We start from the raw sequence: 144,179 nt of genomic DNA, 5'->3' as shown, positions 1-144,179 counted from the left end.
TTCACTAGGGGTGGGCAAGAAGGTTAGGAGGTGGCTAAAGAAATTCTCTTATTTTCCAGCGACATCCAATCTTCCAAGAAGATAAGATTGCATGGTTAACATACTAAACTCTTGATTATATATTTATGGTTATGTGTATTTTTTGCGTTTAAGGTATTTAAACTTAGGAAATTAGTACATGATAATTATTATAATGTTGAGTTACAATTGTTATTATTAGTAATGAAATTAAAAAAAAAACTTTATTATTGTTATTATTAATAAAAAAAATGTGTGCATGAGCATTTTTCCGTAAAAGAAGCATATTATATCGCAAAATTAAAGTAACATCAATAATTAATTTGATGCATAGCATATATTCACGCCATGAATTCTTCACTCATTCATGAATTATGTGTTTTTGCACCTTGAGAAAATATAGATGGAAAATGAACATTATTCTTCTTCCACAATGGATATGCTACGTTCTGAGCCTATGCAACTTGCTCAATTGATCATTCCAATTGAATCAGCTCATCGAACCATCTCGTACCTTGGCGATCTTGGTCTTTTTCAATTCAAAGATGTATGATCTCGACTTCTACGATCATATTTTTCAATTATGTTGTGTTTTTCTCCATACGTATGTATTAATCTTATAGATAAATCTTGTTTAAATAATCGATTTCTTCAGCTTAATGAAGATAAAAGCCCATTCCAACGAACTTATGCTTCTCAGGTACCTTTTGTTGCATTTTATAGAATTGATTTTACTATATTAGATTGTAAAAAGCTAAACATTATAACCATTAGGTTAAAAGATGCGGAGAAATGACGCGTACAATGCGATTATTTAAGGAACAAATGACAAAGGCCGGTATATCTCCCTCAACTCTATCAACACCAGCTGATGCGGATCTAGAAAAATTAGAGGTTGTGAAGTGTTTTAAAATTGTTATTATTTTTTCTTAAGGTAATAAAAAAATTCTTTATCATGTGAAAAAACTTTTCTCCGTCTATATTGTTTATAGGTTAAACTGGCGGAACTTGAAGCCGATCTACTTGAGATTAATGCAAATAATGAAAAGTTGCAACATGCTTATAATGAGCTTATAGAGTATAAGCTTGTTCTAGAGAAGGTAACATTTTTAATGTTCACCATTGGGATCATATTTAAATTTGTAATGCTTTAATTGTTTTATCATTTCAGGTTGGAGAGTTTTTTCCTTCCGCGCAAAATGGCGCTGTAGTTCGCCAAAGAGAACTTGGAGTTCAACCAATTGTCGAAGGGACTATTGACAGTCCATTATTAATTGAACAAGTATAATATCTAAGTTTATAGTTTTCAGGATCATCTTTAAGGGTGTGCAACGAGTTAACGCACATGACACAAAATTTGTCATAGTCAAATCGTAAATATCATACACATGGCCTTCAAAAACTTAAGACGGTCTTGAAAGTTTATATTCACAAAGTTTTCTCCATGTTTCTTATTGACGAAGTTAAGATTTTTGTTTTGTTTTGTAGGAGACAACAACATATCTGGTAAATCAGATTAAACTCGGGTTTATATGTGGTCTTGTTAATAGGGAAAAATCGATTCCGTTTGAACGGATTTTATTTCGTGCTACAAGAGGAAATGTGTTTCTGAGACAAGCTATGGTTGAAGATTATATTGTGGATCCTTTGTCAGGAGAGAAGGTTACTTATTATAAACTCTAAAATTAAAATCTTAACTATTTTTATTCATTTTAACTTATCTTTTTATAGGTTCATAAAAATGTGTTTGTTATATTCTATTCTGGAGAGAGAATAAAAAGTAAAATTACCAAAATTTGTGATGCTTTTGGAGCAAATCGTTATCCTTTTTCGGATGATTTGGGTAAACAATTTCAAACGATGACAGAGGTAAACACAATAGATTGTTGCATCATGAAATTTTTTTCTAAATAATATTTACCTTAGATGAAAGAGTTTTCTAAATAATATTTTTTCTAAATTTAATAATTTTCCATTGTGAACTTAGGTGTCAGGAAAACTTGCAGAATTAAAGACAACTATAGATATGGGTTTACTTCATCGAAGCAATTTGTTGCAGACAGTTGGATATGAATTTGAGCAATGGAACCTTTTGGTATGTTTGATAATTTCAATTTCAATTAGTATTTTTTACTAGTTTAAGAAACGAATAGATGGAGATAGAGTATTTTTTCCTGTCTAATCTCCCCCACTCACTACAACCAGGAATAGTCTATACAATATATGTTTCTCTTTTTCAATTTTGCTTTCTTATGTGAAAAAATCATTTTAAAGCTAACATTTTCTTTCATAAAATTTCATCAATAGTTGAAGAAGGAAAAATCCATCTATCACATTCTAAATATGCTAAGCATTAATGTGACAAAGAAATGTCTCCTTGCAGAAGGATGGTGTCCTCTTTCTGCAACAAGTCAGGTTTGCTTTTAAACCTACAAGTTTAATATTTAATAAGATATTCATAAACCTATATGAATTGTAACTTGTCTTAGCTAACTTAGCCAACTGATTTAAATTCAACATGCAGATTCAGAAAGTATTGTTGCAGGCAACTACAGACTGTAGCTCTCAAGTTGGGGCAATATTTCAAGTTTTACAAACAAAGGAGTTACCTCCCACATATTTTTGCACAAATAAATTTACTGCTTCTTTTCAAGAAATTGTAGATGCATATGGGTAAGTTACACAACATTTAATTCGTTCATACATACTCCTATTTTATCTGGATAATTAAAATGACATAGTTGAGTTGAGTGTAAGATATTAGTTCATGATTCAATCCTGCCGGTAGTATTTATTTATATTTTAATGTAAACAAGTTGTTGATAATTGTTTGATAGAATTGCCAAATATCAAGAAGCAAATCCCGGTGTATACACGATCATTACATTTCCGTTCCTTTTTGCTGTAATGTTTGGCGATTGGGGTCATGGCATATGCTTACTACTAGCAACATTGTATTTCATAATAAATGAGAAAAAATTTTCTTCTCAGGTACTTCATTCAATCACTATGTTCTCTATTCACTCTAAACATTTCCTTGTTTGTTGTATCAACCTCAAATTTATTTGATATTGTTAATTTGTAGAAACTTGGAGACATATTAGAAATGGTTTTTGGTGGAAGATATATTATTTTGTTGATGTCTCTCTTCTCAATTTACACCGGATTTATATACAATGAGTTCTTCTCTATTCCTTTTGAACTATTCGGACCAACGGCCTATGGATGTCGCGATTCTTCATGCAGGTGGTTGTAACTAAATTTATTTGACATATCAATGTTCTCTTATAATGATTATAGTCATGTTTAATATTACTTTTTCAGGGATGCTACTACAATAGGTTTGATAAAAATGCGTGACACATATCCATTTGGTGTGGATCCTAAATGGCATGGCACTCGTAGCGAACTTCCATTTCTTAACTCTCTGAAAATGAAGATGTCAATTCTACTTGGAGTATCTCAGATGAATCTCGGAATCATATTGAGTTACTATAATGCAAAATATTTTGAAAACAATATAAACATATGGTAATTTAGTCTTGTTTAGCCCTTTTCGCTTCGATTCGTCTCTCAAATATAAATACGTCTTGTTTGGTTTGTCTTTGTTGCTTCAGGCACCAATTTGTTCCGCAGATGATATTCTTGAATAGCCTATTTGGATACCTTTCACTCCTCATAATTGTAAAATGGTGCACTGGATCACAGGCTGACCTCTATCATGTCATGATATACATGTTCCTAAGTCCAACAGATGATTTGGGTGAAAACCAACTCTTTACTGGCCAAAAGTTTCTTCAAGTAAGAAATTTCATATTTCATTTAGAAGTGGATACACAATTTTCTATAGTAAAAATATGTCACATATAAACTGTCTATTATTTAACTGTTGTTAGGTTATATTACTACTTTTGGCACTTGTTGCTGTACCATGGATGTTATTGCCAAAGCCTTTTCTCCTAAAGAAACAACATAGAGAAGTATATATATGCTATAACTATTGTTAATCTTTTTTTAGTTTTTATTGGTTGTTATTGAAACTAATTTGTAATTTTTATTATCATGCTTTTTCAGAGGCATAAAGGTCAATCTTACTCTTTGCTCTTTGCCGGGGATGATCCTCTTGAATCACAGTCAGATGGTGTTCATCGTGACAATGATGATTTTGATTTCAGTGAGATTTTTGTGCACCAACTTATACATACAATAGAATTTGTGCTTGGAGCTGTGTCCAATACTGCTTCATATCTTCGGTTATGGGCCCTCAGGTAAGTAGTTGAAAGTTTCTGATGCCACTATGTGAATACTTCATATCATAAGCCATCATTTTAACTTTCTTTTGGTTTTTGGTCTTGTTTAGTCTAGCTCATTCCGAGTTGTCAAGCGTTTTCTATGACAAAGTTTTACTTCTGGCTCTCGGGTAAGTGCTAGTAATCAGGACCGTCTCAAGTTTTTAGAAGCTCAGTGTAATTTATTTGATGTATTTGTGTGATTGATGCAGGTATAACAATACGATTGTGCTCATTGTTGGCATTATCGTTTTTATAAGTGCGACAGTTGGAGTCTTGTTGGTAATGGAAAGTTTAAGTGCTTTCTTGCATGCTTTAAGACTTCATTGGGTAGAGTTCCAGAACAAATTTTATGAAGGAGATGGTTACAAGTTCTTACCATTTGCATTTGCAACCCTTGGCGATGAGGATGGACTGTAGTTGCTAAATACTAGGTGATGTTTAAAGATGAAAATATCTCATTTACTTCAAGAACTTATATAGTGTATATAATGATAAGTGTTCCTACATGTCACCCCGTTGTAGCTATGTATAACATGTATATTTTGTACATCAACTTTCCATTCAAACAATAGCTCATAAATAACAATAGAGTATTGTATTTCATGTTTGTTGTCCATTAGTATAAGTTAGTTAGGGGAGAGAGAATTTAGAGTGAGAAATGGAATAAAAGGTTATCATTTCATGGTCTTCACATAACTAGTATGAAGAAATAGCATAAAGAGTTCTAAATTTTCTAATTTTTCAATTGTGTCTTTATTTTTACAGCAAACAACTTCATTAGATGATAGAAACAAAGGAATTACATCATTTCTGTTTAGCTTAATTGAGACATGCTCTAACCATGTTCTACAACCAATAATTTTGAAATGTCTTAACTAAATACAAAATTAATTCTACGATTAATAAATAAATTGCGAGTCTTCTATATTGGACATAAGTTTCTGACAATTTTAACTATTACTTTATCTATTTTTAGGATAGAATTTTAGGGAAAGCAACAAAATTTTAGGGAAAAGTTAAAACACACCGTTTTAGGATTTAGGGGAAGCAATACATTAAAAAAAAAAGGGAATCAAATAATAATATATATAAAATTAAAAGAAAAATAATAATCACATAAAGGAGGAAGAAATAAATAGAAGAAAATGAAATTTAGAGAAGTTACGTCTGAGAAATTTTATGTGAAGACACCTTAAAATGAAATGAAAATTTTTCATATAATAATATTTTTTTAAGACATTATAGTAAATTTATATAGTACAGGAATTTTCATAAAATTAAAATTACAGTTTAAATTTTGAAAAAATATCTAACTTAATTGACATCCTTTAAATTTAATTAATTTAGATTTTAAAATTTAATAAAATTAATTCTCGAGACGTATATAATTCCAAATAATAAACCACTCATTATTCAATTTTCAAAAAATATCATAAAACATACTTATTAGAGGGGTGTATTAAAATAACACTAATGCGGATAGCAATGAGTATTATTATTGGCCCAAGCCCAAAGCCCATTTTAGTTTCAACAAATCGAAGTCAAATAAAATTGACCAGAAGAAGAAGAAGCAAAGAAAACCGTGTGGGAGACAACAACCATCGATGAAGGAAGAGAAAGAGAGAATAAAGATGGAAGAAGAAAACGGTTACGCCGGAAGTAGCGGTTCAACTCTGGAGACTTCAAAGGCGGAGAGATCCGTGTGGTTGATGAAGTGTCCGGTGGCTGTTGCTAAGTCATGGCAGAATCATCCTCCTTCTCAACCGCTTTCTAAAGTCGTTTTCTCTATTGATCCGTTGCTTCCTGAAGACGATCCTGCTCATCTTCAGGTTCTTCTTTTTCATCGCTTTTTTCACTTCGTTATGACGATTTTAACCCTAACTATTTGGTTTGATTGTTGTGGATAATTTTCTCTTTACCTTTGTTGAAACCCTATGCAATTGTAATTTTGGATTAGTGTGCTTAGATTGGAACACCTAATTTTAGGAATTGAATTTTTAGGAATCGGAGTTTGATCTTAAAGGCTATTAAATACAGTGTGATTGCTTTTGATTTGAGTTGTGTGTTTTTGTTTAGTAGGTTACTTGAATTTGTTGTTCTTATCCATGTAATTCTATAATATTATTATGTAATATTAGTTTTTTTATTATTGTAATTTGTTACTGATCATTGGAGCCTTCGGTCACTAATTTGGATTACACTTTATGTCGTGGTGACTGCTATAGCAGCTTAAGTCACAGAAAATTACAGAGAAGTCGTGGCACCTAGATAATCGTGCATATCACAATCAATATGAATCATTGTAATTTGTACATGCATATCTATTTCTGTTAAGAACCGCAAAATAAATCTTCATTCTGATGAATAGCATGAATCGTAACTTCCCCCTGAGCTTTTGGGCATCCAGCCTCTTGTCCACTTCATATAGTTGGCAACTAATATGAATTATTTTGAAATTTGCTTATAATATATCAACCGATATTTTTTTTTTTTGCATATGTCACTTGTTTGTTTGAATCATCTTTTTAAAAGTAGTTTTCTGATTAATTGTTTGAATCTCGATATGATAGCCATGAACTTTTTTAAGCCCATGTAAAATCTCATGTTGCCCTTGATTCGAATGTTGACCATGCTTTACAATTTTGGGGTCAGTCACCGTCTGCCGTTATCCAGGATTGATTACTAGGTTCTAAATCCAATCATTTCCATATTTCAAGGATTACTTACTAGTTATTATAGATGTTACATACTATTATGACATTCATATTTATTAACTGCGCAAGAGGAACAAAGATTTAGTTTCTAGATTCATCACCTTTTGATTGGATATTTTTTGCTTGTGTTGCTTTGAGACAATCACTGATTTATAACTCTTCATTATCATGTCAGTTTACAATGGAGATGTCTGGCACTGATTCTGTGAATATGGCGAAAGCTTATTCTTTGAATATGTTTAAAGACTTCGTTCCTATGTGCATCTTCTCTGAGACAAGTGAAGGTGAGAAGTGCATTCTCTGCCCAATTTTTCAGTTGTCACTGTTGTAGTTCCTACTTATCAATTGCAATTTCAAAATTCGAGCAAGTTTATAGTGGACACACGTTAGATGTCTAGCATCATGTAGATGATATGATGTTTATTTTTTAATATTTGGTTTAACCATGGTGACATGTAAAATAAAACTTGTGACATTGCCGTCAGGATTATGGTTCAAATCATGGTTATCAAATCTAGATTCAAATCGTGAATCTAAAGACCTTTTTATTGATTCATGAATTGAATCTTGTGACAACTAAATTATAATATACACGCGTCTATCATATTGAACCTCAAAATAATTCAAGAAAGTCAACTTTTAAATAATTAAAGAAAAGTGGTTGGTTACACAAAGTAGTTGGGGTTCATTAGAGTGCATCAGGTTGGGTTTCTTCATAGTTAATTGCAATTCGTCATAAAGAATCTGAATTCAAAATCAGATTCATGTCCAAATAGATTCACAGGAGAGATTGGTATCGGTTGAATTCTATTAATTATCAAATCAAGATAAGACTCACATGTATCGTAAGTTATGATATATGTGAATCTTATTTCGATTTGTTACTTTTCGTAAGTTCCAAATAGCCATGGTTCAACTATTGTGTTATTGGTGATTATGCTGAGTCAGTGGTTATTAAACTAGTTGAATTTCAACCATTATTTCATGTTAGTAATCATAAGTGCCCAACCAATGATCTGTTATTTTTTTTCGGAGTTCCTGATACTGTGAGTAGTGGTTTATATTTTAAATTAAAACCTTATTTTTCTTTTTGTTGTCACAATAAAGTTTGGCTTCCTTGAGTTAGGTAACAGTTTTACCTTTATTTTAGGTGACAAGGTTTCAATGGAAGGGAAAGTAGAGCATAAGTTTGATATGAAACCACGCCATGAAAACATTGATGATTATGGAAAATTGTGCCGGGAGAGGACAAAGAAATCTATGATTAAAAATCGACAAGTACAGGTAGTATTTCATGTTTATCAATGAATTATCACTTAATTCTTATTTTTATATGTTTGATAAAATAATTGATTCTTTGGTTCCCTTGATTCAACTGCAAGGTTATTGAGGATATTCGTGGAGTCCACATGAGGCCAATGCCTGGAATGGTTGGCTTAGTTTCAACCAATTTTAAGGTACTTATTTTGCATATGGGTTGTAATGTTGAAAATTTGAAATTCATATCACAACTCTAAAACACTGAAACGCCGACGAAATTGATGCAAATCAGAAAAATAATTAATTGGAATTGCTCCTTCGAGAAGGTTTATTTCTGCAAATGTGTGCGTGCTAATTCTACGGAGCTTTTTCTTATTCTTATGAAACTCTTGTAGGATAAAAAGAGGACACAACCAGTCAAACAAACTGATACAAAGAGAACAAGAAGAGACCGGGGAGAGCTGGAGGATATTATGTTCAAACTATTTGAAAGACAGCCTAACTGGGCCTTGAAGCAACTTGTCCAAGAAACTGATCAACCCGCGGTATTTTTTTTTCTGCCCTTTTGTTTTAGTGCGGCATTGGTACCTGGCTGAATCTGATTTTGGTTTCTCATAGAGCTCTGGCATTTAAGGCTTAAGTTAGTAACCTGATGTTTCTGTTGCAGCAATTCTTGAAAGAGATCTTGAATGAGCTGTGTGTATACAACAAAAGAGGTGCCAACCAAGGAACTTACGAGCTGAAGCCTGAATACAAGAAATCGGTTGAAGAAACAAATGCTGAATAAGTGCTTTGTTCTTTACATTATAACTATCTAACTTTGCATATTTGATTTCCGGTGTGTTTGGTTGAATCATGATGAGCTAACATAATACTGCAAAAATTTGGGGTATAGTTTTTGTAAAATCAGGGTGCTGCCCACCATAATATCAAACATGCAATGAATATATGTCGGCTCCATAGAGCTTTTCAGATAATTTTGTGTAAAGTGTAGAGTAACTAGTGTACTGTCTTTGTTTTTGGAGGCTACTATTCTTTCTCTGGGTTACATTACAGCAAGTGTCTGTTCAAATTCATTTTCTTATTGTTTAGTCACATTAAGAAATATCTTCAACTGATGAACAAATGATCTTCGATTCATACAAGAGATTTGTAAGTCGGAATTTGTTAAGTACTGTGATGTTTGTTAAACGAATTGACCTTAGGTCATCAAGTAAATTTAGCTTTCCCCTCGAACTAATTAAAATAACCAAAATTTGTTAGGCGAAAATAAACTTATCTAAGTGAATCTATCCTATTCTACTTTTCAACTTTCATTTTAACTCACGGGTGCAGTTATCGTGCATAGATAAAAATCTATGCACCATACATAGATTATTATGGATCCTTGGATTATTGGATCAAATTCTAGACATCAATTGTTATTACTCAATACTCACCACTCAATACTGGATTAAAAACATGATCCAAAGGTTTATGTAGGCTGCATAAGTAAAATTCTTATGCATATTAGCCAAAGCCGCTCATAGGATAACCATGTGCAATCAGGATGTTTTATTGTTATTGTTTGTCTATTATGTTTGTATTGCAATTGAGTCAGACACAACAATAAATTTGCACTAGCACCTCTTTTAAAATTGCTATTGCATTGCATGCATAAAATATTCCTTTGACCTTCTATCAAAATAAAAATCCTTTGACCAAAGTCAATGTAAATGACTCAACTCAAGAAAATGTATGATCTGAATCAAGTATTTTTGTTCAGCATGATTAGAATCATAAAATGTTTTGAATCATGTGTTATGGGTACTTTTGTTGAGCACGATTCAAATCATGGCTTTTTTTTTTCCTTCCAAAAATTGAACTCGAGATATGTGATTTGATTTATGGTTCTATCTAAATAGAACTATGAGTAGATTTTTGTAAAATATTTTTATTCTGGTAATGTGATTTGATTCACAAAACTTCATACTTCGAATTAAATGAAAAATTTCAAATTTTATTTTATTTTAGATTTAGTGATTCAATTCACAACCACATAAATCGATACAAACAACACTTCTTCAAATTTTATTAAAGTTTGTGAAACGTAACTCAATTCATTGATTCGAATCACATCACCCGAGTCATGATTCGAATCATAATTTGAAATTTCAACCTTTTTTTTAACTACTTAATTCCATTTCCTTCATTAGTTAACTATAATCCAAATGTCATGTTTACACTCTTTATGTGTGGATCATCTAACACATTTAAAAACATTTTTTCTTCATTAGTTTCATAATAGATTAAAAATTAAAAGAGTCATTTTTTAAAACAAAATCATCTTCTTTCTCAGCTTTTTCAACAACAACCGATTTGAAATACATCTACTTAATATAAATCTAAGGTTGTCATACCAACCCTAGACACATGTCATACTATTAACTACTCTAACATCAACCCTATTTATAATCCTTTATCTTATGTATTATATAAAATTTATACGCTTCATGAATAATATAAAATTTTAATTAATAATATAATAGTATAAAACAATATTATTAACATGATTTTTGTTTTTCTATACTAAAATAATTTTTTTAAATTGATCAAATAATAATAATAATATAATATTTATATGTTTCATGAATAATATAAAATTCTAATTAATAATATAATAGTAGAAAAAATTATTATTAACAATATTATTATTTTTATATATCAAATAATTTTTTAAATTGATCAACTAAAAATAATAATAATAATACTTTCTTCAACTTTTCCTATTATATTATATTATATTTAAATTGAGATATTTCTTCAACTTTTTCTATTCCATAACTACTTCATCACCCACTAAAAACCTGTATCCTTAAATAAAATAAAATTTCACTATATTTTATTCTATTTCAATGAAATATTTATAAATATACAATTAAAATAATATAAAAATCAATATTAATAAATATACAATTAATATAAAAAATAAATATATTTTAGTTAAATTACAAACATTTTAAAAAACATCAATTTATATTAATAATAATCATTATTTTCTAACCTTTAAATATTTTTCTTTTCATATTCCATAACTCTCCATAATACTAATTAATGACAAATTTTAATTATTAAAATTGTATGTTACAATTTTTAATAAGATTTATTCTGCTTTTAATAATCATTGTTGTTGTGTATATAAATACATAATTTGTAGATAAGTTTTATATATAATCCTTTTCATCATTCATTTTTTGATTTTGTATTGATACTTTCATTTCTTTTCTTATTCTATGATCTAACTATTATTTATTTATATGATATGTAACTCAACTTCTATTATATTAATTATTGTCTATATTTCAACTACACTTTTAAATTTTATGTGGTAGATCTTTGTTTTTCTACCCAAACAATGCAAATAAGTAATCTATTTTTTTATTTATTTTGTATTGATATTTTTATTTTATTTTCTAATTTTTGACATATATTTTAAATATTTTTTTTAATTTATGTTGCAGGTTTATGGCTTTACTTACTATATTATATCCATTACCTACATATTGTAGCTATATTTTTTGTAATAATTTTCTTATATTATTTTGTTATCTATTTTCATAGATTTCTCTTCTATATATTGGTTAATTTGAATATAACTATTTTTATACGAGTGTGAAGAAGAAGGCGGATTCACATTGTTACAATAATTATAAATAATTGTATTATAATAATATATATATATATATATATATATATATATATATATATATATATATATATATATATATATATATATATATATTGTTGTAATTGTATTATAAATAATTATAACAATAATATATTATGATGAGTTTTTCTTTGTGAGTTTCAATTTTATTAATTTGAAGAAGAATCAAGTTATTTTTATGAGTTTGTAAATTTTAAATGATTTAATTTAAAAAATTCATCTTAATTGAAAATAAAATTTTTTCTAGATAAGAGAGAATCTAGTCAATAAAGATGATTACATTTAAATATAGATATTATTATTAAACAAATTAAAGAATTTAAATTTTAAAGTGATAAAATAAAATAAAAAGTTAAAAAGGTAGATTTTGATCTAATAATTAATTAATTTCTTATTATAAATTTTAATTTTATTTACATTGTTATTATATTATTTTATTCTTAAAATTTACAAATAATATTCTTTTTGGTTACTATCAATAAAGTTTTTAATAAGCGTTTTACAAATATTTTTGAAAAATGAAGTAATTTTAAATTTATATATTTTAACATATAATTTTATTCTCACTCAATGTAGTTTTTTGAAAAATGTGTTTCAATAACAATTAATAATTTATTTACATAAATTTTTATTATTAGTTTTTAATGTTATCATCGTTATATTGTATTTTAATTACAATTTATTTTTAGAACAAAAATCGTTTACAAATTTTTAATTATATTATTTATAATTATTGCAAAAATTAATGTTTACAAAATTAAGAGTTTTATGAAACGGTCTATTATAATATCATTTTATTATTCTGAAATTGATAAATCTGTCCCCATTTCTTCCTTAAATAGTTAAACTCCTCTCACTTTCTTTCTCACACATATATTTTAGAATTTGAAGAGTAACCTCACAAAGCATGGACAAAAAAACAAAAAATATTACGTATTCAAGGTCTCAGTTTTTCAATTATTGATTAATTTATTTTATAAACTAAAGTATTAGAATGACAAATGATCCTTACATTATATACATTAATATAAAACGGTAGAATTGACCCCTCATTACTTTAAAATTTTTAATAATAAAAAAATATCTTTATAAAATATTTTATAGTAATAATAATGAAATGAATATCAATAAATAAAATTAACGAATAATCTAAAATTTATGAAAATATAAAAAAAATTAATAGCCAGGAGGAAGATAATGAAAGGTTGCAAAATTAGAGTAAATACAATACAATATCAAAAGTTAATAATTTAGAAATTTCATTGATTAAGTAAATATATAAATATAACTGTTAAATTTTTCAACTGTTTTTTTTTTCTATTTTATAACTCCTATCATTTTTGATAAAAAAAAACTCCTATCATTTATTTTTATTTATTCAGTCAATTATTATCTTAATACAAATTTTAAATAACAATTAAATCAATTAATTATTTATTTATATTATTATAATTATAATTAATGGTATATAAATGTGTGACATTGATTTATGATTTTTTATAGATTTTATAGTCATAATAATAAATATAATAATAATATTTTAAATTTTAAAATATTATATACAAAAACAATAACATATTATAGACAAACCGCGCATCGCGCGGGTTATATACTAGTTTTTTTAAATATAGCGTTTCAAATTTTTTTCAAAATTATTTGGCTGACTGACTTTCTCTTGAAAATAAATATTTAACTATCGCTCACAACATTTAGACACAAGAATACAAGAGAAAATAAAAAAGTCAAAAACAAATTTAATTTAAAAAAAAAACATTTTGTAACGAAGAACTAGAATCTATTAAATAATTTTAGACAAACTTCTTTCTTTACAAAACTAAAAAATATTCTTTACAAAACTATATTAAATTATTTTAACAAATATATTTTCAATCAACACCAAAAAACTATAATGAAGATAGTCTTTATCTTAAAGTTTGATCTTAGGAGAGTTAAATTAGATCCAATTTAAACTTTAAAATGATATAGATAAGAGCTTCTGTAAAACTGATATATGTCAATGTCTTGAGCGTGCAAGGCGTTAGAGTGTATCGCATTGTATGAAATATGATTGATATCTAATTATTCAATACTTGACAATATCATATCAGTATTAAAAACTAGAGGCTAATTAATTAGTAAGTAAACTTGCATGAGGTTTTGCCTTATGTGGAATGCATATATAACTAAATCAAGAGTACATCAAGTGGAGTTTTGAATGAGAACACTTGGAAGAATAAAGAGATGGCGATAGCCATTGAGGTCACACCACACCATACGTCTTCTATCGTGATGTTCAACTAGGAATCTTCTTTGTCTTCTTTTTAGAAGATTTTTAGGCATCCTTTTCACCCTCAAATTAAGATTCCCCATTACCATCTTCTCAATAATGTAAAGAAAAAAAATATATCAACTTCAACTTCAAATAGACTTTGCATTGTATAGTGGGTGTTGGGGGGTTGGATGTCCCATATTGGGACCCTTCTACCACCATCAGAGACATTTTAAGGAAAATGAAAAATTTATTAGGACTTTGTCGCTCCCATGAACATGGATTTCAAAGGAAGCATGCTTGATAATCCAAGAGAGGGACACATATAAGAAAACAACAGTTTTGGTTGTGCTTATACAACATTAGGAACCTAATTGAATTTTAAAAATTGACAAATGATCTCTTGTTCTATTAGATAATTAGATAATATCTAATTCACCTTTGTTAGGAACCAAAACACGTATGTGAAAGTATAAGGAAATTGACAGGGATAATTTTTTTTATGTATTGAAATAAATAATTTGGCTCATATATAGCCTTACATAGATGAGAAATTGAAATAAAAACTAGTCATGTTTTCACCCCACTACCAGCACTTTCTAATAATATGCTAGACTAATTTAAAAGAAATAAATACTCTTAAAAGACATAGAAATCTTAAAACTGACTAATAAATCATCCTTTAAACTGAATGCTATATGCAATCAGTTTATATCACTCTTTGAACAAACTCTTAGAGATCATCCTAGCTTTAGGAAAACATTCATCTTGGCTTTAGGAAAACATTCATCTTGAGTGATTTTGTCATGATATTTGTCAATTGTTCTTGTGTGCTACAGTGTATCAGCTCAACAGTTTCAGCCTTTGTCAGATTCCAAAGGAAATGAAAAATGAACATCAATATGCTTACAACAACCATTCATTATTGGATTCTTCGAAAGCTTAATAGCATAACTAATATCACCATGAATCATAATGGCTTTGCTCTGATTTTTACACTTTTTTCACCCATATGACTTGACATGCACATGAAATTGCACCTATAAACTTTGCTTTTGTGTATGATAGACTCGCCATTGGTTGTTTTCTCGATGGCCAAGAAACAACACATGAACTCAACAAGAAAATATAACCCGAAGTACTTTTCTTATCATCCAAGTCCTCTACATAATCGTTGTCAATGTAAGTCACAAGCTCATTGTTTCCTTCCTTAATGTAAAAGATTCCAAACTCAACTGTTCCTCTTAAATATCTTAACACCCTTTTGGCCATTTGTAAATGTAGTTCAGTAGGATTCTCCATATACCTACTAATTAGATTCACCACAAACATCATATCGGGTCGAGTAAATGTTAGATACATAAGGTTTCCTATAATTTTTCTATAGTATGTCTTGTCAACCTTTACACTAGACTCATATTTTGTGAGTTTAACACCAGGAACAATTAGATTGTACATTGAGTTATTTCTATCCAGTCCAAACTATTTCAACATCTCTAATGCATACTTCTTCTGACATAAGAAAATTCCATCTGATCGTGGCATCACTTCAAGACTAAGAAAGCATCTATTTTACCAAAAGCTGCCATGTCAAATTCACGCTTCATAGAGCTTTTAAATTTTAGTAACTTTAGCTCGTCATTTCCGGTAAAAATGAGATCATCAACATACAAACAATTAATACTATACCTTTTTTTTTGTCTTCAAAACAAGGTATGTTCGCAGTCACACTTCTCAAAACTTTCCTTTAGAAAATATGATTTTACACGATTGTACTAAGCACATGGTGCTTGCTTAAGCCCATAAAGAATATTTTTAATTTTATAGACTTTATGCTCATTACCTTTTTGTACATAACCACAAGGACGGTCCACATACATTGTTTCATTCAACTCTCCATGCAAAATTTCCGACTTTACATGCAGTTGATAGATTGTCCATCCTTTTCGAGCTGCGAATGCTACCACCAAACGAATTGTCTCCATGTAAGCCACCGATTCAAATACTTCTATATAGTCTACCCCATACTCTTGGGCATACCCCTTCATTACTAGCCTTGCTTTGTACTTGTTCACTTCTCCGTTCTCTTTAAATTTTGTCTTGTAAACCCATTTCACTCCAACTTTCTTTGCTTCTTTAGGTAATTCCATCAATTCCCATGTGCCATTTCTTTTTATTGTCTTCATCTCCACATCCATGGATTTCCTCTATTCTTCAATTTTAACAACACCATCAAAGTGAGCAGGATCACCATCACCAATTGCAAACATAGCAAAATTAACATAACATTTCCTTTTGAAATTCCTTTTCCACTTTCATAGTCTTCCATCCAAAGTGGTGGTCTTCTACACCTTCATTCCTTAGAATTAGAAGTGTTATTATCTTTTTCTATAGAATTAGAGGAGACATTTTCCTCTTCTTCTATATCAGAAATATGATCAGATTCATGCCTAACTTCATTTTCTTCTTCGATATTAACTTCCACATCCTTATCATCCCAATTTAAGTCACAAGAGATGGCTTCTTCACACTTCTTATCCCAATATCATCCCTGGTCTTCTTCAAAAACAACAACCGTAGTTGTTATGATCTTTTGTGAAATTGAATCATAAAGCTTACATGCTTTTGATACTTCACTGACCCCTAACAAAACACAACACAAACTTTTATCATCCATCTTAGATCTTTTAGCATCAGGTACATGAACATGAGAAATACATCCAAAAACTCTAAAAATACTTAACTGAAGGCTTGATCCTGCTCTAAGCTTCTTCTGGTGTCTTATTCCTTACTACTAACGTCGGGCTCCAATTCAGGACATGCACAGACCAATTTACATCTTCAGGCCAGAAGATTTTGGGAATTATCTTCTATGAGAGCATGCTCTGAAACCATGTTTATAATGGTTCTATTGTTTGTTCTACAATCCCATTATGTTGCAAGGTATATGCAACAGTTAATTGCTTTCTTATACCATTTTCACAACAAAAATTGGTGAATTGGCGTGATGTAAACTCTCCCCCGCGGTAAATGTGCAAGCCTCAGATAAATGAATTTGCTTCCTTTTTAACATAAATCTTAAAAAGTTTGAAAGCATAAAATGCTTTTGATTCTTCTGTTAAGAAGATCCACGTTTTTCTACTGAAATCATCAAAAAAAGTGATCAGATACCTCTTCTTGCTATTTGAGATAGGTTTGATTGGTCTAGAAAATATCAACATCTTGCTCCTATCACACAACTCCGGTTAAAACCTTCGAAAAGAACATACTCAATCATTGAACGATCAACATCAAATGAAGGATCCTCTTGTTCAAAGAACGACAGAGAATATGAAGAAGTTTCTTCAACATTAGAACAAATAAGAGGAAAAGAGACATCAATCTTAGGGAGAACATTGAAAGAATCATCTTGAAACAAAGAAGATATAATATGCTCAAAAAGCACCCAATAAGGAAGATGCAATCTTGAGACTAGAAAATGAAGATCTCAGAAAAGAGAAGTATCCAGTATATAAATGCACCCAATATATGAAAACTGGACACTTGAAATATTTTTTCTTTAAATGGAAAAGATCTAAAGGTAATGCCTTAGATCTTTTGTGACTAATGCACACGAGCCCAAGAAGATATTTTGGGCACCAAAGGTGAAATCATAATTGTTTTGCAGGAATGCTTTGTAGCTTGAAGTTTAAATGATTATTTAAAAGAAGCTGTATAAAGTATCACTATACTCTAGAAGTATACAGAGTTTGAAGTCTTTGATCCGGAGGATGAACAATGATGACGAATGTCAACCGTTGTGATCAAAACAATGTATTTTTGAGAGTAACCTCAAATTAATGATATGAAAATATCAGTTAAATGAATACGTATGTAATGGGCTAATCCATTTTATTATTTTACCAATTCTCACTTCCAATGATGTTTAGAGAAGGATACATCGTATGATGTTCCCTCATGGGAAAAATATTTATCAAGAAATTTCTTGATAAATAGAGGTAAAATTATGTTAAGGTTGAAATGATCAGGAAAATGTGATTAACCCCTTAATATAATTATTTTATTGTAATTATTTTTTCTCAGTTGAATAAAATTCTTCCTAACCCATAAAATGAGAATTTGTGTTATTCCATAGCTAAAGGTGCCAACAAAGACAAATGGGGGTACATAAAATCCAGTAAAAGGCCCAATAAGCACCTAAAAATATGAAAGACGATGTCTTAATCGATTAACACATTTTGCTAATCGACTAAGAAATTCTGGAAAATACATTTTCAAATCAATTCCGTGCACATCTTACGCGCCAAGACAATCAAATCCCATCAGTTATGGAAATCTTGTCAAAAATAGAAAGATCGACAAATCTAACTGATTCGAAGAAGAATCTAATCGATTAGGAAACTCAAATAAGGAAACTTTGGATCTGATTTTTAGACAACCGAATTTGCCCATCAAAATCTCTAATTCCACACGCTAAAATGCTTCAGAAGGTCACACTATAAATAGGTACCAATCATAACTCTTCTTGCATCTCATTCTCACTCTTTCACACTATTTTCTTTATGTGAGATATCTTTTCTATTTTGCCATAAAATTCACCATGGCATCCTCAAATGAACAACCCAAGGAAAATCTAAAACATCCCCGCCTCCTTAGCCTAGTCAATCCAAAAGAAAAGGAAAAGATGACATTACTAAATAAAAAGGTTAATCGACCGTGGTTCTTAGAAGTAAGTATGTTAACAAGTCACAAACCTTATCGTCAAATTGTTGAACCTTGCTTTGCAAGTAATAGATTTTTGTTTTGACGATAACAACTGCGAAGATCTGAAAAAGGTCAGAAAAGAAAGATAACATAAACATGATGACAATTGTGAAGAACATAACAAATATTTAACATGACTAAGATGAAACATGATAACAACTATAAAAGATCAGAAAATATGATATTCAACATGATAAAGATGCAACAATCAAGAAAGTCAACCAATGCACTTAAGCGGTTAAAGATGCAAGCCATGTGTTTGATAAAGGATTGACAAAATTTCAGATAAAGCTTCAGACATCAACAGAGTTTTAGACATGGCAAACAAGCATATTACATCAAAAGGCTTAAAATAAATCTCAAAGCCAGTGTCAATACAAAAGAATCTATCATACAAGGCTTAGTGGAGTTAATCTCCCAATTTAGTAAGTGAGTGAAACTTTTGTAAATGCAAAATTCTTTCTTTGTATGAGTATATGGCTATAAGCACACACTCTCTCTCTCTCTCTCTCTCTCTCTCTCTCTCTCACACACACACACACACACATAAAACATTTTTATAAAATGTTTTGAAAAGAACAAAACTTGAGAAGTATATATAGAAGTTGCATAGAAAGTGATGGGAGCATTCAAAATGCATGAAAATATTTTTTAAATTAATCAAATCAATTATACAATTCGATTAGATTGGCACACTTTTGAGGAAAAAGGAAATTTGAATGCACTCAATTGATTAACAACATCTATATATCACTTCTTACCTATTTTAGAACTCATAGTTGTTATATTTAAATGATCTAATCGACTGGCTTAATTGATTAATAACTATTATTTTTTTAATTTAATGTCGTTTTCTCTTTTGGAGGATTTCAAGCCTATAAATAGAGGTTTCATTTCATCCAAAAATCAAATTTGTATTAAACCCCCCTCTTTCTCTCTCTAAGTTTTAATTTTCACTTTCTCTCACGAGTTCTTATAGCCAAATGCTTTTGTGAGGAAAGATCTTTTGTGAGTGAGGTGTCTTTGTAATTCTAGATGGGTAGCTTTGTATAAGTTTCCCAAGAATGTTGTTTATGCATCTTGGATGAACACAATCCATTTAGGGATTAAAAATATATGGTTGGAAGCTAAACTTGTTAAAAACTTTGGTTGTGGATTGTGTGATCAGTTTCAGATATTTATTTAGGTTGAAGGTCGTTAATATTGATGAACTTCCCTTAAGGCTATTGGAAAGCCTTGTTAATTTGAAGGATGAAGTTTCTCAATATTGATGAACTTACCAGTAGGTTCATGGTTGGGACGTTTAAAAGCATAGGTTAGAAGATCAACTTGTTAAAATCTCAAGAGATTATTGATTATCCTGTTAAACCAAATTGAGCTATGATATTTTGTAGAGAGAAGACTTACTGCTTCAATCTACCGTTGGGAAGGAAGCTTGGCCACATCAGTATCACCGTTTTAATAGAGAAGACGCAAACGATCATATCTTCCGTCTTATATTATCATGGTTGTAGGACAACTACCATTTCCTTTATAAGGGAGTTCGTGAGCTTCACCTACTAAAAGCTCTCAAGTATTTAATAGAAACTCTCAAGATCAATTCTTTGGGAGAGGAGTAAGTCTTTTATTTTTGACCAAACCTCTATAACTCTTGGTGTTTTTCTTCTTCCCTTGACTCTTTTACTTTCAACACTTTATTTTTACATTCCGCTGCTTAGATATAGAAAAATATTTTCAAACTCTAATTTTAATCTCGAAAAGTTTTTAAAACCATGTTTTTCCAAACCACACAATTCACCCCTTCTTGTGTGTGAATTCTCAAGTCCAACATTAATCTACCAAGTCTCACTCAAGGAACTTTTCACTCAAACTCCAGAAAAAATATTTCTAAACTTGGTAAGAGAAATCTATTTTAACCTGAAATTCATAGGAACCTCCCTAGAAACTTCTGTCAAAGGAGTAGAGATTGCCATTCACAAGAACCACGCCAGAAGTATCTTTGAACTACCCGTTGGAGGATTGAATTACACTCTAGATAAACCTTAGACTTCAAAAATTTCAAACACTCTATTGCCATTAATTCCCTTGTCATCAACCAAATAGAAAAGATGAAAGTTTATTTCAGGACCACTCATCTAAAACCAAAAATTAGAATCCTTCATTATCTCATCACTAGGATCCTATTCCCAAGAACCATGAAACATTTCTACGTGATTAGAGAGGAAATAGTACCACTGTGGCTCTTAACCCAAAAAATCTAAACCAATTAGATAAAAGGAATGTCCAAACATATGATCAGATGCAGGGATATTCCATCAGCTGGACTACCATACGAACACTTAATTTCAAAACTTCTTGCTTCCTTCAACATAAACACCTTAGGAGAATCAGAAGACTCAACAAACCACATTATCTCATACTCTGCCCTGAAAGCAATGAGAATCCGTATCAAGTGTGGAGTACTAGCAGAATACTCATCAATCAAGGAAGAAGAAAAAGAAGAATAGGAACCACTAGAAAATGAGAACACCAACACATGCAAAATTCTTAATCTTTGCCAAACCAGAACTAGAGATATAAATAAACTCATAGAAAAAACGGTAAAAAATATGGCATAGAATAGGCCTACTTATGTGATTTCTATTTCCGCTTTTTTCCTTTCATGTACTTGTTAAATTTTCGGCAATACACCAAACACACTAAGAGTTGTCACCCACTCATCATAACCTTTCGCATGACCTTGTAATTTTTTCTTTCTTCTTACATATTGCTAACTTGTTCACGAATACACATTTTATTAAATATTTTGAAAATGTTAGATAATATATTAAATTAAACTTGTTAAAATCTTAGTCACCTTCTCTTTCTCATTTTTCTTTTTACTAAGATCTACACCAACGATTGCTCTGTCTAAATTCATACTAAGGTCTTGCAGCAGCTTGTACTCCTCTTGGAGTAGTATTATGTCAACCATTCCTTTGGTAAAATAGTGTTTTCATTCAATCATTTTGACCTACTATTGATGACTACTCAAATTTTATAGTAAGAGATAGCAGGTCATTCTAAGATTGATGACTCATGTATTATAAAGGCATACCTAGCTATATGCTATTGCTAGTGAGGGGTACCATTCAAGACTAGTCCAAGAGGCTGCTTAACTTTACATGCAGTGGTCCAAAAGCTGTTCTTACAACTTTTTTACTACATGCACATAAATGCATAATATAATGTTAAGAGAGAATAATCCCAATCAGAAGTACTAAAAATCCCCATACTGAAAATGACTAAACATGAAAAACCAATATGAAAACCCAAAAACCATAAGTGCACATGCTAAAATCAAAGTGGGAACTATAATCAATGCAACCATGAAAATGACATAATTAGTTTCTCGAATCATTTCATCTTGGTATTGATTTTTTTCTATCTCTTATTCATTCTTTTTCAACATTTTAATCATAGCTTCTTATTAGCAATACTGTTTGACATGCAATCTTTTCAAACAAACCAACATATATTCGTGAAGTTTACTGTTTTTGGATATATTTGTTTGGTTAAACATTATTATTACATGATAATAATGTAAATTAGTTATTGACTGCATGCTTTATCACTTTCTATTATTAAGTTCCATTTGAAAAATATTAAGCCACGCCTAATCAAGTTGAAGTGACGTTTTACTAGTAGTTAATGAAGGTATAAGAGTGTAATTAAGTTATTGTTTCTTTAGAAGAAGAAAACATAGGGGCCCTTAATTAAGACATTACAAACGGAAAAGGAAATGGGATTAGGTGATGATGGAACTGTTTGGTAAAGTAAAATTATAATTATTAAAAAGTTTACTAGTGTTTGGGTTAATTTGAGTGGCTTGTATGTAACTTTCAAAATTGGTCTAAACTCTAAAGTGGACTTAATTAGATTTTTAAGTAAAAATAAATTTTATCATAATGAAATATATAATATTTGAATCAATTTAATTTGGACTTTTGAAAAAAAGGTTTGCAGTGAATCTTTATTATTTTTAATATAAAAAAATGAATTTTATAAAAATAAAATATATAAAGTAAATGTAATATTTATTAAAGTGGTACTTGTAAAAAAAATATAATTACAGACTGTGTGTTATTCCTATGTTGGTAGGGATGATTAGATGTCATAGTATTAATATGGTGGTTAAAGGTTTGTCTATGGCGACGAGAGACTCTGTTTGATGGTGTTTCTGGCTAGGAAGGGAGCAAGTTCACGTTGTAACACCCAAAGTCAACGAGGGCGGAGAGTGGTTGTCGGTGCACGAGGCATGACAATGAGACACTCGCGAGGCCGAAGAGGACGAAGAATGGTTGTCGAAATCACATCAGAATGAGAGGGATCCTGAGACTGTGCAGGTAAGAGACTGCATGGTTGAAGAAAGACTTATAAGGATTAATTGATACTACCTATACCAACAAGATGCATCTTCTTTTCGGTAGCGCGTTCCACAAATAACTCCACAGTTTCCCGAAAATTGTGTGAGTGAGGACAAATCATGGTGAAAAGACTAGTGTCAGTTTGTAGGGTCAGTCGGTAATCCTGAAAGCAGTATGAGGCGTTACACACGTGAGGTGAGAAATATTGTTTTTATATGATATTCCGAGTATGTTGTGATCTATTCTCTAACCTAATAGAGATGAGTTAGGGTTTCCTTGGGAATGATAACCACCTACTCCGTCAGGGGTGGACTGTTGAATCCCTATTTTCAAGAGAGACATGGATTAGCCTGTTGACCCAGACTCCTTTCTGATTGAGGAATGTCTTTTCTCACGTTTATTTGTATTATAAGAAAAAAGATATTAAGAGAAAAGTTTATTCCTAAATAATTCAAAGACATTATCCTTATGAGCTATAATTCGTTTTTTTTTTCATGTTTTTTTTGCAAGAAAGTTTATCACATTATAAAGATATCTCTCACAAAAACTTAATTTTTTTGACTTGAGATGAACTAAATATGAATTATTTTACAAGTCAATTTTATATAAAACGGAAATAAGGAAAACGTTGTCATATGATTGATTTTTAAGCTAATGTTTCGCAGGGAGTTATATCAAAACATATATAAAATATCTGCAATTTTTCATTGCATTTTGAATAAGTCTTGATTTATTTTGATTTTTTGATCAAAACACATATATGTGTTTTGATCGGAAAATCAAAATAAATCGAGACTTATTCTAAATGCCATGAGACTTTGCAGATAATTTTTATGTGTTATCATCTAATTCCTTGCTAAATATTAGCTTAAAAATCAATCAAATGCTAACGTTTTTCTTGTTTCCGTTTTAAAGAAAATCGACTCGTAAAAAAATTCATATTTAATTCATCTCAAGTCAAAAAAATTAAATTTTTGTGAGAGATACCCTTATAATGTGATAATCTTTCTTGCAAAAAATCATGAAAAGAAAACGAATGCTAGGTCATAAGAATGATGTCTTTGATTTAGCTAGGAATTAGATATGGATTAGCTACAAATTAGCTACGGATTTGCTACAAATTCTGAGTTTTTATATGATGTTCATGTTAGCGTCAAATTTTGTGACGAAATATCTGTCGCTATAAATAAAATTTATATAAAAAATATAAATGAGGACAAAATGCCATGTGGCATCCACGTCAGCATCTTTGTCATGCCGACATTGCCACATGGCAGTGCCACGTCAGCTCTATTAACGAACGTTAGAAGGAGGAATCAAAAGTGTGGATGAAAATTTTTAGAGAGATCATTCTTTGAAGGAAATATTTAGAGGGACTAAAAACAAAATCTGAAATATTTAGAGCACTAAAAAATTCATTAACCCTTATATCTTTTAATATAATAAATTTATTTTTACTTAAAAATCTTAAAGATTCATTTAGAGTTTAGACTAATTTTAAAAGTCACTTAAATTAATGGAAAACATTAATAAACTTTTTAATATTAATTTTAAAGATTAGATATACACTGTCAGTACATTGTCACATCCAATTAAAATAAGTCATTTCATAATATCTTAAATGATGATCCTTAAATATATTCGTTTATAATATAAATCTATAATATATATCTGAAGTAAGTAGCAATTATTAGAAAAATAAATAACAAAAGACACAAGGAGTGCCCAAAAGCTCAACAATAAGAGAAAGAAATGCAAGAGTAAAAAAACTCCAAAAATTAACAATGGTTATCTTATGCTAGATCTTACTAATGAAAACCACCATCAAAATAAAAACAACTTTAAAAAACCTCATAAAAAGATCAGAACCTCGAGAAATTGGGTCAAAAACTCTCGAATTACTATTGACTAAAAAAAGGATTCCCGAACCAGATAGAAAAAATACATGAGTACATCAACGATCTACTGAAATATCATTTCTAAGAAAGCGAAATGATTTTATCTTTCATATCCTCTTCATTTATTGGTGTATTTGAAAATTGGAGTTATATCGAGATTTCCAAATTGTCTACACTGCCAAATACCTAATCATAATAGCATATAACTCCACCAAACTCCGTAAGGAAGTAAAAGACTCAAAGAGAAAGAAAATATTTTTCGGCAACACATTTGCTCTCTCAAATAATAGAAAAAGCTTATACAAATTTTTTTCCACCACATCACATGTAACAAAGAAAGGAGAAACAAACTGTATAGGCTTATACCACAACCATAGGAAACATCATCTTGGTCAAGAATGATTTGACGCCTAAACAAACTTTCTCTCGTTACGATCTTCTCTTGAAGGAGTTCTTAGGAGAAAACCACAACTTTAGAGGAAGCACATATGCACCAAATAAAAGGTTCCTAAGTGACCTCTAATCAGAAGTCTGCCCCCACCGACATACCAATGTATCTATAATATAAGAAAATTAATGGCTATGGAAAAGTAAAAAATACCCTTATTTGATTTTTTGCCACCACATTAAAATTGTGGTTATTTGGTCTTTGTACTATAAAGTTTTTAATTTTATTATTAAAATAATACAACCCTCATATTTTATCAAACTTATCAAATCTCTCTACATTCTCTATTTTTTTTCTCTTTCGTCATTTTCTCACTTCTTTCTTTCACAAAAAAAAAATAATATTGATCTAAAATGGTATTTATGATCGAAATATTTTTTAGTCAAAAATGGTATACGGGAAAAATTTATTCAAAAAATCTATTATTGATCTAAATATTTTTATATACGAAAATTTAATGTTGATCCAAATATTTTTGTAAATGATACCTAAATAAAAATAATATTTGGATACGGAAAAAGTCTATTATTTACAAAAAAATGGTATTTATGATCCAAATATTTTTATTCAAAAATGGTATATGAGAAAAAAACTACTATTGATCTAAATATTTTTATATACAAAATTTACTATTGATCCAAATATTTTTGTAAATGATACCTAAACAAAAATGAAGTCTGTATACGGAGAAAAAAAATCTAATATTGATCTAAATATTTTTATTTACGATAAATGATATTTATGATCAAATATTTTTGATCCATAAATTGTATACGGGAAAAATCTATTTTTGATCTAAATATTTTTATATACAAAAATTTAATATTGATTTAAATATTTTTGTAAATGATACCTAAATAAAAATAATATTTATATAAGGAAAAAAATCTATTATTTACGAAAAATGTTATTTATGATCCAAATATTTTGTATTCAAAAATTGTATACGGGAAAAAACCTACTATTGATCTAAATATTTTTGTAAATGATACCTATACAAAAATGAAATCTGTATACGAAAAAAAAACTATTATTGATCTAAATAATTTTATATACGAAAAATGTTATTTATGATCCAAATATTTTTTATTCAAAAATGACATAGGCCAAAAAATCTATTATTGATCTAAATATTTTTATATACGAAAATTTTATATTGATCCAAATATTTTTGTAAATGATACCTAAACAAAAATAATATTTATATATGGAAAAAATCTATTATTTACGAAAAATGGTATTTATGATCCAAATATTTTTATTCAAAAATTGTATACAGGAAATAATCTACTATTGATCTAAATATCTTTATATACGAAATTTACTATTGATCCAAATATTTTTGTAAATGATACCTAAACAAAAATGAAGTATGTATATGAGAAAATATCTATTATTGATATAAACGTCTACCTCGTCTACCTCGTTCGACCGCTGCAGAAGAGAGGAACTTCCTCCTCCTCGTTTCTCTGTTCTCGTTCCTCTTTCTCGTTTCAGAAAAGTGATTTTTAGAAAAGTGATTTTGTTTTTTAACCTAACATTACTTTTTCAATATATTATATTGTTTTTAATTAGAGTTAAGGGTTTTTATTTAATTTTAATTTGTTTTAAGTTATTTTCTATGACATGGAAACTATTTTAATGCCACGTAATAAAAAAAATGTACAACTCAGCGCTTTTTGGTTGACAAATGGGCACGGGGGACTAAAACTGTTAAAAAAAAACAGGGGGCCTGATATCGTGAGTTGGGCAAAATAGGGGGACCAAAAGTGTAATTTAGCCAATAATTTTATATACGATAAATGATATTTATTATCAAATATTTTTGATAAAAAAATGGTATACGGGAAAAAAAATCTATTATTGATCTAAATATTTTTATATACGAAAATTTAATATTTATCTAAATATTTTTATAAATGATACCTAAACAAAAGTAATATTTATATACGGAAAAAATCTATTATTTACAAAAAATTGTATTTATGACCCAAATATTTTTTATTCAAAAATAGCATACGGGAAAAAAATATATTATTAATCTAAAATATTTCAAATTGAAGAAATTATTCTCCTAAATTAGAAAAGATCACGATATATAGCAAATCTCTCAATTCATTCAAATAAAAATATGAAGTATTATAGTTAGAGACACATCTTCATCTTTGACTGAAAAATAAAAAGTGAAATACGGTAAACGTTTCAAATGTTAAAGAATGAAAATAGAAAAAAAAATGTTATTCGTTATACAGTATATAGTTATATTCATGAGTAGTGGTTTGTCTAATCATGTGATTTATTTGTCATGGAATGTGTGTAATGAAAAATTCAATAGAAGTTAGTGGTTGCCATTTTGCTTTTGTATCGGGCAGGATATATGTAGTTGGTTCATAATTAGTAGGTTTTGTTTATTGGCTTTTTATCTAGTTTTTTGTTTGAATGTTACATAGTTTTTGTGATTAGTTCTGTTTCGGGTTATATGTTGCACTCAATCCAAGTAATCAGTCTAGCTCAAACTTTATAGAGCGTCTCTGTTATTTACTCAATTGTTTGCATTATGGCACTCAGCACATATATTTAGAAGAAGGCAAATGCGAACGAACCGTGGCAAGCATTAATTGGCCTACCAAACCAAACATGTAGAATTGGATTGCACAAATATGGAGCACGATCGAGCGTTAGTGTTGTGATATTTGTCAAATGCACTACAATGCACATGTAGTGTTGCCGCCTCTCTGTACAAATTAAGAGATGTATAAAAGGTCAATCATCTCTTTGATTTGTGTGAGTTAGTTTCAACTATTTGGTAGAGTTTTTACTTGAGGGGGCTTCAGTAACTTTACTGTTGTGAGAATTGGATCGAATTCTAGTGTGTCGAAGGGTAGTTTCTGGTTCAACAGAGATTGTGTCGAAGACCTACATAGTTGTAGTCGAAGTATGTTATAGTATGTGGATGTTGAAATGTTAGGGTTGTTAGTATTTTGAATTGAGCCTATTTATTATGTCCAATTGTTTATGTTAACTTGTACTCTAAGTTGGCTTGTAATGAGTATTTGTGAAAAAAGCCCATTAGTTTAGTATGTTAGATTTTATTATAAATAACATACTAGTCTCTCATTATTGTATACTGTAAATCCTAATTTAGGGTGATAGGGTTATTTGTTATTCTTGTAACTTGTAATCTTGTTTTAAAGAAAAAGTAAAGAATAACATTTATAACCAAATATCGTGTTTTTCTTATTTTACCATCTTTTCTAACCTTTGTGAGTTTCTTGCCGTCAAGAAGAAACTGTTTATACTTTGTTTACGGTATCGTTTTTTCACAACAATTGTGAGTGACTTTCATAACCATTATCTAATTTCTTTTTCAAATATTAGAATAATATGCATTAATTATTTATTGGTTCTAAAAAGTGAATAAAGTCACCAAAGTTAAGGTTCTGTAAAGTTACTGAAACCATACCCGTTTTTAAGTGGGTGAGGCGGCCTAAATTTTTGCTTAAATTGATTTTAGAGATGTTCGAATAGTTGCAGGGTCTAAGTTATGGAAAATAGACGTCTTTAGGCTTAGTCTTAATATGATATTATGTGGTTTGAATAATTTGGAAAATGCATAGTAAAATATATTTTTTACGGAGAAAGCTTGACGCTTAATCATGGAATAACAAGGATTATTAGCTTGACATCGAAATGAGTTCATGTTCATACTTTAGATTTTTCATTTCTTTGGTTGATTGGGAGCGGGTCTGCTCATGTGGCTAGGTAGGGTGCGTTGGATGGTCAACTGCCTTACTTTTCTTTTGTGCAAGTAATCGTCTCTACCTTCCTCCAACTCGCTCTTTCAAGAGATATGCGGCATCATGTTTACTGTAAAATTTGGTAAACAACCGCTAGTCACTTTTAAAAAAGATTACTTGCATGATCGACTAGTGAGTCCTAGGACATAGAGCATAAGTTCTTCTACGTTTGTACAAGTTTGCATTAAAAGGTAAAGGACTTCAACAAAAGTGAAATCTTGAAACTAAAGTAAGATAAGTAAAGAGTAAAGGTGCTGGAAACTGTTGAATGCAGTATAGGGCAAGCAACAAAAAAGATTTGGAAATATTGATCCGGGAATTATCGTCCTCAGAGATGGAGAGATGCCATTCAAAAGTTTCTACGATTTCGAGCTTGGGTTTGAATGAGCAAAAAGTAAACAAAGATATAGACAAGAAAAGAATAAACACATTCTTAGAAGAGAAATAACTTATCAGGAATGTAAATATATTCACTCTTCATAAACATACACTTACCAACCCGTTATACTCAACCTACGATACTCATCTATGTTATCACGTATCTCTCACATAAGCGTCCATCTCTGGAGCACAAACGAGATCATCTCACAACTAAGGTTATCTCTGACGCGAAGTCGCGAGAACATCCGTATTCTCGCGTCGGCGATCTCTCGTGCGCCGCTTAAACACGAAAGCATTAAGAACAGATACAAACAGTGAATGCTAGCTCTAAATCTATCTCTAGAGTTCAGAACCAACAAATTATCATCCTAGATATGGATTCAAGAAGTTTATCTCTAAAGCACCCCAAATCCCCAGCATAGAGCAAAAATCCAGGATAATATCAACACAGATTTGTAAAGCAAGTTAAACATAACATTATAATCGGTAAATATACATAAGATTCAAGTAAATATACAAACAAACCCAACCAAAGAAAAATACACAAAGAAGAAGAGAAATGAACCGAAGATCTCCCGGTTTGTCAGCTCCGTTCGACGCTCAATCCACCCCCGATCATCCTTATGCAACCTCCGAAGTTGTTTTCTAAGCCAATTCTACTCTAAGAATGAAGTTGATGGTGTTGGGACTCAAAAATACCCAACCCATGACCTAAAAATATGATTTTGGCCCCTTTTAACGAGTCTGAAAATCCACAGGTCCGCTTAGCGGAACAGAGTCCGCTTAGCGGAGTCTGCTAAAAATCAGATTTTGTTTTCTCCATAACTCGAGAACCGTAACTCCGAATTGCGCCCGGTTCAAAGCGTTGAAAAGCTTATTCAATGCTCACTACGCCAAATTTGGCTTTTAATAGCACACCTATGAAAGCGCTTTTGCCCAAAAGCGCTTTGGTAGGTTTGGCTAAAAACAAAATTAAAAATCACGCTAGAAAAGCGCTCTTATAGGGGGGGTAATGAAAGCGCTTTCTAAAAGCGCTCTTATAGGGGGTGGGTATGAAAGCGCTTTCTAAAAGCGCCCTTATAGGGGGTGGGTATGAAAGCGCTTTCTAAAAGCGCTCTTATAGGGGGTGGGTATGAAAGCGCTTTTGAAAGCGCTCTTATAGGGGGTGGGTACGAAAGCGCTTTTAGTAATAAAGCGCTGGTATAAAGGGGCATATGAAAGCGCTTCTGAAAAGCGCTCTGGTAGCCCTTTTTAAAATTTTCATAAAACTAAAACACGCTATTTTATTCAGAAACACAAAACATATCCGTACATCGTCTTCTTCTTCCTCGCTCACGTACTCTCTGCTTCCTCGCTCTCACTCCCTCCACCGTGGTCTCAGCCACTCCTCCGTCCCTCTGTCATCGTCTCACTCCCAAACCAACTAGCCGCCGCTGCCGCCGCCGCCGCTGCTACGCCGTTCTGTGGGATTTTAGGGTTTTCTTGGTCAAAATCAACATCTTCTTGCTGCTTCTGTTCAGGTAAAGTCTTCCCACTATGTTGCCCAGTCTTTGTAAATAGAAACATTTCTGGTTTGTAAATAGAAACATGTTGCTCACTCTTTTCTTTCCGATACACACTACCTATGAGTTTCTTTCATCGATTCTAAATTGTATAACTGTAATCAATGTTTCTGGGTTGGTCTTCCATATGAATTGCAGTGTTATAATTATATATTTGAATTTAGTCTTCCAATTAGTTTTTTGTTCTAAATTCTAAGGCTGACACTGATATGTTGTATAATTGTATGGATATTTTTCTTCATTTCATAACTTCTACTAATTGTATGGATAATTTTGTTCTAACTTCTAAGGCTGACACTGATATGTTGTGTAATATTAACTCTTGTCTTCGCAAAATAGTAGTTTTCTAAAATTAAATTTGAATAGAAGCTTAAACCATCATTAGTCCATCATCTAAAGATTCAAATAGTAAATCTATTAATCTAGAATGAGAAGATGGTAATGTAAAAAAGAACACTCTTAAAGGAGTGTTCTTAAAGCATTATTTTAACGTAGTATCTAAATGAAAAGCTAGTAATGTCAACTGTTGAAGATATAATATTTAATGAAGATTTTAGATGAAAGGAGTGTTGTTTAATTGTCAATCATAATTAGTATGAAGCTATAGTTATAGAGTCATAAGAGAGAGGCCAAACTAAGAATTTACATAAGTGTTACGAATTTGAGAATTCCGACAAGTCACGAATTAGAAAAGAAATTATGTCTTATAATTATGGCAAGGTGGGGTACATAAAAATAAATTACATGTTCCTCAAAATGTATTATTATGAGGAAAGATAGGAAGACAATGCGAATAAAAATGATAGAGGTATAGATGTATATCTTGTTTCTAGTGATAATTCCTTAAACCTTATATGTCAAGGTTAAACTTGGAAAGGATGAACCTTATATGTCAAGGTTAAATATCTTGTAGTTTATGTTAGCATGCATTAGTTACATGAGTTTTGTTTGGTACAGTGGATATTTGTATTTAACTGCATCGTGTGTGTGTGTGTTTAATTTTACAGTTACTTTGAAGTCTCTGGTTTCTACTTGTACAACGCCGATTCAAACCTACCCATCCCCCACATCAAGTCTAACTCAGGTTACTATCCCTTTCTTCTTGCTTATAGTTTGTTATTTTCTGCTTATAGTTTATTGTTTATGGTTCTATTTAATATCAATTTAGTGTCTCTCAACCAGTTTTTTGGTTTGTGGACTTATATTACCTTGAAATAAGGTAATGTCTTCTTTAAGAAATCGGGTATTCTGATTAGGTATTCTATTATGATGATAGCTATTTATTATCTTGACAGAATTCCTTAGTACCTGATAGAGAAACCAAGAAGCATTTGTTTAGCTTAATTAAGACATGGATAAGACATGGATGAATTCAAACCGATTGTCGAAAGAGTACGAGAAAGGGGTATGGGAATTCGTTGAGTTTGCGGTTGCGCACTCCGAAGACCCGCTTCGAATGCCGTGTCCTTGCTTGGGTTGCTGTTATGGGGGGTAAGGTTGACGGGAATAAGTTGGCATCCCATTTACTACGGTTTGGAATTGATAGAAGTTATACATGTTGGACAATGCATGGTGAGAAAAGTAACGGGAATGCTGAGTCGAGTTGTAATAGGAAGTATGCTTCAAACGACGATTGCCCAGACACATACGAGTGCGATCGAGTCGAAGAGATTGCAGAAGCGCTTGAAGAAGATCTTGAGGATTGTCCCAAAATGTTTGAGAGGTTGGTAAGCGATGCAGAGAAAACGTTGTATGATGGTTGTTAAAAATTCACAAGATTGTCTGTGGTGTTAAAGTTGTACAACTTAAAGGCGGACAATGGATGGTCGGATAAAAGTTTCACAGAGTTATTAGCCCTTATGAAAGATATGCTACCAAAGGATAATGTTCTTCCCAATCGAACGTATGAAGCCAAAAAGATGTTGTCCTCTATTGGCATGAGCTATGATAAGATACATGCATGTCCAAACGATTGCGTTTTGTTTCGAAACGAGTATGCAACGTTGAATGAGTGTCCTAAATGTGGTGCCCCTCGATATAAGAAAAAGTTATCTCCTGCTAAAGTCTTATGGTATTTTCCTATAATTCCGAGATTTAGACGCATGTATCGTAGTGAGACCGATTCAAGACACTTGACTTGGCATGCAGATGAAAGAATTATTGATGGAAAGTTGCGACATCCGGCAGACTCACCACAATGGATGAAAGTTGATACTGATTATCCTGAATTTGGAAAAGAAGCAAGAAACCTTCGGTTGTCATTGTCTACTGATGGAATGAACCCGCATGGTATTCAAAGTATCTCGCATAGCACATGGCCTGTGATTCTTATGATTTATAACCTACCTCCGTGGCTATGTATGAAGCGTAAGTACATGATGTTATCTATGCTAATTTCTGGGCCTAAACAACCAGGGAATGACATAGACGTATACTTGGCACCCTTAATCGAAGATTTAAAGTTTTTGTGGGAGAACGGTGTGGAGGTTTACGATGGGTATAGGAAGGAAAGTTTCAACTTGAGGGCGATGTTGTTTGGAACAATTAATGATTTTCCAGCATACGGAAATCTATCCGGTTACAGCAATAAAGGTCAAAAGGCGTGTCCTGTTTGTGAAGATGAAACCGATACGACACGATTTGATCTTTGTCAGAAGAATGTCTTTCTCGGCCATCGTAGATTCTTAAATTCTAATCATCACTATCGTGGGTGGAGAAAAGCATTCAATGGAAAGGCCGAACATCGTACAACCCCGCCTTTTTTGTCAGGTGATCAAATTTTTGAAAAGGTGAAAGATGTGAGCACTCAGTTTGGCAAGCCTTTTGCACATTCACTTGTCAAGGGTGGGTGGAAGAAGAAGTCAATTTTTTTTGAACTTCCATATTGGAAGTCGTTGTATGTAAGACATTTCTTGGATGTTATGCATATTGAAAAAAATGTATTTGACAGCGTCATAGGTACGTTACTCAATATACAAGGAAAGTCTAAGGATGGCCTTAACATAAGGAAGGACATGGTAAACATGGGAATGAGAACTGAATTGGGACCCGTGACGAAAGGTAGACGAACATATCTGCCACCTGCTGTTTACACTCTATCTAGAAAGGAGAAGAAAACATTGTGTAAGTTCCTCAGTGAAGTTAAAGTTCCAGAAGGCTACTCTTCAGATATTAGAAGACTTGTGTCCATGAAAGACCTCAAGTTAAAGAGTTTGAAGACGCATGATTGCCATGTTATAATGGAACATTTTTTACCAATAGGTATACGTTATATTCTGCCAGAAAAAGTAAGAAGCGCAATAACTAAGCTGTGTTTCTTCTTCAGGTCAATTTGCAGTAAGGTGGTCGATCCCGCGATCTTACCAACATTGCAAAAAGAGATAGTTGTTACTTTATGTGATCTTGAAATGTATTTTCCTCCCTCGTTTTTTGACATAATGGTTCATCTAGTCGTTCATCTTGTGAAAGAGACACAATTGTGCAGACCAGCTTATATGAGATGGATGTACCCTGCTGAACGTTATATGAAAATATTAAAAGGGTACGTGAAAAACAGAAGTCGACCGGAGGGTTGTATTGCCGAACGATACGTTGTTGAAGAAGCGGTTGAGTTTTGTACTGAATATCTGTCAAATGTTCAATCAATTGGACTCCCCAAATCTCATATTGTCGAAAAAAAAGAAGGAAAAAGGCTAATTGGAAATAAAGTTGTGACAGTATCAATGGTCGAACGGGATCAAGCGCACTTGTATGTTCTGCACAATGAGATTGAGGTTGAGCCGTATGTTGAAATGCACAAGGTTGTTCTCCGAGATTTAAATCCAAATAGAAATGAGAGCTGGATAGTACGAGAGCACAATCGAAGTTTCATGTCGTGGTTTAGGGATCATATTTATTCAAAGTATCGTTCAGATCCTGCTTCAGTAACAGAAAGGTTGAGATGTTTAGCCTATGGTCCAAGTGTAATTGTGCTTTCTTATAGCGCATACGCAATTAATGGATACACATTTTATATCAAAGAACAGGATGATAAAAGTACTATGCAAAATAGTGGTGTTACCTTGGTAGCTGAAGCAATGCACATATCAAGTGCGAATGACTTAAATCCGAAATTTGCAAATTTGTCATATTTTGGTGTTATCGAGCGCATTTTGGTGTTTGATTACGCGAAGTTTCAGATTCCTGTATTTGGTTGCAAGGGGGTTGAAAATAATAGTGGCATACGAATGGATAAGTCGGGATTTTTACAAGTGGATCTCAATAGGGTAGGGTACAAAGATGAGCCTTTCATTCTAGCCTCTCAAGCTAAACAAGTGTTCTATGTCAATGATCCGACAGGTACGAAATGGTCTATAGTGCTTTTATCTAACAAAATAGTTGATGAAAACATTGAAGATCAAGGTGATATTGGTGTTGGCATTGAATCTTGTACAAGAAACGATCAAAATGAGAATGAATCTTGTACTAGAAATGATCATAATGAGGGTATTTGGATTAATCCAACCGTCCGCGTTGTTAAGAGACGCGTAGAACACAATCCTACCATTGACATAGAACACTTGTTTAGCTTGAGAGGCTAGAATGAAAGGCTCATCTTAACGTTGGATCAATGCATAGTTAGAGGAGTCTAAAAGTGAGGAAACTTCACTTCCTGAACATGTGTTGTGGAAGGAAGCTCGTGTGGGCAAGAATCGAGCTGTCGATCCCGATGTTCAGAGAGTTTATGCTGAATGTGTAAGTATAATACTGTGTCTTTAATTAAACCAAATGTTTTTTAATATATAAATGATTTTTTATCTCCATTAATAATTATTGAAATGTAAATGAATTACAGGAGACATTGTCGCAATCGGTGTCCACCGGTGAGGACCAGGATGATAGGAGCATACTTAGTAGAGCACTAGATGCTCCTGAGTATCCCGGTCGGGTGAGGGGTAAGAGTCATGGTGTGACTCCAACCTCTTTTTACAAGCATCCTAGGAGAAGAAATCCTTCAAATGAAGAAGTGTTGCAAAAATTGCAGGAATTGCAAGCACAAGTCTCTGAATTGCAAAGAGATAAAGATATGTATATGAGAGAAAAGTGCAATACTGCATCGGTGAAAGAAACTAGTGATAAAGCTAGTTTCAACTGTCAAAGAAAACTTCCCGAGGTAATTATAAATTTCTTTTCCTTACAAATTGTTCTATTTTATTAACGATAATGACTTTATATTTACTATTGGTTTAGGGCATTTCTTCTTGCCAACTATACTTATCGTCACCGTCTTATCGCCTAGTTGGCAAGGGAAAAGTGCACAACACTGTGGGAGATTTACTTCACCATAGACCGCTCCCGGATGGACACCTGAAAGTATCAGTTGATGTTGTATTAGATCATGATGCTGTGCTACCAGTACCTGACATGGTCTCAGAGACAACATTGATGCGAGATGCAATAGGGTCATTTGTTGCATGGCCCTCGGAGCTCATTATCATTGGTGATGAGGTATATTCAAAACCATTATGAATCATTTAGTTTTCGAATGTCAATTTTGCACCGTTACGTTAATTATTTTTTACATTTTAATTTTAGACTGCTCCTACAAAACCCGCAATTAAGGGCAAAGGGATTTTACAGGAGGAGGAGTCTGTTGCATCACTAAAAGAGGTACATTTAAGGTGTTAATATATAATTTGAATGTAAAACTCCATGATTTTATACTTTATCGATCGTTATTTGTTTTTTAGGCATCTGCTTGGGAGTCACAACAAGTGACACAGGTCGTTCGTAGCGTACTGCCTAAGGGTCCTCCGAAGCAAGCGGCAAAAAAAGGTGGTGCTTTTTTTCCTCGATATCGGACGACGCTCGGAACACTTGTTGATATGTCCGATTTGAAGGAAGGTGCTCTCCGTCAAATCAATATGGAGGAAGGTATCTTTGGTGTTGAATTCATTTCACATATTGCAATAGATGACTTGGAAGAGATTTTTACGCAAGAACAACTAGGCGTCGCTAATATGCACTCGTACATCCGGTAATATTCACTCATCCGATATATTATTTAATTAGTCGAACAATTTATTTACACATTATGTTTATTATGTTTTTCACTCATCCGCTAATATGTTTATAATGTTTTTATTTAAGGTTGTTGCATGACAGAGTGTTGCGCGGGACTGCATTGTCAAACAGATTCCATTTCGTGTCTTCCGCCCATTGCAGCGGAATGAAAATTGATTCGGAACCGGAGTCAGTTAGACAGCGCTTAGTCGATAGATTCATGTCATCCGGCAATACAGAAAGTCTGATTCTTTAGGCGTATAATACCCGACCAGTAGGGTTAGTTTCTCATTCTTGGTTCATTTAATCTTTTTTTCTTTTGCGTAGCAAAATTTTTATATAACCTATTGTTTTAATTTATAGAGCACACTGGTTGTTGCTTGCTATCAACCCGATAAGAGAAGTTGTATATTTTCTGAATTCGGTAGATGGTGAGTGGAGCAATTATCCGGCTATGAAGGAAATTATTGATTTGTAAGTGGGATCGTTCTAAATATTCTTGTATATTTATATATTTAATTATTTGTGAGATTGATCTAAATATATGCTTTTATATTTTTGTTAGATCAATACAAGTGTTCCGAAGTCAACGAGACGCACAGGTATCCCGGGCTAAATCAAACAACATTACTTGGATCAAAGTGCAGGTACATTATTTTTCACAATTTTGCTTATAATATTTATGCTACTTGATAAAACAAGACAACTATAATTTCTTATTTGTTTTTCTATGTAGTGTCCGATACAGCGGAACAGTTCAGACTGCGGATACTTTGTTTTGAGGTTTATGAAAGAAATCCTTCAAATGAATCAATTAGAGATTCCAATCACGGTATGGATTTATAACTTAATTAGATAACTTCTTATAATTTATTACATTTAACTAAATCATTCATATTATATTTTTATTATGTAGTACTTTGACGAATTCCGTGCTGCTTCTTACCCGAAACTTAAGTTGGAAGAAATCAAAGAGGAATTGTGTCAATTTTATATTTATCAGCTATTCATGTAGTAGGATTTGTGTCGATTTGAAGAGAATATTATAGTACTCCAGAATATATGGTTACTAACTTTGTTCATATTCTTGCCAATTAATATTTGAAGTATAATATTGTTGATGTTAGAGATTTAGTTTGATTGACATAATGATGCATATATATAATTTTGGATATTATAATGGTATTATATTAGTATATATATAGTCCTACCTATGGTTGAAAATATATCGTCGAAAATATATTACTGGTCGAAAATATTACAGGTTGAAAATATATTACAGGTTGAAAATATATTACAGGTCGAAAATATTACAGGTCGATCTGGGAGGCTGAAATTATAGGCTGCACTTTAAAATATCTCATTTAGCAACGACAGCGCTTTTAAAAAGCGCTCTTAAAGGTCCACATACGAAAGCGCTTTGTTACAAAAAGCGCTGCCAAAGATCAAAAAAAAGAAAAAAAAACGCAACCTACCAAACGCTTTTGGATAAGCGCTCTAGTAGGGGGGCTACCAGAGCGCTTTTTCCAGAAAAAGCGCTCTTATAGGGGGTCTACCAGAGCGCTTTTTCCAGAAAAAGCGCTCTTATAGGGTGGTCTACCAGAGCGCTTTCTGTAAAAAGCGCTCTTATAGGGGGTCTACCAGAGCGCTTTTTCTGGAAAAAGCGCTCTTATAGGGGGGTCTACCAGAGCGCTTTTAAAAGCGCTTTCGTAGCCTACGCCAGCGCTGGCTTTGGCAGCGCTTTAAAGCGCTGTTAAAGGCCAAAAAAAGCGCTTTTAAAGCCCACGCGTGTTGTAGTGGCTCTATCCAATAATAAATGAATGGAGACCAAATTGATGATTTTGGTCATCCTTATTTTGAGTCTTTGGAAGTCCGCTTGACGGTGGCTAAGTGGGCTTTCACCAAAATTGCGAAATCGAAGCCGTGCCTTTGACACTTTATTCCTCAAGGCTCCAATAAGCATGAATACCTATAAAAACAAAGAAAAAACTATCAAATGGTATAAAAGTATATGAAAATACAACTATTCACAAAGTATACGTATTTATACACAAAACGGGGAATTATTCAAACGGTATTAACAAAAGTATCGATAAGTGCCACTATTTACATACACAAAATAAGTACATTTTGGCACTTATCAAACTCTCCCCAACCTGAAACTTTGTTTGTCCTCAAACAATGTCAAATAAATCAAAGAATCATAAGTAATAAACCAAAGAATTGTGAATCAACAAGTTTTGAAAACCAAAAACAAATGTATGGCTCAATACAAAAACGTATAAACAAAGTAAATACTTACCACTATCCTACAACGACAACATGTAAATGAAACGAATCCTAAGTACAAAAATCATGCAAAACATTCTAAAACAATACATGCTATCTCATGAATCACACCTAGCAAAATTTCATCAATGGATGAAGAACACACAAAGGTGAAGGACTTTTAACACTCATCCAACAATCTTTCAAACAAAAGATTAAATTATGCATTCATCCAAAAATCACATTGAAATTACAAAAGCAAAAATCACAAGGGCTTTTCAAGGTTGTAATGTGGCTTGGTTAACAAACAAGGGATAAGTCCGAAGGCTAATCGAAACAAAAACTTGCCTAAACCTAAGGGAGTGATCAATCCACCAAAGATTCAAACAACAAAATCTCGATTAAACTTCTTCCTTAACCACAAGTTTTTCAAACCAATCACAATACTTATTAGCACAATTATTAGCTTCTCTTTTCTTTTTGTTTTTCAAAATTTTTCATTTATATATTTTTTTTCTTCCTTTTTCACATTTTTTTTCTTTTTCCTTTCTTTTCAACCTCATAGCAACAACCAAATAAGTAGCAACCATTTCTCTCCCCAACTTGAATTCAACCACATCATCATGTGAATACTCCATACTTTCTAAGGCAAGGTAAAAATTCATACCAAAAATCATGGTTGAGGATTCAAGAAAACTAAGAATCAATTATCCATGCAAAAATGACAACTAAACACTCAAAGGTAAGCATTTAGCAAAAATAACATGGACATTGACAAAAAGGCTCAAAAGGTTTAATAAATGATCACACACTCACATGGTGAATTGACTATTTGGTTTTGGTAGTTGTGCTCAAAATGAAACAAAATGCCTTGATCCTTTTCATGCTTTCATAAAATCAACATAAACAAAAGATTAAGCATAATAAAATCCAGTTAAAACAAAGATTGTGGCCTCCAGCATATATAAACAATGGAAAGCTTCCTCACATATATGGTTTGGGAACTAAAGTGATTCAATCAATAAGCAAGTAATGCAAAAGAATGAATGGTATGGTAATTGTACAAATGAAAAGTTTCTTAAACATGTTATGCTATAGAAAGCGATAAATGAGTACCTTGAATGATACAACTTCAAAAACAATATCCTACCATACATTCGCAAGTTGAAACACTCAATCTTTGGAGAATCACCTAAAAAATCTTCGAATTACCGAACAAAATTTGAGTACAAACAACCAATAAAAGAATTAGAAAAAGAAAACTAGTATCTATTACTAAATAGCATTGGTGAAAGTGGGAAAAATGAGTGAACCAAGTGGAATGGGAACCACACTGGTACAGAGCAGAAAAACAAAATTCTGCTATGCTCGCTTAGCGAGCTCTGCTCCGCTTAGCGGACACAGAAAAAACCAAAAAAATCATAACAGAATCTGGTGTTCCAGCTCTCTCCACTTCACCTAAATACCTAAAATATTGAAATATATACAAAAATTTACAACCGTTGGGGTGCCTCCCAACAAGCGCTTGTTTTACGTCGTTAGCTCGACGCCTTTATTGTTTTGGTGTTTGGAAAGTAGCTTCCTCCTGTCATGCCATGGTGACATCTCACCGCACAAGCCTAAAGAAAGTGTCCTAACCAAAACACTCAACAAATGTTACGAGTACAAATTTATACAATGATTAAATGAACATAAAAACAAAAGTATACTACTATATACACAAAAAAACACATATGCACAAGTATGGAACAAATACAATTATTATCATACAAAAAGAGAAAATTGGTGAATGTTGGATTCACAAGTTGAAAAGTGAATATTTGTTATTAAAGAGCTCATCCGAGATCAACATGTTTCACCAACATTCATCAATAAAAGTATACTTATATGTAACATATACAAGTAAACTTATATGGTGAACATAAACAAGTAAACATGTACAAGTAAGTATATATACAAGTGAAAATATACAATATATATGTTATATACAAAGCTCAAAACCACGAAAACTATTGCGATGCAATCACAACCATCCCCGACAACGGCGCCATTTTGTTGAATGCAGTATAGGGCAAGCAACAAAAAAGATTTGGAAATATTGATCCGGGAATTATCGTCCTCAGAGATGGAGAGATGCCATTCAACAGTTTCTACGGTTTCGAGCTTGGGTTTGAATGAGCAAAAAGTAAACAAAGATATAGACAAGAAAAGAATAAACACATTCTTAGAAGAGAAATAACTTATCAGGAATGTAAATATATTCACTCTTCACAAACATACACTTACCAACCTGTTATACTCAACCTACGATACTCATCTATGTTATCACGTATCTCTCACATAAGCGTCCATCTCTGGAGCACAAACGAGATCATCTCACAACTAAGGTTATCTCTAACGCGAAGTCGCGAGAACATCCGTATTCTCGCGTCGGCGATCTCTCGCGCGCCGCTCAAACACGAAAGCATTAAGAACAGATACAAACAGTGAATGCTAGCTCTAAATCTATCTCTAGAGTTCAGAACCAACAAATTATCATCCTAGATAAGGATTCAAGAAGTTTATCTCTAAAGCACCCCAAATCCCCCGCATAGAGCAAAAATCCAGGATAATATCAACACAGATTTGTAAAGCAAGTTAAACATAACATTATAATCGGTAAATATACATAAGATTCAAGTAAATATACAAACAAACCCAACCAAAGAAAAATACACAAAGAAGAAGAGAAATGAACCGAAGATCTCCCAGTTTGTCAGCTCCGTTCGCCGCTCAATCCACCCCCGATCATCCTTATGCAACCTCCGAAGTTGTTTTCTAAGCCAATTCTACTCTAAGAATGAAGTTGATGGTGTTGGGACTCAAAAATACCCAACCCATGACCTAAAAATATGATTTTGGCCCCTTTTAACGAGTCTGAAAATCCGCAGGTCCGCTTAGCGGAACAGAGTCCGCTTAGCGGAGTCTGCTAAACATCAGATTTTGTTTTCTCCATAACTCGAGAACCGTAACTTCGAATTGCGCCCGGTTCGAAGCGTTGGAAAGATTATTCAATGCTCTATCCAATAATAAATGAATGGAGACCAAATTGATGATTTTGGTCATCCTTATTTTGAGTCTTTGGAAGAGTCCGCTTGACGGTGGCTAAGCGGGCTTTCACCAAAATTGCGAAATCGAAGTCGTGCCTTTGACACTTTATTCCTCAAGGCTCCAATAAGCATGAATACCTATAAAAACAAAGGAAAAACCATCAAATGGTATAAAAGTATATGAAAATACAACTATTCACAAAGTATACGTATTTATACACAAAACGGGGAATTATTCAAACGGTATTAACAAAAGTATCGATAAGTGCCACTATTTACATACACAAAATAAGTACATTTTGTCACTTATCAGAAACGTAAAGAATTTCGACAGTGGTTCAAATCTTGACAGTTAAAAATAGATTAAACTGAAATGAACTTGAAATGTAGAAAAATTAATTTAAAATAAAAGACTTTGCATTGAATTAAATTGGTGTTCAAATACAAACATTGCACTCAAACGACTCGTTTCTTTCTTCGCTTGGGTACTTAGAGTATAGTGAATTTTTGTAGTAAATTCAACACACTGAATCCTAACATTCGAACTACTATTTATACAAAATTCAAACCTACCTGCTTGTAACGTTCTACTCATAAGGAACTGACACGTCATTTCAGCGTGTATCTCCCAATACAGATAAGAACAAAAATAATTACTTGTCTTTGCTGAAGATCTCAACCGTCCTTGTCGAACTATTTGTGTGTTGTTCTAAAACTACTAAATCCCAAGTGCTACTGTGAACACATGGACTTCGATGCCATCCTTGTTGACACATTCAGGTCGAAATGTCTCCAACATGTTTGTCGAAAAGCACCTCCATAACCTTGTTTACTTTTTAATCTCACCATGAGTGAGTAGTTTTCTAAGGACAAGGGGTTATGAGATTTTATGTCACAATGATCCCTAAGTTGATCTATCTGAACATGAGCTATGAGAATTATTAGTATTTTTATTTTAGGATCCAAAATCTTAAATATATTTGTGTCGGTTGGGAAAGCAAAGGCAACCCAGATACGATCGTAGTTTGAAAGGTTATATATGAATCGAGATCAGACTGTGGATTGTTCAACAATAGAGTAGCGTGACACTTGCCATGACAAGGTGAATCGCTCTTGATTGAGAAAACCGCTTAGTCGTGCTAGAAACAAGTCTAAATATGCACAGAACAAAAGTGGGTGTCGTACATATTTTTCTACTTTTCTATAAATTGCTTAAATATTCTCATTTTCAAATTCAGATAATCAATGTGGTGAGTCTAGATAGATGATGAAAACTCCATGTCTTGTTTTTATTTTATGTTAATCTTATTTCAGTTTGCACTAAACCAACCAAAATTGTGATTGCTTTAGCTGAACACCATTAGGATAAAATTAAATACTTATACACATCTCGCTGTGGTTCGATATCATATATTACTTTGCATAGCCATGCACTTGCGGCATCGCAATCATAACCTTAATCAAATTTTATTTTTCATTTAAAAAAATAAAAAATCATTAATTTCACATAACAGGTTAAGAAATTCAAATCCAATACCTAATCCAAATTTACACGGGTTATCACGAGTTGAGTTAGGTATACCCGTAAATGAACAAGTTTGGGTAATTAATTCGTTGGTTGGGTTTGGGTCGACGAGTTTATGGGTCGATCCACACCCATGAACATACTAACTAATTTTATGAAAAATGAAGCATTTTAGAACACGTGAATAGTTGTATTATCTTTTTAATTCCTTCTACCTTCAATCCTCTTCCTTGAAACATTCATGCCTTCACCATTATGGTCAACCTCTAGTTCTTTCATATTTGTAAACTTCATGGTTTTTAAAACAATTGGACCTCATCGAGGTAATATTTTCTTCTTTATCATAAATAAGAACATCCTTTAAATACTCACATGATTTACATAATGAGCTAAAAATAGTTGCGTAGCGCCTTATCATCATTATCAATTTTCACCTCTATATAATGAGTCATAAATAATTTTGGGAATTCTTTCAATTGTTCCATAATATATTTGTTCTCTACCATAAAAAAATGAGTAAAGTTGTTATTTCAAATATAAGTTTTGAGCTAAAAATTTGATCATATATGATTCAAACTATACCCACATCTCTGCATCAGTCTTCTCCTTTGTGAATTTCCTTATTACATTATCTCTAAGGCACAAGATAATGTAACTTCTATCCTTATCCATCACCTCAGTCATCTCTAATTATGTTAGGCTTGCTAACATCAAATTTCATTATCAATTTTTCCACACACTTTTGTGAAATTAAAATTTCTTTCGTCTACACTTTCCATAACCCAAATTTTTTGTCTCTAAAAGTGAATTTTTCTTGTTTCTCAGAGATAAAGTTATAAGGAAAGTCAAAAAGGAGAAGACTATAGCATATAAGTGGATAAAGCTTGAATCATTGTATATGACCAAGTCCTTGGCTCATAGCTTATATCTAAAATAATAACTCTACTCATTTCTTATAGTAGAGAACAAATCTATTATGGAATAGTTGAAAGGATTTTCAAAATATAGAGGTGAAAATTGATAAAGGTGACAAGGCTTTACTTTCTTTGAGCTCATTACCTAGATCGTTTGAGTATTTAAAGGACGTTCACTCGTAAACTTAATTCCTTTGCATTACCTAGATCTTTTTCATAACGCCACTTCTAGAACTCATGGTGCTCATTCGTAAACTTAACTCCTTTATCTTATAGTGAGGCCTCTTATTATGAAGTTGAAAGATCAACCTTACAAAGAATTTGATATGCGATAGAAAGAACAATGACATGTAAAAGCTAAACAATGTTAAGCACTAATAAACTAGGAACTAGTGCAAACAAAACCATAATAGCAAGAATAATTTAAAGAACCAGAACATACATAAATTATTTATCTCGTTCTACCAAACCGATAAAGTATGGAGGAGAGCATTTCTTCTATCCATTACTAGTCAAGAGTATTCAATAAAAAATTTCAAATGAGTCACAAAATATAACTCTCAAAGTTTAAAACAACATCGCTCATTTTCTACCCAATTAATGACTAAACATGTCCTCCTCTCAAAACATGAATCACTTAATCACAAGGTCTTTGAAAGCGTTTCCCAACTTCTTAGATATTGTATCGGTATATTTGTAAAGCCCCACAGTTGGCGATACAAGGCCAGGCCTCATCAGGTGTCAATCTTAGAATGTACCACCCACACGTAACCCCCACTCAGTAGGTGTCTCACCCTGGTTAGAAACGTGGAGGGTGACGTGTACATAGCCTATAATCGCATGTGCAAGAAGTCATGGTAATGTCTCCCTAAGAAATAGGAGTCAACAACTTTCCAATTCAAGGATAGGAACAATTACTACTACTCATAATTGGGACATTCTGAATTCACCACAAAATACCCTCAAAATACAAAGCTTCTCATCCCACATAAAACACCTAAAAATAGGGCATCTCATTACCGTAATCTTTTCCCTAAACCACTGCAAATTATAAAGTCTCTAGCCACCCATACAAGCACAAGGGTGCCACAATTTGTATTTTGTAGCAAGTACATGTAACTCTAAAGATCTTCCAATTCTTAAACTCTGAAAACGTAAAAATCTCTTTCTGTGCAAGTTTCCACTCTAGAAATTCATCCCATCGTAAAAAATGATAGAAAATCTTATATATCACATAGCTTTTAAGGTGAAACACGTAATATTTCTCCATAATACCTCGCACCCTGTTCAAAACGCCTCACATCAACCCTCAATCTCTCGCATTTGAGGTAGAATCAAAGTAGTTCTAAAGTGTTTCAATCGAACACCCTAGATTTCTAGCATAACCAAACTGGACGATTTTCTTTTTATCTTCAAAATTTTCTTCATCCCCATTTCCTGCAATGTTTCATTATAAGTTTTTTTTTTGACAAATATTTCATTATAAGTTCAATGTTGGTTTATATTAATTTATAAAAAATAAAATTAATTAATATATGTACATTCAATAATGATTCACAGATCAGCTCATTTTTATATATTTTAACCGGTCTAGCCGATTTAATATCAATTTAATCACATAAGTCTATTTACAATGGAGGTGTTGAATTTTTTTTTCAATAGTTGAATTGGTACAATGGTGTGTTGAATCATATGTTAAAAGTGATGTGGATTATTTAGTGTTGAAAACATTCAACATGTTGAATGAGAAATTAGTGGGGGCCACATAATATTTTTGGCAAATTATTATTGGTTGTTGTGAGTGTTTATATTTTTATTTCATGATAATTATTTAATGTCATTTATTTTATAGTAAATAAATTTTTTATTTATTTTTATTTTCACCCAAATTCATCATTTTTTTGTCTATAAATAGAGACTTGGTTCATTTGATTTGGACACACCAAAAAATTCCACCTTTTTCCATAATTTTTCATAATTTTTCATAATTTCAATTGATAATAATATTAATATATAATTAATAATATTAAAATTCATCATTTTTCATAATTTCAATTGATAATAATATTAAGGGTTAATACCATTTTACCCCCTGTCATATAGGTCATTTCTGCTTTACCCCTGTAAATTTTTTTTTTTGAAAAACAACCTTGCCATTCAAAATACTAACTTTTTAGCCCTTAAAGTCAAAATCCGCAGGAAAATCCGAAAGAAAATCCGCAGGAAACCTGCAGATTTTCCTGCGAATTTTGACTTTAGGGGCTAAAAAGTTAGTATTTTGAAATGGCAAGGTTGTTTTTCAAAAAAAAAAAATTACAGGGGGTAAACCAGAAATGACCTATATGGCAGGGGGTAAAATGGTAATAACCCTAATATTAATATATAATTAATTTTAATATATAATCATAAAACAAAAATATAAAAGAAAATAAGAATATGAAATAAAAGTAGTGGGGTATGGTGTTGAATTTTATTAAACAAAACTATTGCAGTGAGTAAATGTTGAATGTGTGTTCAATTATTAGGTGGAAGAGAGAGAAGATGATGTGGAGTATAAAAAATGAAAATGTAGGGTGTTGAATTTGGAAACCATTGTAAATAGTCTAATCTATCCACAACCTAACTTCTAATAGGTATGGATTCAATTTAACCGGTCGGACCGGACAAAATAGATTTCAAAAGTATCCTCATGCCTTTCTAAATGAAATTATATTTCGATAAACAAAAAAATCACAATCCAGAAAAGAGTAGGCTCTGGTCAAAGCAATGATAGCAGGAGGAGGAGGTGCTATGAAGATTCTCTCGTGCAAACAAAATCTTAAGTTTAGCTGTCAGCTATGTATATATTGGTGGAAACTTAATTAACACCCCAACTGGCTTGGTCTGGTTGATATCCGACCGGTTCATGCAGGCCGGGTCAGACCCACTGCCTTAATCTGCTCGACCCAGCTTTTATCATATACTACAATTCAAATTAGTAAAAAAGGTAATGAAAAAGATCAAATTCAGTTTTATAAAAATGGTGGCAGGATCATGAATCATGATGTCTGTTAAAAGCAATAAGTCCGCATATTATGCTTACTTTAGAACTGGAACCCTTCATTTAACTTGCTTACTTTAGAAGTGGAACACTTCCTTTACTAGTCACTACCGAATTTCTGCAACCAAATATATAGGGTAGGGCTTTATCAATTTTTTTAATGTCAATATGAATATACTATGAAAAGAAGCTAGCACAAAACTAGTTTACTATTCTTAAAAATGGTTCGTGTATTTTATTCCATAAAGGTAAATTTATAAATTTTGTTTATAATAAACTATTAGAGAGTAATGTGCTCAAAACTTTAAAATATATTTAGATATATTGATGATATCTTTTATAAATAAAATATTTTATATTTTAATAAACGATGTGACATTTAACCTCTTACTTTTTATTTAATAAAAATATATTATTAAATTACATTTTAAAATATATATAATTTCTTGTAAGGATAATATATAAAGAAATTTTGTGACCGATTCAAAGACTCAAAGTTTGAACTTAAAAAGATTTCTCTTACTTTATATATAAATAACATGTTTTGCTAAAATTAAAATATCTCTTATCTTTATATTTTTTTTACACTTTTACTTTTCAACATTAGGCATACATTAACTCCTTGTACTTTTATAATAATTTTTTTCACACTATTAAGGTGATATTTTTATGAGTATTTAATACACCATATTTTCTTTTCATTTCACAATTTCACATCTTTTCACTTTTGATCTTATCAGTTGATCAAAATCTGAATTGGGTCGGAGACTTTGTCTACAATACTGGAATTAAAGAGGAGAGGGTGTACTTGCAAGGCACTCCAATGTTAAAGTCAGTAAGAGCGCAGAGATACGTGAGAGTGTTTTTAGGATAATATTTGGAATACCTGACCCTCTCAAATGAGATGGTATTTATAATGCCCCCAACGCATTGTCATTGGTCCCTATTTAGGGCTGGGCATCTAGAATTCAGGCCCAAAAATAGGTTACTCTCAGGAATTATGCGTAAAAACAGGGGCGGGAAGCTCGTGCTCGTCATCCTGGAAGGCTGTCCAAGAAGAGTGAAAATTAGCCGTTGGTGCGGGCAGAGATGTCGTTCAGGGTAACGGTGGTAAAGTTGGTCTTTGGGTCAACCGACCACACTTGCCCTTCTGAGGGGAAGAAGGGGAAAACACCTTTCGTTGTCCCCATCAATTGGGCCAAATCTTTTGGGTCGTCCTAGACTAAGAAGTGGATTGGGCCATGCTCAACCATTGGGCCAATCCAGAACAGGAACCCCCAGGTTGTTGCTTTTGAGCACGGTGGTAATGACTTATGATCAGCCGATGAGACGAGGAGGAAGATATGTTGTTGGCGACCGTCGTTTGAAACGAGTACGTTTCACAAATTCTCCGAGGACGTCATTGAGAAATGCAGAGGTTGTCTTTTGTGTTCGACACGCGGGGAGTCTGAACGGGTGATTGGAGTCTGTGATATATATATATATATATATATATATATATATATATATATATATATATATATATATATATATAATGTCTTATTGTTGTGATATAATCTAAGTCCAAGCACAAATTAATTAGGGTTTCATTCTTACTTAGTATATAAGTTAGTTGTATATAAATAGACATATTCTTCACCGTGTTTTCAAGAATCACATGTTAGTGATCGTGTTTATGGAATCGTGGGTTGTTAATCAATTGCTGCAAAGATGAATGATACTAATCGTATTCCGAATTTTCTTCCAATTCTTGAGGTAAAAAATTTGAACTAATTGAGCAAGCAGATGAAGTCCTTGTTCGATTTTCATGAAACCTAGAACTAGAAGTGGTTGAAAACGACGTTGCTCAAGAATGCAATTGACGTGTAAAAAATTGCGCACAAGGAGGTGAAGAAGAAAGATTGCAAGGCTGCATATTACATTCAATCGGCGGTAGATTCATCGATATTTGACAAGATCTCTCATGATGAATCAACGAAGAAGGCATGGGATATTCTTGTCAAGTACTATGAAGGAGGTGAGAATTGTTAACTATGTTGAATTACAACATCATGCCTATTTATAGGTAACCAAGACCCAAACCCAAAATATACATAATTACACTTCGCCTTAACAATTATATGATGTTAAACACTTCGACTTGACTCTACAATTACACAACCTTGTCAAACACGAACTATTTTATAAAATCATGAATTATATCTTCTAACCATTTTTACTTTATATCTCCGTCTCCACATAGAAAACTTTCCCATAAGAAAGCTCCAAATGAGTAATTCCCCTCGAAATCTCTACACGACAAATACAAAATATATTCGGATTTCTTGATTCAGTCAATGTATTTTTAGAAAATAAAATTGTAGATCGCGCATGAGAGGTCTAACAACTTCACAAGTATATGAGCCTATGAACCCAACTCATCAAAACTTTTTTATATTAAAAACAAACTTATGGGCCAGGTGGGGTTAAGTCTTTATTCATTGGTGAGTATGTATGATAACGCATGGGGGTAGTATTATCTATCACCACTTCACTCGTGTGCGCTATCTATCAATGGCGGCTTGGCCCTCTACCTCGAGTACTATCATCATTAATGGCGTGTTGATGAATCATGACTCTCTTTTTCTCAATTAATTTAACTCCAACTTTAAGTGCGGTGGGGGTTGTCTTGTCATCCCACAAGGGTGTTGAATTAGTATCAAAGAATGTGGGAGACAAACCACAAACATTTCAATGCTACCAACAGTTGACAAAACGTCTTTATTTCCTCATTGTAGGACCCTCTTCACTATATTTATACCCTCACTCTTCCCTCACCTCTTCACCACCACACTTCTTCATAACAACACTAAGATTATAAACTATAATAGTAATATAGTCTAATATGGCTGATTCAGGTGGTTCTTCTACGAGAATGTGGTGTTCCATACCAGAACGGTTTCAGCTGCATGGGGCCATGCTGGTGCTGCAAGTTGGTTACGCTGGTTTCCATGTGGTCTCTAGAGCTGCCCTTAACATGGGAATTAGCAAACTGGTTTTTCCAGTTTACCGGAATCTTCTTGCTTTTCTTCTCCTTGTTCCATTTGCATACTTCTTGGAAAAGTAATAATATTACCTTAACATAAGTTTATAATAGGTTAATAACTTCAATACATGACATAATCAATTGTTACATTGTTTATTTTCTTGTCCAGGAAGGAAAGGCCAGCTATTAATTTCAACTTTCTTCTGCACTTCTTTCTTCTTGCCCTCATCGGGTATGCACCATATTTATACCGCAAACTTTTATATTGACGAAAGATGCCATTACAACATTTTGACTCTACTGCTTAGATACTATGAGAATTACGGTCTTAATGTCGTTGCAGAGACATCAAAATCTTTTATACTAGGGTTAAACTTGCGGGTTTCAGACCGCAATTTTAAAAATTTTATTGTTAGTACAATTTTGTTTTGTAATAGTAAAATAAATAAGTTGAAAAACAAAGGTATGAGATTATTAATTCAGTATATAATTAATCTATGAAAATTTTAATTAAAAGATTAAATTTTTTATTACACAGTTTTACAGCCAATCAAGGTTTCTACTTGCTTGGTTTGGACAATACATCTCCAACTTTTGCATCAGCTATACAAAACTCAGTTCCAGCCATTACATTTCTCATGGCAGTTGTACTCAGGTAATTGATTAATTAATTAATTAAGCCCTTAATTACTTGTTTACAGTTACATCAAAAAATTAAGAAAAAAAAACATTATATTAAAAACATACAATTTTCAGAATAGAGCAAGTGAGGTTGAACAGAAAGGATGGAATAGGAAAAGTTGCAGGAACAATATTCTGTGTGGCAGGAGCATCAGTGATTACACTTTACAAAGGTCCAACAATATACAGTCCAGTTCCACCATCTCTAAACAACAACAATACTACCATACAAGAGAGTTTGTTTGAGTCATTAGGTGATGCAAAAGGAAAAAACTGGACCCTTGGATGTTTGTACCTTATAGGACATTGTTTGTCTTGGTCTGGTTGGCTGGTGTTACAAGCACCTGTCCTTAAGAAGTATCCAGCTCGTCTCTCTGTCACTTCCTATACATGTTTCTTTGGACTTATCCAATTCCTCATTATTGCTTTGATCTTTGAGAGAAACTCTCAGGCTTGGATTTTCACCTCTGGTGCTGAAGTTTTTACCATTCTTTACGGGGTTAGTATCACAATCTTCAATAAATCTATAGTGATTTATCACGTAAACTTTCGATAAAGCTGTACTATGTGCATGCTTTTGAGATATAATGTTGTATATATAATGGTAGGTTGTGCTGTTGGTAATAATGCATTATTGTTGTTGTTAATGATTTTAATATTGCAGGGAGTGGTAGCATCAGGAATTGCGTTCGCTGTACAGATATGGTGCATTGACAAAGGAGGACCTGTTTTTGTTGCAGTATATCAACCTGTTCAAACTCTTATTGTTGCTATCATGGCTTCTCTTGCTTTAGGAGAAGAATTCTACTTAGGCGGGTTCGTCTTATCTACCTTATCTTTCTGTAACTTATTCGTCATAAGTCATACGAGTGTCAGACATCAGCGTGTCTCAGACATCTATCAGAGTGTTTTGAAACATACATTAATAATACATGCATAGACACATAAATACTAATAATACTGAGTCCGAAACGGATGAATTATCACTATTTTGAAAAGGACAAATGAACTCTATTAAAACAACAAGTGAACAAAAGAGGTAAGGCACAGTTTGGTTGGTACCTTTAGGTGAGAACTGACTCAACTAAGAAAGGCTAGCCACTAATATATATAATTTTAAAACTTATCTATAATTCAACTTTTTACATGTGAAATTAGAATGAAAATTTTTCTAAAAGATTCCATGTACCATAGGGTCAAAAGAAAGTTTAAAGCAGAAACTTTTTTCTTTCTTTATATATACCTTTTGTTACAAAAGCAAATTTGCGATTTTATAGGATCATTGGAGCAGCATTGATCATTGTGGGGTTGTACCTAGTTTTGTGGGGTAAAAATGAAGAAAAGAAATTTGCAAGAGAGCTAGCAGCAACGACTTCGACTCCGGCCGAGCATAGCGGCATTATCAGGGCCTCAGGCCATCATGGAAAATCATCACTAATTCAACCTCTTCTTCCTTCATCAACGGAAAATGTTTGATGAAGAAAACTTTAAGTTGAAGATGGCTAAGCATTTTCTAGGGACAAGAAAAAAAAAGAAGAAAGGATGATGAAAATGATAGCAGCTGTTATACATTACTACTACTTTATGTCAGGAAGCTTTGTGTGTGTACGAATGGTTTGCTTTTAGTTAATTCAAAATGCTTTCTTGCTGGATAATATGTAGTGTCAAGTTTTTTTATGGGAAAGATTGCAATGGTAGAAATGTGTGCTCACTTGAATTTGGGCTTAGAGCATGAAATCTCATTCTATCTACATGTTATAAATGTGTGCTCACTTGATTTTTATTAAAACAAGATTAAAATGCCTCTTTAAATAAAGTTTATTAGAATAGAGAGAATGATTTTTTTCATTACTTCCAAAGCATGAAAGATCTCTTATAGCATGTTGTTACTACCGACAACTGCTAGTAGAATAACCAGCTCTATGAGTTAGTTATTCAATTTACAAGCTAAGGTCCAGGTGGTTGCTTATGCACTAATATGCTAAGGTACCTAATGGGATAGGCAAATGATCTCTTATACCCCACCCACCCATCCACTATGTATGGTTAGTCACTTTGAGTTTGTGAAACATGCACCTTGTGAAGAATACAGTTTTTGAGAAAGATATAGTTTTAGTGGGTACATTTGTCCATTGATCTATTCCTCAAATAAATATGGATCATAGAAAGTTTGCAGCTACAAAATAGACCATTCGTGATACAATATTACAACGGTTTTCATGTTAGTTGTGGTGATAAATCATTTTTGGACGCTTTTATTTATTTATTTACTAAAAGACATTTTACTACGGTCATAGTTAAAAACCGTAGTGAAATGTATTAAGAGTGACAGGATTCGAGTCACAGCTCCAACAATTTTTCATTTATCGTTATAAAATGGGCTTGACTTTGTATACCACCATGGTTCTTTTAGTCAACCGTGGTGTAAAGTTCAATCATTTCATCACGGTTTGTCTTACCAACCGTGGTGAAAGGTGATACTTATTCATATATAAGTGAAAATATCTCTCGCTCAGTACATTACAATCGGTTCTCTCAAAAGAAAACCCTAACATTTATTTCATCTTCTCTCTCAAAACAAAACCCTAACGTCTATGCCACTCTTCTCACTCATATTTAAACCCCAAACTTATGCAGCGATTTAATCTTCTTCAAACCTAGGGCTACCTTATAGGTTCGTCTTTTCCAAACTTATGCAGCGATTTTGTTTATGTTTCAAAATATTTTAACTATTATTGTTTTAGTTTTAATAGTTTGTCTCATAATGTTTTGACTTGTAGGTGTGGATGGATGAATGAAAAAAATTAACGAGGATGAAGCTAAAGTGAGCTTAACAAACTTGTGTGAGCGTCGTAAGCTTATGGATAAACACGTGTTTGTTGCTCTCACTTCAGTCATCCTTCTTTCCGTTCATTTTGAATTTCATTATGTGACATGTACTTTTCTGACACATTTTATGAGTTTATGTTGTTGTTGTTACATATAAAAGTTGTATGTTGTTTAATGTTTGTTGTTGTTAATATTTGTTTAAGATGAGTTTATTATATCTTATGTGGTTTGAGTGTTTTTCCAACACCTTATCGAATATATAACTTTTCGGATTGCATTAGAAAATTATAATATGATAGATAAAATTATTTTTGTAAATAAGTTACACGTTCAATTCTAGACAAGAGTACTTTAACCCGTTATATGCATTTTGCTCTTTAATAGTAAGAACTTGGTTTCACGCTTCTAATTTTTCAACCTCCCCTTACTTCACCTCTAATTTAATTTACAAAGTAAATAATATGTTGCCAAATGAACTAGAGATGAAGGAAAGAGATTGAAGAACTAGGGGCAATAAAACCAATTATAACAATTAAAGAGCAAAATAGGGACAGGGAGCTGAGGAATTATTGTCTAGCAATGAACGTGTAACTTGTTCTTCTAATATAACTTAATTTGTCATATTATAATGTTCAAGATGAGACTGAAAGATTATATGTTTAGTGAACATTGACAACATAAGCATTCCACATAATTTATAATAAATTCAATATATATATATATATATATATATATATATATCACAACGGTTGTGTAGATCAGCCATTGTTAAATGATTTTCTTTAAAGCATATCACAAAGGTTGTTTGATGTAACCACTGTGATAGTTAGTGCGCTTCTTGACATATAATCATTGTCGCACGACTGTGGTGAAAAGCATCATACATAAAACAACCCTTTACCTCACATCGGTTGGTCAAGTGTTGTGGCTCTTTTCGAACCATTGTGGTATCACTTTACGTAGTTTTGATTGTTTGGAAATAAATTTCTCTCCCATGAAAAATAAGTCAATCTTTATGTGTTTGGTCGATATGTAAGATAGGGTTGTGAGTCAATAACCCAACTGGGTGATTGTCACAACTAACAAAGCACAAGAAGAGGCTTCACTGGAACACCCAATTCATGAAGGATATTTTGAATCCCAAGAAATTCAACTGATACATGTGTGTAAGGCTTCGATATTCAGTCTCAATACTAGGCTGAGCTACAACCAATTGTTTTCTTGACCACTATGAGACCAAGTTATGGTCAAAATAATATGGAGTTCATGATATGCTTCTTATGTCATCGGGATCACCTTCCTAGTTATCATCACAAAAGGACTTCAAAGGAATGTGTGTAGTGATAGAGGTAGGATGAAAGAGTAAGCCATGACCAATGGTTCATTTTAGATACCTAAGTATCCTTTTGACTACAACCTAATGGTCTTTAGTACGATTAGACATAAATTGACACACCACATTCATTTCATAAGAGACCTCAAGTCAAGTTAAATTGGCATATTATAAGTCTCCAATAACTAATATGCACATAAAAGGATCAAGTAATAAGTCGGATCTTGTCTTACTAAGTCTACAAATAGATTACATATAAGTAGAAATAGTTTTGCATTCAAGCATATTAGTCAGTGTGCTAAGGTACATATGGTGATGATATCATTAACATAGAGTAAAAGGTGGACAACTTTCTTATTTTCAGATAGGATAAATAAGGAGAAGTAGCATTTGTTATATTTGAATACTATATGAATAAGATCATCTTAAAGTTGTTCAATCCACTACTAAGGAGCTTGTTTTAGGGCATAAAAGGCTTTGTAGAGTTTGCATACAAAATCTGGATGATCAACCATAAATCAAGTTGTTCTTCCATGTAGACTTCTTCATCAAGGTCCCGTTTAAGAATACATTATCTTGTTTTGGTTAATCGTATATGACATTTAATTTTACTTTTCGTGTTTTGGTTTTCATTGAGTTTTTCTCAAAATTCTCCATGCTCATTTCCAATAAATGGAAATCGAGTATGGATTTGGGTTCGCCTTGATGAAACAGTCACAATATTGTTGGTTTGGTGCCTTCACCAAACCATTTGCCAAACTCCGGTGACAAGCTCACCAGAGAAGATGTCCGGAGAGGTGTTGGTGGTGACATGTGTGTTTTGGAGTCTCAACCAACGAGAGCGTGACAATTGTTTTAATTTCGTTCAAATTGGATTTGGAGTGTGTTTTAAATGAAAGTCTATCGTGATCCTTTTAATTAGATCCCTTGGATGCGCGTACTCTGTCCAGTCAACTTGATCTGAGAGCTTTTTTTTCTGTTTTTTTATTTGTTGATTCTTTTCAAAAATCCATTTTAAATCATATTTTCATCCAAAAAATCCACAAAATTATTTTACACATTGTGTAATTTTTTCACAATTTTATTTTTTGTTTTGATATTTTCTTATAATTTTCTCATGTTTCATGCATTTTAATTGGTTAAAAATATTTTCATGCATTTAAGAATTCTCTAAAACTTTTTAAAGGTACTTTGAGTTATTTCTGACCTTCCATGATTTTTCTGAGTTTTTATTTGATGTTTAGATATTTCATTTGTATTTTTTCTTTATTTTCCATTTAAAAATCAGTTAATACTTTTATTTTGTTTCTTTTTGTCATTTAAATATTGTTTGACTTATGTTGACTTGGATCATGACTTATTTGATCAAAAGTTTCATCAATATCAATGGACTTTGGGTGATACTTTGTTTGCATGAATCTTCATCAATTCAAACCTATCATTAAATGATTATTTAAATCATTTTTGGTACTTTGGGTTGATGATAGGTTTATCATATTTATGCACCAAGAGAGGTAATTGATCTTGATAATAGCTTGAATCAATATTGTGGTTCAATTCAGTTACTTCTCTCTTTATTTCTTTCTTTCTTTCTTTTGCTTTTGATCAAATGGATGATCATGGATTCATCTTGTTCATTTAAGTTTATATTGATGCTTGATGAACTTTCATCATTTCAAATCTACCTTCCAATGATCATTTGATCACTTGAGGTACTTTAGATTGATAATAAGTTTGTCTCAAGATGTCAAAAAGAAACTAATTGAAGTGATGAACCAATCTCCTTGCGTTGTGCTTGATCCCTTTGTTTTGGTTTTGACTTGTGTTACATGTTTTAGGAGGATGACATTGTGTCATTTCTCTAAAATGTATGGTACATAAATTGCTGTTGACCGGCCTCATATAGGTGCTACTTCTACATAGTTTGGCTAACATTTATCTTATGCACTTTATGAAGGATAGAAAAACACTTAGAAAGGGGGGGATTGAATAAGTGTGACTTTAAATCTTGGACGATAAAAATAAATTGCACAATTATTTTTATCCTGGTTCGCTGTTAACGAAGCTACTCCAGTCCACCCCCGCAGAGATGATTTACCTCAACCTGAGGATTTAATCCACTAATCGCACGGATTACAATGGTTTTCCACTTAGTCCACGACTAAGTCTTCCAGAGTATACAGATCACAACTTGATCACTCCAGGAACACTGCTTAGACAACTTCTAAGACTTTTCTAGAGTCTACTGATCAACCTGATCACTCTAGTTACAAACTGCTCAGCCAACTGCTAAGACTTCCTAGAGTATACTGATCACACGATCACTCTAGTTCCTTACAACTTAATGTAATCTATTCAAGAGTTTACAAATGCTTCTTAAAAGCTATAATCACAACTGTGATATTTCTCTTATCGTTTAAGCTTAATCTCACTAAAATATTACAACAGCAATGTAGTGAGCTTTGATGAAGATGAAGATTCTGAGTTTAGATTTGAACAGCGTTTCAGCAAGTTTGATATAAGTTGTTTTGGTGCAGAATCGTTAACCTTGCTTCACATCAGAACTTCATATTTATAGGCGTTGAGAAGATGACCGTTGAGTGCATTTAATGCTTTGCGTGTTCCGTACAGCATTGCATTTAATGTTATACGCTTTTGTCAACTACCTCGAGCCTTGTTCACGCTGTGTCTACTGACGTTGCCTTTAGTAGCTTTAACGTTCCTTTTGTCAGTCAGCGTAGTCTGCCACCTGTACTTCCTTCTGATCTGATGTTTGTGAATACGACGTTTGAATATCATCAGAGTCAAAACAGCTTGGTGCATAGCATCTTCTGATCTTCTGATCTTGAAGTGCTTCTGTTGCGTGATACCATCTTCTGATCTTCAGTGCTTCTGATCTCATGTTCTTCTGATGCTTCCATAGACCCATGTTCTGATTCTGCTTCGACCATCTTCTGATGTCTTGCCAGACCATGTTCTGATGTTGCATGCTGAACCATTTGAGACACAACTTCTGAGCGCTGAATTATGCGTACTCTTTATATATTTCCTGAAAGGGAAATTGCATTGGATTAGAGTACCATATTATCTTAAGCAAAATTCATATTATTGTTATCATCAAAACTAAGATAATTGATAAGAACCAATCTTGTTCTAACAATCTCCCCCTTTTTGATGATGACAAAAACATATATAAATGATATGAATTTGCGATCAGAAAGAGTAGACGGCAAAAGACAAATTACACAGCTATAGCATAAGCATATGAATATGTCTCCCCCTGAGATTAACAATCTCCCCCTGAGATAAATAATCTCCCCCTGAAATAAATACTCGAAGAACTTTGATAAAAGACTTCCCTGATTATTTCGGTAGAGACGATCATATAAGCTTCTGCCTTCAGAGAATTCATAGCTTCTGACTTCTGCTTCCATTGGACAGCTTCAGAACTTGAATTTCTTTAGATCCTTAGAACACTCACAGCTTCTGATTCCTGCTTCCATCGTGGACAGCTTCAGAACTTGAATTTCTTTGATCTTCAGAACATTCACAGCTTCTGACTTCTGCTTCCATTCAGGACAGCTTCAGAACTTGAGTTTTCTGGATCTTTTAGAGCATTCACATCTTCTGATTTCTGCTTCCCTCGGATAGCTTCAGAACTTTGAATGTCTACCAACATCACTTCATGCTAGATTTGTATCAGAACATTGTTGAATGTACCAGAGCATCATCAGAGCATCTCTACATCCTGAAATGTTACAGAACAAAAACTAAACGACAAAAGTCAGCATGAACGAGTTAGAACATAAAATGTATGTTTGAACACATTATATGTATCAGAGCCATATAGGCTGAAATAATGTATCAGAGCAAATAATGTATCAGAGCCATAACATTATATGTATCAGAGCAAATAGAATTTTGTCAGAGCAGGATAGACAATGATATTCAAATTCTATTATCAGTGCTTCTGATTCATTCTTCTTTCTTGCTTCTGATCTCTGAAGCTTGACAGCACTCAGCTTGCTTCAGTTTCCAAGAGCTTATTCCTTTTACAGAATAACGCTTCTTATGGTTTTGCTTCTAGTGTTTGCTTCTGAAGATTCACTTCACTTCTCTGTACCTGCAAAACACTTAAACCATATAGAACTTGCAGTTCTTGTTAGTGAATGTGTGGGAGCCTCGTTACCCAGCAACTGATAGATTTAATCAAATCATTTATCATTTATCTTCTCCCCCTTTTTGTCATAACATCAAAAAGAATATTTAAAAAGATTCAGATGCATAAAACATAACACATGGAGGAAGAAGATGATGTCATTAAGGTTCAACCATTGGGTACAGAAGTACAGGATGAAAAGATCAGATGCATAGAAACAAAACAGATGCAAAGAAAAGAAAGAAACAACATAGACTCAATCTAAGATGGCCCTAGTCTTGACAAGATCTTGGCCAGCATCTTTTTAACATCGTTGTTGTGTCCTTCTTGCCTCTCAATGAAAGCATCATACTTCTCATTGAGTGAGCTTTGCTCATCCTGTCTCCTCTGAATTTCTTCCAGAGTCCTTGCCAGACGAGAAGATTCATCAGAAGAAGCTTCACCGCTTTCAACCACAGGAATGGCATGTTGATCTGCAGCTTCCATAGAAGTATCATTTGCTGGGATTTCCTCAACAGGGTCTGATTCAGCAACATGATCTTCAGCATCTGCTTCTTGCATAGAAGCATCTCCATATTCTGCAGCAGGAATTTCCGAGTCTCCATTCTCAAGTGCCTTAAGAATGGCAACTAGATTCCTTGGAGCAGAAGGACCTTCAACTTCTGGTGGGTCAACAACTTCTGGAATGACCAAGCTTGGGTCTTTCTTAGAAGGGTTTTCCCGCAGATAGTCAAAGAGAGTCTTGAAGTCTCCAAGCAGAACAGGGTGCTTAGGAATAAAGATAACCATGTCCCTGCATGGGTTTGCTTCCATTGCAGCAGCCAGTCTCAACTGTTCCATTTCATCCACAAAGGGCTTCTCTTCCAATAGATGTCTTCCTCTGAGGCGAGCAAACCAGAAGTCTTCATAATTCCTCAGAATTCCACGAGGCCGTGGGGCAGCAGTTACACAGGCTTCCTGAAGTTCTAAAAACAGAGCATCTGATTCTCTGCGAAGGATCCTCCAGAAGTTCCGCATAGCAACATCATTCAATCCAGAACTTTCAGCAATGCTGAGAGTATCAAAGATGCTTCTGAGATTCCTCTTTATGTTTTCAAAAACTACACCAATAGAGTATACAGGGCGGAATTTTACTTGGGTTTTTGAAAAGGCAGGGTTGGAAGTGAAGTATGGTTGAGGTTCTCTATCCAACCTATAAGAAGATTCTGCTTCAGTATCAGAATCTAACACTACCACATCAGCTTCAGAACGAGGCTTGGGAGTGTAGTTGCAATCACGGAGCAGCTGCTCATGTGATGCAGAGGTTGGAAGAGGAGAATCACAAAGATTGTTTTGAGAGATGGGGGGAGTATGTTCAAAGGTGGCATTGGGAGAAGGTTGAGATGGAAAGAGAGTTTGGAGAGGTGGTATATCCAGAACAGGATCTATGGTAGGTGTAGAGGAAGGAATGGTTATAGGAGAAGATGGAGGTGTGAGAACATGGACAAGGACAGGTGATTCTGATGTGGCTTTTTCAGGTTCAGGTGGAGGGACAGCCTCTATTGGTGCAGCTTCTGAACTAACAGCAGGAACAGAAACAGGTTCAGAGATGCATATACCTTTGGAACCTCTCAGAAAAGCTTTGGCCACATCCTCAGCCTTTTTCTGCTTCTTACTCTTCGGCTCTTCAATAACCTTTGCTTTGCCGCTAGCGATTTCTTTCCTTCTGACATAAGCCAGAACTTCTGGTTGATTCTCAGCTTCTTGAGCAACATTTTCTTCATCTGAGCTTTGAATAATCATCTTCCTTTTTCTGATTTTCTTCTTCTCAACAACTTCAACAACTTCAGCATTGTTAATTGACTTCTTCTTCTTTTTCTCAGCTTCCTTCTTTTTCTTCTCAAAATCAGCAGAGACAGCCTTAACAGCCTTTGCAATCACTTCTTCTGGGACCACTTCTTTCTTGGTGGTAGCAGCAGGATGATCAAACTTCCTTTTGGTCCTTTCCTCCTTCTTACGATTCACTTTAATAGGAGCACCTTTGTCTTGATCTTTAAGACTCTTATCCTCTTTTTGTGATTTCAGATACTTCGTTCTGACTTGTGGTACCTCATTATTGAAGAAGGTTTTGAATTCAGCTAGAACTGGCTCTTTTCTGATTGTTGTTCCAGCAAGAGGTTGAGGAGTCTTAATGATAGCCTTAATCACGTTCATCCTCTTTAAAGTGAATGCGTTCAGACAAGCCCCAGATGTGACAGCAAGGTCTTTCACAATACCTTCAGATTCCAGACTCTCAACAATCTTGGAATGCACCAGAAGGTTTGTAATAATTCTGCCAAAAGGAATGATTGTTCCACCATTTTCTTTTCTGAAAGCGTTTCTGGAATCCTTTACTGCTTTCCACATATGGTTGAAGATAATGTAAACCACATCAACCTTCTTCTGAGTGGCAATGCAATAAAGAATATATTTTTGCTCATTGTTTATGAAGTCAGCGGCATGTGTCGCTTTCCTATGGTAGAAGCACCCAAGAATGATCTTTGTCCAGATTTTGTAGATATCTTTCAACTCCTTGACGTGTTTTGTTTTCTTGATATTTGAATAGAGAGTGGATAGAACATCTTTCCAATCTTCCCTTTTATCGATTTCAAAAGCTCCTTCCGCGTTCTTCAAATCAAACATCACTCTTAGGATGTTTTCAGTAATAACAACAAACTTTCCATGGACGAAGGAAAGTATTGATTTTGGAGCAACCACAGCATGTGCCCAGAACTCCTTGACAAGATCTGGATAAACTGGGCCAACGAACTCAGCAAACAACGAGGTCCATCCTTGAAAGATGATGTCTTCTTTAAGAAGAAATCCATGTTCTTCAAGGTTGTCAAAGTCAACAATAAGTTCACATAGAACTTCTAATTTGTCCTTGGGAATAGAGCATGCAACAACAGGAGTAAGTTGCAAAGCTTCTTCTGGGAGATGATGAGGAACAGATGACTCAGCATTTTGGGATGAGAAGGCAGCCATGGATGCAGAATGACCAAAAACGAGCAAGAGAAGCGAACTGGGTTTTCGATTAGGGTTTTAGAAAACGGCTAAGAACTTTTCAAACGAGAGAATGCAAGGAGAGAGAGAGACAAAGGAGCGAAAAAGATGTATGATATGATTTGAAAAGCATATATAGAGACGGATTTAAAAAAAAAAAAGAAATATAAATTGAACAGTTCCAGAATCAAAGGAAATCAATTTTATTAAATGATGAGTGACGTGAGGAGAGAGAACGTGGTAAATGAAATGATTTAATACAGTTACCTAGGTCGGCGTCTTTTCAACTGCTCGCTTTGTACAAACCGTACAGACACGTGTTCACCATCAGATAATAGATGACAGCTGTAAATTTCAGAATAGACTTTATGCCTTCAAATTCTGATTACTGCTTCAGAATTGATCTAATTTCTCTTCTGGAAATACTCCTTCTGAAGTGTGCTGATATAAGTCTGAGTGATCTTCTGATCCATTACTTCTGATGTACACAGCTTCTGGAGGTTCACTTCTTTGTTCTGCAGCTTCTGATAAGACAAAACTGTATCTGCAGAAATTCTTAAGCTCTTTGTTTCATCAGAAACAAGTTTATCATCAAAACAGATGTTTATAGATTTGTCCACACTCAATGTTTCAATGTTGTATATTCTGTAGCATATAGAGCATTCAGAATACTCAAGAAAGAAACATCAAAGCCTTAGAGGCAAACATCATAGATGGTTCCAAGACTAATAAGCTTCTTTTCTGAATTCCTACAAACATAGTTTCTTCAACAGATTTAAGAACCAGAACTTGGAAGACACTCTTTCTTCCCTTCAAGTGTTGAGAGCAACTTGAGTCCAGGTGTCATGTCATGTTGAATGTTGTCTTCTTTGTTATCAAGAGAATCTGCAAAAGAAATGATCTTTTTCTTTGGTACCCACATCTTCTTGGGTCCTTTCTTGTTAGATTTTCTCAAGTTCTGATTGAACTTGGGTTTAACATTATAAGCAATAGGAGGAACAGCATGATAATTTTTAATATGAGTTTCATGATATTTCCTAGGTTGTGTCACATGCTTCTTGGTGTGTGTTATGTGAAAACTTTGTGCATGTGAAGTGTGCCTAATATCATGAGAGTGGCCATACTTGAACTGATCATACAATGGCTTGTATGTGAGTTTCATTTCATCGACAGGTTCAAGTTTGTATGGGGTTTCACCCTCATAACCAATGCCAACTCTTTTGTTTCCAGATACGGCATATATCATAGAAGCTAGCTGACTTCTGCCAATACTTCTAGATAAGAACTTCCTGAAACTTAAATCATATTCTTTCAGAATATGGTTTAGATTAGGAGTGGATTTTTCTGAATTAGAAGGAGATCCAACATCATTGGATAATTTTAAAAGTTTATCTTTCAATTCAGAATTTTCCAATTCAAGCCTCTTTGTTTCAAATTCAAATAGCTTTTTCAGCTTTTTGTATTTAATACAAATCTGAGACTTGGATTCCAGAAGTTCAGTTAATCCGAAAGCTAACTCATCTCTAGTAAGTTCAGAAAATACCTCTTCAGAATCTGATTCTGATGTAGATTCTGATCCGTCATCTTCTGTCGCCATCAGCGCACAGTTAGCCTGCTCATCTTCTGAATCATCTTCTGACTCATCCCAGGTTGCCATAAGACCTTTCTTCTTATGAAACTTCTTCTTGGGATTCTCCTTCTGAAGATTTGGACATTCATTCCTGAAGTGTCCTGGTTCATTGCATTCATAGCACATGACCTTCTTCTTGTCAGATCTTCTGTCATCAGAAGATTCTCCATGTTCAAATCTCTTTGAACTTCTGAAGCCTCTGAACTTCCTTTGCTTGCTCTTCCAGAGTTGATTTACCCTTCTGGAAATCATGGACAGTTCATCTTCTTCTTCAGATTCTGATTCTTCAGGATCTTCTTCTCTAGCCTGAAAAGCGTTAGTGCATTTCTTGATATTTGATTTTAATGCAATAGACTTACCTTTCTTTTGAGGCTCATTTGCGTCCAGCTCTATTTCATGACTTCTCAAGGCACTGATCAGCTCTTCCAGAGAAACTTCATTCAGATTCTTCGCAATCTTGAATGCAGTCACCATCGGACCCCATCTTCTGGGTAAGCTTCTGATGATCTTCTTTACATGATCAGCCTTGGTGTATCCTTTGTCAAGAACTCTCAATCCAGCAGTCAGAGTTTGAAATCTCGAAAACATCTTTTCAATGTCTTCATCATCCTCCATCTTGAAGGCTTCATACTTCTGGATTAAGGCAAGAGCTTTTGTCTCCTTGACTTGAGCATTTCCTTCATGAGTCATTTTCAAGGACTCATATATATCATAGGCTGTTTCCCTGTTTGATATTTTCTCATACTCAACATGAGAAATAGCATTCAGCAAAACAGTTCTGCATTTATGATGATTCCTGAAATGCTTCTTTTGATCATCATTCATTTCTTGCCTTGTCAGCTTTACGCCTCTGGCATTTACCGGATGTTTGTAACCATCCATCAGAAGATCCCATAGATCACCATCTAGACCAAGAAAGTAACTTTCCAGTTTATCTTTCCAGTATTCAAAGTTTTCACCCTCAAATACCGGCGGTCTTGTATAACCATTGTTACCGTTGTATTGCTCAGCAGAGCCAGATGTAGATGCAGGTGGATTTGTCGGAGTTTCACCAGCCATCTTTTAAATGAAGCGTTTTTCTCTTCCTGAATCTTTTCTAAACACGGTTAAGTGCTTGCACCTTAGAACCGGCGCTCTGATGCCAATTGAAGGATAGAAAAACACTTAGAAAGGGGGGGATTGAATAAGTGTGACTTTAAATCTTGGACGATAAAAATAAATTGCACAATTATTTTTATCCTGGTTCGCTGTTAACGAAGCTACTCCAGTCCACCCCCGCAGAGATGATTTACCTCAACCTGAGGATTTAATCCACTAATCGCACGGATTACAATGGTTTTCCACTTAGTCCACGACTAAGTCTTCCAGAGTATACAGATCACAACTTGATCACTCCAGGAACACTGCTTAGACAACTTCTAAGACTTTTCTAGAGTCTACTGATCAACCTGATCACTCTAGTTACAAACTGCTCAGCCAACTGCTAAGACTTCCTAGAGTATACTGATCACACGATCACTCTAGTTCCTTACAACTTAATGTAATCTATTCAAGAGTTTACAAATGCTTCTTAAAAGCTATAATCACAACTGTGATATTTCTCTTATCGTTTAAGCTTAATCTCACTAAAATATTACAACAGCAATGTAGTGAGCTTTGATGAAGATGAAGATTCTGAGTTTAGATTTGAACAGCGTTTCAGCAAGTTTGATATAAGTTGTTTTGGTGCAGAATCGTTAACCTTGATTCACATCAGAACTTCATATTTATAGGCGTTGAGAAGATGACCGTTGAGTGCATTTAATGCTTTGCGTGTTCCGTACAGCATTGCATTTAATGTTATACGCTTTTGTCAACTACCTCGAGCCTTGTTCACGCTGTGTCTACTGACGTTGCCTTTAGTAGCTTTAACGTTCCTTTTGTCAGTCAGCGTAGTCTGCCACCTGTACTTCCTTCTGATCTGATGTTTGTGAATACGACGTTTGAATATCATCAGAGTCAAAACAGCTTGGTGCATAGCATCTTCTGATCTTCTGATCTTGAAGTGCTTCTGTTGCGTGATACCATCTTCTGATCTTCAGTGCTTCTGATCTCATGTTCTTCTGATGCTTCCATAGACCCATGTTCTGATTCTGCTTCGACCATCTTCTGATGTCTTGCCAGACCATGTTCTGATGTTGCATGCTGAACCATTTGAGACACAACTTCTGAGCGCTGAATTATGCGTACTCTTTATATATTTCCTGAAAGGGAAATTGCATTGGATTAGAGTACCATATTATCTTAAGCAAAATTCATATTATTGTTATCATCAAAACTAAGATAATTGATAAGAACCAATCTTGTTCTAACAATCTCCCCCTTTTTGATGATGACAAAAACATATATAAATGATATGAATTTGCGATCAGAAAGAGTAGACGGCAAAAGACAAATTACACAGCTATAGCATAAGCATATGAATATGTCTCCCCCTGAGATTAACAATCTCCCCCTGAGATAAATAATCTCCCCCTGAAATAAATACTCGAAGAACTTTGATAAAAGACTTCCCTGATTATTTCGGTAGAGACGATCATATAAGCTTCTGCCTTCAGAGAATTCATAGCTTCTGACTTCTGCTTCCATTGGACAGCTTCAGAACTTGAATTTCTTTAGATCCTTAGAACACTCACAGCTTCTGATTCCTGCTTCCATCGTGGACAGCTTCAGAACTTGAATTTCTTTGATCTTCAGAACATTCACAGCTTCTGACTTCTGCTTCCATTCAGGACAGCTTCAGAACTTGAGTTTTCTGGATCTTTTAGAGCATTCACATCTTCTGATTTCTGCTTCCCTCGGATAGCTTCAGAACTTTGAATGTCTACCAACATCACTTCATGCTAGATTTGTATCAGAACATTGTTGAATGTACCAGAGCATCATCAGAGCATCTCTACATCCTGAAATGTTACAGAACAAAAACTAAACGACAAAAGTCAGCATGAACGAGTTAGAACATAAAATGTATGTTTGAACACATTATATGTATCAGAGCCATATAGGCTGAAATAATGTATCAGAGCAAATAATGTATCAGAGCCATAACATTATATGTATCAGAGCAAATAGAATTTTGTCAGAGCAGGATAGACAATGATATTCAAATTCTATTATCAGTGCTTCTGATTCATTCTTCTTTCTTGCTTCTGATCTCTGAAGCTTGACAGCACTCAGCTTGCTTCAGTTTCCAAGAGCTTATTCCTTTTACAGAATAACGCTTCTTATGGTTTTGCTTCTAGTGTTTGCTTCTGAAGATTCACTTCACTTCTCTGTACCTGCAAAACACTTAAACCATATAGAACTTGCAGTTCTTGTTAGTGAATGTGTGGGAGCCTCGTTACCCAGCAACTGATAGATTTAATCAAATCATTTATCATTTATCTTCTCCCCCTTTTTGTCATAACATCAAAAAGAATATTTAAAAAGATTCAGATGCATAAAACATAACACATGGAGGAAGAAGATGATGTCATTAAGGTTCAACCATTGGGTACAGAAGTACAGGATGAAAAGATCAGATGCATAGAAACAAAACAGATGCAAAGAAAAGAAAGAAACAACATAGACTCAATCTAAGATGGCCCTAGTCTTGACAAGATCTTGATGTATAAATCCCTAATTATTATAAATCCCTAAAAAAAACTCTTAATAACTTTGTATGGGCTTGATGTTATTATCCCATGCTTGCAAATTCTGAACTTTTGGAGTTAGATCTACGGCTTCTATCCTATGCTTGGAGCTTCATCTGATACAAGTTCATTTGATACTTTAAGCTTCATCTGATACACTATAGTTCATATGAGACATCTTGGTTCATCTGATACACATTGAGATAATTCACTACAAAAAAATCACGTAAATTGTGTCGGTTGTATTACAGAGGCTAGTCAAAACAGCCACAATTAACGGTATATTACAGCAGTTTATTTGACTGACATAATATTAGTAATAAAGTGGCGATTTTGACAGCCATTATTTACTTATTATTTATAAGCGTTCGCACCAATATAGCGCTTCAGTTATCACATTAAAATAAATTTTAAAATTTCCCAACTCTTTTTTTTATAAGCTTATTATTTATAAACTTTCTTGACATAATATTAATAATAAAGTGGAGGTTTTGACAACCATTATTTACTTATTACTTATTATTTATAAACTTTCCCCACTTTTTTTTTACCGCTTCAGTTCTCACATTAAAATAAATTTAAATTAAAAATAATAAAAAAAATTATTCAATATGAATTAAAAAACAAAAGAGAACTGAATAGTTCACTCTCTCTTCTCCTTTTCCCCAAAAATGAAATGTAACCCTTGTTCTCCCTAAAAAAAAGTCTTTCTTCCGTCACCCCCCTTCTCTAGAAAGCCAATACCGGCACGCCCATCTCGCCATCTCTTTCTGTATCTCTTACCTCCTTGGTTAGTTCTCTCCATCATCCCTCTTCTCGCCGTCTCTTTACTCTTCAAAATTATGTATTTTTTTAATTTCAATCTATAAAATTGTGGTATAGTTTAGATGTTGGATAACTGTATTAGTGATTTATCATGTTATTAATGATATGGTTCTACATCAAACTTGAATTCCCTCTTTTGGTAAAAACTCTAATTTTTTGAAAACCCTCTTTTCGCCCAGTTTCGTAGCAGTTTTGTTGTCGGCAGTTCCACAATCCGCAATCTACAGTTTCGTAATCGGCGAATTTCAAGGTAAATTCATCTTTTTAATATTAAATGTTGTATACATTGACTTCTTGCTTCAATCGATTAATTCTAAGATTGTTTCGCTTTATTTTTTTTCCTCGTATACTCTCGATTTATATGATTTTCTTTCCTTCAGTTATTTGTTTGTGATTATGGTTCTTTCTACCGCGGCTAATTTGTATTGTTTTTGATTCTTTGAGATTTGTCAGTTCACCATGTATTATAGTTTGGTTAAAATTACTTATTAAATGTTCAGTTTGGTTAAAAATTAAGAACCTATTTTCAGAACTATAAATTTAGTACGATTCAGTATAGAAAAAAAGTAATGCTTAGGTTGGTTTCTTCTAAATTTATGTTATGATTTGGTTTTGTTCAACTCACTTTTTTCATAGCCCTTAGCATCACTTTGTTCTTCATTTTGTTAATGAAGAAGACTCTACTACATACATGATGGCTTCAGTAAACTATTAGTATTGATTTCTTTTTAATTAAATGTGAGTATATAATTTGTGAAGGTGATAACTTGAAATGATTTAGTTTATGAAAGTGCTTGTACAACCAGCTATGATCTCCTGAAAGATTTTTTTAAATCTCCATGATATAGCCTTATATAAGTTATGCACTATGTTGGAAATACATGGTTTGTATACTTCAGTCTACAAAATTAAAATGAAAAATATCTTACTAAAATATAATTCTATCTTATTTGTATCTCTTTGGTTATTGGTAGTAGTCACATAGAAGAAATTTAACCATGATTTGATAAATTTAAACATGAATTAGTAAAATATTTGAGGTTAACATGATTGAACCTAATGAGACCAATATTTATTGTGGAATTATATGGGTTTTTGCTCAAGGGTTCAGTTAATGTAGAGTGGAACTAGTGGAATTATATTCAAATCCACATAAATGAATTGTATTATGTGCTATGAAATATTGAAACCAATAGAAACTGCTTACTAATAAAAATCCTCAAATATAAAGGTTTATAACTATAGGTGTTTATTGGTTTTACTGGCTCAGTTTGACATGTTCATTCTCATCGGTTCTGCAGCCTTTTTTTTGGTCCTTTCTATAAAGATTAGTTGTAATTAATATAATGAGTTTTCTATCTTTTTTGCAGGCTTCAGATGCGGAAAATGAGCCTTCATCATCTTATGCCATAAGAAGATCATCAAATGCAAGTAATACACATGATGCAAATCACCAAATTCCTTCAAATGACACATGATTTATTATTGAAAGTTTTATGTTATAAAACTTGTTTATTTTGATAATAGCTTAAGATAATGACACAATTGTTGATCATTTTTATGATTTAGTATTATTAAACAAGCTTGTGATATGTATATCAAACAAGTTAGACCAATTATTAATTTTGAAGAAGTTGAAAAATTGCAATGACCTATATATTTAGTGAATGCATTTTTAATATATGTCTTTTAACTTTTTTTATAAGTATACATTCGAAAGTAAACCTCGATTAGAAAGTTTAAATTTACTTTAATGTCGGTAGTAAATAATGACAAGAAGTTTAAATTTAATTTTGCATATTTAAAGTATATACAAAAAATATAATACCGATAGCAAATTATGGAAGTTAAAATTTACGTAGAGTTTTGTGTATTATGGCGGTTTCAAATGACACACTATATAATGAAATTTGTTTAATCGTGAAAATTGTGGTGTTTCAAACCGCCACTATTTTCAATAAAAAATCACCATTTTAAACTAAGGTTAAGATGGCGGTTGTCACGACGTTTATATTAAAACCGCCATAATTTACATAGCGGCCGCCACAATTATCTTAAATTAGCTGCCATAATTTACACATTTTTTTTGTAGTGATTGGAACTTATTTGGGGGATTCTAGTTCATATGATGCATGTGACTTAACTTGATGCCTTGAATTTATCTGATGCTTTGGATTTTCATCTGCTTATGGTCTTGCTATATCTGATGCTCTATATATGGTTCAATCCAAGGGAAAGAGGCTCATTTTAATTTATCGTCAAGTGCTTGGTTCTTGGGTGGCTAGATCTTTCTTTGCCTATCTTTTACTTTATGCTTTAGGATAGTTTCTTCATCTCCTCCTCATTTCTTAAACTTTCAAAACCTTCTTGTTTTCAAACTTGAACCACTTTCAAAATAAACCTTGAGTTTGTCACCTGATTTTCAAACATTTTCTTAAAAAATGCTAAGACAACTTAAGTATATCAAAACTCATTTAAAAAATTCAAAAAAAAAACATCAAACTCATTCAAATTTTTTGTGCACTTTTCTTTTAAAAAACATTTTCTCAAAGAATGTTAAGAAGTGATTAACATTTTCCACTTGTATGTTGAGAATTTCCTTGTTGATTAAATCCAACAAAATTCTCCATCAAGATGATGCAAATCCTCCTTCCTCATAATTGTGGGTAGTAAGTTGAGTTTTCCACTCGAATACGACGACATGTCTTTTCATTAAAAACAATCAAAACAAATCCTTTTGTTATTGTTACCATGAACTACGAGGTTTTGATCCTTCATTGCACTTGGTTGGTACATAGGCATACGACTCTTGAAGTCTTGTTAAACAAAAATCATAAAAACAATTTATTTTCTCATCTCTACCATCTTTTTGCAAACAACTTGGTTTTAAGCTAACATAGATTTTCAAGAGGTTCCTATGGAGTACCATTGATGTGAGGGGTGTTAACGCCTTCCCCTTGCATAACCAACCCCCATACCTTGATCTCTCTTTTTATTAGTTTTGTTTTAAAACTTTTGTGGGTTTTATTCGTTCTTTTCTCATTCCTTTGGATACAATAAAGATCGACGGCGACTCTTGTAATTATTTTTGAGCTAAGTTAATCAATAGTTTAATCTCAATTTTTCCCGCCACTACACTAACATCATGAATAATACACTTTTAATAGCTAGGGTTTTCTAAGCATAATGGTACTAAAGTAGTGATGAATATATAGTACTAAATTCACCACCTTAACATTTTTTCTCTCAAGAAAAAATGATTTTCTTCTTTCTCTAATAAGTTTGTTGGGCTTCATATATAACTCCTAACAACAATATAGACCCTACCTCTGATGTGTCCAGCAAGATGATACGTGTGTGGTCCTTTAACCTAGTCCTTGAGATAAATATATAACCTTTTATGATCTAGTGAGTCGTGCAGAGTCTTGCTTGAGACTATTTTCTTGATCTTAATCAGTACGGGTCTGCTCAATTAAAGATTGTGGTGGGTGACTCGCATATGAGAAAATCTTCAAACGTGGCGAGAACATGTTTTTACTTCTTGAACCCCTATTTAAAATCTTCCATGCATCTCACGAGATTCTAAGTAAGCGAGTCAAGATCAATAATATGATGTATACACAAAACTATAATATTTATAACAATTTACATCCCCAAGACACAAAGTCTATAAAGGCAAAGTGATTAAAAAAACTGTGTCCGCTCCAATTATCAATAACAACATACACATAAATTACACATGTTTGCCAAACTCAATCGTTAAGATAAAACTCTATATCCTCCTTGACTCATGTTAAATATATTCAGATTTAGATCGAATCCTACTCCCGTTATCTAGATTTTATTCCATAAATTTTTATATGTCCATATTACTTTTCAATTAGAAGTTTTTTAATACACTTAATTTTAACTAAAATTAAAAAATAAATAAACTCTACACGTCTTAAAATAGCCTTTATGCTGTTGGTAGTCATTGTCTTGAACGTAATGCAAGAGATCATGATGACTTTAGAAGGGAATGGTAACTAAAAAGAGACCCTAGACGTGAAAACCTAAAGTTATTTCAAAAGCATACCAAGCATGAAGATTTTGATAAGCCACAATTGTCACTCTCAAACGGTAATATCATTTCTGTCGAATTTAATCAATATCTCTAAATCTCATCATTGCACATGTTTAACGACTTTTACTTAAATCAGGTGCATCTTGATATAATTTCAAACACAAAAAGTACAAAATTAACTATTGCCACTTGTGATATAAACAACATTATGTGTTTGCCATGCTTTTGCAATGGCAGACAGTACGTGATTGATTTTCTTCTACCTAGTTATTTCACATTTTTCTTTAAAGTATTGTTAATTAAGGTTGAATCTAGTTAAATTGTGTCACACCTTCATTCACATGGCCACATTCAGCTTTACATTGTTGTATTATGTTGATATTGTATATTAGTAGCATACAAGAAGACATAGATAAAAATCTGACAAGCAGCTATAGGTAAGGAAATTGATGATATATAATTTAAAATGTAAAAAATTGAAGTATAATAAAATATAAATTACAAAAATAAATTAATAGAAATAAATTTTAACTAAATATTATATATAAACATTACCATTTTCTTTTTAAAATAGTATTATTTTATTATATGGGTAATTCTGACATTAGAATTTTTTTTAAAAATTATAAAAATATGAGTTTAATTATTTTAACATGTTTAATTTTATTTTATTTTTGTAAATTATAGATAAAAATGATTTAGTTTTATAGTAATTTTAGCCTATAAATTTAAAATATTATAAATTAATTTAGGAAAAAGTGTAGTTATTTTAGAAAAATATATATAATCATTTTTAGTTTGACTTATATCATTTTTAGTCATGTGTAAAAAATATGACTTAATTGCAACTTTGGTCCCCTTATTTAGTATATTTTTTTTTATTTTGGCCCCCCTACTTTAAAAACCACTATTTTTGTCCCTTTTTTAAGTTTTCATGTGAATTTTGATCCCCCTCCAAATCTGGTGCCTATTTTAGGTGACATGGCACATTTTTTGTTGAGCTGGAATGTAAGATTTATTCCACATCATTTTAATCCATTAAACATTATATATGACTATATTTACTATTTAATTTAAATAGAATTGAATTAAATATTTTATCAATTAAATAGTTACCATATGTTTTACCAACATTATTGTCAAAACAAGAGGAACAAAAGCATTCCATCACCCACGAAGAACTCAGTACCCAATATGAACCCTAACGAATAAAACCTATCACCCACGATGAACACAAGCACACGATAAACCCAACTTTCATCGATTCAGTTTCTGAGTCAATTGGTATGGCAAACGCAAGCTACATTTCGAGGTAAGTAAATTAGTCATTTTTTCTATGCGATCGTTTTCTGTGCAATTTGTTGTGGCTCTTGTGCTCCCAAGTTTGTATGTCCAATTTATTGTGTTTCTGCAATTTGCTTGTGGTCTCTGAAATTTCTTACTGAAACTGTTGTGGTTCCTAATTTCTGCGAAACTGTAATGTGGTCCCTAATTTCTTTCTGAAATTGTTGTGGTCATAATTTTTGCGAAACTGTAATGTGGTCCCTAATTTCTTTCTGAAATTGTTGTGGTCCCTAAATTGTTGTGAAACTATAATGTGGTCATTGTTTATTCTGAAATTTCTGAATCTTTCATATTCTATTGCAGGCCACCCGAAACCCAACTTGTCAGACTTAGGTTACATCATCGGGGCCATTTCGTAGATAATCCAATCAAGTTATATGTTGGTGAGTTTGTTACTGAAGTGGATTGGGACTGGATGTGGATTTTCTATCCTATATGCAAATTGAAGAATTGGTCAAAGCTGAGGGGTATTGTAACCTAAAGTGCTTGTGGTATTGGAACCCAACTATTCCTTCTCACGTGGACTTCGGCCTCTAAATAGTGACAACGATGTGTTAAGGTTAGTGGAAGCTGCTAGAGGATTTAAACTCATCGACATCTATGTTGAACACAAAGTTGAAGAAATTTCTATTGATGATGTTATTTTTGAGGAGAAAGTGTGGAGGTTAATGGTGAGGGAGCAAACGTATAACAAAATGTTAAGGAAAGTGTGGAGGTAAATGTTAAGGAAAATGTGGAGCTTAATGGCGAAGGAGAAAATATGGAGGAAAATATTGATGTTACTAATGAGGAAGTTAGTGAAGAAGAAAATGTGGAGGTTAATGTAGAAGAAAATGTTGAGGTTACTAATGAAGACAGTGAAACAGATCCAGATTATAGCATGAGAAATGAGGATGATGAGGAAGATGATGAAGCTGACTTAGGTGAGTTGGATTTAGGTCCTGCTGTTATTGTTAATTGGAAAATAATTCTCCCCACGGTTACAACAAAAAAACCTTCAACGATGCATGATTTTTCTGATAATGAGAGTTGTGATTTGGATGTGCTTCATACTCCATCGGATAGTGATGACGAAGTTTATATGGAAAATTTTCCAACTTTTAAAGAAACTACAAAACTAGAAGTAAGGATGATGTTTAAGGATAAAGTGAAAATCAAAGATGTCATAGAGGAGTTTGCTATAGAGAAGAATAAGAATATTGAAATCAAGAAAATGACAAGAAGATAGTGGTTGTCAAACTCATTGAAGGTTATCCATTTCATATTAGGTTTAGAATGAGGTCTGCCAACCAATTTTGATAATTAGTTAGTTTCACCAATGAACATACTTGTTACAAGACACCTAAGAATAGACAAGCGACAACATAATGGTTAGCTCACAAATTTGTGGATACATTGAGGCACACTCCTGACATGAAAACTAAAGGGTTGATTGTAGAAGGTGTTAGGAGATGGGGGTGAAGTTGTCAAGCCATCAAGCTTATAGAGCCAAGAGAAAAGCTATAGAATTGATTCAAGGTGCAGGTCATGAACAGTTCAACCATCTTATGAGTTATGCTGAGGAGTTGTTAAAGTCAAATCCAAACTCTACTATCAAAATTAAGTGTGCTGATTCAGAATCTGGACCTGTTTTTGAACGAATATATATATATATATGCTTAGAATGTTGTAAGGCAACGTTTGCAACCACTTGTAGGTCTTTAATTGGGTTGGATGCTTGTTTCCTAAAAGGGGAATTTAGAGGTCAGTTAATAGGTGTTGTTGATAAGGATGGAAATAACAAGATTTATCCAATCGCTTATGCCGTCGTGGAAGCGGAAACAAAAGACTCTTGGCAATGGTTCCTTAAGTTGTTACTTGAAGACTTGTAGTCCATCCAACACATGGATTACGACTTGATATCTGATCAACAGAAGGTTAGTTAATATTGTTACATTATGTCTTAAAATTACGAATAACTTACATATGTCTTAAAATTACAATATGTGTTAAACACTTGTACACAAGGTTTGGTGCCGGCTATTCTAGAAACAAGCCAACATGTTGAACACAGGTTATGGATCAAACACTTGTATGGCAATTGGAGGAAACAAATCCTGGGATAGTCATGAAGGAAGCTTTATGGAGAGAAGCTAGGGCCACAACAATACCTGGATGGGAAAGAGCAATTAATTTGATGAAAGAGCTCAACCCAAACACTTGGAAGGACATGATAGATGTACCTGCTGCATGTTGGAGTAGATCGCATTTCAAAACAAACACGGAGTGCAATTTGCAAGTCAACAACATGTGTGAAGCTTTTAATCGAGCAATATTGGAATATAGAGACAAACCAATAATTTCACTGCTTGAGGGAATCAAACATTACATAATTGGTCGAATTTCAATCCAAAAGGAGAGATTAGGTAGGTTCAAAGGTGTAACAAGTCCTAACGTTCAAAATATCTTGGAAAAACCAAAAGGGACTTAAGAAGGAGGTGAGAGGTATTTTGTTAACTTGTTGCATAAGAAGTGTGGTTGTAGGAGGTGGGATTTAACCAGAATATCGTGTTTCCATGCTATCTCTAGCATATGGTATACCAAGAAGGATCCCGAAGATTTTGTTTCATCGTACTATCGGTAACGTCTTCTTATAGTATTTTATTTTGACATAACATGTTAAGTTACTAATGCATGGTTTTTTTGTAATCAGAAAGTCTACTATGTTGGCTACTTATGGCCATATCGTTATGCCAACCAATGGCCCACAACTATGGTCTACTACTGTTTCTAACCCAATCAACCCACCAGTCATGTGGAGGTCTATCGGTCGTCCAAAGAAGAATCGCAACAAGGCAAATGATGAACCGAGCAACAGAAGTACACTACCTAGAAGTATTCAAACTGTCAAGTGCAAGAAATGCGGTAACTTTGGCCATAACAAGCGAACATGTAAAAGGAAAAGAGCAGCAGAGAGAGCGATTCCCAAAGATGGTAATAAAAAGGCAGAAAAAAAAAAGGCTGGACAAACGGTTATTGAAGGAGGATCACAACCACCGCCATCAACCCAAGAATAGTTATTCTATAGTGTTATCTCTTTTGTAATGACCAAACTCTTTTGTAATTAGGCTATTATGTTTTTTGAGATGCCCAAAATTATGGTTCTATTAGTTACGGTGCTATTATGGTCAAGTTTAGGGATGGCAATTTGGCCCATCCCCAGTGGGTACCCACAAAAAACCCCATATCGGGTAGGGTAAATACCCATAAAAATGGGTATGGGCACGGGCACGGGTAATTACCCATTAAGATATGCGGGTATGGGTGCGGGCACGGGTACCTTACTACCCAACCCGCCCCATACCCATACTACATATTTCTATAATGTCATTTATATTATTATATAAAAATGAATGATTCTAAATTTTTTTAAAAATATAACGCTATTAAATCATTATACATTTTAATAAAAGTGTTTATTTGTTTCTTAACTCAACAATAACATACATATTTTTTTTAATATTGTTAAAAAGACTTAAATTATATGAAATTTTGCAATTAAACGATTTAATTTTACTATAAATGCGGGTAAACGGGTACGGGTATGGGCATCGAGGTACCCACAGGGTACGGGTACGGACATGAATATTGATACCCACGCGGGTTTGGGCCCGGGTACGGGGATTTTTTTAAACTGCGGGTATGGGGATGGGTACTATAGTACCCTGCCCAAACCCTGCCCATTGCCATCCCTAGTCAAGTTATGATCAAAATTCTAGTAGTGTTATGTATGTTATTATTACAATGGAAAAATTTCTGGTATGGTTGTGTACAATGTACAAGTTATTACAAGTTACATGTTATGTATTACAATTACAAAAAATCTGGTACTGTTATGTATGTTGTTATGTACAATGGTTATGTACATGTATTGAAAATTATGGAAAATTTTCTGGTGTTGTTACACTTACAAGATGTGGCAATATATAGTTCAGAGTGAATGGATAATAAGCAGATTGTTACAAGCTATTACAAGCTGTTACTTTTCATAAATGTGTAAATTATTTATTGGTTTACTACAGTAAACTGCCTTTTAGGGCACACCATATACAATCAACATACTAAGAAATGAATTTCCTCAAAAACAACATACAAATAAATGAAGGTTTAGTTTTAACCCCATTGTAATACGATGGGAGAACTGACTTTTTGAAATGTTACTGATAGCAAGAGTCGCCACCGACTTTTATTTTATCCAATTGGAAAGGCTAAAAGAACAGAAAAAGACCTTTTTAAAAAGACTTTGAGTTCGGGGGGTAGGTTATACAAAGGGAAGGTGTAAGCACCCTTTGTATCCATGGTTATCCATGGGCTCTTAATTTCTTAGCTCACTTTTTGTTTTCAAAATGTTTGAAGTGTAGTGTGTGAATAGGAAAAGGATTTGAATAAGGACTTTAGCTTATAAATAAGCGTAGCCTTTTTTAATTGATTTGAAAAAAAAGGTGTGAAAAGTAATTTGAAAGTTGTTGTGAGCAAGGAATTAAAATCACCTACCCTAAGTTTAGTGTTTTTCTGTTCTTTAAGATTTTTGTTTGAAAGGGCTATCCATACCATAAGAAGGGTAGGTAGTATTTTCATTGGATTTGAAAAGGGTCATCGAGAATTATCGTTCGCCATAAGGCTATCCATATCATAAAGAGGGTAGGAAGTCTCAAGGAAAGATATAATAGTCATTTTAGGCAACAAATGAGGATACCTTAGCATTCGAAAGGGACCGTCATCATCTTATCGTAGGCAACCTCGCGAGACAAGATCATATACATTTGTAGGCAACATCGAAGGGACTTATGATCTTTGATGATGATAATGAACTGAGGGCAACATTTGCTAAGGCATCCTCGTATCCGAGGGACTTGACTATTTTTGATCGAAGGCAACATAAGAGGAATTACCCTAAAGGTGTGTTGGTGCAACAATCACGTGATTATATTCAGATATTTATCTTGTATTATGCAAACTAAATTTATTAACTGTTGTCACTCCCTAAATTACTAACCACGCAGTTAATGAAAATAAGCAGTTATAATGTACAGAAAATAAGGGCAGGAAATAAAGCTAAACTATTACAAAAAACCTTGCAAGCCTATACACATTTTCTAGAATTTAAATGGCAAAAAAATAAATAACCGAACAAATTAAAGGCATGCGACATACACTAGAATAAGAGATGAGAAAAGAATCACGCAATAAAAAAAACCTCATCAATTATAAGGTAACAGATCAAAAATTAAAATGGTTAGAGAAACTAATAATTAATAGTTATAATGAAACATAGTTAGCCAAAAAAATAAAATCAGGGTTAGAAAACCTAAAAATAAATTATCCTAAAAATCCTAATTTGATTAAATTAACCTAAGTCTAAAAATGTTATTGTTGAATTAACCTAAATTTAAAAAATTAATTATTTAAACCTAAAAATTAATATTACTCTAAATTATTAATTTAAATAATAAAAAACAAAATTAATTTAATAAAAAATATTTTTAGAGTGATTTATGAAAATAACATGAATTTTATGGTTTGAGAAAAAAAGATTAAGATTTTAGTGAAAATTTAAATAATAAAACAATAAACCAATAATTGGAAAAATGAATTAAAGAAAAACCAAGATTTGATCTGATATGGTGTGGTTGGAGGTCCATGGGATGCCAATGGGGTTTTCGAAGAGGCAAAAGCTTTATGCCCTAACAATGGTAAACCCATATTCCCGCACCGCTTCTCTTTAGTCAAAGGAAGTACCTGCAAAAATAGGATAATAATAAGAATAAGAATAATAATAATAATAGTAATAATAATAATATAATAAAAATAATAATAATATAATGGTAATAATAACAATAATATAATAATAATAATAGAAGCAATTAACATATTAATAATAATTATTATTATAATAAAAAAAAGGTTAGTAATGATAATAGTTATAATAATAAAATAAAAAAATATTATAAAAGGGTTTGACCTCATATAATCTACAATTTCCTTAAGAAATAAAGAAAGGTTCAGAAAGTTACATCATGGCTAAAAGAAGGGTTAAAAAAAAGATTATGATTGTAAAAACATAAATTTAAACTAAAATGTAGCAACAATGGCCAAAACAATGATTTTAAAAAACAGGCCTCAGGTATCATCATTGGCCAAAAGGTTTTTGAAAAGAAAATGTTTGTTTTTAGTTTTGATAAAAAGATTTAGAAAAGGTTTTTTCTATAAAATAAAAGAGGAGGCCTCATAGGAAATCATTGGCCATGAACCAAGAAAAAAAAAAACAAAAGATATTGAAGAGACTCTTGAAAGAAAAGAGATTGAAGAAAAGTATGTAAAAAATGTCAGTATAGTGTAGAAATTAGGAATGGAGAATGAGGTTGAAGGTGTTAAAAAAGGGTTTAGTTGTGAGAGAGTGAATTGAAAAATTGGTAATTGTTAGTTTTTTAAAAGTGTACAAAGTGACTCAATTTATAGTGTAAAGTTAGGTTAAAATAAAAAAGGAAAAAATAAATTAACATTAATACTATTGACATAACAAAATTATTTATTTTGATTTTATCTAAAATTAGGGAGAATCAAATCAAATAAATTTTAATGCCAATTGACTTGGGCCAAAAGCTAAGCAAAAAGTACTATTTAATTTTTGATTTTTTTAGCTATAAAATGCATAAAATAATGAATTACAATTAAAAATTAATATTTAAAAAAAATTAAAAGAAAAACGAAAATTAGGATTAAAAACTTCTTTTTTTGAATTTTTTGAATATTTTATGATTTTTGGTGATTTTTTGACTAAAAAATGCATAAAAGTGAAAATTGACTATTTAAAAAAATGCTTATTTAATTAGTGCGAAAATTTAAATTAAATAATAAAAAAGAAGAAGGCGGAGACGCATAAACCCTAGAAGTTAGCGCTTTTTCATCAAATTAACTGGAACCGACCGATGCGTGCGATGATTGAGATCTTTCCCACTTAACCGATGTATATTACACAACTCTATTATCCTCAATCTATCTTGGTTATCAATCATAATGCTTATAATTAAACCACACAAGCATTATATAGACGAAACAGAATGAAATTAAGCCTAACAATGCAATTAGAAAAATTCGGAAATGTATCACCGAATTCTAGAAATCAAAATGTTGAAAAAATTTGGAGATGCATTTTCATAATGTTCTGCAACTCAGATGAATAAAATGGCGGAAATGCAATCCATTCCAACATCGGAAAAAAAAATGCATTGATCATTTAAACTACTTATCACACACATTGCTCATTTAAATAACATAACTAAACTACCTATTACTTAATCTAATGCTCAACTTCTACAAATGTTTATATAAATAAATCAAAAGTATAGAAAAATCAAAAACTTACCAAACATGAGTTTAGTTTGATCTTGAGTGGGCTCTTTGATGGATTGAATATTGATGGTATAAACTTTGAAGTGAGTCGAATGAATTTGAGAGACTGTGAATTGAGAGAGTTTGAGAGTTGAGAGGTTTTTAGAGTTTTGCGAGTTTGTGTTTTCGGAGAGTATTTCTAGAAGTGAGGAAGGAGAAAAGACTCTAGCATCTTTTTGATTAAATTAGAGTATGGAGATGCATCTGTGTAAGTTACACGAAGATGTATTTCTGTATCTTTTTTGACAGCCTTAGGCCCGACTCAAAAATAAATGTGATTGGGGTGCACCCACAAATGCATTTTTTAATTTTAGGGATAGTTATAGATTTTCACTAGAGTGGAGAAACAATCCTTAGGGTCCTTAAGCAATTCCCAAAGCAAAACACTAAGGCATTATTATTTAGGCTACACTTAGTTATGGATTTCACTGGGTCTCGAAATCATATTTGATGTCGCTCATGAAAAACCATTTGAATCCAAATGAATCACCCTTGTAACATGACACCCGATTTGTGCCAATCCAGTAAGGTGTTTTTGGTTCGGGTTTTACAAGTCGTGGACGGGTCAGACTTTTTGTCTTGCCCTAGCAGAAAGTATCTAACTTGTATCCAAAATCAACTAACTCAAAAATTACAAAACAAGTACCAAGTATATTAAACTAGTTATCACTACTAGGTTATCACTAACTTGTTTTAACATAACTTCATGAGCTCAGAAATTTCAAGAGGTGTCAGGCTTCGTTTCTTTTGAATTTTGTAGCCATGAGATTTGGAAAAGGTACAGCTTGGTCTCTGCCACAGTTACAGCAGAACAAAAGTGTCTCGTTCCCAGACGCACTTCGCCTCATCAATTCCTCTGACCCGTCGAAATGTGTTGCGTACGCGCAGCAGCAGAATGATTGTTTTCGTTCTGTATTCTTCTCTTGCTAAAGACTGTGATGATCATATTGGTTGGGCTACCGAAGCGTTTGGTTCGGAGCCTAAAGCTGTTAATCTTTGGATTGGTAACCGTTATTCGGATACTTCTTTTCATAAGGATCACTATGAGAATCTCTATGTGAAGACTATTTGACTTTTTGGTATAAAAATTGATTATATGATAAGTGTTTGTTACTATGTTGTAAGCACTGAATTTTAAATTCTTTGTCCCAACAGGGCCGAGGTTTTGGCTTTTGGAGTTTAATTCATTTGGGGTTTTGTGGATTTTTGATGCTGTAGGAAACTGGAGAGTTTGATTTGGAACTTGACAAGCCGACTAGGTATGTTCCTAAACTAGAAGTTCTTGAGATACCTGGGGTGGTACGCTTTATATTCAGCATCAGTGCTTGTATTTGTTGTGTCTCAAGGCTAACAATAATTTTATTTTTGTCAATTGACTTGTTTGAATGACAAAAATAAAATTATGGATTGATTGAGTTAGTATAAACGCATGTTAAAGTGAATTGATTGAATGAGTTTATGTTGAAATTTCATTGATATTATGGATCTGAGTTGGTTTTTATTTATGTAGTTTTTGATGTGGAGATTCATGCAGTAGAACTAGTAAGGGTTTAACAATTGAGTGGTTTTGTTCATTGGTATATACATGCGTTTATACTTTTTTTTAATTTTATTTATTGAATATTTGTTGTAGAAATTGGATAGTGAGATGGTAAAAATAATATAAGTTGGTTAATTATTGTATAACCACAGCTACAAAAAAAATATACATTTTTGTATAACTGGTGTTACTGGGTTGAAATCGAATAGAGAGAATGAAACGAATAACCGCATACTAGTAACAATCATTATAATAATGGCTTTGGGAGTGGTATTCTCCCTCTAACTAGAATTTAACATCTACCATGTCTTATGATGTTATTGCCTGCTGATGGCCTGAAAACAATTGAGGGGAGGTGTGCCACTGCCAAATACAACAGGTTTCAATGTGATACCTATTATTCTATTTTACTATTATTGATTTCTTTCGGTACTAAAGGGTATACTTATTTTATTTATAAAATAACATTGTAGATGATACTATACTGTCTTATGATGTTAGCATAATTTTTTTATCTCAATGCCCGACTTAGTGTTGTGTGTGTGCGCGTGTATGAGTCAATCCTGAGTCCTCTATATTTAAAAATAACATTGGATAATCACTTAAAAGTAGAACCAATTGAACAAACAGATGACTTACTTATTGACAGCTTGAAACCTGTAATGTCAAGAACAAAATTTTAATGGACTTGTAGTTGTAGCTCCATGGCAGGTGCTCGAGTATTTTGATGTAGATGTTTTGATTCTTCATTCGGCCATATGTCCCTTGTCTAGGAAGTCAATTTATGCGACATATTCATTCATTTACGTTTTGAATTTTATCAAAATAAGCTGAATAAGGGGATCCGTTCACTATGCCAAATTTGTCTTTTAGCAGCACCCCTACTAAAGCGCTGGTATAGGTTTCGCTAAAAACAAAATAAATAAAAACACGCAAAAAAAGCGCTCTTAAAGGGGGGGGGGGTACGAAAGCGCTTTCTAAAAGCGCTCTTATAAGGGGGGTACGAAAGCGCTTTCAAAAAGCGCTCTTATAGGGGGGTACGAAAGCGCTTTCAAAAAGCGCTCTTATAGGTGGCTTATGAAAGCGCTTTCAGAAGCGCTCTTAAAGGGGGGGGGGGGGGGGGGGGGGGGGGGGGGGGTACGAAAGCGCTTTTACCCTAAAAAGCGCTGGTAAAGGCAGGGCTACCAGAGCGCTTTCTAAAAGCGCTTTCATAGCTGTTTCGTTAATTAAAATTTTTAAAATCAAAATAATAGCTGTTTCATAATCCCTAATTTCTTTCACTGCCATCGCTGCCCAGAACTTCATTACGAAGAACCATCGCTTCCCAGAACTCCATAGAAACTCCATAAAAACTCCTCAAAACCGCCCAGAAAATGAATTTGAAGAGAAGACGAAGCTAGAACGAAGAACAAACCCTGCCCAGAAAACGAATTCGAAGCTAGAACGAAGAAGAAACCCTGCCCAGAAAACGAATACGAAGAGAAGACGAAGGTACACGATTTATAGTTCTGTTTTTGATATTTGAAAGATTAGTGTTTATAGGTATTTTATTCAGAAAACTAGATTGCTTCTGGCTTCTGTTTTTATAGAAATCTATATTAGGGGTTTAAAAAATAGTGATGAGTAATAGGTATTTTCTGATGATGTGTTCGTTTGATTTTGAATCCAACTCTGAATTCTGGAAAATTTCTCTTCCTCTTTTCTTTTGTTTTTGTTATTTAGTGATGATGTGAGTTCTAGTTTTGTGATGCATTTGTGTAGTTTATGTCAATGGTGATGAAGGTTAAAGGTTATTATAGTAATGGTGAAATTATAGTAAGGCAATTTCATGGGTTTATGGATGGTTATTTGGTTGTGGTACATGAGTGAAGTTAGAATTTTTTGAATTTGGTTATGGGTAATTGCAAGCTGGTTTGATAATTTCTACTTATGTGTATATAGAGAGCGTATCCGGTTTGATAATTTCTACTTAAGTGTTATTTTTGGCTTCTGGCTTCTGGCTTCTGTTTGATTCAATATTTTGGTTGTTTAATGAAACCATACATAATTTTATATAATAAGGCTTTTGTATGACGATATTATTCTTAATCTAAGTGTTATTTTTATGTTGAAACAACAAAGAGTTTTTTTGTGGGTTTATTATTATTCTGTTAATTGTGGTTCAGTTACTTTTACAGTTACTTTGAAGTCTCTGGTTTCTACTTCTAAAATCATTGTAGTTTGTGCTACAGTTTGCATATAGTTCCTTCACTTTTATGATATTTGTATTTAACTGCATCGTGTGTGTGTGTTTAATTTTACAGTTACTTTGAAGTCTCTGGTTTCTACTTGTACAACGCCGATTCAAACCTACCCATCTCCCACATCAAGTCTAACTCAGGTGACTATCCCTTTCTTCTTGCTTATAGTTTGTTATTTTCTGCTTATAGTTTATTGTTTATGGTTCTATTTAATATCAATTTAGTGTCTCTTAACCAGTTTTTTGGTTTGTGGACTTATATTACCTTGAAATAAGGTAATGTCTTCTTTAAGAAATCGGGTATTCTGATTAGGTATTCTAATTAGGTATTCTATTATGATGATAGCTATTTACTATCTTGACAGAATTCCTTAGTACCTGATAGAGAAACCAAGAAGCATTTGTTTAGCTTAATTAAGACATGGATAAGACATGGATGAATTCAAACCGATTGTCGAAAGAGTACGAGAAAGGGGTATGGGAATTCGTTGAGTTTGCGGTTGCGCACTCCGAAGACCCGCTTCGAATGTCGTGTCCTTGCTTGGGTTGCTGTTATGGGGGTAAGGTTGACGGGAATAAGTTGGCATCCCATTTACTACGGTTTGGAATTGATAGAAGTTATACATGTTGGACAATGCATGGTGAGAAAAGTAACGGGAATGCTGAGTCGAGGTGTAATAGGAAGTATGCTTCAAACGACGATTGCACAGACACATACGATTGCGATCGAGTCGAAGAGATTGCAGAAGCGCTTGAAGAAGATCTTGAGGATTGTCCCAAAATGTTTGAGAGGTTGGTAAGCGATGCAGAGAAACCGTTGTATGATGGTTGTTCAAAATTCACAAGATTGTCTGCGGTGTTAAAGTTGTACAACTTAAAGGCGGACAATGGATGGTCGGATAAAAGTTTCACAGAGTTATTAGCCCTTAGGAAAGATATGCTACCAAAGGATAATGTTCTTCCCAATCGAATGTATGAAGCCAAAAAGATGTTGTCCTCTATTGGCATGAGCTATGATAAGATACATGCATGTCCAAACGATTGCGTTTTGTTTTGAAACGAGTATGCAGCGTTGAATGAGTGTCCTAAATGTGGTGCCCCTCGATATAAGAAAAAGTTGTCTCCTGCTAAAGTCTTATGGTATTTTCCTATAATTCTGAGATTTAGACGCATGTATCGTAGTGAGACCGATTCAAGACACTTGACTTGGCATGCAGATGAAAGAATTATTGATGGAAAGTTGCGACATCCGGCAGACTCACCACAATGGATGAAAGTTGATACTGATTATCCTGAATTTGGAAAAGAAGCAAGAAACCTTCGGTTGTCATTGTCTACTGATGGAATGAATCCGCATGGTATTCAAAGTATCTCGCATAGCACATGGCCTGTGATTCTTATGATTTATAACCTACCTCCGTGGCTATGTATGAAGCGTAAGTACATGATGTTATCTATGCTAATTTCTGGGCCTAAACAACCAGGGAATGACATAGACGTATACTTGGCACCCTTAATCGAAGATTTAAAGTTTTTGTGGGAGAACGGTGTGGAGGTTTACAATGGGTATAGGAAGGAAAGTTTCAACTTGAGGGCGATGTTGTTTGGAACAATTAATGATTTTCCAGCATACGGAAATCTATCCGGGTACAGCAATAAAGGTCAAAAGGCGTGTCCTGTTTGTGAAGATGAAACCGATACGACACGATTGGAGCTTTGTCAGAAGAATGTCTTTCTCGGCCATCGTAGATTCTTAAATTCTAATCATCACTACCATGGGTGGAGAAAAGCATTCAATGGAAAGGCCGAACATCGTACAACCCCGCCTTTTTTGTCAGGTGATCAAATTTTTGAAAAGGTGAAAGATATGAGCACTCAGTTTGGCAAGCCTTTTGCACATTCACTTGTCAAGGGTGGGTGGAAGAAGAAGTCAATTTTTTTTGAACTTCCATATTGGAAGTCGTTGTACGTAAGACATTTCCTGGATGTTATGCATATTGAAAAAAATGTATTTGACAGCGTCATAGGTACGTTACTCAATATACAAGGAAAGTCTAAGGATGGCCTTAACATAAGGAAGGACATGGTAAACATGGGAATGAGAACTGAATTGGGACCCGTGACGAAAGGAAGACGAACATATCTGCCACCTGCTGTTTACACTCTATCTAGAAAGGAGAAGAAAACATTGTGTAAGTTCCTCAGTGAAGTTAAAGTTCCAGAAGGCTACTCTTCAGATATTAGAAGACTTGTGTCCATGAAAGACCTCAAGTTAAAGAGTTTGAAGACGCATGATTGCCATGTTATAATGGAACATTTTTTACCAATAGGTATACGTTCTATTCTGCCAGAAAAAGTAAGAAGCGCAATAACTAAGCTGTGTTTCTTCTTCAGGTCAATTTGCAGTAAGGTGGTCGATCCCGCGATCTTACCAACATTGCAAAAAGAGATAGTTGTTACTTTATGTGATCTTGAAATGTATTTTCCTCCCTCGTTTTTTGACATAATGGTTCATCTAGTCGTTCATCTTGTGAAAGAGACACAATTGTGCGGACTAGCTTATATGAGATGGATGTACCCTGCTGAACGTTATATGAAAATATTAAAAGGGTACGTGAAAAACAGAAGTCGACCGGAGGGTTGTATTGCCGAACGATACGTTGTTGAAGAAGCGGTTGAGTTTTGTACTGAATATCTGTCAAATGTTCAATCAATTGGACTCCCCAAATCTCATATTGTCGAAAAAAAAGAAGGAAAAAGGCTAATTGGAAATAAAGTTGTGACAGTATCAATGGTCGAACGGGATCAAGCACACTTGTATGTTCTGCACAATGAGATTGAGGTTGAGCCTTATGTTGAAATGCACAAGGTTGTTCTCCGAGATTTAAATCCAAATAGAAATGAGAACTGGATAGTACGAGAGCACAATCAAAGTTTCATACCGTGGTTTAGGGATCATATTTATTCAAAGTATCGTTCAGATCCTGCTTCAGTAACAGAAAGGTTGAGATGTTTAGCCTATGGTCCAAGTGTAATTGTGTTTTCTTATGGCGCATACGCAATTAATGGATACACATTTTATACCAAAGAACAGGATGATAAAAGTACTTTGCAAAATAGTGGTGTTACCTTGGTAGCTGAAGCAATGCACATATCAAGTGCGAATGACTTAAATCCGAAATTTTCAAATTTGTCATATTTTGGTGTTATCGAGCGCATTTTGGTGTTTGATTACGCGAAGTTTCAGATTCCTGTATTTGGTTGCAAGTGGGTTGAAAATAATAGTGGCATACGAATGGATAAGTCAGGATTTTTGCAAGTGGATCTCAATAGGGTAGGGTACAAAGATGAGCCTTTCATTCTAGCCTCTCAAGCTAAACAAGTGTTCTATGTCAATGATCCGACAAGTACGAAATGGTCTATAGTGCTTTTATCTAACAAAATAGTTGATGAAAACATTGAAGATCAAGGTGATATTGGTGTTGGCATTGAATCTTGTACAAGAAACGATCAAAATGAGAATGAATCTTGTACTAGAAATGATCATAACGAGGGTATTTGGATCAATCCAACCGTCCGCGTTGTTAAGAGACGCGTAGAACACAATCCTAACAAGAAAAGAAAGAGACGTTAGTGATAAAGGTAATAGTATACATATTCCGACTAATTTGCTTTATTCAATTTGTACCGATTGTTTTATTCAATAGTATAGTACTTATTCAATTTTGGTGCATATTCTCGTTTTGTACGTAGCTTTTGAACCATGTATCCGTTTGTCGACTTCTTTACATGTAACTATACTATTTTGACGATTCCGGAGCTGCTCATGCACTTATCTTTACATTTCGGGACTGTTTTTTATCGGTTTTGCTTCTGCCCGTAATCAAAAGTCGGGCTTAGGGTCTAAATTTCGGAAAACCGACTTTATTTTTGAGTCCGTGGGGACGTTTTACCATAGCCATGTAAATTTCGTTCAATTCCGACAACTTTCTTTTTTGACGCTTATTTTGATTTGTACCGATTTCGTTTCCGATTTACTTGTACATGCATGGTTTGACTTCCATTTGACTTGTATAGATTGTTAGCTTATTAATAGTGTACTAATGTGCTTTAGTTTGTTTGATACAGGTTCAATGGCTCCGGATAGAGATGCTCCACCTGAAAACTCACAAGAAAACTCACAAGAAAGAGATGCTCAAGAAAGAGATGCCCCGGATACAAATGCTCCACCTGATACTGAAGCAAAAGAAGTTGCACGAGGCATCACCATTATGAAGGGAATCATTCGACATAGAGACCAAAGATTAGTATACCATTTGGAATGGAATTCTGAAAACCAACCAATTGGTCCTAATTCTGCAAAGTTGACAAGCTACATTGGTACACTTGTTCGTATGCATATTCCAGTCTCCGTAGCTAAATGGAATCTGAAAAGCGAAGAGTTGGATGCGAAAAAAAAGCGATTTGGGACGAGCTTCAGGTATATATCATATATGGTTGTTGTTATTATCTTGACGATAAATTGTTTAAATTACTTATACTAACACACTATGCGTATGTTTTTTTGCAGAGGACTTTTGACATACCAGATGAGCGTAGACGCTACATACTTAGTTTGGCCGGAAAAAGATATAGAGGGTGGAAAGCTTTTTTGACAAACACCTATCTAAAGGATAAAGATGGAAACTTTCTTGAAGAGGCACCGGGACGGCCAAAAAAGTATGAGATCTTCATTGATGAAAAAGATTGGGTTGAGTTTGTAAATCAAAGAGATGAAGATTTTCAGAAAAGGAGTGTCACAAATAGTGCGAGAGCATCAAAACCCGCGTATCCATACAAAAAAGGGCGTTTGGGATATGCACGCTTAGAGGATAAAATTGTAAGTAAATAGAAATGCGTTTTAATTAATTGTTAAATGTGTTTTATTTGACGATTTTATCATTTGTGTCAATGCATAGTTAGAGGAGACTAAAAGTGAGGAAACTTCACTTCCTGTACATGTGTTGTGGAAGGAAGCTCGTGTGGACAAGAATCAAGTTGTCGATCCCGATGTTCAGAGAGTTTATACTGAATGTGTAAGTATAATACTGTGTCTTTAATTAAATCAAATGTTTTTTAATATATAAATGATTTTTTATCTCCACTAATAATTATTGAAATGTAAATGAATTACAGGAGACCTTGTCGCAATCGGTGTCCACCGGTGAGGACCAGGATGATAGGAGCGTACTTAGTAGAGCACTAGATGCTCCTGAGTATCCCGGTCGGGTGAGGGGTAAGGGTCATGGTGTGACTCCAGCCTCTTTTTACAAGCATCCTAGGAGAAGAAATCCTACCAATCAAGAAGTGTTGCAAAAATTGCAAGAATTGCAAGCACAAGTCTCTGAATTGCAAAGAGATAAAGATATGTATATGAGAGAAAAGTGCAATACTGCATCGGTGAAAGAAACTAGTGATAAAGCTAGTTTCAACTGTCGAAGAAAACTTCCCGAGGTAATTATAAATTTCTGTTAAAATTAATGTGTTGTAACCACCACTATGAGTAAGCATTATGAAAGAAGTGCAAAAGAGTTGTAACCATCATAATATAATTACTGTCTTTATTTAGAGTTATGTTAGAATTGTATCATTAAGATTGAGAGAACCAAAGAGTCCTCATCTTAATTAGCATCTTATTGTCTTCTAAGTCAGTTTTGATTCAAGCCTATATAAAGGCTTTGTAATGTTAAGAAAGATATATCAGTTGGTGGTGAATTCAGTAAAATAGCATATTCAAAGCATATCTTCCACCAGTGGAAGTATAGTGAAAAAAGTGTCCAGTGCAGTTTTAAAGCATATCTTCCACCAGTGGAAGTATAGTGCAAAAAGTGTCAAAAACCAGTTTTCCTCTGCAGAATTCTGTAACATTATAATTTATAACATACCACCTCTAGAATACCACCAACAGAGTGGTATCAGAGCTGCAGATCCTTGCAGCCCCAACAAAAACAACAAAAGTTATGGCTTTTACAAACAACCCTTCCGCAACTTACAGCAATGTCAAAGTTCCTCTATTTGAAGGAGAGAACTATGATTTTTGGGCAGTTAAAATGGAGATTCTATTCACATCTTTGGATGTTCTAGAGTATGTCAAAAACGGATATGAAGAACCGGCACCAACGGAGGCTGAAAAATCAAAAGAAAAAGCTGAAGAATCAAGCCAACGGCTTGAAGAGTTGAAGAAGAAGAAGATCACAGATGCTGGAGTTCTCGGAATGATTCAAAGAGGAGTCTCTCTATCCATTTTCCCAAGGATTATGAGAGCTAAAACATCGAAAGAAGCCTGGAGTATCCTACAACAAGAGTTCGAAGGAGACTCAAAGGTGCGAACGGTGAAGCTTCAATCTCTTAAGAGAGATTACGAAAATGAAAGGATGAAGGAGAAGGAGAGCCTGAATGAGTATTTCAACAGACTCTCCGAGTTGGTGAATCAGATGAAGTCGCATGGTGATACGATAGAAGATCGCAGAATTGTTGACAAAATTCTGATTAGTTTGACAGCAAGATTTGACCCAATGGTGGGTGTGATAGAAGAAACCAAGGATCTATCAACCTTAACTGTTCAAGGGTTGATGGGGTCTTTAAGATCCTACGAGCAAAGGATGTTACGACATTCTGAAAAATCAATTGAGTGTGCCTTTCAATCTAAACTCAATATTCAGTCCAACAATGGTGAAAATAAGCCCCAAATACAAACTAGAGGTGAGTCTTCTAGAGGTGGCAGATTTGGAAGAGGCAGAGGCAGAGGTCGAAACCAACGTGGCAGATCTGGAAGAGGCACAAATGGCGGAAGATGGAATGAAGCATCAAACAAATGGTGCAGAATTTGTAACAGCGGCACTCATGACGAGAAGGAGTGTTGGAACAAAGGCAAACCGCAATGTCACAATTGCAAGAGATTCGGGCACCTTCAAAAGGATTGTCGTCTTGCAAATCAGCAACATGCTTCGTACGCAGAAGGAGAATCTGATGAAGGAAATTTGTTTTTTGCTTGTCAAAAAGCATTGCATGAAGAAGGTAAAAATGTTTGGTATTTGGACAGCGGCTGTAGCAACCATATGACTGGACAGAAGGAAGCATTTATAAACATTGATTCTTCATTTTCCTCAAAAGTTAAATTGGGCAATGGAGAACATGTCGAAGTGAAAGGGAAAGGAAGCATTGGAGTCACCACAAAGCAAGGAAGCAAAGTCATGCATGACACGCTTTATGTGCCAGAATTAGACGAAAATTTGCTTAGCATTGGACAACTTTTGGAGCACGGCTATTCTCTAAACTTTGAGAATAGAGAGTGCAGAATTTTTGACTCAGAAAGAAGAAGTGTTGCCGTTGTGAAGATGACTAGCAACAGGAGCTTTCCACTATCTTTCAACTATGAGAAAAATGTAAGCTTGATGGCCAGAGAAGAGAATGACTCATGTTTATGGCACAGGAGACTTGGGCATTTGAATTACGAAAGTCTCAAGTTACTCTATCAAAAGAAGATGGTGTATGGGCTACCAAGAATCGAAGAAAAATCTGGTGTGTGTGAAGGATGTGTCCTAGGCAAACACCACCGGCAACCATTTCCAAAAGAAAGTGCATGGAGAGCCAAACAAGTGTTGGAACTTGTACACACAGATGTGTGTGGTCCTATGAATACTTTGTCTCATGGCAAAAACAGGTACTTTATCTTGTTTATTGACGACTTTACCCGCATGACTTGGGTATATTTCATGAGACAAAAATCTGAAGCGTTTGTAATCTTTAAGAAGTTTAAAGCATTAGTTGAAAAACAAAGTGGCCGATTTATAAAAATGCTGAGAAGTGATCGAGGGAAGGAGTACATCTCAAATGAATTTCACAAATTTTGTGAAGATGAAGGTGTTGAAAGACAGCTCACTGTTGGCTATACACCTCAGCAAAATGGTGTATCTGAAAGAAAGAACCAAACTGTGATGGAGATGGCGAAATCTATGCTACTTGATAAAGGTTTACCTAAAACCTTTTGGCCCGAGGCCGTTAACACTGATGTGTATTTGATGAACAGGTGTCCAACAAAGGCAGTATGGAAAAAGACTCCATTTGAAGCTTGGAGTGGAAGAACACCGTCGGTGAACCATCTTAAAATTTTTGGATGTGTTTGCTATGCTCAAATTCCTAAACAAAAGAGGACAAAGCTGGAAGAAACAAGTGAAAGATGTGTCTTTATTGGCTATAGTTCCATGTCGAAGGGCTATAGACTTTACAACTTGAAGACAAACAAGGTGATCATTAGCCGGGATGTTGTATTTGATGAGAATGCTTCTTGGAATTGGGAAGAAGACAGAATGAAGGAGAAAACAGTCCCTGCAATCATATTACAACAACAAAATTCAGCAGCTGAGAATGAGCAACCGGCTCCATGTACACCAAGTTCCTCATCCTCTCCAAGTTCACCAAGTTCAAGTTCATCATCTCCCAGCTCAACTCCAATAAAATTAAAGGATTTGAGTGATATTTATGCAAGATGCAACTATTGTGTTGTGGAACCAGAAAATTTTGATGAAGCAATCAAAGAAGATGTTTGGAGGAATGCGATGCAAGAAGAGATAAATGCCGTTGAGAAAAACAAAACATGGCAGCTAGTTGAAAAGCCAAATGAGAAAGAAGCTATTGGAGTAAAGTGGGTGTACAAATTGAAGCATAATCCAGATGGGTCAATTCAAAGAGCCAAGGCTAGATTGGTAGTAAAAGGCTATGCACAACAGCCTGGAATTGACTATTGTGAAACTTTTGCCCCAGTTGCAAGATTGGATACTGTACGAACAGTTATTGCATTAGCAGCTCAAAAAGGGTGGAACTTGTACCAACTTGATGTGAAGTCAGCTTTCCTGAATGGAGAATTAAAAGAAGAGGTATATGTGCAGCAACCTCAAGGCTTTGTGACTAAAGGCCAAGAAGAAAAAGTTTACAAGTTGAAGAAAGCTCTCTATGGGTTGAAACAAGCCCCTAGAGCATGGTATAGTGAAATTGACAGCTACTTCAGTCAACAAGGATTTCAAAGAAGTCCAAGTGAGTATACCTTGTATGTGAAACATCAAGGTAAAGATGATATCCTTCTTGTTGCCCTTTATGTTGATGATTTGGTGTATACGGGTAACAACAAGAAAATGGTTGAAAATTTTAAAATAGAAATGATGAAAAAATATGAGATGAGTGATCTTGGCTTGCTGCATCATTTTCTTGGTATTGAGGTTTACCAAGATGAATATGGAGTTTTTATTTGTCAAAGGAGATATGCTGAAAATATTTTGAAAAAGTTTGGCATGAAAGACTGCAAACCTGTTGACATTCCTTTAGTGGTGAATGAAAAATTAAAGAAGGAAGATGGTGGAAGATTAGTAGATGCAAGCATGTATAGAAGTTTGGTTGGAAGCTTGTTTTATCTAACAGCTACACGACCCGACTTAATGTTCGCTGCTAGTTTACTCTCAAGGTTCATGAGTAAACCGAGTCACTTGCACCTTGGAGCAGCAAAAAGAGTTCTAAGGTATGTCATGGGAACCATGGAGCATGGAATCAGGTTTGAAAAGAGTTTTAAACTCAAAATTAAAGGCTATTGTGACAGTGATTGGGCTGGAAGTGTTGATGACATGAAAAGCACTTCTGGTTATGTGTTCAGCCTGGGTTCAGGAGTAATTTCTTGGTGTTCGAAGAAACAAGACACTGTAGCGCAATCTTCAGCTGAAGCAGAATATATGGCAGCTGGTTTGGCTACACAACAATCATTGTGGTTGAGAAGAATACTTGAAGATATCGGAGAAAAGCAAGAAGAAAGTCTGCTGCTTCACTGTGACAATAAATCAGCAATAGCCATGGCGAAGAATCCTGTTTTCCACAGTCGAACAAGACATATTAATATAAAGCACCACTTCATTCGAAGTGTGATCGAAGATGGTGATGTGCAGTTAGTGTTCTACAATTCAGAAGAACAACTTGCAGACATTTTTACCAAAGCACTACCAAGAGGAAGATTTCAACAACTTAGAGAAGCAATGGGAGTTAAAGAGCAACACATTAAGGGGGAGTGTTAAAATTAATGTGTTGTAACCACCACTATGAGTAAGCATTATGAAAGAAGTGCAAAAGAGTTGTAACCATCATAATATAATTACTGTCTTTATTTAGAGTTATGTTAGAATTGTATCATTAAGATTGAGAGAACCAAAGAGTCCTCATCTTAATTAGCATCTTATTGTCTTCTAAGTCAGTTTTGATTCAAGCCTATATAAAGGCTTTGTAATGTTAAGAAAGATATATCAGTTGGTGGTGAATTCAGTAAAATAGCATATTCAAAGCATATCTTCCACCAGTGGAAGTATAGTGAAAAAAGTGTCCAGTGCAGTTTTAAAGCATATCTTCCACCAGTGGAAGTATAGTGCAAAAAGTGTCAAAAACCAGTTTTCCTCTGCAGAATTCTGTAACACTATAATTTATAACATACCACCTCTAGAATACCACCAACAATTTCTTTTCCTTACAAATTGTTCTATTTTATTAACGATAATGACTTTATATTTACTATTGGAATAGGGCATTTATTCTTGCCAACTATACTTATCGGCACCGTATTATCGCCTAGTTGGCAAGGGAAAAGTGCACAACACTGTGGGAGATTTACTTCACCATAGACCGCTCCCGGATGGACACCTGAAAGTATCAGTTGATGTTGTATTAGATCATGATACGGTGCTACCGGTACCTGACATGGTCTCAGAGACAACATTGATGCGAGATGCAATAGGGTCATTTGTTGCATGGCCCTCGGAGCTCATTATCATTGATGATGAGGTATATTCAAAACCATTATGAATCATTTAGTTTTCGAATGTCAATTCTGCACCGTTACGTTAATTATTTTTTACATTTTAATTTTAGACTACTCCTACAAAACCCGCAATTAAGGGCAAAGGGATTTTACAGGAGGAAGAGTCTGTTGCATCACTAAAAGAGGTACATTTAAGGTGTTAATATATAATTTGAATCTAAAACTGCATGATTTTATATTTTATCGATCCTTATATGATTTTTAGGCATCTGCTCGGGGGTCACAACAAGTGACACAGGACGTTCGTAGCGTACCACCTAAGGGTCCTCCGAAGCAAGCGGCAAAAAAAGGTGGTGCTTTTGTGGCTCGATACCGGACGACGCTCGGAACACTTGTTGATATGTCCGATTTGAAGGAAGGTGCTCTCCGTCAAATCAATATGGAGGAAGGTATCTTTGGTGTTGAATTCATGTCACATATTGCAATAGATGACTTGGAAGAGATTTTTACGCAAGAACAACTAGGCGTCGCTAATATGCACTCGTACATCCGGTAATATTCACTCATCCGATATATTATTTAATTAGTCGAACAATTTATTTACACATTATGTTTATTATGTTTTTCACTCATCCGGTAATATACACTAATATGCACTCATACATCCGGTTATTCACTAATCCGCTAATATGTTTATAATGTTTTTATTTAAGGTTGTTGCATGACAGAGTGTTGCGCGGGACTGCATTGTCAAACAGATTCCGTTTCGTGTCTTCCGCCCATTGCAGCGGAATGACAATTGCTTCGGAACCGGAATCAGTTAGACAGCGCTTAGTCGATAGATTCATGTCATCCGGCAATACAGAAAGTCTGATTCTTTGGGCGTATAATACCCGACCAGTAGGGTTAGTTTCTCATTCTTGGTTCATTTAATCTTTGTTTCTTTTGCGTAGCAAAATTTTCATATAACCTATTGTTTTAATTTATAGAGCACACTGGTTGTTGCTTGCTATCAACCCGATAAGAGAAGTTGTATATTTTCTGAATTCGGTAGATGGTGAGTGGAGCAATTATCCGGCTATGAAGGAAATTATTGATTTGTAAGTGGGATCGTTCTAAATATTCTTGTATATTTATATATTTAATTATTTGTGAGATTGATCTAAATATATGCTTTTATATTTTTGTTAGATCAATACAAGTGTTCTGAAGTCAACGAAACGCACAGGTATCCTGGACTAAATCAAACAACATTACTTGGATCAAAGTGCAGGTACATTATTTTTCACAATTTTGCTTATAATATTTATGCTACTTGATAAAACAAGACAACTATAAAATCTTATTTGTTTTTCTATGTAGTGTCCGATACAGCGGAACAGTTCAGACTGCGGATACTTTGTTTTGAGGTTTATGAAAGAAATCCTTCAAATGAATCAATTAGAGATTCCAATCACGGTATGGATTTATAACTTAATTAGATAACTTCTTATAATTTATTACATTTAACTAAATCATTCATATTATGTTTTTATTCTGTAGTACTTTGACGAATTCTGTGCTGCTTCTTACACGAAACTTAAGTTGGAAGAAATCAAAGAGGAATTGTGTCAATTTTATATTCATCAGTTATTCATGTAGTAGGATTTGTGTCGATTTGAAGAGAATATTATAGTACTCTAGGATATATGGTTACTAACTTTGTTCATATTGTTGCCAATTAATATTTGAAGTATAATATTGTTGATGTTAGAGATTTAGTTTGATTGACATAATGATGTATATATATAATTTTGGATATTATAATGGTATTATATTAGTATATATATAGTCCTACCTATGGTTGAAAATATATCGTCGAAAATATATTACAGGTCAAAAATATTACAGGTTGAAAATATATTACAGGTCGAAAATATTACAGGTCGATCTGGGAGGCTGAAATTATAGGCTGCACTTTAAAATATCTCATTTAGCAACGACAGCGCTTTTAAAAAGCGCTCTTAAAGGTCCACATACGAAAGCGCTTTGTTACAAAAACCGCTGCCAAAGATTAAAAAAAAGAAGAAAAAAAAAACGCAACCTACCAAAGCGCTTTTGGAAAAGCGCTCTAGTAGGGGGGCTACCAGAGCGCTTTTTCCAGCAAAAGCGCTCTTATAGGGGGTCTACCAGAGCGCTTTTTCCAGAAAACGCGCTCTTATAGGGGGATCTACCAGAGCGCTTTCTGTAAAAAGCGCTCTTATAGGGGGGTCTACCAGAGCGCTTTTTCTGGAAAAAGCGCTCTTATAGGAGGGTCTACCAGAGCGCTTTTAAAAGCGCTTTCGTTACCTAGGCCAGCGCTGGCTTTGGCAGCGCTTTAAAGCGCTGTTAAAGGCCAAAAAAAGCGCTTTTGTTTGTCTTCCGTGTTGTAGTGGTTATTATGTACCATATTCATTCACAAGTATTTGGATGCAAGATGGTACACCTTGGCCTGGAAACAACACCAGAGACCATCCAGGAATGATCCAGGTAATTTTAATTACCTCCTGATTAGTTACGCATTTCGTTCATTTTAACTACCTTATTAGTTGTAGTTCACAATGTGAATAAACAACGCTAGTAAGAGTGAGTCACATTCTAAGCTATAATGTGAATAAACAACGCTAGTAAGAGTGAGTCACATTCTAAGCTATAATACTCTATACCACACTGGATTATACATCTATTTCAATTTTTCTGTTAAATACCAACAACATAACCGAATAGTCCCCAATAGTTTGATTGAGAGCATATTTTCAGTGTTGAAACCATTTCTGGTTATTCATTCCAACGAATCTTCGTCGAAGCCAAAGCATTTCCAACGCAAGATCTTCTAGTATTCTTCATCATCCTAATTTCCTTTTCTTTCAATTCTTTATGCTTAATCAATGGAAAGTGCATGTTTTGATCATACCCTTTTCTTGTTCACTTCTTGAATCTTTTCAACCTTCTACACTTTTCTTTCCATTAAACGAAACTGTTTCTCATTTAGATGGAAAAAGAATGTTACAGTAGTAGCTAGTATAGTGGTTTCTGCTGTTGTTCTTGATTTCTTGAATTGAACCATATTCTATCTGTTACAAAATTAATATTATAGAAAACTCATTGCTTTTATTAAATGTATGTGTGTATTTACTTTTCTGAATATCATTATTATTATGACTGTTAAAATACTGTGTCTAACACTCTTATTATTATATGATGATATTGAAGTGTTTATGACTCAATGCATCATTTATTTGGTGATTTCATTCTATGTTGGTCTAGAAAAAAAATTAAACCCTGGTTTTTATGTAGGACAAATTTTGAGTAGTTATGTGGAAGAAAGTGATTTTGAACAAGAAAATGCTGGAGAATCAAGTGGTATTGTTGATGATGAAGTAATAGAGAACAAAGATAACAATGAACCACCAATGGTTCAGGTTCCGCTGCAGCCACTTCCCATTGATTTAATTGGAAATACAATGAAGGTTGGAATGAAGTCAAGGAAAAATGAAAAACTAGCGTTAACATGGCAAGTGATGGAATACAACCTAGAGTTATTTGTTAATATGGCAATGTTTCAAACAGATATGGAGAGAAATCGTGAGATTGAAATGATGAATAAAACTGCTGAGGCGTCCTCTAATTTAACTTTGTAGCAGATTTTATAGTAACTTGTTCTATAAATTTGCATTATAATTCAAAATATTCTAAATTATAATTTTATTTTTATATTATGGTTACATAGTCACATTATAAAAATGTTTTAGATTTTTATAATGTTTCAAAAGTTTATAATTTTTTTTTAATTTGAGATAGAAATTACCTGCGGATTTACCTGCGGATTTTAGTTTCCTGTGGATTTACCTGCGGAAGTTTCCTGCGGATTTACCTGCTGAAAATTTCCTGCGGATTTACCTGTGGAACTTGCTGCCGAAAATATTACCACGAAGATTTTAGCTGGGGACAAAAAATCGCAGGAAAATCCGCAGGAAAGTTTCCTGCGGAAATTTAGCTAAAATCCGCAGGTAAATCCGCAGGAAACTTGAGTATTTCTAGTAGTGTGTCTCTATAATCTCATACAACTTATTAAAACAAATGGTAATGTGTACTATATAATTCATTTAGTTTGGTAAGTTCTTCTAAGTAGTCAGACAAGTATTAATATTTGAAAATAATTTCAAATAAGATTTCTCAAAATTCCCCAAGATTATCTATCCGTTTGATGCATAAGAATATGTGTTAGACAAGTTTGTGTAGCAAAAAAAATTGTTCATGTAATTTGAAGAAGCATCGAGTTATTATTTTTTTCATTTTTTTATAAAAGTTTTGAGAATGCTTAAAGAAATAACACCAACTATTATTTTACATAGAATATTAACAAGAAGAATGGTGTACTCATGGTTGTATGTGTTGATCTTTGTTGAGTTCGACCATGTTCTCATCTCTCACAATCACTGGTTTTTTCCCTTTGTAATGCATTGCCACCATCAAATAAGCCAACAAATTGATACCACTGATAACTGCTAGTATCCAATAGAACAAATCCAATTTGCTTTTATTAAGATCATTCCTTAACCATCCTTTTTCTTGTCCTCCAGTCGTGGCTATAATAATCTTAACCAACGCAGTACTCAACCAGCTTCCGATTCCGATCTCACACAAAAACATTGCACTACTAATACTCTTTGTCCCATCAGTTGCCTCATCGTAGAAAAACTCCAACTGTCCCACATAGGTAAAAACCTCAGAAGCGCCAATTAAGATAAACTGCGGCGACAACCAAAAAACACTCATGGTATGCAGTTGCGGGTAGTGTTCGCGTCTTGTCTTTTCAACTATTGCAGCTAAAGCCATAGAGATTGTCGCGAGGAAAAGCCCAACACCTATCCGTTGTAACGATGTGATACCACGGTAGTGGCCAGTAAGTTTTCGGAGAATTGGGATAAAGAATCGCTCGTAGATGGGGACAAGTATGAGGCCATTGATGGCACTAAAAGTGGTAACAGAACCTGTTGGGATTTCGAAGTTACCTAGTTTTCGATTCATGATGTTGGATTGACTTATAAAAAAAGATGACATTTGAGCGAAAGAAATTGAAAGTGCAATGGTAGTTGCCCACACCGGAAGGATTTTAATGATTGATTTGAGTTCTTCAACTTGTGTTACTGTACATACACTCCATCTATCATTAATCTCGTCTTTTGTAGTTACAACTGCTGCTTTGTCCAAAAACCTACAACATTATTTTTCACAAATATTATATATACACAAAAATTCACTTTTTAAATTCACAGAAGAATAGTTGATGTAACTGATCTATATATACATAGGAATTTGCGCTCTTTAAGTTGTTTAGAAAATATATGAACCAAAGCCGCATATTTAAGTAGTAACTTATTAACTAACTTGTATTGTGGAGTTCTCTGAAGCTTACGAGCACCAATAATATCAGATTGTGTTGTCTCGACTTCATAGAGATGAGTTTCCTTTTCTACAACCACTCCTCTTCGATGATTCATTAATGCAGCTACAACAACCTGAAGAAACCTAGTAAAAGGGCTTCCCATTGGCTTTTGAAAACGATAATAATTAATACCAATAGCTAGAACAAAGATAGATAAAATTGTAGTAATTGTTGGTATTCCAAAACCCCAACTCCATCCTACTTTCTCTTGTATATAAACCAATAAAGTAATTCCAAGAAGTGAACCAATGTTGATTGCAAAGTAAAACCAATTGAAGAATGAATATTTCATTTGGACTTCTTTTTCATCTCCTTCGTCGAATTGATCAGCTCCAAAGGATGATACACAAGGTTTGATTCCTCCTGTACCTAAAGCAACGAGGCCAAGTGCAGCGAATAAGAATGACATTTGAAATTGACTTGCTTCTTTGTTTCTTTGTGGGCGAAATGTGTTGAAGGAGGCTGAAATTGTTAGCATAAACATACCCTGCAACATAATATACAAAATAGTGAATAATTGAATCTTTTGAAATTACAAAATAACAAAGTCTCAATTTGAATAGAAAATTGTTTGATGATTTAGTTAATTCTTGAACATCATCAAACAAAATCAATGAAAAATAAGGAAAGTGAGAACCAGTAAGTAAATTTTAGCTACCACGGCATAGATGGAAGAGAAAGTAATAATGGTTTTGAAGCGACCCAAATAAGCATCTGCTAGAAAGGCTCCAAGGAGAGTGAGTACATAAGCAACTCCAATCCAGTCTGTGACATGAGTAACAGAATCTGGTATCGTTTGATTCATTTCACTAACCAAGTAACGGGTCATGTTCGCTGCTATTGCCATAAACGCCACCCTCTCTATCACCTCGTTCACTGAAAACAAAAACATCAATAAACATTGTAAGCATTATCTCTACATTGTGATTCTAACATCAGCAAACATTGCAAGAATTATGTTTACATTGTGATTATATCAAAATATTGTGTTCATACTTATGATATATGGAGCAGCCTTCCATCCTCCTGTTGTTTGTTTATCAGCAATTCTACCATGTCGATCCACGCGATCATCGCTTACCTTAAATTCCATCTCCTCCTGTTACATATCGTGTAAAAAATTAAGAATTTGTCATGTAGACTTGTTTGAACTTAGAAAATTTTCAAGTTTTCTTTTACTATAATCTATTGTCATAGTTGAACAATTGATTTTCATGTTGCTTCAGCCATAGATTATTCAACTATCACAATTGATTTTCAAGTTTTCTTTTACTATAATCTAATGTAAAATGTTGATTGGTGTGACAAAATTTATTCACCGTAATCTAGATAAGTAGATTTATATTGAAAAGCCAGAGAGTTTCAGTGATAATGGGATAGGAATGTTAGTTTTCAAGTTGAAGATGTATTTATATTGTTTAAATTGACTCCAAAGCAGTGGAACAAATAATATGATTTACATATTTTAGATTGACTACATTAGATTAGATTAGATTAGATGTGAGTATGATTGTTGTGTTTATGTTAGGAGCCTTGATGCTAGTTCTTTTATTTTCCTTTTATATCACAATGATAATATGTTAATCACTACAAATTATTTACATGATGTAAATGAACTGAAAATCTTGTTGAAAAAGGAGTTAGACATGAAAGACTTAGGTCTTGCCAATAATTTTCTTGGGATGAAAATTCATATGAATAAAAGTGATATACTGTTATGACTATCTAAAAAATGTTATGATTAGAATGTGTTAGATAAACTTAACACGGGTAGCAAGAAGGTTGTGATTACTCAATTGGAAAATCACTTTAAGCTCTAAAGATTTGTTATGTTAGTGTTGTTGGTTGTTTATTGTATTCTATGGTTTCCTTAGACCATATTTAGCACAAAAATTAAAGTTTCCAAGTTTATGTCTAAACTAGGTAAGTGTCATTGGGAATCCATCAAATGTATTTATATATACTTGAAAGATATAAGAGGTTGTGGTGTCATGTGTTAGCAATATACATGGTACTCCTTTGATTATATGATATGTTGATTAAAATTATGCATAGGATATGGATGATAAGAGGCATACAATGGATGCATATTTACTCTTTCAAATGGATATATTTGATAGAAATAATCAATTTAATCTATAGTGTTCATGTCTACAACTAAACCACAATAGTGACAATTGTTGTCAAAGTGGACTTATGGGTCGCCAGATTGGTTAGGGAATTGAGTGTTGAGCATGATGGAGTTCAATTGCATTATGGTAGCTAGATTATAATTTATTTGACAAATAATCAAATGTATTATACCATGACCTAACATATTGATATGAGATTTCACTATATCACAAATTTACTTGCATATGAGTTATATTTCCATTTATGAGCAATAAAGGTGAATATCACAACACACACATACACACACATACACACATATATATATATATATATATATATATATATATATATATATATATATATATATATATATATATATATAGTTGAATTCAAGTTAGACTAAATCGATTTTCGATTCTAAGAAAAATATATTCATGGGGTGACTGAAAACGTATTCCTAAAGAGAGTCAATCTTGCATGTTTAAACATCCTCCTTCCACCAAGAGATTAACAAATTCAAAATACAGACAAAAATAATATACATTAACTGTTCTCTTAAGCCAACTAATTGATAGCTATTAGAGGAAATTAATATTTAGACGAGTTTAATCAAGAGGATCCTTTGTCCCTTTTTTTCTTTTGGTGGTAGAAGGCCTCAGTAGTTTTATCCAGAGGGTAGTTTCTTTAGGTATTTTCCTTCGGTTCAAAGTGGGTACGTCAATTTAGTGGTTTCTCTCCTCCAGTATGCAGATGACATTGTGATGCATGGGAAAACGCCTTTGGAGAACCTATGCACTATTAAGGCCATTCTTAGGAGTTTTGAGATGGTGTATAGGCTTAAGGGGAACTTTCCTATGAGAATTATCTTTGGAGTGAATGTAGGAGGTTCCTTTTTGGATTTTGTGGAGAGCTTTATGCTCTGTAAAGTTGGACAGCTTCCTTTTAAGTTTCCAGGACTCCTAATAGGCGCCAGTCCAAGAACACTCCAAGGATACACCATTTCATTTTATCTGAACGAAAAACATATGAAATGAAATGGGAAGAATAATACTTACTGTGTAGATTATGAATTCTGATCCTCTTGAATGTTTGTTTCAACTTTCCACTCTGCAACACTTGATCTTCTTCTTTTTGATAAAATATTTATATTTCTACATGAGTATGTGAAATGCTTGTACTTTTATAGCAGTGTGTTATTAAATGATATGAAAACTTTTAACATTTTTGGAAAAAGCTTTTTGAAGTTAAACTTTTCTTCTTTAGAAGAAAACAGTGCAGACATAGATAAGCATTGATTGAAACTAGATATGAATTTGACATCTCCTTTAATTTTTGTAAACTGTTTAGAAGAAAAAGAAAAAAAACTCTTTCGGGTGTTAAAGCTTAAAGCTATAACTAAGATTTTACGTATTAGTGCATTGTGAGTAGGGTTGTTCAAATAAATCATGGGTTCAACGGAATCGTTGATCTACCGAATGTAAAATAATCAAATCATTACTTAGTGAATCAAACTTATATTTTATTAATGGTTCAAGAATCAAATCGTTAAGCAATTAATCAATTTCTAATTAACTCGTAACTGAACAGTTTCTTACTTTAGTTTTTAAATTGAATTTTTTTATAAAATAAAAAAATTTAATTAATTTTTTTTATTTTAAAAATAAAAAAAAAATTGTTTTTTCGAAAATAAAAAAAAAGTCTATTATTTCTGAAAAATAAAAAAATTCAAATTTTTTAAAATAACAAAAAATCAATTTTTCCAAAAGAAAATAAAAAAAGTCGATTTTTTACAAAAATAAAAAAGTCAATTTTTTTACAAAGAATTAGAAAATTTGTTTTTTTTTAAATAACAAAAAATAGATTTTTCCGAGGAAAGTAAAAAAAAAGACGCTTTTTTACAAAAAATAAATAAGTCAATTTTTTCGAAAATAAAAACATCGGTTTTTTTTAGATAACAAAAAATCGAATTTTCGGAAGAAAATAAAATAGGTTATTTTTAAAGATAAAAAAAAATCGATTTTTTACAAAAAATAAAGAAGTCGATTTCTCCGAAAATAAAAACGTCATTTTTTTCCGAAAAATTAGAAAAGTTGTTTTTTTTTTAATTGTTTTTTCCGGTAAATTAGAAAAGTCGATTTTTTTTCAAAAATAAAAAATTGGTTTTTCCCCAAAATAAGAAAATTAGGTTTTTTTTCAAAATTAAAAAGTCAATTTTTAAAAAAAAAATACAAAAAATTCAAATTTTTGTGAAAAAAAAAAAAGTCGTTTTTATTTCCGAAAAATTTTTTGGGTTATTTCGAAATTAAAAAAATCATTTTTTTAAAATAATAAAATTAAAAAAAGGTTAATAGATATTTTATGAAAAACAATTTAAAACCAAATATAACTGTTTGATTTTTTAACAATTGGTTTAGTTTGGAAAAAACGGTCTTCTAATTGTTTGGTATGGTTCGGAATTAAGAACAGTTATATCAAACCAAAACATTTGGTTCAATTCAGTCCTAAAAATCATATAGGGCCCATTAACACCTTGGATGGGAGGTTGGACAAGGTGGAGGAAATCAAAGATTATGTGGCGAATCATTTCTCAAAAAAATTCGAAGAGGAGGAAGGGATGGCGTCGTATTTGGAAGGAATTAATTTTGATCGTATTAGTGAGGAAGACAAGATTTGGCTTGAAAGACCTTTTCAAGAAGAGGAGATCAAAGAAGCTTTAAGGAGTTGTGGGAGTTCTAAGAGTCCGGGTCCGGATGGATTTTCCTTTCTTTTTATTAAAAGATGTTGGTCTTTTTTAAAAGAAGATTTCGTGAGATATTTTGATCATTTTTTCGAAGGAAATGAATTGTCGAAGGCGGTTACTTCTTCTTTTTTGGCGTTGATTCCGAAGTCCGCCAATCCGCTTTCTTTGGATGATTATACACCGATTTGCTTGGTGGGATGTATGTACAAATTCATGGCGAAGATGTTGGCGGGGAGATTGAAATCGGTGTTGAATTCTTTAGTTTCGCCGAATCAAAGCGCTTTTGTGCCGGGTAGGCAATTGCTTGATGGGGTTTTGGTGGCTAATGAAGTGGTGGATTTTGCCAAAAAAGAAGGTAAACCTTGTTTCCTCTTTAAAGTTGATTTTGAAAAGGCTTATGACAAAGTTTCTTGGAATTTCTTGAGACAATTATTTTTGAATATGGGTTTTGTTGGAAAATGGAGGAAATGGATGGAGTTGTTGGTTTTTAAAAGTGACATGTCGGTGGTGGTAAATGGGAGCCCCACTAGAGAGTTCTTGGTGAAGAGGGGGTTGAGACAAGGTGATCCTTTATCGCCTTTTCTTTTTGTCATGGTGGCGGAAGCGCTTACGAGATTGGTTAGAAAATCCATAGAGATTGGAGAGTATGAGAACTTTGTGATTAATCGGAGGTGTAGTGTGGATTTTCTACAATTTGCGGATGACACCTTATTAATAGGGGAAGGGTCGTGAAAACACATTAAGGCGGTTAAGATTGTGTTGAGAGCTTTTGAGTTAGTGTCGGGTCTTGGAATTAATTTTCATAAGAGTAAGTTGATCGGGATTAATGTTTCTTTGAACTTTTTGGAAGCGGCTTCTTTGTATCTCTCTTGCAAAATAGAAAGTAGTAATTTCTTTTTTCTCGGTATTCCAATCGGATTCAATCCAAGGAGGGAGAGCACTTGGAATCCGCTTTTGGAAAAGATGAAGATTATTTTGATGGGGTGGAAGAATCGGTTTTTGAATCTTGGAGGAAGAATAACGCTTTTGAAGTCTATTTTGAGTTCACTTGCCATCTTCACTATGTCCTTTTACAAGATGCCGGTTAAAGTGGTGAAGGTTCTTACTAAATTGCAAAGTAATTTTTTGTGGGGAGGGGTGAACGAGAATCGGAAAATTCATTGGGTTAGTTGAAAGGTGGTGACTTTGCCTTATTCTAAAGGAGGATTAAATATTAAGGATCTAAATGATTTTAATCTTGCTCTTTTAAATAAGTGGAGATGGAGAATTGCTAATGGGGGGGGGGGGGGGGGGGGGAGGGGCGTTGTGGTTGGATGTGTTGAAGGCGCGTTATGGCGATTTAAGCACGCAACTTTTTGGTGGCGGGGTCCTTGTTAACAAATCTTCCTCTTCTTTTTGGTGGCGCGATATGCTAAAGGTTGGTAATTCTTCTTCTTTTCTTAAAGATCCGTTTGTTGAGCGTTGTTGTTTTAAAGTGGGCAACGGATTTAACACTCCGTTTTGGGAGGTTGCTTGGCTTAATGATGATTGTTTGTCGGAGGTTTTTCCGGAACTTTTTGCTATTTCTTTGTTGAAAAATGTTTCCGTGGCGGGTATGGGAGGGTGGAGTGATGGTATTTGGAAATGGGGGGATTTGGGTATTTCGGAGGAAGAGGTGGTGGAGGAGGGATTATTTTCTAATTTATTAGAATTACGGAATCTCTTGGATTCGTTTGAGGGGTGTAATTTGGAGAAGGATGTAGTGAGTTGGAAAGATGGGACGGATAGGGGTTTTACGGTTTCATCTTGCTATGGTCGGTTTGCTTCCCGGCGTATTCCTTATGGTCCTAGCAATAGGAATGACGAGGTTTTGGAAAAGTTATGGAAGATGGAGGTGCCTTTCAAAATCAAGGCATTTGCTTGGAGACTTTTTGTGAATAGGCTTCCAACCAAAGATCTTTTGAAAGATAGAGGTATTGCTTTACCTATATCTAATTTATTATGTATTTTTTGTGGGCTACATTTGGAAGATAGAGACCATATTTTTATCAAATGTAATGTAATTAAACTTGTTTGGAAAGATATTGGTGAGTGGATGGATTATTCGGGTTGGAAGGAGGAAGATTGCATTCCGCTTTTTATGGAATGGATTGCCATGAGTCGTAAGAAAAGAATTAAAGTAGACAAATTGGGGGTGTTATGGTTGGCCACTTGTTGGACTATTTGGTTGACAAGAAATGGCGTTTGTTTCAAAAATGATGAGTGGAATGTTAATGATATAGTGTGGAAAATCAAGACTTTGGTGTGGAGATGGTCTTTCTTAAGAGATATTACTTATTCCAATTGTAACTTTTACGATTTTTGTAAAGACCCGGTGTCTTTTTTATCGTGATTGTAATTGGTTTGTAATATTCCGAATTTGTGTAACAAGGTTGGAGAACCCTTAGTTCTCTATTTAATATATTTCTTGCTTACACAAAAAAAAAAAAATAATAAACTGATAAATAGGTATGCTGTACGATGATGTACCATGAATAGTCTAGTGGCAACCATATTATTTTGATCTGTTCTTGTGTATATATTTTTATTTAGTGATTTTGCATGTCAGATTTCTAGTGTGCAATTCAGGAATCAGTACACCTTACAAAAAAAATACCTTTAATATGAGCAGTTTATTTTTTTTATACTATAGAATCATCACTTTTGAATAGATATGCTAATTGTAAAATTGAAAACCTTTAAAGTGTTATGAGATAGCTATAGGTAGGAGAATAAATATTTTATTAGACAATAAATGGGGATTAATTAGGTATTAGTTGGAGATTAACTAAGATTATTACAAGATTATTTACTAGAAACTAGCAATTGATTGCTGCTAAATTTATCCTAACTAATTCACAACCAATCCCTAGCTAGATTTGTTGCTTATAAAAGTTTTGAGAATGCATAAAAAAAATAACAGCAGATAAAATTTTACAAAAAATATTAAAAAGAAAAGGGTGTACTCATGGTTCAGTGTGTTGATTGTTGTTTAATTCAACCATGTTATCTGATCTTGCAACCACTGATTCTTTTCCTTTGTAAAATTTTGCAACCATCAAATAAACCAAAAAATTGATAGCATTGATAGCAGCCACTACCCAATAGAACCAATCCAACTTGCTTTTATTAAGATCATTCCTCAACCATCCTTTCTCTTGTCCTCCAGTTGTAAGTATAACAATCTTAACCAAAGCTGTACTCAACCAATTTCCAATTCCAGACTCACACAAAAACAATGCACTACTAATACTCTTTGTCCCGTCGGTCACTTCGTCGTAAAAAAACTCTAATTGTCCGACATAGGTAAAAACCTCGGCAGAACCGATTAGGAAAAATTGAGGTACCAACCAGAACACACTCATGCTATGTATTTGCGGGTATTGTTCGCGTCTTTTCTTTTCAATTAATGCAGCTGAACCCATAGCAATGGTTGCGATGAAAAGTCCAACACCCATTCGTTGTAACGACGTGATGCCACGTTTGTGGCCGGTGAGTTTTCGAAGAACCGGGATGAAGAAATGCTCGTAGATGGGAACAAGTATAAGCCCGTTGATGGCGGAAAATGTGGTAACTGAACTTGTTGGAATTTCAAAGTTACCTAGCTTCCGGTTCATGATGGTGGATTGACTTATAAAAAAAGTTGACATTTGACCTAAACAAATTGAAAGTGCAATGGTAGTTGCCCATACTGGAAGAATTTTAATGATTGCTTTGAATTCTTCCACTTGTGTCACCGTGCATACATTCCATCTATCATTGATCTTGGTTTTTGGTGTTACTACCGCTGCTTTGTCCAAAAACCTACAAAATTATTTTGTTTCAGCATCGAATAATTAATGTATCTGATCTATGTAGTACTGACGCTTTAAAAAAATGTGTATGTGCTTCATAATATCTAATCTATATATAAATTAGAATTGATATTTAGAATTTACTAACTTGTATTGTAGAGTTCTTGGAAGCTTGCGAGCGCCAATAATATCAGAGTGTGAGGTCCTAACCTCGTAGAGATGAGTTTCTTTTTCTACAACGACTCCTCTTCGATGATTCTTTATAGAAGCTACAATAACTTGAAGAAACCTAGTAAAAGGGCTTCCCATTGGCTTTTGAAAACGATAATAATTAATACCAATCGCTAGAACAAAGATAGATAAAATTGTAGTAATTGTTGGTATTCCAAAACCCCAACTCCACCCTAATTTTTCTTGTACATAAACCAACACCGTAGTTCCAACTAGTGCACCAATGTTGATGGCAAAGTAAAACCAATTGAAGAATGAATATTTCTTTTGAACTTCTTTTTCATCCCCTTCATCAAATTGGTCTGCTCCGAAAGATGACACACAAGGTTTGATTCCTCCTGTGCCTAAAGCAACAAGGCTAAGTGCACCTAATAAGAATGTCATTTGGAATTGGCTTGCTTCTTTGTTTTTTTGCGGGCGGAATACGTCGTAGGTTGCTGATATTGTCAGCATAAACATTCCCACCGCATAGATGAAAGAAAAAATAATAATTGTTTTGAAGCGACCCAAATAAGCATCAGCTAGAAAGGCTCCCTGAAGAGTGAGAATATAAGCAGATCCAATCCAGTTTGTGACATGAGTGGCGGAATCTGGTATTGTTAGATGCATTTCATTAACCAAATAACGAGTCATGTTCATTGCTATTGCAATGTATGCCATCCTTTCAACCGCTTCGTTCACTAAAAAACAAAAACATCGTTAAATATTGCAAACATTATGTCTACATTATATTGTCATTCTATTTGATTTTACAGTGTTGTGTTGCATACTTATGATAAAAGGAGCAGCCTTCCATCCTCCCGTCGTTCGTTTATCTGCAAATTTACCATGTTTATCCACGCGACCATCGCTTACCAAGAATTTCATCTCTTCCTATTTCGTAAAAGTATAAAAGGAAATTAATTTTACATATATTATGCATGAGAGGATGTATGATAAATCATAGGAAAGTATTATATGTAGTATATGCAATTTCGTGTTTTTCTTTTTCTGAACGAAAATTAAAACATAAGAAATTAAATGGGAAAATGAATACTTACTTTGTAGATTATGGATTCTGATCCTCTTGAGTGTTTGTTTCCACTTTGAAACTTCACTTGATCTTCTTATTTGAGAGAGAAAATTTTATATACAAAAGTTTGTGAATTACTTGTAGCTTTATAGCATGCATTCTCATATGAATTACAGTTTTTAATATTGTTGGAAAAAGCAAGTGAAGTTAAGCTTTTCTTTTTTTGGAAAAATGTTATTTCAACTACTACTATCTTTGTTTTTCTTCGTTTCAACAACTCCTATTTTTCGTATTTCTTCGTTTTAAAATAATTGGAAAAACTGATTGAAGTTAAACTTTTAATTGTATTTTATAATAAATAACATTTTTTATCACTCTTAATTTAATAGTAGTAACATTTACAATATATTTATGACAAGAATTCACCTTATGACAAAACCTCAAGAAAAAAACAACAACAAAAAGAAAAAGAAAAATAAATAGAAGTGTTTGGAAGAACCTACATTAAACTGGAAGTATATTTTCCCTGATATCTTCGATCCACTATTGTTGTTTTCTCTGATGTTGAGATAAATATATTTTTATAAGTCAAAGATAATGATGCTATGACTTGAAATTTTAGTGTGTAAAAGCAAAAAAAAAAGACAAAATATTTATTTTTGTCCCTTAACTATACCCTTAGGTTCATATTGATCATTTAATTTATTTCTTGTTACTTTGGTCCCTTAACTTTCAAAATGTTTTATTTTAGTCCTTTTTGTCTAATTAGAGACGGATTTAGCGACCAATTTCAAAGTTTTTTCGTCGCTAATCAGATAAAAAAGACTAAAATAAAACATTTTGAAAGTTAAGAAACCAAGGTGACACAAAAATAAATTAAGAGACCAATCTGAATCCAATGGTATAGTTAAGGGACCAAATGATATTTTGCCAAGAAAAAAAGTGTGAAAGTTCGTCTGATGGTGTTGGCCTGAGTGAATAGTGTATTGTAAAGACATAAGGATATTTCCGAAAGTTCAATGAAACACAAGAAATGGGGTTGAATTTGGTTTATAGAGTTAAATCTTTTCAAACACCCAAAGATCAAACAATACTCATGCACAAAGTAAACAACAATAATAAAAGACACGTGTATTTTTATTAAGGGTTAATAGTAATTCACCCCCTGTAATGTTAGCGAATTTTGCTTTTCCCCCCTCCCTACGTTTTGACAACGATTTTTTCAAAAAAAACCGTTGCCAAAATCTACCTTTGGCAACGGTGGGGGGTAAACGGAAACACACTCTTATTACATGGGGGTAAACTACTATTAACCCTTTTATTAATAAGGACTTAATTCATTAATCAATTCCATGATTACAACCATAAAGACTACCCGTTAATTTCTTCTCAAGGATCCTAACTAAACCTTTAGTCCCTCAAAGAATTTCAACTCAAAGAAAAAGCGTCAATGACATCTCGAGTATTCGTCTCTCAAGATAAACTTCAATAACAAGTGTTACTGACCTCTCAAGAATTTTGACCAAACTGACCCCTTAAAGAAATTAACCAACTGCTTCATAAAGTTGATTACGCACAGTTTTAAGCATAACGGACAACATTTTAAAAGATATAAAATAAATTCTTTTGAGTGTTTCTCTTCGTTATCTTTGAAGATTTTCTTCACTTCTTGTTTTATATGTAAGTGATTTTTTCAAGTTCAGTTTCACGTAAGCATTCAGTAACCTTCTCACTTCTAACTCATTTTTCAAAGATTTACTCCTTTTCATGTGTGATTTTCCTTTTTCTCCTTTTAGATTTCTTCTTCGTGCAACTTCTTCTTTTTAATGTGTCTCACTCTCTGGTGTGTATGTATGTCTACATTGTTGCACACACTCTCTTGTGTTTTCAATCTTACAGATTCTCTTTAAATAAATAAGGAAAGATAAATCCGTTGGAGAAAAGAGATTGAGTATCCACACAACAAATATAATTGTTTGAGACGTTAACTATTAAGATACTAGAGTGGCGATAGTAGCACTATGATGAGACGTGTGAACAGTAACAGTATATTATACATTCCTTTATCCATATGTATGTAGGGTTATGGGTAGGATGTTGTATTGTAGTAACGTGATGTTGTACTTTGATATTATTTCCACACTTCTTCCTGTTACAGCTAACATCATGAACTATAGGCTTCTGATAAAGTTTGGTGAAGCTTGATCAGAGGTTAGATGTATTTCCTTCTCCACACTTAACTTCTTTGAGTCAGAGGCTTTTAATATGATATGATAAAGCTTGATCAGAGTAAGTTCATCAAAGTTTAAGATATCAGAATCATAAAGAGACAGAATCTTTCATAGATGTTTTCTGGATAGATTCTTGTCGATGCATTGACTTGATAACTCAAGTTCTGAATTTTACTTTCTACTTCTTTAAGATTTTCTTTCAAACGTTATTCCTTTGAATCTGAGTCTTCTAATAAATATTGATGAAACTCTTTGAGTACAAAGTCATTCTCTTACATTAGATTATTGCTTGCTTTTGATGACACCATACTTCGCCAGTGTTCAGATTCTGCTAGTATCTAGATTCAACATGTGCATGGCTTCATCTTCTGGTGCATTTTAACTTGACTTCTTCAGATTCAGAGTTGTTTTCTTCTAGATCTTCACATTGAACAACCATTAGAGAGCAAAAAATTTCTTTAAACAAATGTACTTGTTATCATCAAAACATCAAGGATTAGTTGACGAATCAGACTTGTTCCAACAATTTTCCCCTTTTTAATGATGACAATACCATATATTTTAATGAACAATTTTCTTTTAGATAAACACACAATATTTAAAAACGTCATAGTTAAGTTTGTAAGCTCCCTCTGAGTTTAAAACTTATTAAATTTTCAACTTTAGAAGAGTGAGGTTTGCAAGCTCCCCTTGTGAATAATATCGAAAATTTTCATTAGTACTTCAGAGTTAGGTTTGCAAATTCTCCTTGAGAGTATGACTTAGAAAATTTTGATAGTCTAGAAAATTTTATTTAATAAAAAATGTGCATTGTTTGATCAATTTGAATGATGCACAATAGTTTAAAACAACATAGATAGGTTTGTAAGCTTCCTCTAGGTTCAAACATATTAAAAATTTCAATCTCATTAGAGTGAGGTTTGCAAGCTCGCTCTGAGAACATAAAATCTTAATCAAAGTTAAACGTGTCAATAATTAGAGTATGTGCCAAATTGAAATAATATCAAAGTGTCTTGAGCACATAAATTCTTTAGAGAAAATATGGATATAACAATTCAATTAGCTCAAGTATCAGAGTTCCCACAAAAAAACATATATTTGGATTCTATTAAGGAATCAGATACATCAAAATCATTCACATTTTTCTTCCCCTTTGTCATCAATCAAAAAGAATGTATATTAAGAGCAAGGATTGAAAGAAAAGGATAAAATTTCAATAAATAAGCAGATAACTGTTTAAAAGATATATAGGATGAAAGCTTAAACAAGACAAGTAAAGAAACTTCAAAAATTAGTCAGAGGAAGAACTAATGATGCGAAGTTCCAACCACAAACAAAGTCTTCCCAGCATGGCATCTTTCTTAGGCTTTATATCTTCTAGCACCTTTCAACTTCTCACCCCTGATTTTGGAGACAAATCATCCTCTGTTAAGACTACCCCTTGATGAAGGAATAGTTTTGATATAAATTGTCCAAAAGGAATGAAGAACGTCATTCCCTTATGAAAGGTCACGAGTGTTAGCTTTAAGTAATCAAACATAACTTGCATCACTCTCGCGCGCGCTCTCTCTCTCAATTTAGATTAAAATTGCATGATTAGGTTTATTTTTATTTTTTTTCTTAGAAATTTTACGTGGTTACATTTTATTGCCTTGTATCAATTTTGTTCATAATTATAAGCTTTGTTGGATTAGAACTTCAATTATTCTTGTTGCTGTAATTCTAGAATTCTTATTGTATTGAAATTTCACATTTATATATATATATATATATATATATATATATATATATATATATATATATATATATATATATATATATATATATATATATATATATATAGGGCCGGTCCTTTGAATTTGGGTGCCTTGGGCGAATCAAAAAAGTGATGCCCCTATAATTTTTTTAAACAATAAATACATAAAGATAAAAGAAATAATTGAAAAAAAAACATTTTCATTTGACATTGTACAAAAAGAATACAAGTATGGATCTTTGATAGGTTGCATATGATGTTGCTTCTGTCTTGAAGGATAGATCTTTTGCTTCTGTAAATGTATTGTTGGGTGTACCTTGAGTACAAATTATAATATACCATTGATTATTAAAAAAAAAAAAAAAACATCAAAACATAAACTACTATAAAGAGACTTATTATTCTTCTTCTTCTCTATATATTTTTTCAAATACTTTTTCAAAATTTTTACTAGTTTTATAGCCACATCAATATACATGTCTTTTTTTGCAAACTTTTGCTAATTTCATCAACAACAGTTAACAATTCAAACCAAATAATCATAGCTACCAAAAATTTCAAGTTTTCAATTTCATGAGTTGCTAAAGATTTAGCTTCACTCTTAATTTTGGGATCATTATCTTGTACAACTAGTTGAAGTAGTGTTTTTTGAGATTTAATTGCATATACAATATTCACATGACTTTCTCAACGTGTTTGTGACAATGACTTAATAAATTAACCTTTCGCATTGTCTCTAAGAATTTACCAACGTTTTGTCGAATGAGAAAATACAGTATAAATATGTTGTAAAACTAAAAAAAAATCTTTAGCTTTAGTACAAGAATTTGCAATATCACAAAGTGTCAAGTTAAGGCTATGACAACCACATGTTATGTATAATGCTCTAGGGTTAACATCTAATAATTTTCTTTGTACACCTTGATATTTATCTTTCATGTTTGATCCATTATCATATCCTTGTCCTCTCACATTATTAATATCTAGACCAAGAGTTTTCAATACATTTTGTAATTCTTCAAACAATCCTTGACGTGTTGTGTCATAAACTTTCAAAAATTCTAGAGAAAACTCTTCAATTTTTATTGGACTTGTAGAAACATCCACAAAACATATAATGGGAGTCATTTGTTCTTGGTGAATTACATCATGAGTACAATCAAGAATCATAGAAAAATATTTTGCTTCTTTGGTTTTTTTTACTATTGCACTTTTGACTTCATTACCTAACTTGTTAATCAATTCATTTTGAATCTTATGACTAAGATATTGATAATTAATTTCATTATTCTTAATACTTTCAAAATGTTTTTGCATGACAGGATCCCATTTAGAAATCATTTTAACAAGAGAAATAAAGTTTCCATTTTTTCCATATTAATCCTCTCATTTTTTTTAACGAAATGCTAAATTTTGCTCAGCTAGATATCTAGTGACAAAAACTATCATAAGTAATATTATATATAATATAAAATATTCTCTATATCACTATTTTAATTCTTTATATCACACAAAAAATTCAAGCAAGTACTTTTATAATAGAAAACTCTCTTTCAATTTTTTTATATATATATATATATATATATATATATATATATATATATATATATATATATATATATATATATATATATATATATATATATATATATATATATATATATATCGGGAAAATATATTTTTTGGTGCCCCTAAAATTATGGGGCCCTGGGCTCCCGCCCCGCGAGCCTGTGCTCAAGGCCACCCCTATATATATATATATATATATATATATATATATATATATATATATATATATATATATATATATATATATATATATATATATATATATATATATATATATATATATTCTGTTTAAAAGTATACTTTATAGGCATTGTGCCTCTGCCACGCGCAAACAATTTTAAACTCTAATCTTTTTTAAATAAACAAAAAAATTTAACTGGTCAATTTATTATCTCCCTTCTAGACTGTTACATTGTATAAGAATTCATGATGCAGCTAAAAGAAAAATTCAGAGTTTAAGCTTCTAGAAGAACATGAGTTCCATGAGAAAGGAGGGAAAAAAAGTCAATGCTTTAAAAAAACAGAAATAAAAGAATCTAAAATGAAAAAATAGATCAAGAAAGAGAAATAGTTTTAGTTGAGGGTCATCTAATTTAAAATGAAATCAAGAGTTTCAATTTTGGAGAGGTTTAGATCTCCATCACGAAAGTTGATCAGTGCATTTTGATGTACATTTCTCTACGGTTGTACTTATACATTTCCATGGTTTGTTTGTCTTATTTTTGTATTTTATAATGTTTTTTATATTTTAATTTATTTTTATTGTTATTTGATTTTCGTATTTAATTTTCAGCTTTAACAGTCTGCACGGAAACGATCATAACTGGAGTTTTAGGAGTCCGATTGAGGCGTTATAATAATCGACGGAAAGCTAAGAGAAAGAGCTACAATTCTTATGTTGGAGTCGAAGTCAGAATCGGACTGTAGAAGGGCCAGAAAATTCGTTGAAGTTGCAGCACTAGTTTTAGTTAAGTTTCGAGTCAATTAGTTTTGGGTCTGGGTCATATGTTTGACCCAGTTGGATTGTAAAACGGGTTGTACTCTTTCCCCTTAGGGTAGCAGCCGCGGTACTGGAGCATCTATCACTATTCACGAAAAAAACCAAGCTTGTACGATTGACTATGGAGAACTAAACCTTCTGGACGGATTTACTGTATTCAGGTTCAATACTTTGAGATTGTTATAACTACAAATAGAATTCTATTCCTTTCAATAATATTATATGATCATTGTTTGCTTAATCCGACAATAGGAATATATATCTTACGATGTCGATCACACTTGTTGAATGATATTGTGTTCAAATAGGATAGAGATCGTAGTTGTATCAATCGATGATAAGTAGAACCCGAAGCAGTGAATTCGTTTGCATTTTAATCACTTATTTCAAAACAACTTATTTTTAGAATCACTTTTTTTAAGCACTTTTTCTGATTCGAACCTAAACCAATCCCCCCTAATTTCGACTTTGCTTTTAGTTAATAAAATCAAGAATCCTTGCGATACGACTCGAGCCATTGTCGCTGTACTACGTTTTACAAAATACTCGTTTTTGACCCGCGCGCGACAGCGGATCAAAAGTCCACAATAAAAGAATTTTCCTTAAAATGAATTTTGGAACAAACACAGAACGGATAAGAAATCAATGAAGTTCAAGATCTCCATCATTTGTCATTTTCATTAATTTTTTCTTCAAAGTGATGTAGAAACACTATCATATATCTCTAAAGTTATGGAGTTTCTATCAAACCAAAAAAATGATAATCAAACTTTTTATTTGAAACAAGACATTCCTCTTTTATTTCTGCAGTTTATAGGCAATAAAATAAATTTTCATAATTTAATTGGTTACAAACAAATATAGTTTCACATAACAGAAACATAGTTTTACAACAACAGATCAACCATTCCTTCATGGTTCCATGTCTTGATCTTTGCTGAGTTCAACAATGTTCTCAGTTCTCACAACCGCCGAATCCTTCCCTTTGTAACGTATCGCGACCATCAAATAAACCAATAAATTGATAGCATTGATAACTGCCAGTATCCAGTAGAACCCATCCAACCTGCTTTTATTAAGATCATTCCTTAACCATCCTTTCGCTTCTCCTCCACTTGTAGCGATAACAATCTTAACTATCGCGGTACTCAACCAACTTCCAATTCCAATAGTACTCAAAAACATCGCGCTACTAATACTCTTTGTTCCGTCCGTTGCTTCATCATAGAAAAACTCTAATTGTCCGACATAGGTAAAAACCTCTGCAGCACCCATTAGAAAAAACTGAGGTACTAACCAAAAGACACTCATGCTATGTAGTCGCGGGTATTTTTCGCGTCTTGTCATTTCAAGTAATGCAGCGGAAGCCATAGCGATGATTGAGATGAAAAGGCCAACTCCCATTCGTTGTAACGATGTGATGCCACGGTGGTGGCCGGTGAATCTCTTGAGAACTGGGATTATGCATCGCTCGTAGAATGGGACTAGTATGAGGCCGTTGATGGCGCCAAAAACAGGAATAGAGCCTGTTGGAATTTCAAACTTACCTAGTTTTCGGTTCATGATGTTGGCTTGACTTGTAAAAAAGGTTGACATTTGAGCAAAAGAAATTGCTAGTGCAATTGTAGCAGCCCACACCGGAAGGATTTTGACGAATGATTTGAATTCTTCGACTTGTGTCACCGTGCATACGTTCCATCTGTCTTTAATATTGTCTTTTTTGGTTACAATCGCGGCTTTGTCAAAAAACCTGCAACAATAATTTGTTTCAGTATCGAATAATTGATGTATCTGATCTATATATATACTATAATTTTTATTCAGTATTAACTAACTTGTATTGTAGAGTCCTAGGAAGCTTGCGAGCGCCAACAATATCAGAATGTGTGGTCTCGACCTCATATAGATGAGTTTCATCTTCTACGACTACTCCTCTTTGATGATTCTTTACGGATGCTACAATAACTTGAAGAAACCTAGTAAAAGGGCTTCCCATTGGTTTTTGAAAACGATAATACTTAATACCTAGAGCTAGAACAACGATAGACAAAACTGTAGTAACGGTTGGTATTCCGAAACCCCAACTCCATCCTACTCTGTCTTGTATATAAACCAATATGGTAATAGCAAGAAGTGCGCCCATGTTGATGGCGAAATAAAACCAATTGAAGAATGAATATTTCATCACAACTTCTTTTTCATCTCCTTCGTCGAATTGATCAGCTCCGAAAGATGATACACATGGTTTGATTCCTCCTGTGCCTAACGCAACGAGGCCAAGTGCACAGAATAAGAATGCCAATTGGTATTGACTAGCTTCTTTGCTTTTTTGTGGGCGTAATGTGTCAACTGAGGCTGAAATTGTCAGCATAAGCATTCCCTATAACATAATATACAAAATAATATTAGAATCTTCATTAAACATTCATTGTTTGACTGTAGTTGATTCATGTCTGTGACATGAATCAATTACAGTCAAACAATGACTGTGAAACATGTGGTTGATTCATGTTTGTGACATGAATCAATCACAGTCAAACAATGACTGTGATGATATTTTATAAGTTTAAACTTGAGTTTCTTTTAAAGACTAGTAAGTAAAATATAGTTACCACGGCATAGATGGAAGAAAAAACAATAATGGTTTTGAAGCGACCCAAATAAGCATCAGCTAGAAAGGCTCCGAGAAGAGTGAGTACATAAGCAGCTCCAATCCAGTCCGTGACATGAGTAGCAGAATCCGGAATCGATTGATGCATTTCGACAACCAAGTAACGTGTCATGTTCACAGCTATCGAAAAGAAGGCCAACCTCTCTATCACCTCATTCACTGGAAAAACAAAAACATCATCAAACATTACAAACATTATATCTACATTGTGATTCTATTCTATCATAATATTGTGTTTCGTACTTATGATGTACGGAGCAGCCTTCCATCCTCCCGTTGTTCGCTTATCAGCAACCTTGCCATGTCGGTCCACGCGATCATCACTTACCAGGAACTCCATTTCCTCCTGTTTCATACAATTTTACAAAAAAATTGAGAATGATATGGTTAATAACATGTGTATAACTGATATTGTTATTGTTTGGAAATGAAAAGGAACATGAAATGTGTATTTTATACAATGTGTGAAGAGAGTGGAAAGAGTCTTAACAATAAGAGTATGTATTGATTTATGTTATGTCGGCAGCGGCAGAAATTTGTAACAAATGGAAGCGTTACAAGGATGTTGATGATAAATATTAATGGAAAAATAAATTTGACACTGACATTTTCAGTTTTGTTGTATAATAGTAGTATATGTGAATATCACAATCATGTATATGGTTGTAATAGTAGTATATGTGAATATCACAATCATGTATATGGTTGAAGTTAGACTTATTAATACATCTGTCTCCAATCCTGGTTTGTTGAAGAAAAAACATTCATTGGGTATTTAAAAACTTATTCCTAAAATAGAATCATGCATATCTGAAAATAAAAAATTTAAAATAGTTTTTTCTATTATTTTTAATTAAAATATAATATCATTAATATATATATATATATATATATATATATATATATATATATATATATATATATAATAGTGATTTAATATTATATATTATAGAATTTAATGGTAGTACACTGTCAGTGTAAAAAAAGATTACACTTACATTCAATTAGAATGGTTTAAAGTGCCGAATCATAAAAGTATTTTAAAATTTACAGTGTGATTTGACGCTTTACATGGTTGTCATTGGTTGACAGTGTAAAGATGATTTACACTGTCACTCTGTCAGTACACCATTCCTTTTCTCTATATTATATAGATATTATTAAAAAAAATTCTTAATAATTACATCTATTCTTTTAAATTAAGTTTAAATTCAATAAATAAATAAACTTAGGAAATACTTAAATCTAGTAAATTTTAAATACTATAAATACTATAAATTTTAAAATTAATAAAATAAGTTTATTATGTTTGAATACTATTTCCTCTTATTCCTAAAATAAATTTTTTTAATTATTTATTAAAATAGAAAAAGTGGATTATTTTTTATAAAAAAATTAAAATAAGTATTTAGTTAAATAATAACACATCTCCTAAAAATATATGGTAAAAATTATAGAAATTCATTTGAAAAGATATGTATTCAGTTTTTAATAAATTTAAAATAAATTTTTTAATACAAAATTTCTATTTCTAAATTTCTGAACATGTGCTCTTAATGAGCAAGACTTTATAATTTATTATTTTTAACCAATTCTAACCTAACACTTATCGTTTTTCTGACATGTAGATGACAATATTGAATGTGGCAGCTGGCAGGTTCAATGCTACTATAGAAAAAAATATGAAGAAAAAAAAAATAATAATAATAAATAGTTTGATTTTATCTACTTGATTTTTCCGTTGATTGGAATTCTACAAACTAAAAATTCTATCTGTTTTTTTAGTGGGATTTTCACATGAAAGATAGAAGTATGATTTCACTTTTTTTTTTTTTTTTTGAATAATGAGAAATAACACTTTATACATTCATATAAAAATGATAGCATGAACAAACAGATAGAGTATATGCTATTTAATTTTACCATGATGAAATCATATAAAATCAAATGGGAAGATGAATACTTACTGTGTAGCGTTTGGATTCTTGAGGGGTTGTTTCCACTCTGAAATGAACCGGCTATCTCTTCACTTGATCTTCTTATTTGTGAGAGACTATTTTTAATTTCTCTAAAAGTGTGTGAAATACTTGTAGAAGTTGTAGTTTTATAGCAGTACATTCTTATCAGAATTACAGCTTTATTTTTGGAAACAAATAGTTTAAATTTAAATTATTAATAACATATTAATTATATTTTTTAATTGTACTACATAGTTAATAATACTTCTATTATTTTTAGTTTGATATCTTTCATTATACATTTAAGATAAAAAAAATATTATCATCATCATTTAGGAGTGAAAATAAAAAAATATAGAATTATGTTGGCCCGCTGTAAAAGATTTTCTTTTATCAAGATATCAAACCTATGACCTCAAGGCTACAAGGCAACGTCATAACCACTAATCTACAGCTCAAATTTTGTTTTATGACTTCACACCGCTATAATGGCTATTTATTGTATTATAGATGTAATGGCTATTTATTATATAGGTAGTTTATTGTTTGTTTGATATAAATTGGGGATAACTTCTCTCTTCATCACAAAAAGTTGGGTGTGTACCTCCAACGAATCACATGTTACCATCTAATTTTAACATATTTAATTATTTATTAAATACTATAATTATTTGTTGTTTTCAAAGCATTTTATAAAGAAGATAACCTTACCCAACTTTTTGAGACCATACAAATTTTATATAGGTCAATTATATTGTATTCAGTCTGGTTCAATATAATATATGACTACTATCATTTTTAAAATCGAAATGAAACTGTAACAAATTAAATATATGATTACTATTATTTATATTATTATCTTTTACTATTATTTCGTAATATTTAGTAATACATTTATTGATAAATACTTATTAATATTAGTCTACGTTCTTAATTAATATTTATTTTTTTAGGCAAGTGGACCAAATAAAAACAACAGAAAATAGGGGGAATCATGCCCTCTAGTGAAATTTGAATCTAAAATTAGGTAATCCTAACTTGTTTTTAACTTGTTCCTCCTAATATCAAAACTTTTATATTATCATTTTTGTCCTTTGTCATATAAGCGATTTTTAGTTTTTCTCCTGTAAATTTTTTTTATAAAAATAATCTTGCCAGAAAATGGCACATGCCATTTGTTTATGTAAAATTGTCTCAAATAGGACATGAACTCTACACTTTAACTCATTTCCATCAAGGCACTTACCACTAAGCTATATGAATTTATTTGTGAAATTTCCACACAATGTATATATTATTATCACTTAATTATTAATGGGTTATTTTATTCAAATATCCCTTCTTTAAAATTGTGAATTATTTAAATATACTTGTAATTTTAGTTATATATATATATATATATATATATATATATATATATATATATATATATATATATATATATATATATATATATATATATATATATATATATATATATATATATATATATATATATATATATATATATATATATATATCAACTTGTTTTTATGAAGGTCTATTTTAGAAACATACATCTTAGAGTGTACTTAACTACTTTTTTGTTAAAAGTTGCTAAAATACACCTTCATAAAAATAAATGATTAAAGTGCATTTAATCATTTTTTAGTTATGGCCGACAAATATAGACTTTTATAAAATAGATCATTTCTCCTGTCACTGCTGATAATTATTCTGGCGAGGCGCATAGTTTTGTTGACGTTGCTAAGGTTGTTGTTGTTGCTGAAGTTGAAGAGGTTGTTGAACAACAATAGAAATAGTGACATCAGCCAATTGTTGATAAGATCCCTGATAACTCTTGCGCTTACCCTTGTAAGCGTAAGCAGCGCTAGACTCCCCTTATCTTTCTTAGCATATCCATTGAATGGCTTCTTACCTCCATAAGTGTTACTAACAAGGATTCATAGCTTGAATCCTACCCGACTTGATACCATTTTCACCGGCCAAGACAAGCTTTGAGAAGCTTGGAGCAATACTTCCTGCCATATAGTACGAAACTTGAAGAGTGTTGGTAAACATATCGATCAACTCACGCTCCATCATAGGAGGCTGCACCCTAGCTGCGAGTTCACGCCACCTTTCTGCGTACTCCTTAAAAGACTCGTTATGCCCATTAATGTCAGATCCACAAGGACAAATGATTGATTTACCCATTCAAAGCAATTTACGTGAAGGAGTTAGATTTTACAATTGTGTATGATTATGAGCCATATCAGTGTTATACTGATAATGCTTAACAAATGCCTCAGCTAGGTCGCTCGAAGATCTGCTATATGTTCTCTTCAACTACATATGCCATTCCAATGATGCCTCAGACAAACTAACTTGGAAGAAATGCATCAGCAGCCTCTTGTCCTCAGAATATGCAGACATCTTTCTGTTATAAGCCCGGATGTGGGTCTTAAGACACGTAGTGCCCTTATACTTAACAAAGTCGAGAACTTTGAACTTGGGAGGAATTCTGACACCTGGCACCAGACCCAAATCAGCAATATCGAGCCCAAAAGCACCATGACCTTCAGCGGCCTTCAACCTTTCCTCCAGCATACGATACTTCCCTTCATCAGTAAAAAAATATCTTATGCCTACGTATTCCCTGAAAAGTTAAAGTGTCGTAGTTCGGGATAAAAACTACGAGTTTGTTGGTTGATTTTATGGAGTATGAGTGTCGAATACTTGAGTTCTAACAACCCATATATTCAACACTTAGGGAGAGATTAGAACTGAACTTCCATCTTTTCCATTTAACTCCCTTTTTAAAAAAGAAATGAGGTGAGTTTTAAGTTGATTTTATAGAGCATGAGTGTCGAATACTTGAGTCTTGAAAACCTATATATTTAACACTTAGGGAGAGATTGGAACTGAACTTCCATCTTTCCCATCTAACTCTTTTGTTGAAAAGAAATGAGATGAGTTTAGTTTTGACGCATTATAGACAGATGAGCATCAGATACTCGTGAGAGAGGTAGGAACTGAATTTCCCACTTTCCTGCTTTCTCGTTTTATCGAATTGTAACTATTTGAATAGTTAAGTCAAAAAGACTCGTGTTCAATTAGTTAAAGAGAAGATAAGAACTGAACTTCTCGCTCTTCTATTCAATCAAATTTGTTTGAAAAAAGATTTTTAAAAAGCGAATCGACGTTGGATCGAGAAATTATTATGAAAAAGTTTTAGTTAAGAACGAAATAGGTTGATGGCGATCGACTTACGGGTTCAGAAAGAAACTCGATTATGGATCAAGTTTTATTTTTTGATAAAATTTTTTTTTATAACTATGCTAACAATATCAATTAATTATGCAAACAAACAACATTCAAGCAAAACTAATATGATAAGAAAGAAACAAATGAATTTCAAGCAAAATTTCTAATATAAACAAACAAGGGAATATTTTTTTGAGAAAATTTTTTTGAAAGGTTTTCTGAAAATTGATTCTTATCACCTAGACAATCAATTAAAAAGGTATTTAACTATTTAATTTAAAGTAATTAAGAGTTAACTATCAAAATTAATTAATTAAATAAATTTAATTAACCAAATAATGTAGTTAACAATTAATTAATGAAATTAATTAGTAAAAACGTTTTTTAATCAAATAAATAAAAAGGATGTAATTATATTTTTTAAAAATGATTTGGCCCAAATTATGAGACATCCATCGGGGGTTTGAATGCAAGAAGATAGGGTGTGGAAACAAAATCGGGTCAGGCCCAGGATCAAGGCCCAACCGCACCAAACATAAGCCAAGGGAAAAAAGACAATTTCTTTATCCACCCCCTACCTTCTTAGGAATCTGCGACGACATTCCTCAAATGCTTCTATATTTCGGAAGTGCATCTCCGAATGCACTTTTCTGGAAAAAAATGTGATTTCGAAGATGTACTTCCGAAATCACCCTATTTTTTAGAAAAAAAGGTGAATTCGGAGATGCAATTCCGAAATCACCTTTTTTCAGAAATAGGGTGATTTCGGATGTGCACATCCGAATTCACCCCTTAGGATATTTCGAAGATGCACTTTTGAAATATTGTCTGATGCAGAAATACAAAAAACACACCAATAAAGCTCCGATTTATCATAAATAATCGAAAATACAAAGATAGATCAACATAAACTTAAAGTTACATATTGTTAAACACGGGTAGTTAAGGATGGGTCAACATTTTGATAACGTCGGCTCCCGATCTTTGAAGTTTCGCATCCAACTCGATCAGACCCTTCGAAGAAAATTGGTAAAAAGTTGACCATATAACTGCTAAATCTTCGTCGTTCTTGACCTCGAACGGGGTGAACTGGACGTTTCCCTTGTCATCAAGTGACAGCGAGCGGTACGCAAGCTTGACAACCTTCCGATTTTCCGGGTATTGCAAAAGAGAGTTGAGCGTCGGTATCAACTCTGCGAATGGTGTGTCGCGCGAGAACCTAAATTGAAGCGGCATCGGATAACCACTACTGAAGTAGACAAAAGCAAGGTGGGGGTAGGTTTGAGTCATTTTTGTTTGTGGCTTGAAGTTGATGGAAATCTATAGAGGCATTATTTATAGACTTCTTGGAGTAATAATGACCCGACAAACCTTATCTTGCTATCAGTGGATGTTTCGGAAATGCATTTCCGAAATAAGGCCTGAAGCATTAAATTTTCGGAATTGCACTTCCGAATTAAGTAGAGACAGAAACAGAAAAAAAGCATTTTGTTCAATACAGTTTGTTTTGTCAAATTCCACAAATTGAACCAAATGACAACAAGTAAATGACAACAACAATTGAATGAGATAAACATTGACAACATTAAATATAGGTATATTATATGTATTAAATCGGTTTAATTCTACATCCGTCCTGACAATACATACAAAAAATGTCACACACCTGATCAATACATACAAAAAAAGATCTCGTCTAATCTAAAAAGCCCCGAATGTAACACCCCGATATCCGCTGCACGCATCAACCGTGTCGGCCAACCGAGCATGTTACCGGCTTAATCAATAATCCCCCCTAGGTCCGCTTATCGGCTGCCCAGGAAATATTGTTTTTGCCTCCCGCAGGAATCGAACCATGTACCTAGGGGTTAAGTACATATTCATAGCAATTCCTGCTACCAATTGAGCTAGTAGCTCAAGTGGTAGCAGGAATTGCTATGAATATGTACTTAACCCCTAGGTACATGGTTCGATTCCTGCGGGAGGCAAAAACAATATTTCCTGGGCAGCCGATAAGCGGACCTAGGGGGGATTATTGATTAAGCCGGGGTAACATGCTCGGTTGGCCGACACGGTTGATGCGTGCAGCGGATATCGGGGTGTTACATTAAAAAAAGCGCCTTTTTAATGTAACACCCCGATATCCGCTGCACGCATCAACCGTGTCGGCCAACCGAGCATGTTACCCGGCTTAATCAATAATCCCCCCTAGGTCCGCTTATCGGCTGCCCAGGAAATATTGTTTTTGCCTCCCGCAGGAATCGAACCATGTACCTAGGGGTTAAGTACATATTCATAGCAATTCCTGCTACCAATTGAGCTACTAGCTCAATTGGTAGCAGGAATTGCTATGAATATGTACTTAACCCCTAGGTACATGGTTCGATTCCTGCGGGAGGCAAAAACAATATTTCCTGGGCAGCCGATAAGCGGACCTAGGGGGGATTATTGATTAAGCCGGTAACATGCTCGGTTGGCCGACACGGTTGATGCGTGCAGCGGATATCGGGGTGTTACACCGAACGATCCATTGGCGCTTAAATCTAAAATTGGAAATTCTTCGACTCCTCTCTATTTCCTCTCTCTCTTGCTTCATCATTTCTTCGAACTTCACCATTCTTTCAACAAAAGGATCCGGCCAAGTGTCCGCCTCTTTTGTGTGATGTGTTGTCCACTGACAAGATGTAGCCGGAATAGGACACCCCGATTTCAAAAAAACTTGCACAAAGTGGCATGATCTTAGATACCCGATACAAATGATGCGGTCGGACGCGTCTAAAGGTGGGCGACTATGAAGTGGAAAAAATGTCTCCGAAAAGCCAAATCTCGTCAAATCGACACACACCCAGTCGTACGCACTTGCTATAAGATGACCCATCTCGGGGAATGACATCCACTTTGAAACTGGTGCGTGACCGATTAGTGATGGAAATAGGGAATCATGAACTTAATAAAAGTTTTCTTGTTTCTCATAAAGTCGGTCATAGATGTCCCTATGCGAAGTCAACTCCGAAATAAGTGCCCGTCGAATAAGAGTGTGATTTTCTTCACCTTTTCCTAGCAAACCGGAAATGGACCGATACCCATAATTACCATAGGTACCCATATCAACTATATTATCAATATATTTGTATATAAATAACGGCATCTCATCAATGTAGATCATCGAAGATTTTTTAATCGGAGGTGTATGAGGCAGCTTCGAAATATGTGCTCCTTTGTTAGCACTACACTTGAACTTTGGTGTGGGTGAATCCGGGATCAATGCATCAACATGTTCACAATAAGAAGGATCTCGTTTAGTTGATGTGTCATTTTAGGAAGTTTTCGGCTTTTTAGGCGCACCTTTGGTTTTAACCGGTTGAGATGGAGGTTTCAAATCGATGGTCTCCGAAAACACAATTTTTCGCAATTGTTCTTTTATGTGCAGTTTCACGGTGTCATCCCCTTTAGAAAACTTATCCATTATCTCTTCCTACTCGTCGGTGATGGTAATTTTGGATTCACCCTCTTTCGCCGGTTCGAAATCATCAAAATAGAGATTTTTCATCCATGCGTATCGGGGAATTCAACTTCATCTTTTTTTAAAAAGAATACAAGCACATGGAAGCCCGTAGGTTTTTCTAACCGTACACCCACATTTTGAACTATCCGGACCCGTTATTTCCGCCCGCCTCGCTTCATGAAAAATAAAATTCAATCTCGCACGAGATATGTTGTAAATCAATTGCGAGTAGAGATTTTTACCCTTAAACTGGTGTTCCACAACCGTCTTGCTTCGACCAAATGATGTTTGAATTTCATTATGTTGATTTTGGAGCATTTTGTTCACGGTGTCCCATCCCCTACACAAATTCCCCTTGCTATCACCCAACCATTTCTTTAACGCCGCATGTGTGGATTCGACTCGATTAGTTGTAGTGCAACCAAGATGTCTAACTCGGTCCATCCAAGCACAAACAACTTTTAGTTTTACTTTTTCAAGGATGGTACTTTTGAAGTAGTGACAAAAAATGTTCAAATCGACACACAATGTCCGGAATTATACCACTTTCTCAGTATACAATTCTTTGGAACGTGCATCTAGAATCTCCCTCAATGCCGCCATTATCTTGTCAACCACATCACCGGCTTTGATGATGTTTTTGTTGTCATCCTTTCTTTCTTTCGTGCCAACCACGAGTTTGAGCTTAGTTCTCACATTGCATGTTATGTGATACCGACAAAGTAATGCGGTTGATGTCGGGAAGACGGTACCAACCATATTCATAAGAGCATTATCTCGGTCGATAACGATGACACTAGGCATATTCTTTTGATCAACCAACAAAGTCTTACATATTCCCAAAGCCCATGTAAAGTTATCCTCTTCCTCGCATTCCAAAAAAGTGAATCCAACCGAATATGTCTTGTCCATGGAGGTCACACCGATAATTTCTAGAAGCAGAAGCCTATACTTGTTGGTCTTGTACGTCGAATCAATTATAAGAACGGTTGGAAATATGTTGAACAACTTGATACTTTCGGGATGAGTCCAAAATATGTCACGAACCGTAACTTTGTCCTCACAAGTTTTGAAGCTTGAAACGTATTGGTTATCACCCAAGAGCTTCAAAAGATGTTGCATTTCCGACCTCGGGCCCATTTGCTCAACTTTAAGATTGTACCATTCATTGTATACCTGCTTGATATTTGAAACACTATCTTTTTTTTTTTTGCTTCAAATCAGCAAGTATGTTTCTCGGAGCAACTTTGATTATCGATAATTCCGAAATAGCATCATTCTCTTCGCGAGACAACCGACACGCATTTGGATGTCCGTGTAGCTTAGATTCCAATGCGTGATTATGAAGTCCACAAATGACGCTAAAAAGCCATAAATCATCAATCCTACGGGTTACGCGCAACTTAAACGCACATACACGCTTTCTCAATCCCGTGTCATCATGTTTTAACAACCGGGTTGTTGGTACATACTTCCCACCCCTCTTACAATTCAACATAACAAAAGCTTTCCTCCTACTAGTGCCATTGTTGGACCTTGCTATCACAATGCCGAATCCAAGTTTACTAGCTTCATTTTGGACCCAATCTAGCACATGTTCACGACAAGCGAAATTCATATCATTTGTAAATTATGGTCGAACATCCACCGCAACGATTTTGGTTTTAACATCGTTAACCGACTCTTTAGGCTTAGGATCTATGTTGACCTCTTCTGTGACTACTAACTCATCAGTGACAATGTTATCCGGATGCACCATACCTAACATATGCAAAAAGACATAAATGCTGTTAAAACTGTTTTTTAAAATTCTGCATCAGAGCTTATTTCATAAGTGCACTTCCGAAATTTGTTAGGTGATGTATCTCGGAAGTGCATTTCCGAACTGACGCAGTTTCTTCATCAACAAATCAGCAAAAATGTAGTGGAATAAGAGATGAAATGAAAATTCTTTACCTCAAATTGTAGCTTTCTATGCTCTCTTTCGTATGATGAACCACTTGAAACCTGATTTGGAGACGAAAAATGGATTGAAAATGATTGAGGTTTTGGAGAGGGTTTGAGTTTTTGTTTGGAGGAAAAAGAATGAAATAGTGAAGGATGGAAAATAGTATATGAAAGGCTTTTTCGGAGATGTATCTCCGAAAAAACACCTCACATGTTAATTCCAACGTTTAAATTGGAAAATAAGTGATTTCGGAGATGCATTTCCGAAAACACCCAAAAATGGGTATTTTTGGAGATGCATCTCCGAAATAATAGAAAATGTGAAAATTGGTGATTTTGGAGATGCATCTCCGAAATAAAAAGGGTATTTTGCGGTTTTCAACAGGACTTCTCACCAAGGGGGTGGATGAAGAATTGTCGGGAAAAAAACCTAAGAAAACCTTAATGCCAAAAGCGGCACTCGTTGTCTTGATTCCCACATCAATCTAGATTTCAAATTATCTTTCCAATTAAGAAAATTAATTTATTTTCCTTTGGAAAAGCCAAATCACACGATCTCTCTCACATCCTATTTTCTCTCAATTCAATCTAATACCCTTTTAACCTCAATTAATACACAATTAAAAACAAAATTAAGACTTTTTCTCTAAAAAAAGTGAGGTTCCCTCACAAATGCTTTCAAGATTTTTTCTCTGCACAACAAAACTGCACCTTAAGTCCATTTTAGAACACCGCCACAAATTTTTTTTAGTTTGGTGGGATGATTCTGATGATGGCCTCGTTAAAGTAGACGAGATAGTCCCTTAGTGACTCTGACGGACCCTGGCATATGTGAACAAGCTGGTGGTGGAAATTTTCCTGTAACGACTGGCGACGAACTGATGCACAAGCTTCTTCACTAGCTTCTGATAGCTTTTGATGGAGGCACGGGGTAGACTCATATACCATCTTAGGGAAGATTCCTTGAAAGTGCTAGATAACAACTTGCATTTCAGGGAGTTCGAAGCTCCTATGATGGAAAATGTGCATGTTGATGGAGGATACATGCCGGTAGGATCACCGCGTCCATCGAATTTGGCCAAGGAGGGGGGTTTAAATTCCTCGGGGACAAGCGCCCTCATATCTCGTCTGAGAGTGGCAAGGGGTCCAGCACTTCCATATCCTCCGGAGGATTGGAGTCTTGTTGACATTGTCTGATATTGTGGACGTCGTATTCTAGTGTTTGGTTATGGAGACGTAATTCGTCCATGGTGACACGCATCTCCGCCAAGGAGTCAGGATCACCGCTACCGCTTGTAGCTTATGGCGTAGGTGATGGAGCTCTCTTGTTAACCATGGGTGAAAATGGCTAGGTGTAGGAATGAGGGTAACAATGAGTATGGTGATAAAGAAGGCGTGGCCCATGTTAGTTTTACCAGGGCACCACTGTATTGATAAAAAAGTACGGGAGTGTATGTTTCTCCTACAAAGGCAGGGGGACTCGGAGGCTTTAGTAGGTATATTAAGCTGTATGGTGGTTAGAATTTGCCCACGACAGCAAGAAGCATTGTACGGTGGTGTTTCACGGTGATTTTAGAGGTCCTACTTAATTATTGAGTTGTGTGCTTAAGTATAAGCGTATGTGGAGTGTGATCTATATGGCTTACGATATGCCCTTCCTCCCCCTAAAGGAGAGTTATATATAGTGACCTTTTTAGGCCTAGAGTTCAAGTAACCCTTAGGGGCGACAACTGCTCCCTCATGATCACGAAAAATTATCGACCGCCCAATCTTCAAGAAATAGTGGTGGACTCCCTCTTCTTTAACTAATTGCATTAAACATCATCAGTTTTTAGAACAGACTCCCTACTCTACTCTATCTGGATGTCATCCAAGCGACATCACTCTAACGCGGAGACTCCAAAATTGCCCATACTTAAAAGATTCCCACAAATATAATATAACACTACAACATATCAAACAAAACAAAAAACTAAAAAGTTAAAAAAAAAAAAAAACATTTATAGTTGTGATATTGTTATTGTTAAAATAGTATAGTATTTATTTTTGAAAATTCAGTATCTTAAAACCGAATCGATTAATTTAAGAGAACCAGAGTTGCACACATTTTGTTTGGGTTGTTATTAATGCAATCAAAACAAATCAAAAAAACACGTAGCTCAATTTGGCTCATATATACCCAACGCAATCAAAACTCAACTTTTCCACACACCAAAAATGAAAATTTTCACTTTCATTCCTCAATTGCCATCTCTAATCCTCCTTTTGTCTCTTTCATCTTTCGTCTCTTCTTCAGACACTTCCAAACTCTTCGAAGAGTGGAGCAAAAACCATGGCAAAACATACGCTTCCGAACAAGAGAAGCTTCACAGGTTCAAGGTATTCGAAGACAATTACGCGTTTGTCACACAACACAACCAAATGGGAAATTCCAGCTATACCCTCTCCCTCAACGCTTTCGCGGATCTCACTCACCAAGAATTCAAAACCACTCGTCTCGGTTTGCCTCCTTCGTTGCTGAGATTGAAATTCAACAAATTTCAGGATCAACCGGTTGTTGATGATAATGATCTTCTGGAAGTTCCGTCGCAGGTTGATTGGAGAGAGAGTGGCGCTGTTACTAACGTCAAAGACCAAGGAAGCTGCGGTACTTTTTTTTTACTATATAGAAATGATTATTTGATTTGAAAATTTTTATATCAAATTGAGTTTCTAGTTATTTATGAATCTCTTAAAATTATTATCAGTGTCGACGTGTCAGACACTACCAGTGTCTGTGTATAAGTGTCTGGTGTTTGTGTCTATGTTTCATAGTGATTATTAAAAGTAGTGTTATTATGCAGGTGCTTGTTGGTCATTTTCAGCTACCGGGGCTATTGAAGGGATAAACAAAATTGTGACAGGGTCGCTTGTAAGTCTTTCTGAACAAGAATTGGTAGATTGTGATACAAGGTATAATAGTGGTTGTGGTGGTGGACTCATGGATTATGCATATCAATTTATCATTGAGAATAAAGGTATTGATACCGAAGAAGATTACCCGTATGAAGGTCGTCAAGCACTTTGCAAAAAAGACAAGGTAGTAGGTTGTGAAATACTTATAGATTGGATTATCATTCGCTTTAACTCGTTTTTGTTTATTAATTTTGTTGATATTAGTGTTTACAACGTTTTACTTGTATTGAAACCTACAGTTAAAAAGGCGTGTTGTTACTATTGATGGTTATACGGATGTGCCTTCGAAAGATGAGAACAAACTACTAAAGGCTGTTGCAGTCCAGCCTGTTAGCGTAGGCATATGTGGTAGTGCGAGGGCTTTCCAGATGTACTCAAAGGTTAAACTCAATAGTCAATATTGTAACGTAGTTTCAGCGATTTACTATAGGAAATTTGCTATAATATGCTGTTCTTTTTTCTATTTTAGGGTATCTTCACTGGACCTTGTTCAACTTCTCTTGATCATGCGGTGTTGATTGTAGGATATGGTTCTGAGAACGGAGTAGATTATTGGATTGTGAAGAATTCATGGGGAAAATTTTGGGGAATGAATGGTTACATACACATATTACGAAACACTGAAAGTTATGCAGGGATATGTGGAATCAACTTGTTAGCTTCATATCCGACCAAGACCAGCCCTAATCCTCCTATTCCACCTCCACCAGGTCCTGTAAGGTGTAATCTGTTTACTCACTGTTCAGAAGGTGAAACATGTTGCTGTTCCTGGAAGTTTCTCGGAATATGTTTCTCTTGGAAATGTTGTGGTGTAAGTTCTGCCGTGTGTTGTAAGGATAAGCGTCACTGTTGTCCACAAGATTATCCAATTTGCGACACTAGAAATAGCCAGTGTCTTAAGGTTTGTATGAATTACCTCCTTTCTATACTCATCTGACTTGAACAAACTGGTTAATAGATTTGTCAATGTTGTAAATAGCGGCTATAGCGCAATAGCAGAATTTCAAAAAAATTGCTGTTGCATAGCAGAATTTAAATGAACCGCAATTGACAACACTAAGCTTTGTTTGCGTATATGTCTGAATCAGATCTATTTAATTATTCGCGAGCTTTGAAATCAACGCTTCAATTCTAAGCTGATTACTTGTTGCTGGCAGCAGTTTTATTTATGCATACTGATTTCAGTCTTTAACTTGCAGAGAGTTGCAAATGGAACGATAACAATGGCATCTGATAAAGAAGATACTTTTCATCAGACAAAAGATTGGAGTTCTCAATGAGTATTTTTCATTTACATCACTCATTTGTATTGTTGAATATTTCCAATAGCTTATCAGTATGTATTACTGTGAGTCATTCATTTCTAGCAGTCAAATAGGGTATGAAAGGAAACAGATCATAGTATGGGATATTGATAGGTTAGGGAATGCTAGGACGATCCAAACGTAATACTAGAAAGGATGCATCTATGTTTTGAAATGTATCTCAGTTCTTGCGGTTTTATTAATAGAGTTGTTAAAGCAAGACTGCATTGTGCCTCAGAAAAAAATTATGTGGTAACTTACTTCTTATGTTACTTCTTAGTTGAGTTTAGCTTAGAATTGCATGTTTTTTGTGGTTTACAAGATAGTGAATATGGCATGAAGTGTCTTCATTGATGACATATTTGGACTAAAGTCCGGGCTTCTAAATTCACTTACCCGAGCAACTAAATTTCATCATCAAATAATATGTTTGCCATAAACTTAATTAGATATTTTTTTTTTAAATTAATTTGAGATGACAAACCATGATTTTAGTTGAAATGAAGAAATTTTGCTTCTAATGAGTTCTCACTCCTCCTAACAAAGTAATCACTAACATTTGTTGTGAAATATAGAGAGTTAGATTAACTAGTTAGTTAGTATACCATGAAGAGATAAATTTCTCAGATGTCATGATTTTCAACATGGTATCAGGGTCACGGTTTCCTCTATGAAGCACAAATCTTCTTCAATTTTTGTTGAGAAAATTCAATTCTGTGTTATTCCATTATTTAAGTTTTTTTTGTTGTTTTTTCTTCAATTTTTCGGTTAAAAGTGAAATTCTCTTGTATAATTTGGTCTTATTTAACTTTTAAGGGTTTCAATTTGACCCCCTATCAATTTTGCGAGTCATTCATCTTGATTTCGTTCAACCTTTGGTGCATTCCTTTCTTCGATTTTGCACGTCTAATTTGTTGTTGATTTGATTTTGAGGTTTGGTGTCATCGTTTTAGACAATCTGTTGCACGTTGTTCTGACTCGGTTGCATCTCCTACTCCGGTTATGTTTCTTTTGGTTGTTTTTCTTGTCGTTATTGATATGGTTTTGATCTTGATTTTGAGATATGTTTAGATGACGGATTGAGTCGCTTGCGTCTTCAATCAATAATTGCTGTTTACTATTTAGTTTTCTGTTCTTATCACTTCTGTGTCAGAACTGTGGTATTGATTCAAAACTTGTTCAATATCATTATCATCTCTTTTTTTGTTTGAAGGTTTGTGAAAATTCCTCAAATTTAGAGACAATGATACTAGCACATGAAAGAATATCGCCAATGTTGTATGTGATGATGTTCTAATTTCCAGTTTTACATCTTCATAGAGGTTTAGAATTTCTTGCTTAAAAATCTATGGTAATTGGAAGCAATGCTTATGGTAATTGAATTATAAGCAGTATTTTGTGTAATTTTTCAAGTTGGAGTTGAGACATAAATTTGATACTGGTCTTGATGCAAAGGTTGGTTTGTAAATGAGTGTGATTTGGATGGAATATATATAAACATGATAAGAATGGCATAGTTGACACTGAAGCAATTCTGCAAGAACTACCTTTTCTTTTGCTTTGTTCTGCCTCATGTTGTACTCAGTTATTTCGTATCAGCACTGCAATTGATTTTGAAATGTGGAAGTGTTGGTTTTGTTTGTAATATTTTCTATTATTTTCAGTACAAAATTTTAATGGATTTTAAGTTCCACATCGGTTATAAGTTATAGATAGTCAGTCTCTTAAGAGTTTATATAACGGGACACCTCTCTCCTTACATGTTGGTTTTACATAGATGAGTTTGGTCAAACTTTAATTCTATAATGTTCATTCCTAGACGTGAGGGGTGTGTTAAGAATTCCACAATAACCATTTATATTCGCGCACCAAGTCTAATAGTGTTGGGATGAGGGGGGTCTGTTGATCGGACCATGGGCACCCTCACCTTACTTTGCTCTAAAGATGGTTTTGATTTTAATAACTCCTTTGGTAGTGCACTTGCTGAGTTTTATAGTGTTTGCCATGTTGTAGACAATGCAAAGAGAGTTAATGGCAGTATTGGCATAGCAGCAGAAGCTTGTTTGATCTTTGAATTGGTGGCCTTATCTCGACAGGGAGGGTCAAAGAAGTTGAGCTGATCTTTAATGGATTGAGAGAAATATCATGTTGTCTAGTTTGAGGATTAAATGCAAGTTTCTGGAGTTATGACTCAATTACTATGTCAGTCTTTTGGTTCAGGAAATGATAGGTTATTTATGTGGTATTGGATTTGGGGCATTGCCTACTCAGTCGTTGCCTCATGGTGGTGGTTTGGAGAATGTGAAATCCATGGGTGGGGTTATAGGAGGAGTTAGAAATAGTTTTGGGAACAAAAATAATAAGATGATGTCTACAAGTGTTTTTTTAAGATTGTTTCTGTCCTGTGAGTTTTTAGGGCCAAACAGTATCTATTAGCAAGAAAGGGAATTTATGTTAGGTGCACTTAAAACACTCAAAAAAATTAAATTGCTTTTGAAGGAGAATGAAAAAAAAAATTGTAAAAAATGTTGTCAGGTTCATGAATTTATGTTAGGTGCACTTAAAACACTCAAAAAAATTAAATTGCTTTTGAAGGAGAATGAAAAAAAAAATTGTAAAAAATGTTGTCAGGTTCATGAATATGATGATGAAGCATCATAGTTGTAAGAAATATCTAAAATTTAATGTGAAAAAAGACTTGATGGTGAGAGAAATACTCAGGTTGCCATGAAGAGTATAAAAGGTCTATTGGATGCAATGTTATATAAAAAAAACAAAGTTAATTTTAGGAAAATAAAAGCAAAAAACATAAATAATGCTTTTGATTAGGAAGCAAGAGGGAGAACTCGATAATATATAGCTCGGTTGATTAGATGGACCTTTTATTTCTAAAAACAAAGTCGGTGGTGTTGTTAATCTCCTAAAAGATTGATTAGATGATGAAACAAAAAATGCATCATATGATTTGAAAGCCATAAATATACTTATCTTTTTGTTAAGTGCTAAAGTATATTCATAAGAGCTCACAAGCAATGTGAAATACTCTTCAAATTTTTTACGAGGAAATTAAGGATCTTAAGGATTTTAAGATCAATACATTGACAGAAGAGTATGAACTTTTTTGTATGGAATATGGTAAAACTGTGGAATCCATGCAAATTTGTTTTCTCCATTTAGTCAACAAGTTGGATAACGTAGGAAAATCCTTTTTTAACAAAGATTATGCTAGCAAAATTTTAAGGTTTATGTGCATGGAATAACAACTGAAGGTTACAAACTTCAAGGAATCAAATGAACTTAATAATTTGGATGTCATAAAACTGTTTGAAAGTTGATTTAATATGAGAATGAGCTTAAACGGTTCGCTGCAAGCAGAGCAATAAAAAAAATGCCCTTATTGTCTTTTACGAGGGATTTGAAGATGTTAAGGATTCTAAGATCAATACGTTGACAGATGAGTATAACTTTTTGTATGGAATCCAATGAAACCGGAGAATCCATGCAAACTCGTTTTCTCCATTTAATAAACAAGTTATATAACTTATAAAAGTCATTTTCTAACAAAGTTTGTGCTAACAAAGTCTTAAGGTCTATGTGTAGGGAATGACAACATAATGTTACAAAGAACCAAATGATCTTAATAATTTGGATATCATAAAGATGTTTGAAAAACTTATTTAACATGAGAATGAGCTAAAACGACTTGCTGCAAGCGAAGTAAATTCGAAAAAAGAAAAAGAAGGACAAAGGAGAGAAGCAAGATATCTCCTTGAAAGTTTCATTGTCAAAGGCAAAGAAAATAGGGGATGTTAGTGATAGTTTTGACAAAGACTTTTTCAAAGAAGAAGATATGAGGCTATCCATCAAGCATTACAATCAATATATGAAGAAGCATAAGTTCAAACATTCTGACAAAAATTGATCAATTTCAAGAGTCACATCCGCATAAGAAGGAAAATAAGAGAAAGGAAGAGGATGTCACATGCTTTGAATTCAAAAATTCAAGTGATTATCGAACAACGTGTCCGACTCTCAACAAGCGCAATAAGAAAAATGAAAAAAAGAATCCTACAAGAAGAAGGGTAACCTTTCGCTTGGAAAAAAGAAAGGTAAGAGCTTCTCTTATCTCCGAGTTCTACCTCAGATGATGAATGTGCAAATATGTGCTTGATGGAGCACAAGAAATGTAAAGACTCAGAGGTATATGATTCTGGTCCTAAATTTAAACCTTCCTTCAAATAATTGTCGAAAGCATTTAGAGAAATTCATGCAGATGCATTAGGTAATTTTAAGAAAATTTCTCTAAAAAAATAATTTCAAATTTTGAAAAGGAGATTAATGATCTTAATAGTGATTTAGATTCTTTAAAGAAAGAGCATGCATCTCTCGTTTATAAGCAGCATAATGTTTCTCGTACTTTAACTGAAAAGGTATTATAGATAGATTGTGATACTTGTCCAATTTCGAAACGTGAAAAATGAAAACCTTAAAGGATAATTAGCCTATGCTATTTCTCTATCCACTAGTGTTTCTACTTCTTCAAGTGAAAGAGAAAATGATTTTAAGTAAAACCTCTGCTTTTTTATAAGAGAACGAAAGAGCATTTTATCTAAAGAAACATGTAATTTATTGTGGTGATTAAGGTCGCATTAGACCCCTTTGTCACATTAGGAATTTCAAAGTTCTTAATGATAGTAAAGTTAGGATATCTAAGTGTTCTTTAACTAACCCTCTAGGTTGTGTTTACAAAAAGTCTGGGTTCCTAGATAGCAAATGTTCAAGACATATGATGGAAGACGGTGTGATTTTTATCAAGCTCGATTCAATCACAAAGAAAGCGGTCACTCCACTTATGGAGACAACACGAAAGGTAAAACACTAGGAGAAGGTGTAGTGGAAAATCCCTCCTCAATTACCAATATAAGGTTTTTATTGGTTGAAGGAGTTAAACACAATTTACTTAGCGTTAGTCAATTATGTGACGAGGGGTATTATATGGTTTTCGATACTTTGAGTTGCTTAATTAAACATAAGGCAAGTAAAAGTCTTGTGTTTAAGGGTTCTAGGATTAATAACATCTATTTTCTTGGCTTAGATAATGTGTATGTATGGTACTAAATGTTTAGTCACTAAGAATGAAAATTCTTGGTTATGGCATAGTCATTTATGACATGTACATTTTGACTTAAAAATAAGATAACATCCAAAAATCTAGTAGTTGGTCTACCAAAAATAAAGTTTTCTAAAGATAAACTGTGTGATGCTTGCTAAATGAAAAAGTAAATGAAAGTATCTTTTAAATCGAAAAGACATTGTTTCAACTTTAAAAATCTCTCGAACTTCTCCATCTAGACTTGTTTGGCCCTTCAAAGACAAGAAATTTAGACGGTAACTATTCATGTTTGTAATTGTTGGCGACTATTCTAGATTTACGTGGAAGCTATTTTTAGCCCACAAGGAAGACACCTTTAAAGATTTTGTTAAGTTTGCTAAGATTGTCCAAAATATTTATAATTTGAAAATTATCACATTGTGTGGTCATTATGGTGGTGAATTTGTAAACCATCAATTTGAAAACTTTTGTAACGAAAATGAGATTACTCATAACTTTTCATGTCCTAGAACTTCACAATAAAATAGTACTTTTGAGTGCAAAAATTATGTTTTAGAAGAATTAGCTCAACCAATGATAAGTGAAATGAATTTATCTAAGTACTTTTGGATGGATGCGATTAAGGCTGCATTCCATATCTTAAATAGGATGGTAATTCGACCCTTCCTAGACAAGACACCCTATGAGCTACTTAAAAGGAAACCTAATATTTCATATTTTTGCATTTTTCGGCTGTAAATATTTTATTTTAAATAATGAAAAAGACAATCTTGGTAAAATTGGATGCAAAATATGATGAAGAAAATTTTCCAAGGTACTCGGCTTCGAGTAAAGCATATCGAGTTTATAATCTTAGAACATAATCTATATAAGACTCTATTCGTGTAGCTTTTATGAAACCAGGCCTCAAAAGTCGGGGAAAGGCAATTCTTATGATGTTTAAGGTGTGATAACAAAACATTTGATCAACAACGATATTCTTAAAGTGGATCCTCCTCCATCAACCAAAGATGACATTATTGAAGATTAAAAGGAAAGAGAACAAAAGAAAGATAAACAAGAGACCTCACCCCAATTATCTCTATATTGAATTGTTGTGAAAGATCATCGGTTAGATCAAATATTTGGAGAGATAAAAAAAGGTGTAAATACAAGATCTCATGTTAGCAATTTCTGTAAGATATTGCTTTCATCTCTCAAATTAAGCTTAAAAATATATTTTATGTTTTATTTGACAAGGAATGGCTCCTTGCTATACAAGAAGAGCTCATTCAATTTAAATAAAATAGTGTTTGGGACATTGTTCTCCTTCCTAAAGATAAAACCATCATTGACACTAGATGGGTGTTTAAGAACAAATTTGATGAAAATGACATAATTAGTAGAAATAAAGCTAGACAAGTGGCAAAAGGGTATAATCGGCCGGAAAGAATTAACTATGATGAGACTTACGCTTTCATAGCTCGTCTTGAAGCATTACGACTCTTTTTAGCATTTACTTGCTGCTTGGATATTAAGTTGTATCAGATGAATGTTAAATCGGATTTTCTTAATGACTTTATAAACGAAGAAGGTTGTGTCTCTCAATCTCTTGATTTTGAGGGCCATGACATTTTTTTTAATGTTTTTTTAACTTAAAAAGTCATCTATGATCTGAAACAAACTCCTAGACTTTAGTACGATTTTTGACAAAATAAGGATTTAATTATGGTGAAGTAGCTGTGACTTTGTTAGAATCTAACACTTTTATTTTGTCTTGTTGATTCTTCAGTAAATTCAGCACCTATTCAATACTTTGCTTGATTGTTCATTCTTGTGTAAATTTTGTTTGATTGTTCATTTTAGTAAATTGTTTGATTGTTTATTTTATTAAGTTGTGTATTAATTAAGGTATCCTGTGTATTATAATCACTTTATATACACATTTTGCTTTCACAACGCAAACTATTTTTGTGTTTTTTATAACTTTTCAGAATCAAATTTTAATTGGTCAATTTTATTTGATAATATTAACTACTTTTTATGAATACTTCAAAATTACGTATTTGTTTAGGGGGCGATTATCATTTCTGCTGCTATCCGAGATCGACAAATTGACAATTACATGATTATTTATTTATTTTAGGCAGTGTTTTAAAAATTGGACCGAACCGGTCGAGCGGACCAGTTAGAACAAAAACCAAAAGGCTCACTGGTCTAGTCGGATTATTGGACCAGATATGTCATATGTTATTGAACCAGTAAGAATTGGTTAAAATCGGAAAAACTGATGCACCGGCGGTTCAAATGCATGCTTTTTTTTTCCGCATAAAACGATATCGTTTTCATAATTTTTTAGAAAATAATAATAAAATATAATTAGACTTTATTCAAACCTTATTTGGAATAATTTTCCCCTATTTACAATTAGACCTGATTTAAAATTTATTTAAATTTTATATTTTGTTGTGAATGACTATTTTTAAAATTTGAATGTAAGGAATAAACATGTAAAATTATGATATTTTAAAATTTTGTAAGTATTGTGATTTTTTTTAG

General features: G+C 33.4%; 10 protein-coding genes and 3 long non-coding RNA genes across 14 annotated transcripts; 8 read left to right on the top strand and 5 right to left on the bottom strand.

Moving 5' to 3' along the window:
* The first annotated feature begins 385 nt into the window (after positions 1-385).
* Positions 386-4,913, top strand: LOC131654850 (V-type proton ATPase subunit a2-like). The gene is made up of 18 exons (XM_058924778.1): positions 386-565; positions 674-718; positions 793-912; positions 1,011-1,118; positions 1,190-1,300; positions 1,507-1,680; positions 1,750-1,887; positions 2,006-2,113; positions 2,326-2,433; positions 2,543-2,691; positions 2,856-3,009; positions 3,104-3,264; positions 3,343-3,549; positions 3,636-3,819; positions 3,915-3,998; positions 4,093-4,286; positions 4,379-4,438; positions 4,520-4,913. Exons 1-18 carry the CDS (start codon positions 422-424, stop codon positions 4,725-4,727), a joined length of 2,457 nt encoding a protein of 818 aa, XP_058780761.1. The 5' UTR covers positions 386-421; the 3' UTR covers positions 4,728-4,913.
* Positions 4,914-5,886: 973 nt separating this feature from the next.
* Positions 5,887-9,261, top strand: LOC131660215 (transcription initiation factor IIF subunit beta-like). The gene is made up of 6 exons (XM_058929394.1): positions 5,887-6,139; positions 7,200-7,308; positions 8,175-8,308; positions 8,407-8,481; positions 8,680-8,829; positions 8,952-9,261. Exons 1-6 carry the CDS (start codon positions 5,915-5,917, stop codon positions 9,069-9,071), a joined length of 813 nt encoding a protein of 270 aa, XP_058785377.1. The 5' UTR covers positions 5,887-5,914; the 3' UTR covers positions 9,072-9,261.
* A 5,991-nt stretch (positions 9,262-15,252) lies between these two features.
* LOC131657501 (secreted RxLR effector protein 161-like) lies at positions 15,253-15,717 on the bottom strand. Its single transcript, XM_058926891.1, has one exon. It carries the CDS (start codon positions 15,715-15,717, stop codon positions 15,253-15,255), a length of 465 nt encoding a protein of 154 aa, XP_058782874.1.
* A 35,490-nt stretch (positions 15,718-51,207) lies between these two features.
* Positions 51,208-53,915, top strand: LOC131660214 (protein WALLS ARE THIN 1-like). The gene is made up of 6 exons (XM_058929392.1): positions 51,208-51,495; positions 51,588-51,650; positions 51,957-52,073; positions 52,175-52,598; positions 52,764-52,915; positions 53,377-53,915. Exons 1-6 carry the CDS (start codon positions 51,278-51,280, stop codon positions 53,573-53,575), a joined length of 1,173 nt encoding a protein of 390 aa, XP_058785375.1. The 5' UTR covers positions 51,208-51,277; the 3' UTR covers positions 53,576-53,915.
* A 15,473-nt stretch (positions 53,916-69,388) lies between these two features.
* On the top strand, positions 69,389-71,214 carry LOC131654849 (uncharacterized). Its single transcript, XR_009299579.1, has 3 exons — positions 69,389-69,532; positions 69,747-69,817; positions 70,938-71,214. It is a non-coding gene; the product is annotated as an uncharacterized LOC131654849 (long non-coding RNA).
* An 11,581-nt stretch (positions 71,215-82,795) lies between these two features.
* LOC131660213 (uncharacterized) lies at positions 82,796-84,785 on the top strand. Its single transcript, XR_009300765.1, has 3 exons — positions 82,796-83,484; positions 83,561-84,324; positions 84,776-84,785. It is a non-coding gene; the product is annotated as an uncharacterized LOC131660213 (long non-coding RNA).
* Positions 84,786-99,425: 14,640 nt separating this feature from the next.
* Positions 99,426-100,668, top strand: LOC131660212 (uncharacterized). The gene is made up of 3 exons (XR_009300764.1): positions 99,426-99,520; positions 99,791-99,866; positions 100,328-100,668. It is a non-coding gene; the product is annotated as an uncharacterized LOC131660212 (long non-coding RNA).
* A 742-nt stretch (positions 100,669-101,410) lies between these two features.
* On the bottom strand, positions 101,411-103,572 carry LOC131657500 (protein NRT1/ PTR FAMILY 8.1-like). Its single transcript, XM_058926889.1, has 4 exons — positions 103,476-103,572; positions 103,138-103,355; positions 102,422-102,966; positions 101,411-102,248 (listed from the first exon to the last, which is right to left on the bottom strand). Exons 1-4 carry the CDS (start codon positions 103,570-103,572, stop codon positions 101,411-101,413), a joined length of 1,698 nt encoding a protein of 565 aa, XP_058782872.1.
* Positions 103,573-108,739: 5,167 nt separating this feature from the next.
* LOC131657498 (uncharacterized) lies at positions 108,740-109,702 on the top strand. The gene has a single exon (XM_058926888.1). It carries the CDS (start codon positions 108,740-108,742, stop codon positions 109,700-109,702), a length of 963 nt encoding a protein of 320 aa, XP_058782871.1.
* Positions 109,703-110,315: 613 nt separating this feature from the next.
* LOC131657497 (protein NRT1/ PTR FAMILY 8.1-like) lies at positions 110,316-117,714 on the bottom strand. Its single transcript, XM_058926887.1, has 5 exons — positions 117,195-117,714; positions 116,923-117,002; positions 112,145-112,247; positions 111,292-112,054; positions 110,316-111,153 (listed from the first exon to the last, which is right to left on the bottom strand). The coding sequence occupies exons 1-5, from the start codon at positions 117,712-117,714 to the stop codon at positions 110,316-110,318; spliced, it is 2,304 nt and encodes a 767-aa protein (XP_058782870.1).
* A 2,024-nt stretch (positions 117,715-119,738) lies between these two features.
* Positions 119,739-123,709, bottom strand: LOC131654848 (protein NRT1/ PTR FAMILY 8.1-like). Of its 2 annotated transcripts, none has more exons than XM_058924776.1 (5): positions 123,581-123,709; positions 121,857-121,959; positions 121,555-121,772; positions 120,778-121,322; positions 119,739-120,692 (listed from the first exon to the last, which is right to left on the bottom strand). In XM_058924776.1, exons 2-5 carry the CDS (start codon positions 121,951-121,953, stop codon positions 119,855-119,857), a joined length of 1,698 nt encoding a protein of 565 aa, XP_058780759.1. In that variant the 5' UTR covers positions 121,954-121,959; positions 123,581-123,709; the 3' UTR covers positions 119,739-119,854. The 2 variants fall into 2 exon arrangements, with proteins under 2 accessions (XP_058780759.1, XP_058780760.1); XM_058924777.1 differs by lacking the exon at positions 123,581-123,709 and adding an exon at positions 122,104-122,235.
* Positions 123,710-131,517: 7,808 nt separating this feature from the next.
* Positions 131,518-131,940, bottom strand: LOC131657496 (uncharacterized). Its single transcript, XM_058926886.1, has one exon. The coding sequence runs from the start codon at positions 131,938-131,940 to the stop codon at positions 131,518-131,520; it is 423 nt and encodes a 140-aa protein (XP_058782869.1).
* A 2,426-nt stretch (positions 131,941-134,366) lies between these two features.
* On the top strand, positions 134,367-136,800 carry LOC131660211 (zingipain-2-like). The gene is made up of 5 exons (XM_058929391.1): positions 134,367-134,916; positions 135,113-135,348; positions 135,464-135,604; positions 135,694-136,125; positions 136,424-136,800. Exons 1-5 carry the CDS (start codon positions 134,487-134,489, stop codon positions 136,502-136,504), a joined length of 1,320 nt encoding a protein of 439 aa, XP_058785374.1. The 5' UTR covers positions 134,367-134,486; the 3' UTR covers positions 136,505-136,800.
* The last annotated feature ends 7,379 nt before the right edge of the window (positions 136,801-144,179 follow it).

Source organism: Vicia villosa, linkage group LG3 (genome assembly GCF_029867415.1).
Source record: "Vicia villosa cultivar HV-30 ecotype Madison, WI linkage group LG3, Vvil1.0, whole genome shotgun sequence".
NCBI classification, from domain to species: Eukaryota; Viridiplantae; Streptophyta; class Magnoliopsida; order Fabales; family Fabaceae; genus Vicia; species Vicia villosa.
This window is presented reverse-complemented; position numbering and strand designations above follow the sequence as displayed.

What these genes read in the sequence shown, in the direction of transcription:
- LOC131654850 (XM_058924778.1), top strand. Translation starts at nt 422, where the DNA reads ATGGAAAATGAACATTATTCTTCTTCCACAATGGATATGCTACGTTCT. An exon ending in GTCTTTTTCAATTCAAAGAT is followed by an intron (nt 566 to 673) that starts GTATGATCTCGA and finishes CGATTTCTTCAG; the next exon opens with CTTAATGAAGATAAAAGCCC. An exon ending in TTGAGCAATGGAACCTTTTG is followed by an intron (nt 2,114 to 2,325) that starts GTATGTTTGATA and finishes TTTCATCAATAG; the next exon opens with TTGAAGAAGGAAAAATCCAT.
- LOC131660215 (XM_058929394.1), top strand. Translation starts at nt 5,915, where the DNA reads ATGAAGGAAGAGAAAGAGAGAATAAAGATGGAAGAAGAAAACGGTTAC. An exon ending in TTAAAAATCGACAAGTACAG is followed by an intron (nt 8,309 to 8,406) that starts GTAGTATTTCAT and finishes TTCAACTGCAAG; the next exon opens with GTTATTGAGGATATTCGTGG. An exon ending in AAGAAACTGATCAACCCGCG is followed by an intron (nt 8,830 to 8,951) that starts GTATTTTTTTTT and finishes TTTCTGTTGCAG; the next exon opens with CAATTCTTGAAAGAGATCTT.
- LOC131657501 (XM_058926891.1), bottom strand. Translation starts at nt 15,717, where the DNA reads ATGTACAATCTAATTGTTCCTGGTGTTAAACTCACAAAATATGAGTCT.
- LOC131660214 (XM_058929392.1), top strand. Translation starts at nt 51,278, where the DNA reads ATGGCTGATTCAGGTGGTTCTTCTACGAGAATGTGGTGTTCCATACCA. An exon ending in CTCATGGCAGTTGTACTCAG is followed by an intron (nt 52,074 to 52,174) that starts GTAATTGATTAA and finishes TACAATTTTCAG; the next exon opens with AATAGAGCAAGTGAGGTTGA. An exon ending in GAAGAATTCTACTTAGGCGG is followed by an intron (nt 52,916 to 53,376) that starts GTTCGTCTTATC and finishes GCGATTTTATAG; the next exon opens with GATCATTGGAGCAGCATTGA.
- LOC131657500 (XM_058926889.1), bottom strand. Translation starts at nt 103,572, where the DNA reads ATGGAATTTAAGGTAAGCGATGATCGCGTGGATCGACATGGTAGAATT. An exon ending in TCTCTTCCATCTATGCCGTG is followed by an intron (nt 102,967 to 103,137) that starts GTAGCTAAAATT and finishes ATTATGTTGCAG; the next exon opens with GGTATGTTTATGCTAACAAT. An exon ending in CAGAGAACTCCACAATACAA is followed by an intron (nt 102,249 to 102,421) that starts GTTAGTTAATAA and finishes ATAATGTTGTAG; the next exon opens with GTTTTTGGACAAAGCAGCAG.
- LOC131657498 (XM_058926888.1), top strand. Translation starts at nt 108,740, where the DNA reads ATGCTAAAGGTTGGTAATTCTTCTTCTTTTCTTAAAGATCCGTTTGTT.
- LOC131657497 (XM_058926887.1), bottom strand. Translation starts at nt 117,714, where the DNA reads ATGATTTCTAAATGGGATCCTGTCATGCAAAAACATTTTGAAAGTATT. An exon ending in TTGTGATATTGCAAATTCTT is followed by an intron (nt 117,003 to 117,194) that starts GTACTAAAGCTA and finishes TACTTCAACTAG; the next exon opens with TTGTACAAGATAATGATCCC. An exon ending in GGCTGCTCCTTTTATCATAA is followed by an intron (nt 112,055 to 112,144) that starts GTATGCAACACA and finishes TTTGTTTTTTAG; the next exon opens with TGAACGAAGCGGTTGAAAGG.
- LOC131654848 (XM_058924776.1), bottom strand. Translation starts at nt 121,953, where the DNA reads ATGGAGTTCCTGGTAAGTGATGATCGCGTGGACCGACATGGCAAGGTT. An exon ending in TTTCTTCCATCTATGCCGTG is followed by an intron (nt 121,323 to 121,554) that starts GTAACTATATTT and finishes ATTATGTTATAG; the next exon opens with GGAATGCTTATGCTGACAAT. An exon ending in CCTAGGACTCTACAATACAA is followed by an intron (nt 120,693 to 120,777) that starts GTTAGTTAATAC and finishes TTATTGTTGCAG; the next exon opens with GTTTTTTGACAAAGCCGCGA.
- LOC131657496 (XM_058926886.1), bottom strand. Translation starts at nt 131,940, where the DNA reads ATGAATTTCGCTTGTCGTGAACATGTGCTAGATTGGGTCCAAAATGAA.
- LOC131660211 (XM_058929391.1), top strand. Translation starts at nt 134,487, where the DNA reads ATGAAAATTTTCACTTTCATTCCTCAATTGCCATCTCTAATCCTCCTT. An exon ending in CTTTCCAGATGTACTCAAAG is followed by an intron (nt 135,605 to 135,693) that starts GTTAAACTCAAT and finishes TTTCTATTTTAG; the next exon opens with GGTATCTTCACTGGACCTTG. An exon ending in GAAATAGCCAGTGTCTTAAG is followed by an intron (nt 136,126 to 136,423) that starts GTTTGTATGAAT and finishes TTTAACTTGCAG; the next exon opens with AGAGTTGCAAATGGAACGAT.